The sequence below is a fragment of the Cynocephalus volans genome, chromosome 1 (genome assembly GCF_027409185.1).
Source record: "Cynocephalus volans isolate mCynVol1 chromosome 1, mCynVol1.pri, whole genome shotgun sequence".
NCBI classification, from domain to species: domain Eukaryota; kingdom Metazoa; phylum Chordata; class Mammalia; order Dermoptera; family Cynocephalidae; genus Cynocephalus; species Cynocephalus volans.
The window spans coordinates 281,971,168-282,111,102 of record NC_084460.1 but is presented as its reverse complement, the minus strand read 5'-3'; the positions used below and the strand labels follow the sequence as shown (position 1 = coordinate 282,111,102).

At 47.4% G+C, this 139,935-nt stretch overlaps 7 protein-coding genes and 1 pseudogene across 14 annotated transcripts; 2 read left to right on the top strand and 6 right to left on the bottom strand.

Annotated features, from left to right (window-relative positions):
• Positions 1-10,118: 10,118 nt before the first annotated feature.
• CATIP (ciliogenesis associated TTC17 interacting protein) lies at positions 10,119-16,646 on the bottom strand. The gene is made up of 10 exons (XM_063075454.1): positions 16,622-16,646; positions 16,394-16,525; positions 15,854-16,051; positions 15,501-15,556; positions 14,575-14,661; positions 14,235-14,402; positions 12,726-12,850; positions 11,153-11,229; positions 10,752-10,840; positions 10,119-10,515 (listed from the first exon to the last, which is right to left on the bottom strand). The coding sequence occupies exons 1-10, from the start codon at positions 16,644-16,646 to the stop codon at positions 10,273-10,275; spliced, it is 1,200 nt and encodes a 399-aa protein (XP_062931524.1). The 3' UTR covers positions 10,119-10,272.
• A 3,749-nt stretch (positions 16,647-20,395) lies between these two features.
• PNKD (PNKD metallo-beta-lactamase domain containing) lies at positions 20,396-44,087 on the bottom strand. The gene is made up of 9 exons (XM_063098343.1): positions 43,927-44,087; positions 26,550-26,665; positions 26,305-26,417; positions 25,630-25,688; positions 24,812-24,904; positions 24,296-24,459; positions 23,513-23,599; positions 22,540-22,655; positions 20,396-22,341 (listed from the first exon to the last, which is right to left on the bottom strand). The coding sequence occupies exons 1-9, from the start codon at positions 44,085-44,087 to the stop codon at positions 22,168-22,170; spliced, it is 1,083 nt and encodes a 360-aa protein (XP_062954413.1). The 3' UTR covers positions 20,396-22,167.
• A 16,636-nt stretch (positions 44,088-60,723) lies between these two features.
• On the bottom strand, positions 60,724-69,971 carry LOC134369796 (cytochrome c oxidase subunit 7B, mitochondrial-like; annotated as a pseudogene).
• TMBIM1 (transmembrane BAX inhibitor motif containing 1) lies at positions 69,729-86,623 on the top strand. 7 transcript variants are annotated; one of them, XM_063107756.1, is made up of 12 exons: positions 69,729-69,805; positions 78,817-79,058; positions 80,345-80,445; positions 81,217-81,281; positions 81,482-81,535; positions 81,924-81,974; positions 82,583-82,622; positions 82,879-82,916; positions 83,086-83,173; positions 83,501-83,596; positions 84,711-84,764; positions 85,168-86,623. In XM_063107756.1, the coding sequence occupies exons 2-12, from the start codon at positions 78,857-78,859 to the stop codon at positions 85,312-85,314; spliced, it is 936 nt and encodes a 311-aa protein (XP_062963826.1). In that variant the 5' UTR covers positions 69,729-69,805; positions 78,817-78,856; the 3' UTR covers positions 85,315-86,623. The 7 variants fall into 7 exon arrangements, with proteins under 7 accessions (XP_062963826.1, XP_062963854.1, XP_062963845.1 ...); XM_063107784.1 differs by having other exon boundaries at positions 69,771-69,833; XM_063107775.1 differs by lacking the exon at positions 69,729-69,805 and adding an exon at positions 73,181-73,266.
• Positions 86,624-87,455: 832 nt separating this feature from the next.
• Positions 87,456-89,982, bottom strand: LOC134379118 (probable hydrolase PNKD). The gene is made up of 3 exons (XM_063098346.1): positions 89,889-89,982; positions 88,943-89,111; positions 87,456-87,837 (listed from the first exon to the last, which is right to left on the bottom strand). Exons 1-3 carry the CDS (start codon positions 89,953-89,955, stop codon positions 87,645-87,647), a joined length of 429 nt encoding a protein of 142 aa, XP_062954416.1. The 5' UTR covers positions 89,956-89,982; the 3' UTR covers positions 87,456-87,644.
• Positions 89,983-90,349: 367 nt separating this feature from the next.
• On the top strand, positions 90,350-95,485 carry AAMP (angio associated migratory cell protein). Of its 2 annotated transcripts, none has more exons than XM_063100684.1 (11): positions 90,350-90,525; positions 90,984-91,139; positions 91,876-91,995; positions 92,493-92,632; positions 92,876-93,020; positions 93,334-93,417; positions 93,527-93,642; positions 93,891-93,994; positions 94,130-94,220; positions 94,419-94,573; positions 95,023-95,485. In XM_063100684.1, exons 1-11 carry the CDS (start codon positions 90,405-90,407, stop codon positions 95,096-95,098), a joined length of 1,308 nt encoding a protein of 435 aa, XP_062956754.1. In that variant the 5' UTR covers positions 90,350-90,404; the 3' UTR covers positions 95,099-95,485. The 2 variants fall into 2 exon arrangements, with proteins under 2 accessions (XP_062956754.1, XP_062956746.1); XM_063100676.1 differs by having other exon boundaries at positions 90,981-91,139.
• Positions 95,486-95,859: 374 nt separating this feature from the next.
• GPBAR1 (G protein-coupled bile acid receptor 1) lies at positions 95,860-96,867 on the bottom strand. Its single transcript, XM_063086514.1, has one exon. It carries the CDS (start codon positions 96,865-96,867, stop codon positions 95,860-95,862), a length of 1,008 nt encoding a protein of 335 aa, XP_062942584.1.
• A 6,784-nt stretch (positions 96,868-103,651) lies between these two features.
• ARPC2 (actin related protein 2/3 complex subunit 2) lies at positions 103,652-132,177 on the bottom strand. Its single transcript, XM_063101061.1, has 11 exons — positions 132,088-132,177; positions 131,795-131,876; positions 123,742-123,776; positions 122,009-122,121; positions 117,807-117,852; positions 114,908-115,094; positions 114,205-114,298; positions 109,036-109,162; positions 107,343-107,443; positions 106,771-106,871; positions 103,652-104,115 (listed from the first exon to the last, which is right to left on the bottom strand). Exons 2-11 carry the CDS (start codon positions 131,866-131,868, stop codon positions 104,091-104,093), a joined length of 903 nt encoding a protein of 300 aa, XP_062957131.1. The 5' UTR covers positions 131,869-131,876; positions 132,088-132,177; the 3' UTR covers positions 103,652-104,090.
• Between the last annotated feature and the right edge of the window lie 7,758 nt (positions 132,178-139,935).

The following is a 139,935-nucleotide window of genomic DNA, read 5'->3' as shown; positions in this document are numbered from 1 at the left end:
TGTGTGTGTGTGTGTGTGTGTGTGTGTGTAATAGGAAGTGGTGGGGACTATAGCAAAACATAGGTCATATGCTCTGTCTGAAGAGGACAATACCTACAGAGTTCCAGCCAATTGTTGTCACGTGGGAATGTGGGCACATTGTCATCATATCTTCTGATTTTTCAAGGATGCTGAAAAATTTGGAATTTTATGCAATTTATGTTTTTTTTTAATATTAGGCTCAAAAAAATGTTGAAAATGCTGTGTATTCCAAGCAAAACACATTGATGGACTAGGTCCCACTTGAGGGTTTTAGGTCTTGTATGTTACCTCTGGATAAATGTTGGGCAAGACCTTTCCAGCTCCCAATTTCTTCTCTTTGCCAGCTCCCATGCTCTCACTTCCTCCCACGTACTCATGCGAGCCTCATATCCTGGAGCCTCCCTTTCCTGCCAGGAAGATTTAAAGCCTGAATTGTCATGTGGTTTTCAACTCCAAAGTCTGAGACCTCAGGACACCGAAAATCAGGGGAGTGTAATATAATAAGAAATTAGTATTTGGTCTCTGCCCCTGGGTCCTGGCACAGGGCTCCTAAAACCCTTGTAACTTTCTGAGTGACAGGAAGGTGAGAGGAATCTTTTGTTATCCACAATGTTCCCCTTTCAACCGTATCTGAGTTTATCCAATAGGGTGACTCTAGGAAGATGGCGGGGAGGAGGTGACCCAGAGGAACTGACTGTATGATTGTGATTAAAGTTGGAACTTTCAGGGGAGGGGAGAGGGGTGATCAATTACAAATGGCCAGTGATTTAATCAATTATACCTACTTAATGGAACCTCCATGACCTCCATGAACACCCTAAACTACGGGTTTCAGGGAGCTTCCAGTTTGGTTAACACACTGAGATACTGGGAGGTAGCACGTGTGCAGAGGGCATGGAAGCTCCATGCACCAGCCCCCAATACATTGCCCTATGTACTAATTCCATTTCCCTGATCCTGAGTTGTATCCTTTATAATAAACCAATAATAGTAAGTAATATGTTTCCCAGAGCCTATGTTGGGAAGGAGGCTCCTCCTTGATGGGGAGGCTTGAGGAACTGGAGAGGTGCGGGTGGAAGGAGAGATGAATGGTTGTCTCTGGAGAGGAGACAGCAGCATCATGGTTTGTCACTGTGCAATCCTATTGCTCAAGGTACCATCACCATCCCTGGCCTCTGAGGTTTGTACACGTTTCCCAATAGCTACATTAGTTTCATGTGGGGATGACTGAGGTAGAGGCTGGCATGTCTTCCTCTTTGCATCGTTTGTGGGGCCTTTCCTACAGTTAGGAACTCAGTAACTGTAGTTGATTAACCATTGCTCAATACCCTGCACAGCCTCTAACTGTGAGGCAGTATAGTGCAATGGTTAAGAGCAGAGGTCCTGGGCAGATATCAGAGAGCAGGAAGTTGCATGAGAAGAGGTCCAGAAATCTGCATGGGCATCCCAACAAATCTGGATCTGTTGCTAAAAACATTCAACCCTGCCTGGGTAGGGTGAAATTTCATGAAGCCTAATTCACTCAAAATAGATCACAGCCTTAAATGTAAATGTAAAACTGTAAAACTTTTAGAAAAAAATAGGGGAAAATCTTTAGGATCTAGGGCTAGACAAAGATTTCTTAGACTTGACACTGAAAGCATGATCCATAAAGGGAAAAATTGATAAACTGGACCTCATCAAAATTAAAGACTTTTGCTCTGTGAAAGACCCTGTTAGGAGTATGAAAAGAAGATAAAAACTCAGAGAAAATATTTGCAAGTCACGTATCTGGCAAAGGACAAGTACCTAGAAATATAAAATTCTCTTAAAACTCAATAGTAAAGACAAACAAACAATCCAATTAGAAATGGGTAAAAGTCATGAACAGGTATTTCACCAAAGAGGATGTACAGATGGCAAATAACCATATGAAAAGATGTTCAACACAACTAGCTATTAGGGAGATGCAAATTAAAATCATAATAAGATTTTGCTACACACCTGTCAGAAAGGCTAAAATAAAAAAATAGTGACAACACCAAATTGTTGGTAAGGACATGGAAAAACTAGATCACTCATATGTTGCTGTGTTGGGAATGTAAAATGGTACACTAGGAAAACAGTTTCCAGTGACTCTGGAAAACAGTTTGCAAATTTCTTAAAAAGCTAAACATGCAACTATCATATGACCCAGCAATTGCACTCCTGGGCACTTTTTCTAGAGAAATGATTATTATTATTATTTTTTTTAAAGATGACCGATAAGGGGATCTTAACCCTTGACTTGGTGTTGTCAGCACCACGCTCAACCAGTGAGCAAACCGGCCATCCCTCTATGGGATCCAAACCTGTGGCCTTGGTGTTATCAGCACCACACTCTCCCGAGTGAGCCACAGGCCGGCCCCGAGAAATGATGATTTATGTTCACATAAAAATGTGTACACAAATTTTTATAGCAGATTTATTTATAAAAGCCCAAATTGGAAACAATCCAGAATTCCTTCAACAAATGAATGATTAACCAAAATATGGTACAACCATACCACAGAATACACTCCTGGGCATTTATCCCAGAGAAATTAAAACTTATGCTCACACAAAAACCTGTGCATGAATGTTTATATCAGCTTTATTTGTAATAGCCCCGAACTGGAACTATCCCAGATGTCTTTCAACAGGTGAGCAGCTACACAAGCTGCAGTACACCTGTACCATGGGCTACTACTCGGCCATAAAAAGGAACAAAGTATTATACAGCCAATAACTGGAATGAATCTTCAGGAAAATATGCTGAATGAAGAAAATCAATTTCAAAAGGTTACATATGTATTATTCCATTTATATAACATTTTGCAATGACCAAATTTTATGTCTGTCTGTCTGTCTGTCTGTCTGTCTATCTATCTATCTATCTATCTATCTAATCTATCTATTTATTTTATAAAGATGACCAGTAAGGGGATCTTAACTGTTGGCTTGGTGTTCTCAGCACCAACGCTCTCCCAAGTGAGCCAAAGGCCGGCCCTGTAATGACCAAATTTTAGATAAGATAGTGGTTGCCGGGGTTAGGTTAGGGGTGGGTGAGATAGCCAGTGGAGAGGGAGGTGGATGTGGTTATAAAAGAGTAAGTTGAGGGATCCTTGTGGGGTTGAAACTGTGCAGTATCTTTACCATAGTGGTGGATATGAAAACCACATATGGTAAAATTGTGCAGAACTTAATACACCCATGTGCAGGTGGGTGCTTGCGCGCGTGCACACACACACACACACACACACACACGAATACAAGAAAAGGTGGGGAAATCAAAAAGATCAATGAGATTGTGTCAATGTCAATATCCTGGTTGTACTGAAAACAAGAATTCAAATGTACATTTGCATACCAATATTCATAGCAACCTTATTCACAATAGCCAAAAGGTGGAAACTTCCTAAGTGTCCATCAACAGATGAATAGATAAACAAAACATGGTATATACATACAATGCAATATTATTCAGCCTTAAGAAGGAATGAAATTCTGACACGTGCTACAATATGGATGAACCTTGAAAACATTATGTGCTATAGTCTGAATGTTTGTGTCCTCCCAAGCTCCAAGCTGGCCTGGGTTTGAATCCTGCCTTTCCTACTTACTAGCTCTATGACTTAGGCAAATTTCTTAGTCCCTCAGTTTCCTCACCTGTACAATGGGGATAATAAAAGTACTTACCTCAAAGGGTTCTTGTGAGGCAAAAGAAACATACCTAGCACTATGCAGTTAGTTGTTTTGTAAATTGGGTTCTAAAATTTTGTTGGTCACTCAGTTCTTGGGAACTCCAATCATTACTAACATTATTGCTTGTGGGATAATTCTCAGGTTTGCTCACTGCTGTGCTCTGAATGTTGGTGTCCCCCTCAAATTCATATTTTGAAATCTAACCCTCAAAGTGATGGTATTATGAGGTAGAGCCTTAGGGAGGTGATTAGGTCATGAGGCTTTGTCCTCATAAACAGGATTAGTGGCCTTAAGAAAGAGGCTTGAGGGAGTTTGTTTGCTCCTTCTGCCATGTATGGACACATACAAGGTGCCATCTTTGAAGGAGAGAGGGGCCCTCACCAGATACTAAATCTGCTGGAGCCTTGATCTTGGACTTCTCAGCCTCCAGAACTGTGAGCAATACATTTCAGTTGTTTATAAATTACCCAGTCTAAAGTATTTTGTTATAGCAGTCAGAATGAACTAAGACACCCACCACAGCCTTTCGATGCAGTGTATCTCAAACGTGGGGCATTTGGGATGATGAAATGGCAGAGAACAATTCTGGTGCAGTACATCATAAAACAAAATGGGAAAAAGAACAAATTGAACAAGAATGGGTTTATCATGCTGGTCTTGGGGGAACAGTAGATTTAAAGAAAGGCCTGTTAAAGAAAAGAGCCTGACAAACATTCACAAGCCATGTCTGCCCTTTCCAAGGGCATTCCCAGCCTGGTTTTTTATTTTGTCTAGTAGAATGTCAAAATGTAAGACTCTTCTTGTAGGGCTCCATCTGTAGTATTGCTCTTAGTTTATCTGCTCTCCTTAAGGCTTCTTGTGGAAGGGGAAAAAAATGCAGAAACAGGTGGATATTTGGGCATTTCTCTAACCTTCTTCCAGGGTCTCTCATTCTCTGGGACAGCAAGCAATGCTTTAGTTGGGCTCCCACTCTTCACCATCTTGTCCTGAGCCCTGTGCGGTAGCTCAGATGTTCAGTGCTCACTCCCTCTCATCTCTGGGCCTTCGCACAAGCTGCTTCTTCCTGAAACATCCTCCACACCCTTAGCTTGGCAAACAACTGCTCGTCCTTCAGGGCTTGATTCTGGTGTGACCTCCTCCAGGAAGCCTTCTTTGATCTCTCCCGGGCCAGGCTGCGTGCTCCCTCAGCACAATGCCCTCCCCCTCTACCCCAGCAATTTGCAGCTGTTGGTGACAATGCACTGGGGACTGAGGCAGTTTCTGGGTGCCTGGGGAAGGGGAAAGACAGTCTATAGTTGTATTAGTCTGTTTTTGTTGCTTATAATAAAATACATGGAACTGGGTGATGTATCAAGAAAAATGAAATTTATTCCTTACAGTTTCTGAGGCTGGGAAGTCCAAAGTCCATCTGGTGGTGGCAACAGTGACCTAGAGGTCTCATATTACAAGATGGTGGAAGCAGAGAGAGCAGAGAGAGAGACAGACTCTGCTCTTCTTCTAAAGCCCTCAGAACCACGCCCCTGACCACCACTTTTAATCCATCCACTATAGCACTGTCCTACAATCCAATCACCTTTTTAAGGCTCCACCTTTTGATTATCATAATAAGATTTCCCACCCTCTTAACAGTCAAAGTGGGGGCCAAGTTCCTAATACATAAAACTTGGGGGACACAATTTAAGCTTCAGCGAGATTTGGGAGTACATAATTCAATCCACTACAATTGTCAAGGCTATTCTGGAAGTAATACAGCAGAAAGGTGCTTCTTCTGTGTTCTGGGATCTGTCTTGAGGGAGCCACATCTGATCCGTTTCCCAGTATGCATTAGCGCATGGACTCTGGAGCCAGACTCCCTGGGTCCAAATCCTGGCTCTGCCACTAACCAGTGTGTGGCCTTGGGTTTAAGCTTTTCCTTATCTATGAAACGGGTATAATAACAGAAACCCACCTCAAACAAGTGTTATGAAAATCACAAGAATAACAGGCTTGCTGTTATTATTATTATTATTATTATTACTATTTATTTCCCTCTGCCTCCTCAGACGCCCAAACTAGGTCAAGACTGCATTAAACACTCTCATACTGCATGTGTATGTTCCCTTCTTAGCACTTTCCATGGTCTGTGCTCATACATTCATCCATGCGATGATGATTATTATTAATCATTATTGGTGGCTGGCCAGTATGCAGATCTGAACCCTTGGCCTTGGCGTTGTAACACTGCATTGTAACCAGCTGTAGTGGATTGAATTGTGTCCCCCCAAAACTCACTGAAGCTTGAATTGTGTCTCCCAAGTTTTATGTATTAGAAACTTGGCCCCCACTGTGACTGTTAAGAGGGTGGAAATCCTATTATGGTAATTGAAAGGTGGGGCCTTGAAGAGGCGACTAAATTATAAGACCATGTCATAGTGAATGGATTAAAAATGGTGGTCAGGGACACGGGTCTGAGGACTTTAAAAGAAGAGAAAGTCTGTCTGTCTGTCTCTCTCTCTCTGACCTGCCATTTCACAATGTGATACCTTACGTCACAGTTGTCACCACCAAGACTCTCACCAGATGTGTTTCCTGGACTTTGGACTTCCTAGCCTCTGAAACTGTAAGCAATAAATTCGTTTTCTTTTTACAATACCCAATAGATCTGTAACATAACCAGTGCCATCTTAGACAAGCCCAAGTACAAAATGGCACTGTCCACTTCCTCCCCTCCCCTCCCCTGTTCTCTTTTACAAGAAGCCTCATGGTTTCAGAGAAAATGAAACTTTCGGCATTTGCACATGCGCAGAACTCTCCATTCCCATGACCTAACTCAATCCCCACCATGGAATTACATCACCCAGCTCTTGGCACCAACATACCTATATAAGCTCTACCACAACCACGCCTGGTGCTGTCCTCTTTTCAGGGCAGCCCTGGGCTGCCTGCCACTCTGAGCACAGCCCAGCAGATTTCTTTCTTTAATAAAGCTTGAACAGTACCCAGCATCTCGGCTCACTTTCTTTCAATACCCAGTTCTATGTATTTTGTTATAAGCAACAGAAATGGACTAATATGCCAACTGAGCTACCTGCCAGCTGTCATCCACAGGATTATTGACTGAGTCTCTCCCCTTCTAGGCTGACTATGTGCCATGCAGTTGAGGCCTGGCCTGCTTGCTCAGCACAGCATCCCCAGATCCTAGCCCAGTGCCTGGCACTTCAGAAGTGTTTGTTCCTTTATTCTGAGAAACATCTTTCTTAACATGATGGAGCAAGAGGAGAGGATCATAGAAGTTCTGGGGACAAATGATTTAAAAATAAACCAGTTTTGAAATGGATGTCACAGAGGAGACAGGGAACTGACTGGACTCCTCCTTCCTAAGAGCCTGATGTAAGAGAGCTCAGCAGAGGAATCGCCTCGGTGGGCTGGATGTTGCTGCCTTCTCCTCGCCCCCACTGCTGAGGGTGTCCAGGACTGAAGGGGGCTCTCAGGATCCCTGTGGGAATGTCCAGGGTGCTTGGGGTTGGGTCAGCCTCAGCCTCAGTTCCCCACAGACAAAGAGCACTCTCCAGGGCCTAGGAGACCGTCTGTGATCCAGCCCTGCCCACCTCTCAGGGACTCTGCGTTCCTGTCTCCTGCCTCTCCTGCCATTGCACTCCAGCCTCTCTGGCCTTCTGTTTGCCAGCCTGCCATGCTCAGAGCCCCTGCACCTGCTGCTCCCTCTGCCTAGAGTGCTTTTCTCTCAGCTCTTCACCAGTCTGACTCATCATTTAGGTCTCAGCTCAACTGAGACCCTAGAGAGGCTTTCCCTGAAGTCCCCACCCTCAACCCTCCAAGCCTGGGTCATTTACAACCCCTAACTTGGCTTTACTTTTTTCATAAATGTCTGAAATGTCATATATGAAAAGACTATTTGCGTTTCTTGTCCATTTCCCCATACTACCTATAAGCTCCATGAGGACAGGGACTTTGTCTGGTCATGGTTGATCTTTCAGTGCCCAAAATAATCCTGGCACAAGGAAGAAGCCTTATATTTATTGGGTTGATTGGATTTATTGACTGAATGAAAAGAATTGATCCTCTTGAGCTGTGCTGTCCAAAATGGTAGCCACCAGCCACATGTGTCTACTTAAATTAATTCAAATTAAATAAGAGTAAAATTCCAATTCCTCAGTTATATTAACTACTGTTTGAGTGCTCAGGGGCCCCATAGAGCTAGGAGCTACGATAGTGGACGTCACAGATACAGAATATTTCCGTCATTATAGAGAGTTCTATTGTATGCCACTGCTCTAGGCCATGAATGTGTCACACTTTCCTACTTCTATTCTTTGCTCACGTCATTTTCTTTGCCTGTAATGCATTACCTGACCCCTAATAAAAATCCTACCCATGTTGAATTTGGCAATATGTTAAACAAACAAAAGCCTTAGAATAAATTCAACTTGTCAGAACATATTCTTGAGGAGATAATTGTTGATATATGCAAAGATTTAGCTACCAGGATGTTCAATGCAGCACTATTTGTAATAGCAAAAAAAGAGAGATTGGTTAAATTATGGTATAGCACAGCTATCAAAAATAGAAGCTGGCCAGTTAGCGCAGTTGGTTAGAGCATGGTGCTAACACCGAGGTCCAGGGTTCAATCCCTGTGCCTGCCACCCGGCAAAAAAAAAAAAAAGACTGTGTAATGACATGGAAACATTTTCAAAATATATTGTTAGATGAAATAAAGCCAGTTACAACACATGATAAAAGTTACAAAATACAGTGGGATTGGGATGGAATCTAGGGAGACAGTAGCTTCATCTGTAACATTTGACATTTTTCAATAATATTCTAAGTATCCAATTACCAATTAATAAGCATGTATTACTGTATGATCTCATTTTTTTTTTTTTTTTTTAAAAGATGACCGGTAAGGGGATCTTAACCCTTGACTTGGTGTCAGCACCACGCTCAGCCAATGAGCGAACCGGCCATCCGTATATGGGATCCGAACCCGGGGCCTTGGTGTTATCAGCACCGCACTCTCCCGAGTGAGCCACGGGCCGGCCCTCATTTTTGTTTAAAAAATAAAGTCATTTGTAAGACCAGATCAATCTATAGAAAAGTTTGGATCCCTGTACCTGCCATCTGCCAAAAAAAAAAAAAGAGGAGAAAAAGAAAAGTACTTAACAGTAAATACTCAACAAACACAAGCTAGCTGCTTTTATGTGCAGAAAAGAGGATATTTGCCAAAATGTTAAGAGGGGCTGTCATTCCTCCGACCCGTCAGCCACCAAAAAAACCCCAAAACAAAACAAAAAACAAAATCACACACACACACATACAAAAGAATGGCTGCCTTTAGGTAGAGAAATTGAGATGATTTCGTTTTCTTTTTTTTGGTTTATTTCCCTTTTCTAAGTTTTCTCTAACAAACATATATTTCGTTTGAAATAAGGGACAGGGACAATGAACAATATACATATACATATATAAACGTGCAATACATATATGTATACATTTTTTGGTGGCTGGCCAGTAAGGAGATCCGAACCCTGGACCTTGGTGTTATCAGCACCATGCTCTAACCAAGTGAATTAATCCGCCAGCCCAGAAGATATTTTAAAAAGTTCTTCCAGGATAAAACTTAAACGATAATTCTCCATGGAGTCTTCCTTCCATGGTTCCAGGGTCACGGACACCCCAGCCCACCCCGTCACACCCTTGTAGGTACCGGCTCATTGTCAACTAGAGTGCAAGGCTTCTCTGGACGCCCTCATCTTGCAGCAGCAGGTCCGATGACTGGAGAGATGGGGGATGAACCCTGCACCCCATTACCAGCTGCCTCGGGCGAGCTTTCCTAGTATTCGCTACTGAGCCTGCAGCCAGAACCGGGCAGAAACAAGCCACTGGCCAGCACTGACATTAAGGAAGGAGACGAAAGGAGGTGACGATCACCTGCCCATTTTTTTTTTCCAGGAGCTGGTAAACTGGGGGGTCGCCATACAGTTTGGGGGTTCCTGTGTGTCAGGAGGAACGGAGAGGAGCTGGGGTGTGGGAGCTGGCGACCTTTGGGGGGCTTCGGAGGTGGTGAGCGAGGCGACTGGTGTTCCGCGTCCCCCGCCTCCTTCCCATACCCGCAGTCCTGCCTTCATCTCCTTGGGGCGCTGCGGATGGGGAGGCACAATCGTGCCAAGTGGTTTTCGCGCCAAGGAGACCCGCCCCTCCATGCCCGCTAACCGAGTGACTAAGAGATTGGGCTTTCAAGTCTGTCGCGCAGGTTCGAATCCCGCTTCCCCACATGCCAACTCTCAGCGCCTCTATTTTCTTATCTGTAAAATGGGGATAATGATGATAATAGCACTAGGAAGAAAGGCTGAAATTCGCTGGATGCAAGATGTTAACGGTTCCTATATTTAGCCCGAGAACAAAACGCTGGCCAGGGAAGATCCTGGCTGGCACGGCAGAGCCGCGGGAGGGCCCCGATTTTCCCACCCAAACCGCAGCCGCGAAAGCGCGCGCGCCCGCGTCCCAGCCCCGACGCCTCCGCTTCCTGCCGGGTCCAGGCCCGGGGGGCCCCGCCTAGTGCGCCCCCGAGCCCGCGCCGAGCTCCGGCCCCAGCGGGCGGAAAGGGCTGGGCCGCTCGGAGGAGCGCAGGGCCGGAGTCGGCGGGCGGCGCGCCTCGAAGGGGCCGAAGTACTCGGCGGCGAAGGTGACCACGTCGTCGGGCTGGCGCAGCAGCAGGAAGAGCAGGAAGTCGGAGACGAGAGCTCGCGCCTCGGGGTGCTGTCGCAGGTAGCCGGTGTGGCGCAGTCGGAGCTCCTCCTGGCGGGGGAGGGGCCCAGCCCCGATCCTGAGCTGCACGGGACCCCCGCGTCCCAGGAGGACCCCCACCCGCTCCAAAGGAGGGCTAAGGGGCGCTGGGGCCTTCCAGCCCCTAGGGGTGTGCATTTCAATCAGACGCGAAGGGAGATGAGTAACGGTGGAATTACGGTGGGGGGTGGGGGGTGAGAGGTGGGAGGGGGAATGGGGACCCCCGGCTGGCTGCAGCCTCTCCTCACCTTCCGGTCCAGGAACCTCGAGTACAGCTCCGTGTCCTCCTCCCACACCAGGGGCTTCTTCTCAAACACTGGGCGAGGTTCAATCTCATCTGGGTGGGGAGGGAGGAAGGCTGCCTGTCTCCTTCTCAGAACCTTCCTCGGATACCCAGAGGGATCCCGAACAGAAGGCTCAGGTAGAACCCCAGGATTCTGCCCACATGGGCAGAGTTGCTGGGAACCCCTCCCCTAACTGCTGTGCAGTCAAGGCTGGAGGGCAAAGTTCCTCCGTCTGATTCCAGCCTCCTATCCCATCTATAGCACACTCAGTCTGGCCCCTGTATCCTGGGAGGCCCCAGGTTCCTCCCTCTTCCCCCCCACCCCCCAACTCTCCCACCCCCTGCCTAAGGTCTGGCCTCGCTCACCTTCCTCCCTCAAGTTGGGCATCTTGGTGATGATGCAGCACCCTGGGGAGCCCACCTGAACTCTCTTAGCCAGATGCCTGGAAGTAACGTGGAGAAGGTGTGAGTCTTCCTAGACCACCTGTTATGAACCAAATTGTGCACCTGCCCCCTCACCCCATCAGGGGTTGTACCTCTAACCCCCAATGCGATGGTATTTGGAGATAGGGCCTTTAGGGAAGTGATAAAGGTTAAAGGAGGTCATAAGGGTGGGTTCCTAATGAGGATTGATGTCTCTATAAGAAGAGGAACAGAACCAGAGAGCTCTGAGCTCTCTGCATCCACTCAGGCACAGACGAAAGGCCATATGAGGACACAGCGAGAAGGCCGATGTCTACAAGCTGGGAAGAGAGCCCTCACCAGAAACCAAGCCTGATCGTGGACTTCCAGCCTCCAGAAGCGTGAGAAATAAATTTCTGATTGTTTAAGCCACCCAGCCTGTGGTATTTAGTTATGGCAGCCTGAGCAGACACCACAGTGTCCTCTTGAGAGACCTGTCCTGGGGGCCTCTGTTTACTTCGGCCTCCCCCTCTTGTCTTTTGAGTTGATGGGTTGTGTTCATCTGGATCCCCAGATAATGGCACAGGGCTTCACAAGTATTAGGCCCCTGCTTAAAAAAAAGTAAAAATAAAAAAGAGAAGAAAAAGTCCTGAAATCTTTAGAAATATGGGCAGTAAAAAAATCACGGAGCCTCCTGCTATGTGACATTCAAAATAGAAACAGTAAAGTTATGAAGTAAAGAAAGTCAACAAAGTTCTGTTACTTTTTTCCTAGTGTAGTGACTATGTCAGTAACTCTTCTGAAAGTTCAGGAAACAAATTCTTCCCCCCGACTCCAATTTTTTTTTTTCTTTTTTTTTTTTAAAAGATGACCGGTAAGGGAGTCAAGGGTTAAGATCCCCTTACCGGTCATCTTTAAAAAAAATAAAAATAAAAAATAATGACCACCAGTAAGGGGATCTTAACCCTTGACTTGGTGTTGTCAGCACCACGCTCTCCCAAGTGAGCTAACCAGCCAACCCTATATAGGGATCCAAACCCTTGGCCTTGGTGTTATCAGAACTACACTCTCCCAAGTGAGCCATGGGCCGGCCCCCCCACTCCAATTTTTTCATGATTTGGTACCAGTGTTTGCTGGTGACAGTGGCAGTGTGTCAGGGGCACTTCTCCCAACACATCAATTTGATCAAGTGTCCAGTCATTCATAAGTTAGTGTTTTTCAATGTTATCCCTAACACTTTGACAGCTGCTTTAGCTGTGCCTTAGGCCTTGCGGAGTTGGCCTTTACTTCCTCAGCCATTCAGGGTTTGTTGGTGAGAAGGTTTGGGAGGCACTGTGAGGATTAAGAGAATGATTGAATAAATGAAGCAAGGGTGAATGGTGGGGACAAAGAAGGAGGATACTCAGGTCTAAGTCGCAACTCTTCCTGGTGGTGTCCCCAGAGACAGCTGGTCTCCCTTTGCCCCATTTCCACCCTCGTCATTGAGCACCCGTGCTGTGCTCAACACTACCCTCTTGGCCCCCCGTCCGTAGCTCACCCATCGGAGAGCAGGTAGAACTGGCAGGACATGGGGATGCCCTCATCCGAGTGTATGGTCTGCTCCACGATGAACACTTCGGCCTGCTGGTAGCCCACCTGGATCGTCTGGAAGCCCAAGGCTTGCTGGCAGCAGCCAAAATGGGAGTGGGGGAAGAGGTGAGGTGGAGGCCCACCAAGGTCTCCCCCACAATTTCACCCTGGCTCTTTCATCCATTTCACTTCCTCTTACCCTGTTCACCAGTGATAAGCAACCCTTTGCTGTCCAGACCCTCAGGCACCACGAGATTTGAGTTGTGCCCCAAGGTGAGTTGGGGACCCCCATCATAGATAGCCAGCTGCAGCTTGCCCCTGCCTCAACCCTTCCCCATGCCTCTCGCTGACCAAGTGCTTCCAGTCTGCAGGTTGTTACAGTGATGAGGGTCAGTATTGAGGGGAGGAGTATTGGGGGAAGGGCTTTTGGGGCCAGTGGGGGTGAGGAGCTAGTGAGGCTCTGAGGAGTGGGACCAGAGACTGAGAGCAGTGGCTGCCTCAGGCCCGTGCTGCTGCTGGCAGGCCGCCCTGTTTTAATTAAAACTTAACCCCCTAAAAAAACAAAACAAAGCAAAACAAAACCTTAAACCCCTGTTATAGCTGTGGCCATGGAGAAAAAAGTCCTAACATTAAAAATGTGTTTCAAAGAAAATGGGGGGCTGGCCGGATAGCTCACTTGGTTAGAGTGTGGTGTTGGTAACACCAAGGTCCACAGTTCAAGACCTGTTACTGGCCAGCTGCCCAAAACCCCCACAAGAACAAACAAACGAAGAAAACAGGGAACAGCATGTGCGTCTTTCTGTCAAGCACATGGCTGTGTGTCTGTGATAGACAAGACTAGAATGTAATTTACAAAGCTGGTCAAAGAAAGACAAATCATCCCCCAAAGTGTCTTACTCAAAATAGTGCATGTTCAAAGGTGCAGCTTTAAAATCACATAGTGCAGGAAGTCCTAGGTTTGTCGATTATGAAATTTTAGTCAAAATAAAAGAAAAAAAAGAACACCCTTCAGCATTGAGAAATAATAAAAGAATGTTTAAGTGTAGTTGGAGATGTTGCATTTCCTGATGCTAACAAATGATGTATCTTTTTTTTTTTTTTTTTTTGTAGCTGGCCGGTCAGTGCAGGGATGGAACCCTGGACCTTGGTGTTATCAGCATGATGAATCTTTAAAAGCAGCCCTCTACTATGTTTATTTTTCCTTGGTTGACTTTTGTGCAAAAAGGGTGGCTTCTGTGAACTGCTCCCACCTTCCGATCCCTCTCACTCACTCCACCTGCCCCACACTTAGTCTTCTCTCCGATAAATGAGGTTCTTGCTTTTTCCTGCCCTTGGAAGCCCCAGTCCTACCTCGCTGTTTTATGTCCACCCCAACGCCCTCTTCCACTCCACAGCTATCTTTAGTCCCATTTCAGTGCCCTCCATGCCCTTCTAGTTTGCCCCCACGCCAAGTCCCCTGCCCAGGGAGACCCCTCACATAGGTGGAATAGCAGAGTTTGCCCTCGGTGTCCAAGGCCAGGAAACGGGCATTGCTGGGCACCTTCCGCTGCCAGGCCATCACCCTCAGCAGCACCAGGTTGGCAGCCTCGGAGATGAAGCCCTCAATTGACCGCCAGGGGAAGAATGTCATTTGAGTCTTCATATCCTGTTCAGGACAGATCTGAGTCAGGGACCTCAAGCCGTGAAGTGGCAGGGAGGGTGGGCAAGCCAGGTGTTAGGCTTATGGTCTTTGTGGAGTTGTCAGTCCAGGCTCCTGGCCCCTGCGCATGGTTCTGAAGAGGATGTGGGGTGTGACCCCTCCTGGCTCTCATCCTTACCTCACCCTCCTTGACACTTCTGGTCACGGCCAGCTGATCACCCTGCTTCAGCAGAGTTATCTTCCGCTCCATGGGAAGGATGAGGAACTATGGGCGAGAGCATACAGGGGAGGGAGGGTCAGGGACTTACAGGACCCCCCAGAGATCACCTGTCCATTCTCCTTTATAAATGAGAAAACTGAGGTTTAAAGATTTTGATTTAGGGGCTGGCCCGTGGCTCACTTGGGAGAGTGCGGTGCTGATAACACCAAGGCCGTGGGTTTGGATCCCTATACAGGGATGGCCGGTTGCTCACTTGGGAGAGCGTGGTGCTGACAACACCAAGTCAAGGGTTAAGTTGCCCTTACTGGTCATCTTTAAAAAAAAAAAAAAAAAAAAAACAGCAGCAACTAACCCCCCAAACCCCTTCCATACATGGTAAAGCTCAAGAATAGCACTCATATTGTGGTATAATATAAAGTTAAAAGGCAGTGCACTTGAGAACACCGGTATTAAAAGATGGGACTGGTTTCTGTGGGAAGGTTCTCAGGCACGAGTAGTTTCCAATGTGTAAACAGGTCACAGTCACATTCCAGAAGTTAACGAAGTGGCTGGCCTTGCTGTGAGGGGCACAGAACCAGAGGATTTGGAGGCCAGGTGGTGACAGGCCCCTGGGAAAGGCCAGCCCACGTGGCCCCCAGGGTGACACCGGGCTCTTAGGCTGAAGGAGGACCAGGGTGGACTGGGTTCAGAGTTTGTGTATCAGGAGAATGTCATTGCAGCAAACTGCTGCTGACCAAGTGGGTAATTTTCAAGTTGTAGGGGGGTAGATTGTGGGGTAGCTGGAGAGAGAATTGGGGTGACATCCCACCGGACCCCTCCCTCCCTCCCAGTGTCACTATTTGCTCACCCTGGATAGGGGTCAAGGCTGGGGGACTAGGAGGTACCTTGATGAACTCATGACTATGTTGTTCCATGGGCTCCAATTTCCCCGAGAGGTAGCCTGGGTGCAGGGAGGCAAACACTGAAGTCACAGGAGACATGGGTCCAAGGTTGAAGGAAGGGAGGGTGGTGGCCCAGGCTGGAGGACTATGGGGTGGGTCAGCATCGCTCTTGTCCTGAGTCTGTGGCTGTGAATAGCCTCCCTCCCCACCCCTCCAATCTCCCTTTGCCTAATCCTGGTGCCAAGGCAAAGTCAAGGGGTTGGTCCTGAATGAAGATCCTGGAAATGGTGGTGATGGTAGTGGGGGGACTCTGGGGGAAGGATGAGGGGTCAGGTGTCAGGCAGCAGGAACTCTACCCAGGAGGGAGTTTCCGCAGGCTGTTTTGTCCAAGAAGCCTCGGCTGAAGGCGTGCACGAGGAGGCAGCATGACCTGATGCCAGACTGGCCTTTGTATTTCCCTTTCTGCACTTCAATGCTCAGCTCTCCCTGAGGCTCCCCTGTGTCTGAGACTATGGCCAGAGTCTCAGAGAAGAGTATCTGCATATCCTCCAGCCCTGGGGGTGAGGAGCCACCAGAACAGATAAAGCCCCTGCTCATAGGCCTTAACCCTCTGGCCCCTGACTACCAGTGCCCCACAGTCTCCACCTGCCCCCTCTCCCAGCTGGCCCCTGCCTCCCCTCCATTGGTGTCTACAGGAGCCAGCAGGCAAAGACCACCCCCTCCCCTTGTCCCTGGGGTCTTCCCTTGAAGAATGTCAACGAATAGGCCTCAGGCCTTTTCAGAGTCCCAGGAAAATCAAGGCTAAGCGATGGGGGCCAGGCTGGGTCTTCTCTCTTCCCTCCACCCCAGACTTGCACCCTCCCCTACCCCCACCCCACCCCTCTGTGTGGGCTCACGGAGGGAGTTGAGGAAGCTGATGGCTTCAGCATTGGCCTCTGGGAGTGGCACATGCTCTGGTCCCTGGTCTGAGGGCCTGTGGTCCTTGGCTTTGAGGCCTATAGAGAGAAGAGAGGCTGAGATGGCTGACCCTGGGGAGAAGGGTCGGGGTGGGGCAGGGGTGCCCCAATCATGGATTGTGAGGGAGAAGAGGTCCCCCTTTCTAGCCCCAGCAGTCCTCTTCCCACCTTTGAAGTGAATTTTGGAGCTCATGCTGTCTGCAGCCACCCGGTCTGTATCCAGCTGTCCCCATGGCAACTGGGAGCTAGCTACCGCCTCTTAAAGAGCCAGCAACCCACTTCACTACACCCAGACCTTGGAGGAAATTGTCTGACACTGCAGGTCCTGGGGTGCAGCCTGAGCCTGAGGTGTTGTCCAGCAGAGGGAGCGTTTGACATTCTTAAGAGGCAGAGGGAAGAAATGGGTCATTAGGATGATCACAGAAGTTGTGACCCAGAGTCAGACATAGCCTCACCTGCACAGAATCCAATCAGATGCCATGTGAATATCTGCAAGTTGTAGTTGTCATACTTGTAACAATAATGGTGACAAAAATGACAATCATAGCAAACCCTTATTTTTTGTTTTTTGGGGGCTGGCCATAGGGGGACCCAAATCCTTGACCTTGGTGTTACAAGACTTTAGTCTAACCAGCTCAGCTAACCAGCCAGCCCCATAGCAAGCCCTTAAACCACACTTTCTCTTGGCCAGGCACTGTTCAAAAGGGCTTTATGTACATGATCTCATTTAATTTTAGACTAACCCTGGGAGTAGTTACTTTTATTACCTCCATGTTATGGACAAGAAAACCGGGGTACAGAGAGGTTAAATGTCTTCCCAAGGTCACACAGCTAATAATTGGCAGAGCCAGGACTCAACCCGAGGCAGCCTGGCTCCAGAGCCTGAGCAAATTCAGAGAAAAAAGATGCAGTAAATAGATGATGCGTTGAATCCAAGCAAGTGGTGCAACAGCATGGGTAGTGATCAGAGACACAGACTTGAAAGGTGATAACTCGAACCCCAGGCTGTGGGCTATTCGATCCCCATCTTGTAAGTATTGGAGTCCATATCATAGTGGCTACAAAAAGGGGCTTAGCCTGAGGCCTCTAGTTGGTGTCACAGGAAAAATCTTGGTGCAAAACTCCGTAATTGCCTAGAGTTGCCCCCCTTCCTGCCCATATCACTTGGGGAGAGAATCCTGAAAAAAAAAAAAAAAAAATAGGACAAGCCTTGAGAATCTAATTTAAATTGGGCAGTTAAATAACTCAGTTTTTTTTGGCGGCGGGGTGCATTGCCAGTATGGGCATCCAAACACGAACCCTGGTGTCACCATGCTTTAACCAACTGAGCTAACAAGCCAGCCTCTGTCTTCTTTCTACCACCTGGTTCAGCATTTGACCTGAGCATAGTGTTTAAGGACCGTCAGTGTTAGGTCCCTACCTGCTTTCAAAGGTTCCACCTGTGGCCATGGCTTTGGAGGACTAAGACCACCCCTCAACATACATGCGCTCACACACGCATGCACACACAGGGCTTTCACATTCATTTCTACAATTTCCTCTTGCTCTTTTCTTTCCTGAAACACCTAAGCCTAAGCCTGCTCACTTAGGCCTCCCTCCCTTTCTCCTTTTCTACCCCCAGAGAGAGACAGCCTGTGATCCAGGAAATGAATGGGGAAAAAAAAAAAAAAAACTGCTTGCTGGTTATTTTTAAAACTATGTATTATTTAAACACCTTTGAGGCCATGTGTCCACCTCTATCTCCTCTCTAGAATTAATCACAGCACCAGGAAGCTGATGTAGCATTTTTCAAAGTGACTTCAAACGTGTTTTTTTGTCTTCAAAAATTTTTATTTTTTAAATGCCTTTTTTAAAAAAAAATCTGACCCTGTTAATAGCCTTCAATAAGTGGAATTGCTGGTGAGGGTTTATGAGTTTGCTGTCTTACATCATTTTTGGTATCAGATCCCCTAATCTTTTGGGGACCCCCCTCCACTTTCAGTCCACTGTGGTTCATTTGTGACTGATACTGCCCTTCCAGGTGTGGTCATATGATCTGACCTGGCCAGTCAGAGAAGCCCATTCCCCTAACTCCTATGATTGGTTCAGGGTTGGGCACATGACCGAAGCTAGGCCAATGAAACTCGGTCCCTAGAATTATTGGAGCTTCTGCTAGGCTTGATGAACTAGTAGTAGCCTGTAAGGCTGGATGGAACTTCTAGGCACCCCCTTACCACCGCAGGGAGAAAGCCTGACAGAGAATGATACCAGTACAGAAAAAAGCAGAACTGAATGAAGAGACCCTTTGAATTCCTGGATCCAGCCATGCCTGAAGCCACCATGACATAATCCCTTATTTCTCAATTTTTTTTTTTGGCAACTAGCAGGTACAGGGATCTGAACCCTTGACCTTGGTGTTATTAGGCTGCACTCTAACCAACTGAGCTATTTCTCAATTTTATGAGCTGATAAATTCTCCTTTTGTTTTAAGCTATTTTGTATTGAGTATTTGTCACTGCACCTAAGAGTTCTGACTCATTCAGGGTTGTCCTTTACATTAGAAGGTGAAGAAACTGAGGTCAGGGAAGTGACTTGCCCAAGGTCACCCAGATGCTGAATGACAGAGCTGGGAATGGAACCCAAGTCTCTAAGGCCGATGAAACCTGCTGTCCTGCAAGCAAAGAGTGATACCTTCTGTCCTGCAAGCAACATGGCATTGTTGTTACTGGTCAGTGCTAGCTCTAGGAGAGGCACATGTTCGTCATTCAGGACACATGGCCCAGTGGGGGGACCACCCAAGGCCCTGGGAAAATGATTCGCCAGTCCCAGAGAATCGTCACCAAGTGCCTCTTGATGCTGGGCATACCCGAAGTGACCTGCATAGTCCAGAATCTGGCTCTGGGGTTCATCTGCACAAGATAGCAGTGACCCAGGCTCATCACAGAACACACAGAGCCACGCTTCTTTAGGAAGATGAGGACCATGGCCCATGCCCCCAACCCAAGACCAGGTGCAGCCCTGATTCAGGGCAGCTAGGGCTAATGCCGAGGTCCCTGGCCTTGGGTGAGGGATGCCTAAAAGAGGAGGCTGAACTGTGGCCAGGGGTGGGAAAACCATGCCTTAGGCCAGTCCAAAGGAAGTGTGAAACTAAGCCAGTGCTCCCTGGTCTTCAGCCACACCAGGGCCCCCTTTGCCATAGGGACTGGCAGGGTAGCTCACGTGGTTAGAGCACAGCCTTATAACACCAAGGTCAAGTTCCCCGCACTGGCCAGTCACCAAAAAAAAAAAAAAAAAAGTAGTGTGTGTGTGTGTGTGTGTGTGTATATATATATATATATAAAGAAAGAAAAGTTTTGCTGTAGCCAAGTGTCACCTTTACTTCTTATTTTCCTATTTCAATAAATACCTTTATTCACTTTCATTAACTGGAAATCAGTGTCACTTGTCAAAAATAAACAATGAACCCAAAGATAAATACAATGAAAACAAAACAATGTTGTTAAAGTTTTACAGAGTCAGTTGGCCAACTACAGTGTGGACCTAGAGTCTTGCTTTCTTTTTAGAGAGGCGTTAAAGATAGGTTAGTGCAAGGCTGTGCCCTTGAGGTGCTATTTATTGCTGTGCTGTGACCATGAGCAACCACCCCCTGCAGCCAGTGGTCCACCTGTGCATCTCAGGCTTTGAAAAACACTGAAGTAAGCAAATTATACACCCTGAACACACACACATGGGCCATAGAAGGAATATACTTATGGCATCGCTTCTGACCAAAGTCGTTGAAGTGCAGTGATTCCAAGTTTTGGGGCCTGGAACCAAGACAAAAACAGTGAGAAAGTCCTCTGCTGTTTTTACTCACACAGCAGTAAAGACAAGACATTGAGTGATCAAACCTTGGTTAAATCATTCATTCATTCAACATTTATTAAGCGCCTACTGTGTGCCAGGCACCGTGCTAGGCGCAGAAATACAGAGATGCATAAGATACAGTCCATGCCCTTAAGGATTCAGTCTAGAGGGGAAGACAAACATGTAAACAAGTAAAACAGTGGGATAAGTGCCACAAGAGAAGCATTTACAAAGTGCAGAGGTAGCCTTGAAGGGAGGGGCATGGGGGTTGCGTTCCTGGAGGAGGGGGCCTTTAATGGGATCATGAGAGATGAATAGGTGTTTGCCAGGCAGACAAGGCAGGAGGAGCAGGGAAGGCATTCCAGTCGAAAGAAACAGCATTAGAATGAGCGAAGGCACAGAGGCGTGAAACTGCATGTCCTGGGGCAGGAAACTCTTTAACTAGTCTGGTAGTATCGCTAGAGTGGGTACCAGAGGCTGTGGCTGGAGAGAGCAGCAGAGGCCGGATGATAAGGGGAAACTGAGGGCAGGGGGCATTTCAGCGGGTCACCAGAGGTGAGCAGAGCCTGAGGGAAGGCTTCGACACAGGAAGAGAAGGCTCCTGGCTGACCCAAGGTCTGCCTGCTTGAGGACCATACGGTTCCTCACTGTGGCCCCAAAGGGGCCTGGACCAAGAGCAGAGGAGAGGCAGAGCTGCAGGAGGGGTGAGCAGATGGGGAAGCCAGGCCTGGGGTCCTGGCAGCTGCCGCTCTCTCAGGCCTTTGCTCCCAACTTCTGAGTTCTGCACTCTGCTGCACAGAGCCCTCCTCTCCCCAGTTGGGATGGGGCCAAGATAAAAGTCAGGGTTAAAAAATAAATCTTTAAACTGCGGGAGGAGGGGAGAGGGGAAAGAAAAAAATAAACAAAACAAATAAATCTTTATTAACTAAAAGAGGAAAGGGGATTGAGGATAAAGCAAAAGAGATTAAGTTAGTAGAGGAAGGCAGGCAGACGTTCCCAAGAATAAGGGCCAAAATGAGAAACCCGTAGTGGCCCTGGGGACCGTGCTCTCTCCTCCCTGGGAAGGAGGGGCCCTTTTGGCCCAAGTCAGGGGCAGAGGCCAGCGGGCAGGACCCGGCCAGATGTATGGTGAGAGCATGTGACCTGCAAGACTGTTGGGCTCCACATCCCAGCCTCTTGTGCCTCCTCAGCCTGAGGTCGATGTTTCCTCGGCCACCAGGGCCCTCCCTCTTCCAGGCTACAGGGGAGCCACTTAGGCAGAGACTGGCCAAACAGCCACAATTCCAGCCCTTTTGGTGTTCTCAGGAATAGGTCTGTCTGAAAAATGCCTTTGCAGGGATGGGCTGGGAGCAGAGAGGCTGGGGGAGGGACAGAGTCTCAGTAAACCAGAGTCTAGCCGCCCCTCTGAGTGACCCCTCTTCCAAGGCACCACACTTGGGCCACTTTAGGGGGCTGAGTTTCTTCCCCGACCCCGGATGAGGAAGGGGGAAGATGGACTCAAGTTGGTCTGGGCTCCTGCTGCCCTGGGTTCCAGACAACAGTGAGGTGAGGCCTCCCGAGGGGGGAGCTAACAGCAGTATCCATGTCCTCGCTGCTGTCCTAGGAGTAGGGGAAGGGAGGAGGGGATCTTCCCAGTTAGCAGGTCTGGAGATGTCCCAAGGCCTCTTCTTTCCTCTCACCCTTGGTGACTCAGCCTCCCGCTGTGGGGTCCCCAAGCCTTGAACCAGCCCCCTTCCTCCCAGTCTCCCTCTCCTCCCTCTGACAAGCGTGGGGAAATGATGCCCACCATGGGCGCCGATGGAAGTGGTGGTGTTAGTGTTGAAGGGGTGGCGAGGTGCGGTGATGGGTGGCCTCCCCACTGTGGGGGTGGGCTGGGCTGGGCTGGGGTGTCACTTGTTCTTGTGCATGTCCTTCAGCCGGCGGAGCTCCTCCAGGAGCTGGGCCCGGGAGCAGTCATCGTCCCCCATGGAGCCCGGGCCTGGCCCCAGAGCCTCCTGCAGCGCCAGGCAGTGGGTCCTCAGGAATGGGTTGTAGGAGCGCTCCTCTCCCAGGGTGGATGGGCACTGTGGGGACAGAGGCACCAGGTTTGATGGAGAGAAGCTGGAAAGCTGGAAAATGGACCCAACACAGGGAAGCCTGCCCCCACCCCCTCTCCTTCTGACTTGAAGGCCATGTGCCAAACAGGCAGAGCTCTGGGGAAGTGCCCGCAGGCCCAGGCTCAGGCTCCTGCTAGGACAAGTGTCCCCAGTCCCGAGCCGCACCGTGCTCTTGCGTTCCATCCGCTGCCTCTGCACCCACTGCAGCTTCCTTTCCCGGGCCAGGTTCTCGGGCTCCACCACACCTGCGAAGCCCAGGTTCTCCTCTGCGTACTCATGACCTAGCCATGGCCATGGGGGCCACGATGCAGGGCAGAGAGATCAGTCAGAAAAAGTCCTCTTACCACCAGGCCCAGGCCTACAGGTACCCGACCATCAGGGAGGAGGGTGGCGCTTCCAGAAAAACCCACCCACCCAGAGCTGCTTCCCCTACTGGGCACAAGTCAGCCATGGGTGAAGGGCAGATGCAGTTGAGGGGAAACCACCAGACATCGAGCTGGGAGGCCTCATTCTAGCCTGACTGTCACTGCCCAGCGTGGGACCTCAGTCAAGTTACGCCACCTCTCTGGGCCACAATTTTCTCATATGGCAAGTGGAAAAAACAATAATGCCACTGGACAAAGATGTCACTGTGTTCCTGGTGCCTAGAACAGAGCCTGGTACATGTTAGGTGCATGTAAAGTATTTGCTGAATGGAATATATGTCCTGAGGATTAACTGAGATATATGTGAATGTTTTTATAAACTTTAAGGCAAGGGATACATACAGAGTGGTTTTACTGGTTTCTCCCCAGAGAAGCAAAGGCTATTTTCTGTTCTGGGCTCTGGCTATGAACATTAGACAACTCTCTGGGAAGCTCTGGGGCCTGCAGGGCTCCTAGGAAGCCGAGGGTTGGCTGGCAGGGGATGGTGGCATGAGAAGCAGAGGTGTTACAGAGCCAGTACTCCAGAATGGGAGGCTGGAGCTCTGCCCCCACCCCAGAGGGGGCTCCCAGGAACCACCAGGTGTGGTGCTGTATTGCCTTTGGGCCAGGAATTGGGTTGGCCTGGTCTCCAGGGAAGTGAGGGGCTGGGAAAGCCCTCGTCCCAGGACCAGCATGGGGCTGGAGAGGTGGGGAGAAGTGGGAGGATGCCTCACCAGGCCACAGCAGGGTGTCGTCCCCCAGCCCCAGCACAGTGTCCAGCGAGCTCAGCATGGTCTCTGCGGTGCCCTCAAAGGTCCGTCCTAGGTGGGGGTCAGGGGTATGTTACAAGGTGCGAAGATAACACAGTATGGTATAAGGTACACAGAAGGCGTGGGGACCAGTGTGGGCAGCTCTAGCTGGCCACCAGCTCTTCAGCCATGTCCCTGCCATACCCACCCCCAGGCATCTACTCCCTCCTTCCCACTGGGAGCTGCCCAAATTGTCAACCCCTGGCCAAGCCCATTTGAGGCCTGCATTGCACAGAGTGACATCTGAAAGGAGAGGGCTGTGGAAGCTTCAGGTGGAGCTCTCACGGTCTCAAGCTCAGCAGATGGACGGCTGTTCTTTTCCACAGAGTGCTGCTTTGCCTGTGTTGCCCTTGGGATTCCATGTAGCTGGGGACTTGTGTCCTCGCCTACCCATGGATCACCCTCACTTAGGGCTTCTCAGTGTTTCACAACCTAGTCCCACTAGTCACTGTATCAGAGAACCAGGCTCCATCCAATGGAAACAAATGCCCTGCGAAGTCTTTACTAAGTTACAGGATCCTGTCATTCTGTCCATCCCCCATGGAAAGTCTTGAGGATATAAGTAATCATGGTAACACAGATGGGAGTCACTGTGGAGGCAATGACTGTGCTAAAACCCACGCTTTCATGCATTACATGGGACTGTGGCTTCCCTGGCCTCTGTCCCTCCCTCCTCTCCCCACTCTTCCCTCTTTTGGGGGAACTCACCACAGCCAGAGAGGAAGAGCAAGTCTCCTGAGAAGAGGCAGGAAGGACCCTTGTAGGGCTCCCCGTCCAGTAGGTAGACCAGATGGCCTTGTGTGTGGCCAGGGGTGGCCAGAGCCCGGATCTGAAGCTGTCCCACGCTGACCACATCTTGATGACACAGGGGACTGGGGGGCAAGGCAATAGGGGAGAGAAGGTACTAAAGCTTGTGCTGTGCTGATCCCTGCTCCCGTCCCAGGCCCAAGGGCTGGGAGATTCGCAGGAGGGTGGGCTTCCAGGCTAGATAGAAGGCACCCTGGTGCCCAGGGTGTCAGATCCAGACCCTTCCCCTTCCTCTTCTGGGCTATGGTTGGATCCGTTATGAGGTGGGCGGTACTGGTCTTCACATGGGCTGGGATCTGCTTTCTAAGGGCCAGGAAGGGCGTCAGCAAAGATCCATCTGAAATACTTAACTGCAGTCTGGGGGGTGAGAGAAAGGGCCTGCAGAAGGGCCATCCCATCCCTGGATCAGGGACTTACTGGGTGAGGTAAGGGATGCCGTCCTGAGGGCTCCCATATACCCGACAGTCCCGGTGCCGCCGGCTGAGGTCCCGGTTTCCTCCGCTGTGGTCCCTGCAGGATGGCAGAGACAGGCAGGAGCCTTGGAGGGGTGAATGCACCTGGGCCCCCCTCTTCCCCACCACAGCTCCAGGACTTTGAGCCCTGGGGCCTGTGGCTTCTGGACTGAGCCAGGTTGTCCACACCTCTAGGCCCTCATGTAAGCTGCTCCCTGCCCAGAATGTCATCCCCCCAAATTGTCACACCCTCTGCCCAACAACCTCAATCTGGCCAATGCCACCTGATCTTTCTGGACTCTCTCAGCTCCAGGGTCATCATCCTCTAATTCTCCAAAGTGGATCTGATCACACCCCACCTGGTGCGCTTCACTCCTTGTACCCTGGGCCAACTGCCACCTAAATGTCTGTCATTGTTATATACTTTTTTGCAGGGCTCTCTCCCTACTGAACATATAATTTCCTGATGAAGAGATCACAAGTTTTGCCCATGCCCAGTGCACAGTAGGAATCTAAAACATGCCCATGGAAGGAAAGATAAATGACTGCCCTGCCCTCCCCTGGGGAGAAAGCCTGGTAAGTGGAGTGGTGGGACCTATGCTTCCCCTCCATCGCTGCTGCAGCCAGAGTGACTTCATGAGGAAGGTGGGTGCCCGCCCATCCTGATCTCCTCACCCCCAGCCCAGCCATCCTTGCAGGGCCCGGCCCTGGCAAGCCCAGCAGGGCAAGGGTGGGCTAGGGAAGACTGCCCGCACCCAGAGCCCCCCCACCCCAGCCCCTTACCAGTGCTTGTGGGTACAGAGGATGGCCACCAAGGTAACACCCTCCTTTTCAATGGAAGCCTGGGAAGAGAGGAGGTGCTGAGACTGGGGAGTGGGATGCAGAGGGAGACGGGGAGTAGAAAGAGCCAGGGGCGTGGGTGCTGGGAGGAGAGGAGAGGAGAGCAGGGAGATGAAGGCAGGGAGGGGATGGAGCTAGAGAGCTAGGACGTGAGGGAGACCCACTGAGACCCAGCATGGGGCATACGGTGGGGTGGAAGAGAGGAGAGGGCAGGGGGATACTTGTGGAGGGGTCGACACACACAGTCACACGTTCGCACAGAGAAACAAGGAATGGGAGAGAAAGACAGAGACCCAAGTGTTGACAGACAGACGTGAGAGAAGAAAGAGCGTCAGAAAGGGGGCCAAAGAGAGGAAGAGACAGCCTAGAAACTCATCACACCACAGTCTTGGGCCAGCACCCCTCGCCCTCTGGCCTGCTTCCCCCTCTTGATTACCCCCTTCTGTCCAACCACACCCTGGCCACTTCCCCTCTCCCACGCTGTGTGTGTGGACATGCACAGGCATGCACACACATGGAGGGGGCACATCTCATGGGCAGAGGGACCAGGGTCAGCCCCAAAGGTGCCAGTCCCCAAGCGTGACCTGAGATACCCCCTGCTCCCCAGGCTCCCCTCACCTGCACAGCCCGAGGGTCTGAAGGGTCCACAGCCACAGCCAGCCGGGCCTGGGTGTCAATGATGAGGTAGCTGTAGTTGTCCGAGAGCACGGGGATGGGAAGCACCTTCACTCCTAGGGGACAGAGATAGGCTGTGGGTGGGCTGACATGCAGGGAGCCCAGGAGTCAGGGTGTGTGAAGGGGAAAAGGCAGGGAGGGTGGGGGGCATGGCTTGGGGGACGCTGGCCGGGGCAGCCAGAGCTCACCGTTGAAGAGGCGGGGCTGGGTTTTGGAGTGGCCTTTGGGGTAGCGATTCCGCGCCCTGCGCAGCTGCTGTCGGTAGAAGAGGTACCCGAGCCAGGTGCGGGTGTACAGGCTGTACCTGGAGGGCGGTGGTCTGCGGTCAGCCCCTGCCCCAGCTCTCCACTCCCCTCGTGATGCCTGCAGGCCCCACATCTCCACTTGCGTGGCCACCTCGAGTCAATGCAATTTCACCAGCACTTACTGTGTGCCTACTGTTTGCCCTGCTCAGTACTCAGGACAGGATGGAGAGCAACACAGACACACCCAGAACTCCCCAGTCTTGTCAGGGGAGATGTGAGCGAGGAATTCACAGAAGAGACTCGGAGAGTGAGGGGTTTCATGTCGCCCAGGGTGAACCCCCCCCGATGAAGTGACATTTGTGGTGAAGGCAGAGTAGGAGTGATGAGGCTGACATGAGGTAGAACAGTAGCTCAGGAAGGGCACTGGAGGTCAATCGTGAGCACACATTGCAGTCACCCACAGGACTTGTTAAAGACAGATCCTGGGGCCCCATTCGGTAGCTTCCAATTCGGTAGATCTGGGGTGGGGCCCGGGAATTGGCATTTCTAACAAATTCCAGGTGATGCTGCTGCCTCTGGTCCCAGGACCACAACTTTGAGAACCACTGGGGTAGAGGAAACAGTAGGTAGAGGCCCAGAGGTGGCAGACAGCAGGGCTTATTTGGAGCAACTAGAAAGTTCTATTTGGCTGCTTGATAGGAGGCAGCCAAAGGTGAGGCTGGATAGGCTAACCACACCCCTCCCCTCCTGCCATCATTCCAGCCATCCCAGGCTCACCAGTGAAAAGGGGGTGCAGGAAACAGAGGGGACCTGCAAGTGACAGAGTCCTCCAAATACGGAATGCCAGTATGCAGAGCTTGGCTTCATAGCTGTGCGACCTGTGCAGTCACGTAGGGCCCCACACTTACAAGGGTCTACTTGGTTTACTGTTGCCATCTTGAAATTCTTAATGACTATCTCTGACCTTGTGTTTTATAAGTGGAGTCTGATGGGACAGTGGAACATGCACGTGAGCAGAGGAGACACACACAGTATGAGTGTGCTCTGTTCCTCGCCACCCATCCACATACAGCATTTGTGATGCCCCATGAGCACAGAATTCTGGAGACTGCTATGCATGGGAATTCAACAAGACCCCGAGTGAGTACAATACAAGGTAAGTGCACATCTATGACAGCATGAGAGGGGGGAAGAGGCCAAGCTTTCACTTCAAAGTAGAATTTGCTTCAAGTGCATAAAGGCGGCAGTGGTATTGTAAGAAACAAAAATGACCAAGGAACCCTACCACATCCTTTCTAACTCTCATTGCTTCCCTGTATTATGCACCCATTTATGCTGCAAATGATGATACAGAAAGGGAGAGAAAGACAGAGTAACTGATCCATGCTTTTCCTTTCAGTCCTTCCTTACTCCTTGGGAAGCTGACAGTGCTCATAGTCCGTGTGTGTGTTAAGAAGTGAAAAGACGGGGCCGGCCCGTGGCTCACTCGGGAGAGTGCGGTGCTGATAACACCAAGGCTGCGGGTTCGGATCCCATATAGGGATGGCCGATTAGCTCACTGGGTGAGCGTGGTGCTGACAACACCAAGTCAAGGGTTAAGATCCCCTTTACCGGTCATCTTTTAAAAAAAAAAAAAAAGAAAAGAAAAAAAGAAGTGAAAAGACAAGGTCCAGGGTTCGATCCTGTTCCTGGCCAGCCACCAAAACTTTTTTTAAAAAAGTGAAAAAAACCCCAGTTGGGTTGGTTTTGCCAGGCATTTTCATTGTTCTGATGAGAACAAATTAGATATCCATGTACAAACCAAGAAATAGGAATTAGTAGTTTCAGTGATAACACAAGTTAAATGTTGTTATACTTGCATGTAAAACTGGCATTGTGCAATATAAATATGAATAAAATTCTTGCTAGTAATTTAAATTTTTAACTTTTCTTCACTTAGAATGACATTAAATAGCAAATTAAAAATATCATGACAAGTCAAAAGAGAAACTGTAGAAGAAAGGAAAAGCTTCATATTTAAGTGCCTTTAATGTCAATTTCTCCTGCTTTTTGAACAAGAGAGCCAAACTTCATTTTACACTGGGCCCTACAATTATGTAGCCAGCCCTGTCAGCATGGGAATGAGCTATCTCTGGCCCTTGCTCACGGGAGGGATTCTAGATAATTAAGCCTGAGACAGAAAAGTCAGTGGGGGCTGGTGGTGGAAGACAGACCCCACCCTAAATCTCTACAGGGATTCACTGTGTGTATGTCAGGGGAAGAGGCGGGGAGGGGGACAGGGACAGCTGCTCTTCAGGCCCCTTAGCAAAGAGCAAGCTGATTTGTCTGCAAATAGTGTCATCAAAAACAAGGAGGTTTCCGTGACAATTTGGTAGAAATGAGTTAGGTGAAGTTTAATCATTGTACTCTCTGCTCTGTGTGCCCATGTGCTTGTACTTATTGGTAATTTGAGCACACCAAGGAGGGGCTGTGTCATCTTTTACGTATCGTTTGTTCATTTTCCACAGGCCCTCTGCTATGGATTGGATGTCACTCCAAAACTCATTGTAACTTGATCCCCACCGTAACCGTGTTAAGAGGGTAGGAAATCCGATTATAGTATTTGAAATGGGGCTTTTAAGATGTGATTGGGGCTGGCCTGTGGCTCACTTGGGAGAGTACAGTGCTGATAATACCAAGGCCACGGGTTCGGTTTAAAAAAAAAAAAAAAGATGTGATTGGATAGTAAGGACTATGCCCACATGAATGGATTAATTCCTTCATGGAGTAACGGGTTAGTAGTTTAATGGGTTACCATGGGTGTAGACTAGTGACTTTATAAGGAAAGCACATGAAAGATTTTCACACTCCTACCATGTATACCCGGCTTGCTATGGGACTCTGTACAGAGCCCCCACCAAGAAGAAGGCCCACACCAGATATGCTCTCTGGACCACAGACCTCCCAGCCTCCAAAACTAAGAAATAAATTTCATTTACTTATAAATTACCCAGTTTCAGGTATTCTGCTACAAGCGGCAGAAAACAGACTAATACACCTGGGGTTTTTTTTGTTTTATTTCTAAATCAGTTCAGCCACTTCATGCTTTCACTTCTTCAACAGTATTTATTGAGTCCTTGCTCTTGGCCAGGCACTGAGCACACAGTGAGCAAGACAATGGTCATTGCTCTCTTAAAGCTTACATCTTGTGGGAGACACAGGACAATAAATAACTCGTCAAGTGATGATGACAAACACAAACTGGGCAGAACGATAGAGAATAACAGGAGCTGCTATTTTATATAGTAGACAGGGAAGGCCTAGCTGAGGAGGTGACACTTCCAGGAAGTAAAGGCAGGCCATGTGAGAATCTGGGGAAGGCTCACCATGCAGAAGGAACGAAGGCAAGTGCAAAAAGCACTTATAGAGCCACTGCTGTATATGCAGTCCAATGTCAACTGAAACGTAATGCAGCTCATGACTGTAGCATATGGAGACTTTGCTGGTTTTTTTGTGGGGAGGGTGGCTGGCCAGTCTGGGGATCCAAACTCTTGACCTTGGTGTAATAACACCACGTTCTAACCAACTGGCTAGTGAACAGCCTAGACTTTGTTTTTCAAGAAAAATAAAAAAATATTTGCATGCATCTACACGGAAAAGACCTGGAAAAGATAATGAGTTTTTGAGTGTTTTGTTCTCAGCTGTGAAAATATCAATGATCCTGTATTAGTGTGTTTTTGTTGCTTATAACAAAATACATGGAACTGGGTAATTTATAAAGAAAAATGAAATTGAGGGCCAGCCTGTGGCTCACTTGGGAGAGTGTGGTGCTGACACCACCAAGTCAAGGGTTAAGATCCCCTTACTGGTCATCTTTAAAAAAAAACAAGAAAGAAAAAGAAAAATGAAATTGACTTGCTTACGGTCTCAGAGGCTAGGAAGTCCAAAGTCTATCTGGTGGTGGTGACAGTACTCAGGGGTCTCAAATTGCAAGATGGTGGAAGCAGAGAGAGAACAGGACAGACTCTCCTCTTCTTTTAAAGCCCTCAGAACCACACCCCTGACCACCATTTTTAATCCATTCACTACTGCATGGTCCTACAATCCAATCACCTCTTTAAGGCTCCACCTTTCAATTACCATAATAGGATTTCCCACCCTCTTAACAGTCACAGTGAGGGCTAAGTTTCTAATACATAAAACTTAGGGGATACAATTCAAGCTTAGAGAGTTTTAGGGGGACATAATTCAATCCACTACAGATCCTTAATGGTTCTTTTACTCATCTGAATTTTCTGATTATTTGGTAGTGACCATGCAATGCTTTTGTACTCAGAGAGAAGGAGGGAGGGAGGGAGGGAGGGAGGGGGAGGGAGGGGGAGAGGGGGAGATAGAGAGAGAGAGAGAGAGAGAGGGAGAGAGAGAGAAAAGAAAGAGAAAGACATGCTAAAGAAATCCTGTGGTGGGCCGGCCTGTGGCTCACTCGGGAGAGTGTGGTGCTGACAACACCAACTCAAGGGTTTAAGATCCCCTTACCGGTCATCTTTAAAAAAAAAAAAAAAAGAAAGAAATCCTGTGGTTCAGGAATAAGATTATTTTCACCACCACCACCACCACCACCAAAAAAAAAAAAAAAAAATCCAGGCTGGCCAGTTGGCTCACCTGGCTAGAATGTGGGGCTTGATAACACCAAGGTCAAGGGTTGTGATCCTGGTACTGGCCAGCCACCTTGAGGAGAGGGTCATTTTCTTCCTCACTCACTCCCTCAACAAGTATTTACTGAGGCCTGGCAGCACGTAGGTGCTGGAGATGTGGTGACTAAAATAAACTAGGTTGCTAGCCTCCTGGCACATCCATTCTATTGCAGTGGGAAACTGAGGATGTTGAGTCTCCCCTGAAGGTCCCTCAGCAAAGACCCTCCTTTCACCTGAGCTGGAGAAAGGGCCAAGCTTAGGTGGGCCACGTGACAGCCGCCTGATCTCCAAGCCCCCGTGGATCTGAGGCTGAAAGGGTGCAGGGCCCCTAAAAGTGGGGAGCTCGGGGGGATCTGGAGCAATGGTGGGGGTTACCAGAGGCCTGAGCAACACTGCCTCCATCCCTTACCTGCAATGCCCTTCCCTCTGCTTCTCTAGATTCTGCCTCTGGTCCAAGCCCCCTCCTCCAAGAAGCCTTCCCTGACTATCTTAGTTTCTCCTCGGTCCCCTGGTCTATATGCACAAACAACACTAAGAGTTTCTAACAGAGAGGAACATGATCTGACACCTGGATATCTCATCAAATCACCCAAGTATGAAGAGAAAAAGGATATTTGCATAGTCTCAAAGTATCTCTTTCACAAGATACCTACTAATTACAAAGGCAGTGGAGAAAAACTGGCCGACTCCCCCCTAGCCAGTGACCAAAGTTAATCTTGTCAGTAAGAATATACATAGGTATCACTTCCTTCTTGACATCATGCACCAAGGATGGCACAACATCACTTCTGTGGTGTTTGTGCCAAAAATGCATACTCTGAATTTATTCATGAGAAAACCTAAGACAAACCCAGACTGAGGGACATTCTATGCTATGGGTTGAATTGTGTTCCCCAAAGGTTCATGTATTAATCTCCACTGTAACAGTGTTGAAGGTAGGAAATCCTATTATGGTAATTGAAGGTGGGGCCTTGAAGAGGTGATTAGATTGTGAGGGCCATGCCCTAGTGAACGGATTGATCCATTCATAGAGTAATAAGTTGATGGCTTAATGGGTAGTCATGGGTGTGGTTCTGATGGCTTTATAAGGAGAGCAAGTAAGCAGGTTAGCTCTCTCTTGCTCAGCCACCCACCATGTGATGCACTGCATTGCTGTGAAGAGTCATCAGCCACTACCAAGGCCCTCACCAGAAGTCTTCCTTGGACTTTGGACTTCCCAGCATCTGAAACCCAGTTTCAGGTATTCTGTCATAAGCAACAGAAATGAACTAATACATTCTACATAATGTCTGGCCAGTACTCTTCAAAAGTGTCAACATCTGGGCTGGCCAGTTAGCTCACTTGGTTGGAGCATTGATAACACCATGGTCAAGGGTTTGGATCCCCATACTGGCCAGCCACCAAAAGAAAAAAAGAAAAACATCAACATCATGAAAAACAGACTGAGGAACTGTCCCAGACTGGAGGAGCCAAGCAAACTAAATGCAATGTGGGATTCTGGAGGGAATTCTAGACCAGGAAAAGGACGTTAATGGGACAACTTGAAAAATGAATAAGGCCTGAGAGGTTAATAGTATTTTACTGATGTTAATTTCCTGGTTTTGGTAACTGTACTGTGATTATGGAAGATATTAACATTTAGGGGAGCTGGGTGAGGGGTAGATGGGAATCCTTTGTACTATTTTGGCAAGTCTGAAATTATTTCAAACCAAAAAGTTAAAAAATAAAATCACCCTTTCCTCTGTGTCTGACACCACCCATGCCTGAGTCCTGTTCCTGCCTTTATTTCTTCCTACATCAGCTTATGGAAAGTGCAGGGGCTCTGGCAACAGAAAGAGCTAGGCTCCTGTCATAGCCTGGCCCCTCCTAGCTCTGACCTTGGGCAAGTCATGGGGCTCACAGATAAGGTTCCTTGTCTGTAAAATGGCGATACCATGACTTACCCCTGCAGGACTGGGCGAACATTGACAAGATAACTGAATGTAAGTGACAATGAAAGTGACATAAGACAAGATAACTAATGTAAGCACTCAGAGCCGGGTGGTTAGCAACTGTTGTTTCTGTCCCAAATCAGCTGGCAACGCTGCATCGCTGCTAGGACATGGTTGTCCACAGGTAGAGGGACTGAGAAATGTTCCCTGCCCTCCCTCCCTAGATGCTTTATATGTGCTTTGGTTTTGTCCCCTAACAAAGGCCAAGATCTGTGAGGGAAGGGACTGTGCACTAAGAAGCTGCAGCAAACAAGGCCCCTCTCTTTTACTCACTTTATTTGGCACATATTGAGCGCACATGCTGGACACGGAGGAGATAGCGGAGAACAAGGCAGTCGGGCCCCCGCCTTTGGGGAACTTCTAACACAGTGAGAGGGAGGGCCAATGGACGTTCATCCAGAAAACAGATAAATCAGCAGACTACCTACCAGTTAACAACAGCTGGGGATGGAAGAGAGCAGCTGGCAGGAAAGAGGCCCTACTGCAGACAGGGTGGCCAGGGAAGGCCTCTCCTTTCAGAGAATAACATGGAGCTAGAGCCCGAAAGATGGAACCCACAGCATAGACTGTTCTGGGTGGTACAGTACCCAGGCTTGGGAGGCAGGAGTGTGGCATGTTCTAGGAGTTGCCAGGGGGCCTCAGAGTCTCTAGGCAGGGCCAGTGGGCAGACAGTACCAGAGAAGGGGTCAGCAAGGTGGGCAGGGGCTGGTTTAAAAGCAGGGAAGCACACGGTCTGACTTCCCTGAGAACTTGCTGGGCTGCTACGCAGGGCTGCTGTGCGGGGACTCAGTGTAAGGCAGCACCCAGATAGGGGAGATGACGGGGCCTGGACCAGAAAGCATGCTGAAGGTGAAGAAGGTGGGGTGGCTGCGAGACCGAGATCTGTGCCCAGCTTGGATGTGGGGGAGGGACAGATGTGGTCCTGGATGGCCTGAGGTCTTTGGCTGGTCCGGTAAGGGGATCCAAACCCATGACCTTGGAGTTACAATACTGTGCTCTAACCGAGCTAATAATGGGCCAGCTGGCCTGAGGTCTTTATCACTGCGCAGAGCAGAAGGCAGTGCTGAGGTGGGGAGTGAGGGAGGGGCCTGGGGACCTAGTGGCCCTGGCATACTCTCCCCATGCCTCTTGCCCTCCCTGACGATGACTTCCATGTGACTCTATCGCGGAGCTCCTCCTCCATCTGCCTGCACAATCACCAGGACAAGCTCCTCCTCCCCTGCTTTCTGAGAAAGGACCTGCTGTCCTCCCAGGCCATGAGCCCCGATTTAGCCCTCTCCCTGGTACATGCAACCGAAACAGCATCCCTATCAATTTTGCCTTCCACCCCCCGGCACACATGCTCACCCATGGGAACAGGCCCTAGAAGTTCTTACCTAGGCCCTTAGAAGAGCCTCCTTCCCCCAGCTCTCTGCCTCCAATCCAAACTACAAACCACTGGCAGGGCCGGCCCGTGGCTCACTTGGGAGAGCGTGGTGCTGACAACACCAAGTCAAGGGTTAAGATCCCCTTACCGGTCATCTTTTTAAAAAAAAAAAATATCTTAACCCTTGACTTGGTGTTGGCAGCACCACGCTCAGCCAGTGAGCAAACCGGCCATCCGTATATGGGATCCGAACCCGGGGCCTTGGTGTTATCAGCACCGCACTCTCCCGAGTGAGCCACGGTCCAGCCCTACTGGTCATATTTTAAAACAAACATGCAAACAAACAAACAAAAACAAACTACAAACCACTAGCACACTTTAAGTTCCTAAAACTACCTTTGACTGAGTCCTCCTCCTGCTCATAAGCCCTCCTCAGTGCTCCCCACTTCTCATGAGAGTGTCCAGCTCCCCGTCAGGCCCTCTGTAAATTGAGACCAAAGCGAGAATCTGCCTCCTCCCCTCCTGTATGGCATGACGAAAACTCTGTGTTTCCAAAAGTGAAAGAGCAGAAACCCCCTAAATGTCCATCACCAGCAAAATGTATAAATAAACCGTGACATGCTCAGACCATGGAAAACTACACAGCCAGGAAAACAAATGATCTAGAGCAATGGATTTCAACATGCACAACGCTCAAACACATAATATTAAGCTAAAAGACATATTGCAGAGAAAACAAATCTGACAATATTTATTAAAAATGCAAAAACAGGGATGTGGTTGACTCAGTTGGTTAGAGTATGGTGCTGATAACACCAAGGTCCAGGGTTCAATCCCTGTACGGCCAGCAGCCAAAAAAAACAACCCCCCCCCCGAAAATGCAAAAGCATGGAAAGCCACTACATTGTTTAGGGACAAAGACATATGTAGTACAAGAATAAAGGCAGGGCCGGCCTGTGGCTCACTTGGGAGAGTGCGGCGCTGGGGGTTAGATCCCCTTACCGGTCACAAAAAAAAAAGAAAAAAAAAAAAGAATAAAGGCAGCTGTGGCATGATCAACATCCAACTTAGCAGTGTTCTGCGAGGGGCAGGGGAAGAGGCGGGACTGAGGGGTGGACACGGGGCCTTCGGGCACTGACATATTTTATTTCTTAAGCTAGGGGTTGGGAGAGGGGACTTATATTATCCTTTTTTGAATGTCTGCAATAACTCATTAAAATTTCAAAACCACCATCCTTGCTTCCTGCCTGGAAACACCCTTCTCTCTGCCCTCCAGGCCATCTCTACTTATTGGAATCCCAACCACCTCTCAGGGCTCAGCTCAAACCTGTCTCCTCTCAGATGTGGCCACTGATGATGAGCCCGGCAGATAACCTCCTTCCTCGGCTCCATCTGGAGCACGCAGGCTCTCTCCCTCCCCAGGAGCTGGCCCTCGACAGCAGAGGCTGGGCCTTATCCGCCTTCCACCCCAGGCAACCCTCCCATCAGCACCTCGCCATGCTCCTCCGGGTTTCTGGTGGGTCCTCTGCATCCCCCTTGGAGCTCCCAGCACTTGCACACACAGCAAGAGGCACTCAAGAAACACTGGATTAGTGACCAGGAAAAGGTGGGGAGGGGATCAGGCATGCGGGTGGTAAGTGACCTGGTACAGTGACTAAGAGCAGAATGTGGATCCTGTGCAAGGCTGGGGCTGGCAGAGCCTGCGAAGCCCAGGTGGGGCGTGTTACCCAATTTACAGCCCCCTCCACCTCTACTCGCCCCTCCTTTCCTCACCCACCTGATTCCCAAGTCCTTGCCCCCCTCCCTGCTGCACCCACACACTGGCCAAGCAGGGTGCTCTGCTAAGCAGGTCACAGAGAGCCAAGGGCATGGGTGGGGCTGGGTCATTGGGGCTTCCTTGCCCTGGGGTCTGGAGCCAGGGCCCCAGGCCAAAAAGGGAAGAGGGAAAGAGCTGGGAGTGTGAGGAGGTGGAAAGAGCACTGGACAGGGAGTTTGCAGCCCAGGGCCCCAGTCCTTGCCTGCTGCCACAAAGGTTCCAGTGCCTCTGGAGCTCATCTGCCTCATCTTTAATGACAATGACCACTACCTCAGTTTTCCTGCCCCACATGTGAGCAAGCCTGAGCCAAGTGCCTCCTGTCAATTCTTAAACATTTTTTGGGGGGGTGGCTGGCTGGTAGGGGGATCCTTGACCTTAGTGTTATTAGCACCAGGCTCTAACCCAGTGAGCTAACCGGCCAGCCCCCTCCCTTCAATTCTCTCAGGTCATCCTCTAAACCCCAAGGCAGGTATTATTATTCTCTCTATTTTACAGAATAGGAAATGGAGCCCAGAGAGGCAGGAAGTGTTCAGGATCACAAGATAGTGAGTGGGGGGGGGAGCCTGAGCTTGGAGTCTACACTCCTAGCCATTGAAATCCTCCCCAGCCACAAATGAGGGGGTAGGATGAGCCAAGTGGGCCTAAGCTATTTCGGGGCCGACCCAGCTCCTTTAAGGGCCTTTTTTTTAAAAAAGATGACCGGTAAGGGGATCTTAACCCTTGACTTGGTGTTGTCAGCACCACGCTCACCCAGTGAGCTAACCGGCCATCCCTATATGGGGTCCGAACCCGTGGCCTTGGTGTTATCAGCACCATACTCTCCCAAGTGAGCCACGGGCCGGCATTTGAGGGCCTTTTCTGAGGAAAGCGATGCATCAGGGTAGTTACAGGGATCCACACATGCAGCCCAAGATCTGGTCTCCAGGACCCCTGGAGTGCTAGCTTTAGCCTTTGAGTCACAGACCCCTTTGAGAGTCTGGTAACTGCTCTACATCCTCTCCCTGGCCCAAACCATTACATATGCAGCATTTTGCAGACAACTGCAGAGGGCCAGAGACCCCATGGGTCTCAGGGTAAGACTCCTGAACCAGAGAATCTTAAAGATCCCTTTCAAATCTAGGCTTTGTAATTCCTGACTGATACTGGAATGATGTCTGGCCCGATGGTTCCATGGGTACCCTTCCACGGGTGCTGTCAAGAGTCAGGTAGGGGAGAGTTTGGGAAAAAGGAACAGACCCCAGAAGGGAAAATGTGATGGTGAAGGAGTCAGCGGAAGGGACCTGTGTCCTCCCATCTCCAACCCCTACCCCACACAGCTGGGATGTCACTGCTCCATGTAATGGCCCCTGGTTTCTTGAGCCATTACTAGATATACAGCTTCTTTTCTTTTGTCACCAGAGGTGAGAAGCAGGAACTTGCTCCCGGAGCCTGTTTCCCTTTCTGTAAAACTGCTTGCTCCCCTGCTTTAAAAGACTAGCTGGGCCCAGAAAGTTCATGTGACTCACAATGTGGCAGTGAGAGCCCGGAGCCAGACGTTGGGTCTCCAGGCATGGTCAGCAAGCTGGGTTCCACAACAATACTTCTCAAAGGTGGGCCTTGGACCAGGTACATCAGAATGATCTGGGGGTACTGGTTAAACAAGATTTTGACCTTCCCTCCCCCCTCCCTCCCCTTTCTGGATTCTGAATCAGCAGTTCTGGGCCCGGAACTACCCACCATCACCTCACCAAAAAGAAACTAAGTTTCCTAATAGGTCCTCTGGGACCCAGGTGGGAAAGAGAAAAACCACTTTGTAGGCTGTGGTGAGGAGTAGCCGGCCTGGGGATAGTGTAGTGGCCTGAGGGTGGGGTCACAACGCCTTCCACTCCTCACCTCCCTGAGCCAGAGCATGGCTTCTGCGGCATCTGAGTCTGAGCCTCCAGCCCCATGGGAGACCGTCTGGGACAGCTGGGGACAGTGAGACACAGCCCCTTCCCCACACCCGCCCCCTCTCTCTGGCACACAGTGGAAAACACACAATGAAGCTCTTCTTCTCCTCCTCCTCCCTCAGGCAGTTTCACCATCCTGGGTAGCCCCGAGAGAAGCCCGAGGGCTTTCAAATGTCTGTCCCTGCTGGGCCCAGGGCCCCAGCCTCAGGCCAGCCGGGGGCAGGAGGGGAGAAGCATAAAGGAAGCTCTGCATCCAACAGATGACCTGGAAAGCCCCTACTGCCAGGTCACCTACATTGACTATCTCCCTCTCTCTGATCTCCCTAAATGGCCCTCGACCCTGGTGGGACCCCAGACTCCACTGGGACCCAACAGGCAAGCCCAGGTTGGTGAGGTCTCTGGTCAGGGGGTGTTTCTGGCTTCTCCTCTCATGCCCCCCCAGGAGGCAGCTTGCCCAGGCTTTGCATCTGACCAGCGACAGGGCACTCTCAAGGAAACCAAACCCGCAAATGCCTGTCTGAGGCTGAGGGACATAGAGGGCCACAGGGCTCTACTGGAGCGAGGTCTGCTCTGAGGCCCCTCAGGAACAAAGACAGCAGCTCCATGTTTTATGCTTTCTTAAAACTGAGGAAACTGAAGAAGATAATGAGACAGCTAAAAAGGCCCTAGAGGGTGAGAGTTTCCTGGAGCTGCCAGCATACCAGGGGGAGGGGGGCACTTCTCCATGCCCAGGAGAGGGGCAGTGCTGCACGTGGTCAAAACACAGGCCTGCCCAGATCACAGGGCTGTGTCTGCTGGCTCCCTGCTGTCTGGGGACAAGTTCTTCCCCAGATTCACAGCCCTCTCCAGAGGACGCCCATCTTTCACAGAAGGAGGTGGAGTGGCTGCTGGGAGCTCTTGGGGAGGTCCAGAGGCACAGTAGGAGCTGGCAGCCTCCCCAGGGGTCTCATCCTAGTCAGAAGGCCTGGGTAGTTCTGCCTCCTTGCCTGTAATCCTAGGCCATCTGCCCAGCCAAGGCCCCTGGGTTTTGTTTGGTTTTGGTTTGTTTCTTTTGGCTTTCCCCTTCTCTCCCTCACCCCAATCCCAGGCCCTCTTGATTCAATCCTGTTCCCTGGGTTAGGCCTGTAGGAGTCCAGCTGGGGAGTCCGACCTGTGAATACCTAACTTCAGAAGAAGCAAGAATATGCCTGAAGGCTCTGAGAGGAAAGACAGTGCCTGGGGTCAGTCTGGAGGCAGAGACTAACTTTGACTGAGGAGGCTGGGCAGGCTTCACGGAGAACATGGCACCTGAGCCAAGCTTTTCATTCATTCATCCAAAAACATCTAATATGTTATAACACCAAGGTCAAGGGTTTGGATCCCTGTATTGGCCAGCTGCCAAAAAAAAAAAAAAAAAAAAAAAACACACCCAAAAAACATTTAATAAGGGCCAACTATGTGCCAGGCACTGTTCTGGAAGCTGGGAAACAGAAGTAAACAAAGTTTCTTCCCTAATGTGGTCATGCTGTGGTTGGGGAAGAAAAACAATTAATAGACAAGTCCATATACATATGGTAACATGCACTATGGAGAAGATGGAACAGAGTGCGGGGTGGGGGCACTGCCATTCACATGTAGAGTGGTCAGGGCAGGCCTCTCTAAAAGGTGAAATTCGAGCAGAGACCTGAAGGAAGCGAGGCAGCAAGCCATGTGGGCATCCAGGGGAAGAGGATTCTAGTGAAAGCAACAGAAAGGCCAAGAGGTTGGATTGTCTTGGAGTGTTGGGAACAGCAAAGTGGCCTGTGTGGCTGAGGCAGAGTAAGCAGGGTGAAGATGGTGAAAGATGAGGTGGGGGGTGGGCAGGTTACATAGGGTCTTTAAGCCATTCTTTGAATGAACTTGAACTTCATGAGAGAGATGGGAACCTGGAGGGGTTTGAGCAGAGGAGTGACATGTCTAACTTAACAGTTTCATTCTGGTTGCTGTGTTGAGAATACTTTGGGCATACAAAGGCAAAAGGAAACAGTCCATTTAGGAGGCCAGGTGACAGAGGACCTGGTGGGCCTGGGGTGGTAGCAGTGGAGGTGAGGAGAAGTCTTCAGATTTTGGAAATATTTTGAAGGTGAGCTTTGAGGATGCAACAAAATTTGACCTGTAGAGATGAAAGGAGGAAGGGATGACAGGTCAGAGAGAAGTACAGAAAGAGTTCAGGGCCTGGATGAGATGGAATCGGGAAGATCTCAAGGGAGTGTGAGAGAGCTGCAAAGGCCTGGGTGAGGAGTGTGGACTCCATTCTGTAGGCAGTGTGGCTTGGGGAAGAGGACACCTGCTCAGAGCCACACTTTGGAGACCAACTAGGCAGCAGAGGGGAAGCTGGGCCAGTGCAGAGAGCCAGGAGGCTGAGAAGCTGCTGTGGGTGCTTGGACCACAGGTCTCCAAGGTCCCAAAGTCCCAACAGCCTGCTGAAAGGACAAGGACCCTGCTCCCCTCCTGCCAGGCTGTGTCACAGATGGCCCAGCTCACTGCGTCTAGCTGGCCTTCATTCAGGCCACGAGCAGGGGGGTTATTCTCTTAGGTCAGGCTCCTGCCACCCATGAAATCAAGCTAGAGGGCCTCATTCGCCCCAGATAAGGGGTTTCCTCTTGCAGAAGTGGAGCAAGCAAGGTCCATCCCAGGGACAGTTGGTTTTACTTGGGGAATGAGGAGGGGTCAAGAAAAATCTTCTATGCCTGGGAATGAAGAGGGAGCTTGGTCAGGGAGGGAGGGGGGTTTTGTCAGCTAGGACTGTCCATCCCCAAAGGCGGGCCTCCATTCACCTTCGCAGCCCTGTGAGACACTCCCAGCCATGCAGAGCCAGCCTTGTGCCCCATTCACCTTCCCTCTGCACACAGAGGCTTTCCTCAGGCCCCATTCTGCAAAACACCCTCAACTGCCACTAAGAATGCAAAGGGGCAAAAGAGAAACTAAGGCATAAAGCAGGGGGCACACATGGGAGGGTCCCATACTCCTGATCTCAGACTCCTCAGGCATACCCTGCCACTCTTGGGGAGATGGCCATGCCCTACCCCCTGCTGCAGTTTGGGCCCCTGTTTCTATCTGTTCACATGCACCTTTCCCTTACTCCTGGAGAAAGAACAGCGACCAGATCCTGCTCATATCTGTGACCCCACTGTCCCGACCCAGGACAGTTAGGTATTCACTAAACAAAGGGACTTGAGATTTCCTTATGGGTGGTGGGTCAGATAGGCTTGGAAGACAAGAGTGGAAATATATAAGGAAGCTCCAGGAGGAGTCTGGCCAGCACCATGTACCCTCACTCCTGCCCATCCCCAGGTTGCATGAGCAATTGCTAACGCTTCCTGAGCACTTACTATGAGCCAGGCCCTGTGCCTTTATATATGCAATTTCATTTGATCCTCGTAGGAGCCTTATGAGGTAGGCACTATCGCAATCCCCATTTTAGAGATGCAAACAACTGAGGCACAGAGAGGTTGAGTTATTTATCCAAAGTCACATGGCCACTAACCCACAAAGCTAGGATTAAAAAGCAGATTTGTCTGACCCCACATGCTATGTGCTTAGCTACTATACACACTGTCTCCCAGGCACCGCAGAGCCCCAGATGCATGTGCCTAACCTAAGGTTAGTCCCAGTCCACCCTCCGTTGTGCCCAGTTATCCCCAACCCAAGACAACTGTAGTTACATTTGAGGAAAGCCTTTTACAAAACTGGCAAACACCAGTGATTATTAATAATAATGTAAACAACAGCTCCTCTCCCGGCCACTGCTTAGTATTCTCGTCAACTTCCTTCCAGTCCCTAATAGAATCCTCTATTTGTGGTCCTCCCAGTCACACCTTCAGGTTGGAGGTGCGCGAGCGCTCTTTCCCTTCCCACCATGTCCTGTCGCAACCTTCCCCCTCCCTCTCCATCCTTCCTGGAGGCCCTGGAGGTATCCCAGAGCATCAACACCTGCCCATTTCCCCCTACTGTTTCCTTCCAGCAGCCAGCAGCCTCTCCCCCAAGGGACTGGACTGATTGTTTCCCATACCTTAGAGGGGCAGGGTCTGGAACTCAGATTCCAGGCACACCCTTCTGCTCCGCAAATTTGGGAAGTTGATTCCAAGGCAACCTTGAAATCCAGACACAGGAAAGCCCACAGAGATGCTGAATTGTGAGGAAGCTCGCTGAGAATTCCAAGTTTTGAGGTTTGGAAACTCCCAAATCCTAGGTTCTAGGACTATCCAAACAAACCCTCAAGATTCTGAGATGGTGATCTTGGGCATTCTGATCTCAGGAATTCTGATTCCAGTTCCTTATGAAACTTCTATTTTCTACTTCCTCAGTCCGTTTGTATAACTGCAAACTTACGAATTTGGGAAGCTAAAAGTAGATGTAAAAATCCCTCCCCAAGTACAGCTGTAAAATTCTCAGAAATTTTGTACGGAGAAATTTTTTTTTTAAATCCCAAATATGAACATATTTAAATATTTGTAAATCTAATTATTCTAATGCTATTTGCAGAGTAATGGTAACTTGGTTGGAGCATTATCTACAATGTGACCAGTATTTGGGGTATTAGAGACTCTGGGAGTATCTGGGTGGTCTGGGGAGGAGAGGGTGAATTGCACAATGTCTTCTCTGAAGCTCAGGAAATTCCCAGGCTAGGCCCTCCCCACAGCCTGGCCTGTGGCCAGGGCGATCACAATTCCCATTCCCAACATCACTGTCCCTCAACTGGGGCTTGAGGTCCTGCTCCAAGGTCCTGCTGGGAGTAGGAATGAGACAGGGGCCCTGGGAAGCTTGTGTTCATCTGGCTACTTCTCTGCCTCTGTCTGTGTGGCAGAACAATGCTGGTTACCACCCCGGCCTGGGCCCAGGAAGGAAGGGGCAGAGGGAGGGGGAAGGGAAGAGTGAGGAGACGGGGAGGGTCCGATGGGGGAAGAGTCAGGCTGAGTCAGTGAGGTCAGATTTCACAGTCTGAGGCTTCCACACGGGCCAAGGTGGAGGAATAGAAGGAAAGGGACAGACTGACTTACAAGGTTGGGACTCCTGCTTGGAACAGAAGAACCTTCCTAGACTGGCGGGGAGTTGGGTGATGGGGAGAGGGACAGGGACACATGGAAAGAGCTGGAGGTTTCGAATTCCAGTTAGACGGTCTGAGGCATTCCTTCTCTCCTGCACCTGCCGGGAGCGGGCGGGGCCGGAGGGCGGCTGCTGACCTCAGCCCCTGACAGACGTAGTCTTCCCGGCTCGGGCCCCTGCACTTTCCCCCTTTTCCAGCTCCCTTTTCCAGTCCCTTATCTGCCACGTTTCTCCAGATGCCCTCACACCCACGTTCCTGGCTACCCTGGCTCACGTCCCCTAATCCTCCGTCCCCAGCCCATCCCAATTCTCCAGCCCTCCCTGGGTCCCCCCAACTCAGTGGCTTCTCCAGCCCGTCTGTCTGAACCTCTTCTCTGGCCCTGGATCCCTTAGCCCAATTCCTGTTCGAACCCCCAAGCCCTCCCCAGCACCCGCCTCCGAATCCCCTCTCTCAGAGCGCCCGCCGGAGCCCGGGCACTAACCCGATTCGGAAGAGCAGCCGCTGGCTGCGCGCCATGAGCAGGCCGCGTCTGCCCCGCCGCGCTCGGCAACCGCGGGGGCTCAGGAGCAGGACGCAGACGAAGAGCAGCAGCCCGCAGCCGGTGACCCACAGCCACGGCCCGGGCCAGCCCTGCCAGGCCATCCTGGGCGCCGGCGCCCGCGGCCGGCCGGGGGGGCGGGGCGGGGCGTTGCTAGGCGACGGCCCGGCCCCAGCCCCCCGCGGGGAACACGCGAGCTGGGGGCCGGGCTCCCAGCGCCGGCAGGCTGAGGGGCCTGCGGGCGTTCTGGCCCCGTCCCGCCCATTGGCTCGCGCTCGGACCCGCCCCCTCGCCCACCTGCAACGGGCTGGCGGCGACCTGGCTCCGCCCCCGGGCTGGCCGGCCAGGAGGCGGGACCAGAGCGGACCTCGGATCTGCGCTTATCCGGGTCCACAGTTGCTGGAGTTCTGGGAGTGACAGGAGCTCACAGCCCGCGCAGCCCGCGCAGCCCCCTCCTCCCTCCAGGGGACTCTGGGAGAGGCCCTGGAGTGGTTCTCCTGGAGGGGAACTTTCGACTCATAAACTTAGCTGGAAGGAACCTGAGAGATCACCTGGGTCAGCTGCCATTCATTCAGTTACTTTTCTGGCTCCTTCTATGGTCGTACAATGTGCCAGGCTCGAGGATGCAGGGGTCAGAGACACAGTCTGAGTACTCCTGGAGCCTACAATCTAGAATCTAGTGGGGACAAACCAAATAAATAAACATAGTTATATATGTTTATACACACACATATGCATGTGTGATGACAAATTGTGATGCTATAAAGGACGCAGAGGGGACAGTGATATGGAGCACAGAGAGGACCAACTTAGGTGGGGGAGGGCCTCCCTGAACAGGTGACATTTAAGCCATGCCCTGAAAGATAAGAAGTGTTCACAGAGGCTCACGGGAAGTGATTTGACCAAGGTTATGCAGCAGTGGTTGGCAGAGACAGGTCTAGGACCAAGGCATCCCAAATCCAGTGCGATTTCCACATCACTGCTCCCCACCCCCTTACTGCTGCCTTCCTGATAGCTTCCAGAAGTTGTCAAGGTCAGTGGGATGGAAGTAGATGTGATGGCAAGCCTGGCGAAATCTACAAATTTAGGCACACAGGAGCCAGTCTTGGCCCAGTACCGGAAGGGAAGGAAATGCTGCAAACAGTGAAGCTCACTGTGGCTCCCGCTGGGAGATGGATGGGGACGGAAGCAGGTGAGGCAATGCTCTTCCCTGCTGCCTGTGCTGTGGCCTGAGAGAAGCTAGATAGCCTGACCCCAAAGCACACATTTTATCACTCCCTATGAGGTACGTGGATTACATACTTGGATTAAAGGCTGAGTCTTTTAAATATACTGGAGAGTATTTGACTGTAGAATCATTATGTATAATGCATTAAAGGCTTCACCCTTCCCTGCCCACCCCTCCAAAAAAAAGCCAAGGCATGGGTTATATTATCTTCAAATTGAATTGTAATTCCAACACCTAATTTTGGGTTTAATCCAGAAAACCCAGACAAACAAGGAATTTGTCTTATGTGGATACAGCTTGAGGGGGCAGAACCTGTGGCCTGCCCCCTCCTTGTCTCCTTGCCTGCAGTTTGGCTTCTTCTCAGGTGCCTGGCACATAAAGGCTGGTGCTGCACAGGCAGCGGAAGGGTGACAGACTGATAAGCTAATTTGCAGAAGGCCCTTCCAGACAGGGGAGTTTGTGTCTCTAAGTCTGTGTCTACACATACAAAGTGAAGAATTATGGAGCATCACCAAAAGTCATTGTGAACACACCTTTTTGCAGGTGAGGCTGTGCCAGGCATTATATCAAGAAATTAAAACACAGTCTCTATAATCTGAAACAGGAAATGCAGGCTCAGGCACGAGCCTGCAGAGAACATAGAAACAACTGAATCCTAAATCTCAAGCCACACACACACCAATGGGATTATATGTAATAAATCCAAGATACATTTTATAAAGTATATGGAGTCAAGGCAGGGCTAAGGATAAAGAGCAAGGGTATGTGTTTTAGGTGACTCATTCTGGCTTAGGGAGCCATCCTCCCCTTCCCTGGACTGTCCTGGAATACTTCCAATGTCTGCTCCAAATCCACTTTAGTTTTATCTCCTCTCCCACAGGAATCTTCTGTTCCTCATTATTCACCCCTCTCCTGCACTTTACGCCCTGTAATATGTAACTAGGTATAGTTACCTGGACCTACTGTATTGTTTTACAGCCCCAGGCCTTTGCACATGCTGTGCCTTCTGCCTGTAGTGCCATTCATCCTTTGCTCCCCGAAGACTCTGATCAGGTCTGCTCTCTTCAAGAAAGCTTTTCTGGAACCTTCCCACCCCTCCCCCACACCCAGTATGGGCTTAAGCATGTCCCCCTTTGTGCCAACTCTTGGTCTTGTACATACTTGTACGTATCATTCAATGCAATACCCATGCCATACTCATATTTTTTCATTTACATGTCTATCTCAGAATCTAGAGTCTTGGGCTGGCCCGTGGCTCACTTGGAAGAGTGTGGTGCTGATAACACCAAGGCCATGGGTTTGGATCCTATACAGGGATGGCCGGTTAGCTCACTAGGTGAGCATGGTGCTGACAACACCAAGTCAAGGGTTAAGATCCCCTTACCGATCATCTTTAAAAAAAAATTCAAATGTTCTTTGAAATAAACTCCTAGCCATAGCCCACAAGGTCCCTGCTTGATAGTGTCAAGCTCTTTAGATGCCATTCTTCCCCTCGTCACTACATACCAGCCACACAGTTCTGCAAATGTGCCAGGCTCCTTCCCTTCTCAGGGCCTTTGCTCATGCTCCCTCTGCTTGGAACACTGTTCCTCCAGTTCTCAGAACAGGGAGCAGCTTCTTATCTCTTGAGTCTTGGCTCAAGTGCCAACCCTTCCATACTGGAAATGACATATCTGAGCTGAATGGTGGTTGCATGGCACATATCAGTGGCTCTCAGCAGGGGCAATTTGGCTTCCCAGGGGAACTTGTTAATGTCTGGAGACATTTTTGATGTCACAACTAAGTGAGGAGAGGTGCTGCCTACCTAGAAGGTAGAGGCCAGGGACGCTGCTAAATATCCTACGGGCACAGGACAGGCCCCTCAGCAAAGAATTACCCGGCCCCAAATGTCTGTGGTACAGAGGTTAGAATCTCTGGCATATACATATATAAACGCTAAAAACTCACCAAGTTGTACACTGAAGATTTGTACACTTTACCATATGTAAGTTATACATCAAATTACATGTTACCACCTCTGAGAGACCTTCGCTGACCACCCCATCAGTCTATTATCTTACTTACAATTACTCTGCTTACTTCCTTCACCTTCATAGCACTTTTCACCGTCTGACATTATTTTGTGGATATTGTCTGTCACCCCCACTGGGTTGTAAGCCCCATGAAGTCAGAGAGACACTGTTTGCACCACTGTATTCCCAGTGGTATGTATAATGCCTGGCCCAGAGCAGGCATTCAGTTAAGTACTTGTGGAATGAATGAGTGAATGACAGAAACAAAGAATGGATAAATGACAATTTATATATTGCCACTGGACACAGTGACTGTCAGAAGATTGGAACCCTCTTGTTCTGTCCAGTTCAGTCCCTGCAAGACAGTTTTACGGAAGCCAAACCTTACTCAGGAGGGCAGATCATGAACAGGGAGTCAGAACAGGCTTGGCAGCTATTGGTGTTTCACAATATCAGGGAAAGCTTCAGGAGAGCCAAGTCTGAGGAACCCCCACACTTCAAGTCTTTGGCCATAACTCCTCCCCTGAGCAGCTTGGGGGGCACTGCCAAGGCTAAGATTTGCTTCTGCAACTCTCTTAGGAGAGACCCGTTAATAAACTGGGTCAGGTGACTAGCAGTCATGCAGGTCCGACTCGTGATGTGGTGGTTTTAGAGCTTAACTCACAAAGGGCAAGCTCTCTTCCAGGTTCCCAGGGTGGACGTGGGTGTTCTCATGTCTGCCCCTTGTTCTACCTGCCAGCCCACGCTGCCTGTCCTTGGTGTCTGAATCTTGCCTTCCCAACTGGCCTGGGAGCTTTTCTTAGAATGTAGGCCTTCCTTCATCTTTGCATGGCTCAAGCTTGATGCCTGGTGCTTAGGTGGCATTCAGGAAATCATTGGCAATGATGATGATGATGATAATGACAATGATGATGATGATGACAATGACGACACAATCATGAAGGAGCTGAGATGGCTGGAGCTGTTTGAATATTAGAGAAAAGAGACATTTTGTTGGGCCAGGGTAGAGAAGTTAGTTCCAGTTTAGAAAAGTTAATCAAATGCAGAAATGATGGCTCGGATAATCTGGCCTCTCTGCTCAGTTCAGCCCCATTCTCATCAGTTTGTCTCCTCATCTGTTGCCCCCACCCAGCGCGCACTATCTCTTGGTGGATGCCCCCCGAGCCATCGTGCTGCACATTCTGGAACACTGGTTTGGTTGGAAACAAATCACAGCCCCCCATGTTCTCTGCCTTCTTGCAGAACTCCCTCCCACCCTGCCTGATCTTGACTGAATATGTCCCCTCTTTTCTGTTCCCTTCCCTCCCTCCCTCCTACTGTCCTTCCTTCTGCAGGGGAACCCTTCAGCCTCCTACACTGTCATGTCTCCAGGTTGGAGAGGGATGCACTAGTTCTAGTCCAGGTCAAGGCCATGGCTCTTCTTGCCTAATGTAAACACTTCTCTCCACCTCTCCCCCTCAGTACTATCCACTGACCCAGCCCAGACTCTCTGAGGAGTTAGACACCTGTTTTAGTCTTCCTGCCTGATTCCTGCCATCAGGTAATTCCAACAAGCATGGCTCATTCAACATCTTAGCTGAACATTTCTCAAACTTCAGGAAGCCTAAGAACCACTCAGAGAGCTTATAAAAATACACAATTCTGGGCTCCCTCCCCCACAGATTCAGACTTAGGTCTGGCTGGGGCCCAAGAGTCTGCATTTTGCATAGATGATTCTGAACTCTTGGCCTCAATTCCTGACCTCAATTCCAAGGCCTTCAATGCAATTCAGCATCCTCCTCACATGGTCACACCCTGGATTCACCTGGAACTTCTGCCTCTGCAAACCTGAACTCCAATGTCCCTTTCCCTGACACCCTCATCCTCGGTACACATGGTCCTCCATCTCCAGCCCCTAAAACCATTTGCTTTCTTCCAGCCCTTCAGCCCCTCTTGCCTGTATTTCTTCCCTCCTGTGAGGGAAATAGAGTAGTTTAGTCAGGCTCCCTAGCCTCAGGTCTGGTTGGTGGTGGTGTAGCGCATTCCTTGTAAACAAGTTGTGTGGGGGTGGAATTAGTGCACATGTGTGCCCCTGTATCTTTTGGCTTGTTGCTATTCTTGTGTGTTCTTCAGAGTGTGTGAAGCAGGGGCTCTGAACTGCTGGTGGGCAGAGCTTGCATCTAAAAATAGAGCATGTTTACTTTGCTAGCAGCTGCTCAGTTTCTCTTTGGACTGCCTAGCTCTTAGATGAGTGTTTGTGTGTGTGTGTATGTGTGTGTGTGTGTGTGTGTGAAGAATAAAGCTTATTATCTCTTCAACCAAGGCTCCAAGGACCTTTTTCCTGTTACCTAGCTTGTAGACCTGCATGTGAAGGGTTTGTGACCCAGTCTGGACAATCAATGGGCTTGAGGGGTCTGTGAGCCCTAGCCCTAGCTCTACACCTCCCAATCAGGACTTGGGTTCAATCTCTTGAACCACTCTCCATCTGTCAGCTTTGTCACCCCCTTGTCCCTCCAACCTCAACCTACCAACCTCCCCAGACCTGCCTATGCCAACCACAGTCCTTTTTTTCTGCTCCCACCTCGTGGACAGGGCTGGAGAAAACTGTCATCCCATGTGAAATAATTCAGGCCTTTCTGGGACCCCCAACACCAATGCTAAAAGGCAGTCTTTTAATTTTGCTGAAGTCTCTAATTATCCACAGTCGTTATTCCAAACCTCAGGCCCCAACTTCATGTCCTTTGCTTTCAGCAAATATCCTTCTTATAGAAAACAATTTCTGTGCCCACTCACCCCTCTACAGATTTTGCTACATAGGAATTTTTAGAGGAACTGCTATTAGCCCCTCTTGCTCATATCTTTAAGTGGTGTCTCTCCTGGCCACCAGTTTTCCTCACCCTATGAGCAAATTCGAATATTTCCCTGCCTTAAAAACTTCCCTTGACCTTGGGCTCCTTTCTAGACTGTTCTGCCTTTATCTCAGCACAACCCAGTTTCCTGAAAGCCTGTCTACATGGGTGTGGTAGATTGCATTTTGGTTCTCAGATCTTCACCTTTCCCTGTAAACACACCCTTCACCAAGTGACTATGTACCATTTCAATGGAGGTGAAGTATATTTCCAAGACATTGTAGTTGGACTTGGTCTTTTTTTTCTTTTTTCTTTTTTTTATAAAAGATGACCAGTAAGGGGATTTTAACCCTTGGCTTGGAGTTGTCAGCACCATGCTCAGCCAGTGAGCCAACCAGCCTTCCCTATATAGGATCCGAACCTGTGGCCTTGGTGTTATCAGCACCACACTCTCCTAAGTGAGCCACGGGTGGCCCTGGACTTGGTCTTTTTTTTTTTAATCAGCACTACACTGTAACCAACTGATGAGCTTGGTCTTGTGACATGCTTTGGCCAACAGAGTGTTAGCAGACATGATACAAGCAGGGCCTTAAATGTGTTGTTGTGGTTGAAGGTGGTCTCTGTGTTCATGCCTTTCACCATGAGAACACCCTTCAAGTAGCTGTTGGTCTAAGTAAGATGAAAGACACATGGAGCCAACCTGGATCCCACTCAAAGCCTAGAAGCCAGCCAAGCCCAGCCTAGCCTAGATGTGCTGAAACTCGGCCTGCCCAAGATACGTGAGTGAGAGACATATGCTAATTGTTTTGTGTCTCCCCACTTTGGAATGGCTTGTTATACAGCACTATTGCAACAACAGCTGACAGAGACAGTGAGAAAAAGAAAGATTAGTTACTAATGGTGCTGGGAAGAGATGGTATGTGGATAACTGACTAGCAATTTACAAAAGAGCAATTTATTTATTTATTTATTTATTTACTTATTTTTAAAAAGATGACCAGTAAGGGGATCTTAGCCCTTGACTTGGTGTTGTCAGCACCACGCTCTCCCAAGTGAGTGAACTGGCCATCCCTATATAGGGATCCAAACCCATTGCCTTGGTGTTATCAGCACCACATTCTCTCAAGTGAGCCACGGGCCGGCCCTCAAAAGAGCAATTTAGACCTGTGCCTCAGCATCCAGCAAAATACATTCTGGGAGAATTAAAGTTGTAAGGATATAAAATTAAATCATGCAAAATTAGAAGAAAGTGAAATACATGTCAAATCTCTAGATAGCAGAGGACTTTCTAAGGCTAAAAGGAATAAAAGCCTTATTCTAATTTTCTTTAATAGGCATATATTACTCTGAGACAGAAAGCAACTAAAGACCTAGCAAAGGAAACAAATACTTCCTGGCTACTTAAAAAATTTAAAACCTCTGTGTGTTAAAAACACAACATGAAATAAAGAAAAAAAAACCCAGGGCCGGCCCGTGGCTCACTCGGGAGAGTGTGGTGCTGATAACACCAAGGCCACAGGTTCGGATCCCATATAGGGATGGCCGGTTAACTCACTGGGTGAGCATGGTGCTGACAACACCAAGTCAAGGGTTAAGATCCCCTTACCGGTCATCTTAGAAAAAAAAAAAAAAAAGAACCCCCCCCCCCCCCCGCCAAATTGCAGACAATATTTGCCTCAAATTTGTCAGAGTTAGTCTACTTAATATTTTTTTTTTTTTTTTTTTAAAGATGACCGGTAAGGGGATCTTAACCCTTGACTTGGTGTTGTCAGCACCACACTCAGCCAGTGAGCGAATCGGCCATCCGTATATGGGATCCAAACCCGGGGCCTTGGTGTTATCAGCACCGCACTCTCCCGAGTGAGCCACGGGCCAGCCCAGTCTACTTAATATTTAAAGACCTTAAATAAATAAGAAAATACAATGACCCCAATTAATAAAGGGATAAATGGCTACTGCATATGAAAAAATGTTAAAAGAATAAAAAAAAAATACAAGTTAAACAATAAGAAATGATTTTCATCTATCCATGTAGCAAAGATTAAAAGCAATAATTATTGGCTAGAGCATGGTGCTGATAACACCAAAGTTAAGGGTTAGGATCACTGTACCAGCCAGCTGTCAAAACAAAACAAAACAAAAATAATAAGATAAAAAATCAAATAGGGGCCGGCCCGTGGCTCACTCGGGAGAGTGTGGTGCTGATAACACCAAGGCCATGGGTTCGGATCCCATATAGGGATGGCCAGTTGCTCACTGGGTGAGCATGGTGCTGACAACATCAAGTCAAGGGTTAAGATCCCCTTACCGGTCATCTTTAAAAAAAATAAATAAATAAATAAATAAATAATAAAATAAAATAAAATAATTAAAAATTTAAGGTCTGAGAATATGGGAAAATGGCTATTCATACATTGTTTGTGGGGGTATCAATTTGTATGATTTTCTAGAAAGCAATTGCCAGTGTACATCAAGGCCTTAAAAATGGTCATTTCCTTTGACTCAGTAATTCTGTTTTAGGGATCTGCCCAAAAGATATCTTTTGAAATGTACACAAAACTTTAAGGCCACAGATTTTCAGCCCTAGGTTGCTGATAATTGTAAGAACCCAAATGCCCCAAGGGATCACACCGAGGAATGTAAGAACCCAAATGCCCCAAGGGATCACACCCTGATCACATAAGTCCTTCTCGGCCACACCCCATCATGGTGCTGGTTGCCCTCTAAGTAGGGATTGTATTTTAAGCCAATCAGCCTTCCCTAGAAGCCCTATATATATGTGTGTGTGTGCTGCCTAATAAATGAGCTCTCTCTGGTGGATGGTCAACTGGTGTCGACTCGTCCTTTCAGTAATGGTGAGACTCTATCAACAACCTAGAGGTTCTGCAACAGAGTTAGGTTCTGTGGATATCTGTGTGGCTTTAGAATAGTGTTTAAAATTAGAATCCAATGCAATGTGTGATCCTGGACTGTATCTTGGACCAGAAAAAGGACACTAGGGGATCAACTGTCAAAATCTGAATAAAGACTATAGTTTGGTTATTAGAATTGTATCCATGTTAATTTCCTGGTTTTACGTGTATTTCTTTTTCTTTCTTTCTTTTTTTTGGTGTCTGCCCTTTATGGGGATCTGAACGCTTAGACCTTGGTGTTGTAACACCGAGCTCTAACCAACACATCTAACCAGACAACCTGATTTCCTGGTTTTCTTTTTTCTTTTTTTTTAAGATGACTGGTAAGGGGATCTTAACCCTTGACTTGGTGTTGTCAGCACCACGCTCTCCCAAGTGAGCTAACCAGCCATCCCTATGTAGGGATTCGAACCCGTGGCCTTGGTGTTATCAGCACCACACTCTCCCAAGTGAGCTGCCGGCCGGCCCCGATTTCCTGGTTTTGATACTATATTGTAGTTAAATAAGATGTGAACATTTGGGGAAGCTAGGTGGCAGGTATGGGATTGATCTTCTAGTACTTTTTTGCAAATATTTTGTAAATACGAAACTACTTCAAAATGAAAAGTTAAGGGGCCAGCCTGTGGCTCACTTGGGAGAGTGCGGTGCTGATAACACCAAGGCCACGGGTTTGGATCCCATGTAGGGATGGCTGGTTTGCTCACTGGGTGAGCGTGGTACCAAGTCAAGGGTTAAGATCCCCTTACCGGTCATCTTTAAAAAAAAAAAAAAAAAGAAAAGAAAAGTTAAGAAAAAAACCGAACAAACAGAAATAGCATTATGTTCATATGCTGATAAAGGTTTTGTTCTGTTTTCAACAACATGGGTGTGGCAGATCCTGTTGGTTGATTAATGCCCATTCTCCACCCACCCCCTTTTTTCCTTGTTAACTCCTATTTTGCCTGCTTTCCTCTGAACAGCCATAGCCTCCAACTGAGTCCCCACACCAGTCCTGGGGGTACATGTTGATTGTGGAGGAAAAAAAGCAGGATACAGAATTCTATAGATTTTATGTAATTGCTATGATGGACCTCTGTAAATAGAAATGCCTAGAAAAAAATCTCAATCTACTAGTGCTAAACATATATATATATAATTTTTTTTTGGCAGGTGGCTGGTACAGGGATCTGAACCCTTGACTTGGTGTTGTCAGCACCACGCTCTCCCAAGTGAGCTAACCGGCCATCCCTATGGCCTTGGTGTTATCAGCACCACACTCTCCCGAGTGAGCCATGGGCCGGCCCCTTGGTTTTTTTTTATACTTTACAAATATTTTCTTGGCTGGCAGGTTAGTTCACTTGGTTAGAGTGTAATGCTGGGCTGGCTGGTTAGCTCAGTTGGTTAGAGCATGGTGCTGATAACACCAAGGTCAAGGGCTTGGATCCCCTTATTGGCCAGCTGCTAACCCCCCCCCCAAACAACCCAAAAACCAAAAACTGAAGGATAAAAATATTTTCTGACCTTCTGTAATGAGAATATATTACTCTTTTAATCAAAAAAATTGAGCTGGCTGGTTAGCTCATTTGCTTAAAATGCAGTGTTATAACACCAAGGTCAAGGGTTTGAATTCCCACAGTGGCAAGCCACCAAAAAAAAAAAAAAAAAAAGAGAGAGAGAGAGAGAGAAATGAAATGAAATGAAAGAAAAAACCCTCAAACTGACATCTTCCTTTTCCCACACATCTGATCAATTTCCTCCTCCTGGTGATCCCACAATCCTTGTATTTTCTGAATTGGTCTCCTCTTCACCACCTCCGCCTCCATAGCTCCTGCTTCCAGCTCTCAACCTCCCCAACCTGGACGCTTGCCACAGCTTTCCCTTCTCCAATGGGGCCCCTCCAACTCACCCTCCCCTCTGGCTTTCAAGGATTTTTCTGAAAGGTAAATCAGTTCATCACTCTCCTGTTGAAGATGCTTTGGTGGCTCCTTATTGTCTGGAATACAGCCCGACTGGCAAACCTGGAATCTGCAGTCCCTGATGATCTAGCCCTTGCCCACCTCTCTTTCATTCCTGTCAGGTCCTCTGCCTCTCTCTTGGCCTTATGCCCCAGCAGCATTGACCCTTGACAATGTCGGGTTCTCATTGTCTTTCTATCTTTGCACCTGCTGATGCTTCTCTCCAGAAGCTGCTTCTCTCCACCCTTAGTTCCTCAGCTAATTCCAAACTCACCACTTCCTAATGCTGGGACCATGGGTAAGTCATTTTTAACTTCTCTGGGCCTCAGTTTTCTCATCTGTAAAACGGGGTAATAATAGTACCTGTCTCATAGAATTGTTCTGTGGAAATTAGTGATGCAAGCTCTTAGAACAGTGACTGGCATGCAGAAAGAATTCAACACATGAAAAATAAATAAAATAGAGAAAAAACAAAACCCTCAACACACATGAGATTATTCCTTTCACTACAATGTAAGCTCCACGAGGGTAGGGATTTTTGTCTATTTTATTCCCAGCTGAACTCCCAGTCCCTAATTTAGTGTCTGGCACATAGTAGTCCTTAAAACATATATATATATATTTTTAAAAAAAGATGACCGGTAAGGGGATCTCAACCCTTGGCTTGGTGTTGTCAGCACCACGCTCAGCCAGTGAGCAAACCGGCCATCCCTATATAGGATCCGAACCCGTGGCCTTGGTGTTATCAGCACCGCACTCTACCGAGTGAGCCACAGGCCGGCCTTTAAAACATATTTTTTAAGTGACCAAATGACCCAACCCTCAGGGTGGACTTCTCTAGCCACCACCTCAGGCCTAGGTAATGATGTCCCCCTTCATTACACACACTTCTCTGCCACTGCACTCATCAGGCTATGGGCTACTTCCTGGCACTACTCCCACAACACTTTGACTTCCTTGTGGGTAAGGAGGGTGGGCTATGGGGGGAGAATTGGTAAGAGGGTGGGTGCTGGACTTGGATTGACTAGGTTAGATCCTGGCTCCACTGTTAACTATTGCACCTTGGGGCAACATTCCTTGTCTATTTAAGCCTCATTCACTTTCTCTGCAAAAGGTACTGATAATCTGCAGGGAGCTATTCTGAGGATTAACTGTGATTACCCAAATCAAGGATGAAGTACCTGGTCCATCTCAAGTATTCAGTACATGTTAGGTGATATTATTGTATCTTGTATCATTCTTGTAACATCAACATCTGGTCCTTGTGCATGCTCAAATAAACATTTTATTTTATTTTATTTATTTTATTTTATTTTATTTTTTTTTGTCGTTTTTTCGTGACCGACACTCAGCCAGTGAGTGCACCGGTCAGTCCTATATAGGATCCGAACCCGTGGCGGGAGCGTCACCGCGCTGCCAGCGCAGCACTCTACCAAGTGCGCCACGGGCTCGGCCCTCAAATAAACATTTTATGAATGAAAGCTGAGGATGTGATACTTCCCTTCCATTTCCCACTGCATCACCCAAAATCCGGCTTTTTGGTTCTCATGCCTGGCCCACTGCAGGCACGTCCAGCTCCCACCCACCTTACATAGTTCAGATGAAGGCTTTGGAAGCCCAGCTGTGAATAGGGTTTCCCCACGCCCAAAGCCAGTTTCTTACACGATCAAATTTGCACCATCTGGTTTAGCAATATGGTTGCAACCCAGACTTCTAGTGTCTCATGCTCCCACTGCACCCCTCCGTGTGCCCCCTTTCAGCCAGCCTACACTGGTCATTGTCCTGGGTTTTCTGCTCCATGCCACCTAGAGAAATCCTTAAAGCAGCCTCCTCACGATGCCAGGTACCTCTGGCCCCAACACACCCAAGGGGATATAATACACTCCCAAGAGTAACTGTAACTACTAATTAAGGCAGGAATTCTCAACCTAGAGAATCTAGTAGGAGCTCTGAGGGTGAACACTGAGGAGGACACTGAGTTCAGTCCCAAGGGAGGCTGATTCACCCTTCCTCTCAGTATGGCTCTTTTAAACCTAGAAAGAGGCTGGCTGGTTAGTTCAGTTGGTTAGAGCGTGGTCCTGGGAACACCAAGGTCCAGGGTTTGATCTCTGTACCAGACAGCTGCCAAAAAAAAAAAAAAAAAAGGAAAAAAAAAAAAGCTAGAAAGAAATTCAATCTCCTCTTTGAAGTGTTTTCTGATCACCACAATTATTTGCATTGCCTTGTCACTAATCTATTTCCAGACCCTGGAAAAATGCCACATGGTAGTCAAACAGAAATGAATGGTTTAAGGGCCGGTCCGTGGCTCACTTGGGAGAGTGCGGTGCTGATAACACCAAGGCCATGGGTTCAGATGCTAACTAGAGATGGCCGGTTCGCTCACTGACTGAGCGTGGTCCTGACAACACCAAGCCAAGGGTTAAGATCCCCTTACCGGTCATCTTTAAAAAAAAAAAAAAGAAAAGAAAAGAAATGAATGGTTTAAAAAGTAGCTACTGTCCCACTTTGTGCTGCAGAGAGGATTACCCTGGGGAGTGTCTGCATCTCCTTTTACATGGCTGCAACCTCCCTATACAAAAAACTTTGCTGTATGCTTCTTTCTCTCTCTCCTCCCCAGCACCTGGCACCATACTTGACACATGGAGTGTAATAAATGTTTGTTCAGTTGTAGGGAAGGAAGAACAGATAAGTATAGATTGTCCACTAAGTGCACGTGTATTTAATCGTCATGACAACTCTGTAAGGAAGGTAATGGTGTCCTCATTTTAGAGATGTACAAAATGAGGCTGGGACAGACTAAATGACTTATGCATCTCAGAGCTAATAAGTGACGGAGCCTGAAATCAATTCTGATTTTATTTGGCTCCAAAGTCCATGCTCTTTCCACTGACTCTGCTGTTAGCCTGGGTAGGAAGCAATCAGTGAGTCTGCCAGGAAACAGATGACACACTCAAACTGGTCATCTCAGGGGAGTTTTGTAAAAGGACTCCACAAAGCTATGGGCAGGGTATAGGAAACAGAAGAGACTGCAGTTCCCCAGGGCTAGTGACAGTGGGGCTCTGTCACTTCCGTCAGGCCTGAAGGTTGGGGGGAGGGAGTTATAAAACACAGAGACAGAGCTGTGTGGACAGGGCCACCTGATAGGACCTGTGGTTGGGGGATGAGCCAGTCTTCAGGGAGGGAAAGTCTGATTTAACTCCTGTCTCCTGCTGGCGCTCTCCATTGGCAAAATCCAATTGCAGCTGGAAGACCAAGAGCCCACTGAGATGTCTGCAGGGCCCAGCTCCGAGCACAGTGGAGAACAGTGGAGGTGGATATGGGGGGCAGAGGGGAGCCAGCCCGGGAAGACCATGGAAGACATGGGTTTGGAATGGGAGTGAGGGTGGATGGACTCTTCACAGTGGAGGCTGGCTGCCAGCACTTTCATCCCACCCCTGAGACAGCTCCTAACCAGCCTTCCTCTCAGGCTCCATCCCCCTTGCCCATTCACCACTCAGAGAGCCAGGGGATCTTCTTAAAATAGGACCCAGATGGGCCAGCCCGTGGCTCACTCGAGAGAGTGTGGCGCTGACAACACCAAGGCCATGGGTTCGGATCCCATCTAGGGATGGCCAGTTAGCTCACTTGGAGAGTGTGGTGCTGACAACACCAAGTCAAGGGTTAAGATCCCCTTACTGGTCATCTTTAAAAAAAAAAAAAAAATAGGACCCAGATCTTGTCCCTTCTCCACTCAAAACCATTCAGTAGCTTCCCTTTAGGGTAGAATCTGAAATCCTTAAGGAGGCCCATGAGGTCCTCCTCAGTCTCCTCTTAGGCCACGCCCTGGTGCTTGCCACTCTCCAGCCACAGCAATCTCCTTGAAGTTTCTGGAATGCCCCAAGCCCTTTCAGTGATCTCCCTGAAGTTTCTGGATCACCCTAAACCCATTGGTGGGGTTGCCTCCACTATCTTCGCACAGCTTGTTCCCTCAGCTGAGAGAATGGCCATTGTTTTGGACTAAGTTTCTGCACCTGGGCCCCAAGAGAACAGACTAAAAATCAAAATGGAGTCACCTCTGCTAAGTCCCAGGTCAGGCTGTGGCCTGACCTGAGAAGTCAGAAGAAGAAAACAGTCAATTTCGCAAATAGGCCAGTTTAAACCATTAATAGGGAGTTGCTGGTTAGCTCAGTTGGTTAAAGCACAGCCTTAGAACACCACGGTTGTGGTTTGCATCCCCATAGCCGCAGAAAGAAACCCCCAACGAACTAGCATTATGCTGTCTCCCTATCTCCTGTTGTAAGGAAAGTAACATTGAAATGACCAATCTGCTTTTTTTATTTTATTTTATTTATTTATTTATTTATTTTTTAAAAGATGACTGGTAAGGGGATCTTAACCCTTGACTTGGTGTTGTCAGCACCATGCTCACCCAGTGAGCTAACCGGCCATCCCTATATGGGATCCAAACCCGGGGCCTTGGTGTTATCAGCACCTCACTCTCCTGAGTAAGCCACGGGCCGGCCCGACCAATCTGCTTTTTGTTCTTTGTTTCTGCTTTCTCCAGCCTTTTCTGTCTATAAAGTCTTTGTTGTTTGAAATAAACTTTGGAGCACCTTCCTGACTCTGTCGGATGGTGTTTCCTGGGTAGATCCTCATATTTAGCTCCTAATAAACTTAACAAAATTATTTCTGCCTTGACAGTCTCAATTTTGGTTGACAACTGTAAACTCCAAGAGGGCAGGGACTGTATTTCATACATTTTTGTTTCCCTACAGAGCCTAGCAGATGGCCCCTCATAAATACTTGTTAAATGAGTAGTAAAGGCATGAGGTTTATGTCCTGGCCCTGCCCCTCCTAACCATAAGCCTACTTGTATGCCACGTACTGCCCTCAGCTCAGTCTCTTTTTGAATTAACTTTTTATTATGGAGAATTTAAAACATCTAAAGGGCCGGCCCGTGGCTCACTCGGGAGAGTGCGGTGCTGATAACACCAAGGCCCCGGGTTCGGATCCCATATACGGATGGCCAGTTCGCTCACTGGCTGAGTGTGGTGCTGACAACACCAAGTCAAGGGTTAAGATCCCCTTACCAGTCATCTTTTAAAAAATTAAAAAAAAAAATAAAATAAAACATCTAAAACCAGAGAGAAAATAGTTAACAAGCTCTCATATACCCACTATGTATCTTCAACACTGACCAACCTGTAGGTTTGGTTTCTTTATCTGTGGGTAAGGGAGATTAGAGTGATTTTGAAATTTTTTTGACCATGGACTTCTCAATGTAAGAAATACATTTTAAATTGAGACTTATACACAATACATATATAAATAAACCTAAAACAAAGTTATGTGAAACAGTAATCATGTTTATATTCTCATTTTATCTGATTTTTTTTTTTTTTCTTTTTTTGGTGACTGGCTAACACAGGGATCGAACCCTAGACCTTTGTGTTATCAGCACCATGTTCTAACCAAGGGAGTTAACTGGTCAGCCCTTATTTCATTTCATTTTATTTTATTTTTATATATTTAGAAAATTTTTAAAGGCTTCTAATGTACTTTTTTTTTTTAAAAAAAAAAGATGACCGGCAAGGGGATCTTAACCCTTGACTTGGTGTTGTCAGCACCACACTCAGCCAGTGAGCTAATTGGCCATCCCTATATGGGATCCGAACCTGGGGCCTTGGTGTTAGCAGCACCGCACTCTCCCGAGTGAGCCACGGGCCGGCCCTCTAATGTACTTTATTTCTTCAATAATACCATATTTTAAAAGATAGACAGGGGTTTTCCTTGGCATAAATTATGCGTTGGTTTTGAAACAATTCAGCATTACAACAGCTGGGATGATCACTTATCTCTCCATTCCTTTGGGGTGACTCTGTCAACAGTGGACAGGTTCCATTCTATTCTAATTTGTGTTGCTGTATATGTCGAAACCGTAATACAGAAAGTGGCTCCACTAGCTGACAGCATTACCATATTTGTCATGGAAATCGGGTGTACGTTTCTCTTCCTTGCCATTGTTTGCTGAATGCTTCAAACTAGGAGATGACTTGGTACATTTTTGGCCAAGGGAAAAAAACATCATGAAGATGAAGACAGTACTACAGCAAATGCATTTAGTTGGTACGAATTCGCTTCAGGTACTCTTGCAAAGAGTCCCTTATTTTATTTTATTTTATTTATTTATTTATTTATTTATTTATTTCTAAAGATGACCGGTAAGGGGATCTTAACCCTTGACTTGGTGTTGTGAGCACCACGCTCAGCCAGTGAGCGAACCGGCCATCCGTATATGGGATCCGAACCCGTGGCCTTGGTGTTATCAGCACCACACTCTCCCGAGTGAGCCACGGGCCGGCCCATTATTTTATTTTTTTAAATGCTGGTTATGACCCACTAATTGATTTACCCACAATATGAAAAACACTAAGTTGAGTGATCTTCCACCTGAGTCTACCCGGAAAATCGTTAGGGATCCCCTTTCTTACCAAGCACTGATAGCTATACCCTTCCCCCTAGTGGTCATATCTGGGAACTGACTGTGCCTTGCCCTTAACTGTTCTTCCTAGAAGTCAATTTCTGGGCTTTTAGAAGTAAACCAAATTCAGTAAAAAGTACTGAGTGCGGACCCTAGGCTAGACATCTGAGGGGTGAGGTCTAAGATAAGTTATGGCCTAGGCCCTGACCCCCACAGTTTTCCCCCAGTTCATGACCAGCACAGTTGCTATGTGCTGTGCTGTTCCATATAGTAGCCACTAGTCACTTATACACTTGAAACGTGGCTAGTGCATCTGTAAAATTAAATTTTAAATTTTATTTAATTTTAATTCACTTAAACTTAAATACAAAAACTGATACTTGTTCCAGTTATTGGAAAATACTCGAGTATGTACGTTTTATAAAAATTCTTAAATTTGATCTAAGTACAGATCAAACGTTTCTTTTTCTTTTCTTTTTTTTTTTTAAATTTTATTTTCTCGATATACATTGTGGCTGATTATTGCTCCCCATCACCAAAACCTCCCTCCCTTCTCCCTCCCCCCCCAGATCAAACGTTTCTGATGAAAGTTTGACTTCCTAATTTAGATGTGCCTGTATGTGTAAAATATATACCAGCTATCAAAAACCTAGTATGAGGGCCGGCCTGTGGCTCACTTGGAAGAGTGTGGTGCTGACAACACCAAGTCAAGGGTTAAGATCCCCTTACCGGTCATCTTTAAAAAAACAAAAACAAAAACAAAAACCTAGTATGAAAAAAATGCCATTAATAATTTTTCATGGTAGTATTTTTGGATATATTGGGTTAAATATACTATTAAAATTAGTTCACCCATGTTTTTTTACTTTTAAAAGTGGTTACTAGAAAATTTAAAATTACATAGGTGGCTCATGTCATATTTCTACTGGCGAGCACTCACAAGGTTGGAGTTTCTCCTGCCCTCCCCTCCTTCCAGCCCCTCCTGTGCATCTTGCCCCTTTGCATCCTTGATGGAGATAGAAGCTGCTAGAATCTCATTCAAACTGGGGTCAGAGTGGGGGTGTGGATTAGGAGTTAAGTTTTACACGCTACTCAGAATGTGGTCCACAGACCAGTATGGGCAGCATCACCTGGTGCTCATTAGAAATGCCGAATCTAAAGACTGAATGAAGGGCCGGCCCGTGGCTCACTCGGGAGAGTGTGGTGCTGATAACACCAAGACCCTGGGTTCGGATCCCATATAGGGATGGCCGGTTAGCTCATTGGGTGAGTGTGGTGCTGACAACACCAGGTCAAGGGTTAAGATCCCCTTACCGGTCATCTTTAAAAAAAAAAAATAAATAAATAAATAAAGACTGAATGAAGCAAAATCTGCATTTTAACAAGAGCTTCCCCCCAAGTGATTTTTGTTGTTGTTGTTGTTTGTTCGTTTTTTGGCAGCTGGCCCTACGGGATCCAAATCCTTGACCTTAGTGTTATTAGCACCACGCTCTAAACCAGTGAGCTAACCGGCCAGTGCAGCCCCTCCGCCCGGCAGTGATTTGTTTGCACATTAGACTTTGAGAAGCAGTTGCCTATTAGATATCCAAGTGGAGATATAGGTGGCGGTTCTCTGATTGCTTTGCTTTGTTCAGTAACATAGGAAGCAAGGTCAAGGCTGAGGGTGAAGCTGCAAAGGAAGTACTGCAGCTTTGAAGGAACTGGAGAAAGCATGGAATAATTACCGAGGATGGGAATGTTAACATGAATGGACAAGGAAAACCTAGGTTTTCATGAACTTAAAGTGAGATCAGTCAGGGTCATTGCATGTTTTTCTCCTCACTTTTGGCTGTGTGGGTGCAGAGCTGAGGTTTTGTTGCTGAGTACAGTAAGGCAGAGTTGAGGGCGTATGCAAAGAAGTGATTATATTGGGATCAGAGGCTGGCTGGTTGGCTGGGTTGGTTAGAGCACAGCCCTGTAATACCAAGGTCAAGGGTTCAGTTCCCCCGAAGCAGCCAGTCACCAAAAAATGAATAAATAAAATAAATACATCACGGTTAGCTCACTTGGGAGAGTGTGGTGCTGGCAACACCAAGGTCATGGGTTCAGATTCCTGTACTGGCCAGCTGCCAAAAAATAAAAAAATAATAATATTGGGATCTAAGTTGGTCAAAGAGGGAAGTGAGAGTGTGAGGGATAAGGAAGAGGTGGCAAAATGAATAGATTGTTGGTCCTGATATGGTCACAGAATAGTCAGAATCATGGTCATAGAGCTGGAAGAATAGGAGACGGTGGTCAGAGCATGAGGTGCTTGAAATGGAGATTATGGGGGGGTGGGGTGCAGTTATTGGTAAGGAGAGGTTCTAGGGCGGCTATTATCTTGGAGCAGAAATAAGATAGGAGGAAACAGCTCTTGGCTCTTCTTGGGGAGTAAAGTTGTTTAGACAAATGCAAGTGAACTACGAGGAAGAACTTCCTGACTGGCAGGCAGGAGAGTGGGAGGAGGGGCCTACCATGGAGGGCGAGGGGGCTTCAAAAGCTGAGAATCCTGCAGCAGTCCTGGCTGGCACAGGTCTAGGTCCATGGCTGCAGTGGGCAGAATGTGAGGGCACAGTGGGAGCCTGGCCCTGTTGAGTACCTGGTAAATGCATCCCTCCAGGTGCTGTATAGTCTTCCCAATGCAATTACTCTGCTGGCCAAGTGGAGGTTGTCTTTATCACAGAGAGAATCACAGGGTTTCTATCTCATGAACAATAACAATGGACAGTTTTTAATAACTCTGCTCCAAGCACTTAACAACTATACTATATTATGACCACCCTTTTTACAGATAGGGGCACTAAAGCTCGGAGCAGTTACGTAACATTCCCAAGGTGACACAGCTACTGTGATTTGAACTTGGATTCACACCAGGTCTGTTAGCACCAAAGCTGGCTGGTGACTCACCTGGGGGAGTTTGTTTATGCTTCCCCTGACGATTCTGATTCACAGGTCTGGAAAAGAGGTATCCCCAAGGGAATCTACGCATTTTCACAAGTCCCTCAGGTGACTGTGATGGTCAGGGGAGATTGGTAAGCATTGCCCTGGCCCTGGCCGCAGACGCTGGGCTGGTTTGGTGGCTCGGGATTCCTCACACTGCAACTCACTTCCGGTTCTAGCAGGGTCTGAGTCACTAGAGTCACTATCAACATCACCACATGCCACCATTTTCAATGCCTTTCTTGATTTTTTTTTTTTTTTCTTGGTGGCTGGCTGGTATGGGGATCTCAACCCTTGACAAGGCTGCACTCTAACCAACTGAGCTAACCGGTCGGCCCTCAGTGCCTTTCTATGGATGATTTCATCTGAGGTTTCAAAAGTCATAGGAAGTAGAAAAAAGCAGTATGATTAGGCCCATTTATGACTAGAGAAATGAGCTCTGGGGCCCACAGATGTTCCGTGCCAAAGCTGGGATAAAACCCTCGGGACATCCAAATCCAACATTGTTTCTATTCCCTATTTCTTTTTCTTTCTCTCTCTCTCTTTTTTTTGGTGGGGATCCAAAATGACCTTGGTATTATAACACCATGCTCTGTCTACTCCCTATTTCTTTAGGAATGTGCTAAATAACATTTATGAATAATCAGGCTAATTTTTAGAGGGAAAAGCCTCAATGCCCCACCCCCTACCTCCTCCATACATCTGTCATTCATGCCTGAGGCTCCCCCCACCCCCCCTTTAGAGTGTTAGAGTTCCTTCAGTTCAACAGAGGATGGATCAGGGCTGTACAGAGGCCCAGGGAAGAAAGATGCTTTGTCCCTGCCCTGCAGTGGGGAGAGAGAGGTATATTTACCCCGGCTGGGTTAAATGCCTCAATTCGGTAAATACGAAGTCCTCTGAATAAAAGCAACTTCTTTGTGAAAGTTCCTGGTAAACACAAAGATCTCACTTGGGTGGAGTAATGCTAGGTAATCAGGCAGCTATGGGAGGAATTTGTAGGACAGATTAGTGGAGCCCTGGGGCTGGGCTGGAGGGGGCATGGCAGCCGAGAAAGTTCTCAGGAGTCACCGCTCCAATCAAGTTTTCCCTACTCACTGCCCTTACTTCCACCTGGGCCCACCCCTTCCCATCTTCTACCACCCACTCCCTTCAATCACTAAGCTTTAGCCACTCCATACCTAAAATAAACACCAGCCTGATCCCTTTCATTCCCCCACACCCTTCCTGCTGCCAAGGACTTGACTTGACTTGACTTTCCTCCCAAGGTAGGATTGCCAGAAAAATACAGGATGCCCAGTTAAATATGAATTTCAGATAAACAATGAATACTTTTTTAGTATAAGTATTCCCAAATATTGTATGGGATAAATATTGTATGCTTACACAAAAAAATTATTTGTTTGTTGTTTATGGGAAGATCAAATTGAACTGGTCCAACCCTACCCGAGGGGCACCACCAAAGCCTCCCTGACCTTCCCAACATCTAAATGGCTGTTTTCAGAGATCTCATGGCTCCCCATTGCCCTCGGGGTATAATCTTAATTCCTGGCCCCCTGCCTCCTTATTTCTTACCCCTCCTACCCCACTCCACCTGCCCACCCACCCCTACACAATTCTACTTTGTGGGGATGAGGGGCCCTAAGCCCCTTGCTTCAGGGGTGGTTCCCTATGCCTGGGAACCTTCTCCCCTGCACTTCCTCTGGCTAGGCTGATTCCTAAACGCTCCCAACACTTGACTCCTCTTTCCCGAACCCTCACCCTACCCCTCAAGCTGAGTTAGGAGCTCCTTTCTCTGGAATCCCAAACAGCCAAGTGAATATTTCTTTATTCTAGCATTTGTCAAACTGTCAAAATTGTAATTATCTGATCTTTTACAGCTTCCTTAGATTTTGAGTTTCTTCAGAGCAGGGGCTGTGTCCTTCAGCTTTGTCACCTCCAGAATGGGAAATTCCTGTCTGGTTGGTGACAGTAGGGACTTAATTAATAATCTGCTAAGGGCCCTACAGATAAAGACAAGGCCCTTGTAAAGAGGAGACATCATTTACTGAATGCCTGTTGTGAGCTAAGCATGGTCGCTCTGGGCCAGGTGCTTCAGGTGTGATTTTTGATGCCATGGGCAGAAAGCGGGCTCAGGAGAAAGCACACAGCAAGGCCTGTGCAGGGCTTGTTTGTGCGTGCCCCCAGCTTCCACGCCCACAGCGCGGGAAGATGTGAGGTGCTGGTGATTGCAGGCTGGAAAACAAATCTCCTTGGAGACCATCGTGGCAGTTCTAGAAAGTAGAGGGTGCTTTCTGGAGAAGGGGCCTGCTATCCTCTGAATGTTGGTGGCCCCCCAAATTCCTACATTAAGTCTTAACACTCAGTATGATGGTATTAAGAGGTGGCACCTTTAGGAGGTGATTAGGTCATGAGGGTGGAACCCTCAATTATAAAAGAGGCTTGAGGGAGCCTGTTCGCTCCTTCCCTCTGCCATGTGAGGACATGGCTAGAAGGCGCCATCTATAAAGCAGAGGGAGCCCTCACCAGACACCTTATTTGCTGGCGCCTAGATCTTGGTTTAAAGTTTGTTTTATTTTTGTTTTTATTTTTGGCAGCTTGCTGGTAGAGGGATGGACTCCTTGACCTTGGCGTTGTCAGCACCATTCTCTAACCAACTGAACTAACCCACTAGCCCAGGGGTCTTTATCTTGGATTCCCAGCTGTGAAGTAAACTGTAATCAATAAATTTCTATTGTGGGCTGGCCGGTTAGCTCAGATGGTTAGAGCACAGTCTTGTAACACCAAGGTTAAGGGTTCCTGCCAGCTGCAAAGAAAAAAAAATTCTGTTGTTTATAAAATACCCAGCCTAAGGTACTGTTGTCTGTCAAGTACCTAAGGGTGAATGGGTCCAGGATGCCCTCCGATACCCAAATCCACAGATTCTCAAGTCCCTTATATAAAATGGTGTACTATTTGCAGACAATTTATGCAAATCCTCCCAGATACTTTAAATCATCTCTAGATTACTTATACTACCTATCTCAATGTAAATGCTATGTAAATAGTTGTTATACTGTATTGGTTTTTTATTTGTATTATTGTTTATTGTTGTATTGTTATTTTTTATTGTTTTTTTCCTCCAAATATTTTTGACCCTAGGTTGATTGAATCTGTTTATGTGGGACCTGGATAGAAAGGGCTGACTGTATTTTTGTTACAGCAGCCAAAACAGACTAAGTCCCCAAGTGTAGAGAGCATATAGGGATGTCAGGAGGGCTGGCCAGCTTCTGCAGGGTTGTGCAGTTCAGCTAGGGCTCTATTCCTTGAGCAAGGGGGAGATAGAAATTGAGCAGAGCTGTACTAGTTCTGGTGGGCTCACACTTTGGGAGGGGACTTCCTAAAATGAGGTCTGTGGCTCATAGGAACTGGAATTACATTGAAGGGTTGGGCTGGCTAGGGGAGCTAATGGGCTAATGGCTAATGGGCATCTGTCCCCTAAGTAACTCCTCCTTAGATTATATCTATTGATACAAATATACATAGTGTGTATGGGGGAATACTTTTTAAAAACATCTCTATTTTATTTATTTTTATTTTATTTTTTTTGGCGGCTGGCTGGTACGGGGATCGAAACCCTTGACCTTGGTGTTATAACACTGAGCTCTAACCAATTGAGCTAATTGGCCAGCCCCATCTCTATTTTAATTGGTCTGAAATATAGAGTCTAACTGGTAACTTTGCTTACTATGCTTACTAGTAAGCACACTGCTTTCACTTATGCTTATTATGCAAATGACTTTCCAGATAAATCCACGAGTCCCTCCTTCCTGAATCTTGCTCTGTGAAAGAGCTGGACTGGCCACCGGAGATAATAATGTAAGTAAAAATGCTTAGTGATGGGTTTGGTATCAGGAGGTGCTCAGGAAGTCTTAGTTGTCTAGCTGTGTTAATTTCTAGCTTCGTAAAATTTCTAGCTTTGTTTTATCAAGTCAATTCCTGTCCATTTAAAAAGGGAGAGTGTTAATGGGCTGTGAAAGACATTTAGTGGTAGTGCTGATTTGGAGCTATTAGCACAAGATAAGCACTTTAAACATAGCTGTTCATCTACTGGCAGCCTTGGCGTAATGGAAAGAACATGGACTTTGGAACCACACAAACTTAGGCAAGCTGGAGTGAGATTTCAAAACTTCCCAGAACCTGTTTCCTCATTTGTATAATGGAACTGCTACTGCATTCTTCATTGTGTGGCTGTGAGGGTTAAGATGATGGGTGTACCAGAGAACCCCGAACATTACCGACGCCATCTTAGGTCTCATTGTCAGACTACCCCCCCCTCTGCTTGAGAAACCGTTGACCTTCTCAAAAACGGTTGCATAGAAACAGGAACCATACACGGCGAACCATTACAAAGAAACAAGAACCATACACAATTCTTGCTCTGTTTTATGCTTGATTGCTTTAACTGCTCACTTTGGCTTCTGTAACCTAGCTACCTAGCTTGCTTTGTGCACCTGGACAAACCCGTGTGCCAAAGGGATGTGGTTTTTGCCTGTATAAACTCCACTAGACCAAGGCTAGCTGCTGCTCTCCCACCAAAATACCTAGGGGAGGCAGTCGCCAGCTGGCATTTAATAAAGACTCTGTTAAAATTCTTAATTGTTTGGTTCCTTTCCTGGGCGACAACTTCACAACATGGGTGCAAAGCCTTCAGCCCAGTGTTGTGTGCTAACAGTAGTAATCTATGTCCCAGTGCAGGACTAGTGACCTGCTTTCCTGCAGACAGGAAATTCTAGGCAGAAATTCCAAGTTCCATCTTTACATTCCCAGGTTTGAAGTTTTAAACTTGAAAAGTGCACTTAGCTTAAAAGCATAGAATTGTCAAGGATGTTCATCACGGATTATTTATAATAATGTAAAAATGGGAGACAATTCGAATGTCCTCCACTAGGAAACTGATTTAAGAAATCACAGTATTCCATGTGATTTCTTTGCAGCATTAAATACTTTGCAGCATTAAAATTATGCTTTGGAAGATTAGTGATAAGAAAAATGTTCACGATAAAATAAGTAAAAAGAAAAGCAGTAAACAAAACATCATACAATATGCCCCCACTCTAGAAAAATAAGTGAAATACCTAGACATAGAGGCAAAACAGCATCCAAAGCAAGTGCTTCCTACTGGGAGTTAGGGGGTGGGGGTGGGGGTGGAATTTTTTCTGTTTTTTGTGTGCTTTCTAAATTTCCATCAATAATTGTGTATTGCTCTTAAATCCGAAAATAACTCCCAACGTTATTGGTAAATCGTGGTCAGGGCTATCGGAGGCTTGCGCCCCCAGGGCGGACGCGGAAGGGACACGGGGCGGACTCCGGCGCCCCCTGGTGGCGCCCCGAGGCCCCGCCCCAAGGGGCCCGCGCGACAGGGCGGGGCGCGGAGTCCCAGCCCAGCTCAGCCCAGTCCCGGCAGGACTTGCCATACCGGGAGGCCCGAACGCTCCGTCAGGAACGGCACAGGCAAGCCAGGGGACCGGAGCTGGCGGAGGTGGGGACTGTGGGCCGGTGGGGAGTGGGCCAGCGGGGCCGGGGCTCCCAAACTTTCTGGGAGCGCGCGGCCGCCGGGCCCGCTCCGGGAGTCAGCTTCGGGCCGGCCTGTTCCGGCCCCAGGAGCTGGCGCCAGCATGGGGATCGCTCGCCGCCCCGACTGTTGGAGTTTCGCTTTCTCTGTGTGTCCCGGGCGGGCGGGTGTGTGGCACCTGATTAGCCTTGGGAGCCGCGCAGCGTGTTGTAGGCACCGGCGAGCGGGCCAGGGCCCGGGGGGGATGCTCAGGTGTCCCTCTTACTGGCGCGAGTGGCCTGTCTGGTGCGGAACGTGTCCCTAACGCCAGCCTCAGAGTGGGCAGCTGTGTGTGAGATGAGAGCTGTCATGGCCCTCAGCTGGTGGGCAGAGGGAGGGGATACAGCCCAGCGCCTGGCACCCTCCCCAGGGCGCCCCTGCGTGACCTGGCGCCAGTCTTAGTGTAGACAAGTGAATGAGTATTTAAGTGGTGGGGGAAGGGAGGGTCCTAGCTTGGAGTTGGGGTGGAAACCTCTGAACGGCCCAAGGCCTTGGCCTGAGAGTGGCCACCTACCATGCCTTTGCCCTCAGCCAGCCCTGCTTCCAGCCATTGCAGCTGGGGCTGGGTTCAGAAAGCTACGGGGAATTACCATCCTCCTCCTGGTGACCTCTTTGGGTCAGAGTAAAAGCAAAACAGGGAAATGGGAAAAGGGAAAGCAAGTGAAGACTAGGGAAGGAGACAGGGCACAGTGAGAGGGAAGTACAAGAAGGCGCGGCCCTGACCTTGTGGGTTCTGCACCAGTTCTTGTCCCACACAGTCTCTATCCCCTCTCACTCCACTGTGGCCTCTGTATGATATCCAGGGGGGTCCTACCTGAGCCCCCTGGATATGGGATAAGTGGTGGTAGGCCTGGAAACCAGGGTCAGAGCCATATGTCATGGAAGGTCCTTCAGGTGTCCAGTTCTCTGGGGCTCTGAAATATTCATCTCACTGGTGAGCTTTGGTTTCAAAGCTGGCGCCTTTGGCCTGGCCAGTGGTGGCAGGGGGAGCTTCCTGGGGCTGCTTTGTCTTGGGTAAAAGGGGAGGCATGCATCTTCTTCACCTGCCTGCTTTCCCTGTCCCTCCAGTCACAAGGACCTAGTGTCCCAGTTTATAGCTTAGAAAGAAGTGGCAGGAGCCTACAGTGTCAAGGGCCCTGACTTCCTCTGTCTTGTGTCATGACCTCAGGGCCTCACTTGTAAAGATGGGCATGTCAGAGAGGTAATGACAGGTTATAACATAAATGCTGGGACAACCTCATGTCATGAGGTGGGTAATAGCCACCTCTGTTCAGCCTCCTCCCCTGGGAATGGGGGCCTCAGCCAGAAGCCGTCCACCTCAGAGCACCTCCAACCCCCAAACTTCTCACCCTGGGCCCTTCAGAAAGGACAGAAGCCCCAGTCCAGACGCCACAGAGAAGGGACACACATACTTGTGTGTTTTCAGAGGGCCGAAGTGGGAGGACCAGAGCATGGAAGCTCATACAACTCTCTGGGAAGAGGTTCTGCTAACAGTTGTGGCGAGCTGTGACGTGGGCCTTCTGGACATTTTCTGTTAGGAACACTGTGGAAGGGATGACCTTGACAGAATCTTACAACCCTAAGATTCTAGGCCAAAACCTGGGGCCTTTTTTGAAGTAGAAATGATATCTAGAAGTCCACAGTGATGGGTACCTAGAGGGTACTCAGTACACTGGGTGGGGAGGAAGACACCAATGAGTCCTCGCTCTTGTGTATAATGATTTGTACTTTTTTCCGTGACATAGAGGTGATGTTAGCGGATGCCAGTTTCCTGGTTTTATGCTAGCTGGAGATGTCCCCCAGCCCTTGGCAGTAAATCCCACCCTGGAGGTTCTAATAGCAGCTGTCTGGAAATGCGGGGGGAGGGGAGGACCCTTACAGAGGATCCTGGCGCTGAGCTGACTCCCTGAGAGTGAAGGGGGGCATACCTGATACTTAATGTGATTGCTCTGAGGGGCAGCCTGGGTATAAGGACAGGGGTTTTAAGATATAAGGAGTTAGGACATGAATCATTCTCATGGTTGAGTCTATCTGTAAAACAAAGGTGGCCTGGATCAGTATCCCACAGGATGTTAATAGGTGTGCCTTGATAAATAAAAGTGTTTCAGGCTTAAAGAAGTTTAAAGGAACACTGGGTTAAACAAAGTTGTACAGGTTTGCCTCCTGCAGGACATCTTAGAGGCTTGATATGCCATTGAGCCTTGTTAATTTCCAAGAAAGGGATATGGATAGTTTCCCAGACTCATCTGTTCCCAGTGCTCATCCATTAATGTCTCCTGGGGCATGTTCTTTAGAACAATTTGGGAAATGCCCAGCTAGGTGATTCTAGCTCTCCACTCTCTGGTTCCAGTAAACTAGTCCCTCCTTCCCTCCTTCCATCCTTCATGTGGGCTGATTTAGGGGTAAAAAGAGGCTAAGGGAGGTCATTTGCCTGGATTCCCACAACTAGTTAATGAACCCAGGTCTCTTGACTTCCTGCCTCGTACTCTTTCTTTTCTACAGTGTTATGCTGTTTATCTGCAGGCTCTGGGGTACGTGAACACCCAGGAAGAGCTGGTTGTAGGCTCAGAGGGCATTCTAGGGGCAGTCTGGAAGGAGAGGGAGTTTTGGCTGCCTGCATACCCAGGACATGCCATGCACCTCTGTCTTTGTAGGCATCCTGTAGACCCCCAGGATAGATTCTTTGGGGGGCATGTCATTCTGCCCTTCTGTTCTGTTAGGCCATCATTCAGAATCAGAGGCTGTCAAAGCCTGAATGAACTTTGATTTTTCGGTTACTCATCTTACAGGTGGACAGACTTAGTCTAGAGATGTGAAGTGACCTACCCTGACTCACACAATGGAGTTAGTACCAAAGCTAGGACAGTAACTCAGGTCCTTGCTTCCTAACCCAGATCGACTTTCCACTGGGAAAAGGAATTGGTATCAACAGCACACTTGCTCAGCTTCTTCCTGCTGTTTTGATCCTTACTACCTTGCCCCTGCCACAGGTGCTGGCCTATTCATGCAGGTTCCTGGTGGGGGTGCCTCAGGGACTTCTGCTGCAGCCACATGTAAAAGCAAAGGGTATCTACTTGAAAATCAGACATCAGGGCCAGCCGGTTACCCAGCTGGTTAGAGCAAGGCCTTGTGCCACAAAGGTTAAGGGTTCGGATTCCCGTACTAACCAGCTGCCGGAAAAAAAAAAAAAACAGACATTAGATCTGTGTTCAAACCCATCTCTGCTGTTTGCCTGCCTTGGGACCTTAGATCCGTTTTTCTCTGAATTTCAGTTTTCTCATCTGTAGAGTGGGGGTAAGAATACCTACCTCATAGTTCTGTTGTGAAGATCGGATGAGCCTTAGTTTCTACTCACTTAATTGTAAGTAATTGTGCTGTAGTACTTACTACTCTAAGGGGTTTTCTTCCTTCCCTGCCTACCACAAGTTCTCCACTGTGGTTGTTAATTATCTTTCATATTCCTTTGCCTCCCTCCCTCCAAGTTGAATCTTGAGGTTCAACTGAAAAGAGAAGAGAAAATGAAAGACAAAGAAGGAGGTGGATAGGGCTGTGTTTCTGAAGTGGCACCAGCCCTGGTGATGGCTTCTTCTTTCCTTATCTGCACTCCCAGGCCATCCTGACCACTGACTTAGCGGTGTCTCTGAGATTACTGCCCTGATGACACAATTCTGCCCCCAGAGACAAGGATGATAAGGGAGCGAGCTGGAGTGTCTGGGTCCAGTCTCCAACAGAGGAGAGGAGGCTGGAGCCGCCCCTTTGTCTCTGTGGATGTGGAGAGGCCTCCCTGGCTAGGGACAGCAGGTGGGAGGGGTGGCTTTCAACTGGGGGAGGGAAGTAATGGGTTGGCAGTCTTATCTATTTCTGAGCCGGGAGATCATGAGAGAACTGGGGGAACGGGGAGCTTGTTCTGGCTTCTCCTTGGGTGTGTGTGCTTGCGTCTGTCTCTCTGAGTTCTTAAACAGTGTTTGAGGAAGTTCTAAACCCATGACCAGTGTTTGAGGAAGTTCTAAACCCAGGGCCTGTCTTGGTATGGAGCAGGAACTTTCTTGGCTCTGGGGTTTCCTTGTCTGTCAAATGACCAGATGATTTCCAAAATGCATTCCAGCTCTCATATTTCAGTTTTTATATCCCCTTGGCTTCTTCATTCTCTTAAACCCAGAGGCCAGGCCAACCGAAGGATATTAACTTGTTTCTAAGCCCCCTTGGTCTTGAATCAGGCCTGGTGACTTGCCCAGACACCCCTGGGTGTATCTTTTTACTCCTCTGCCCTTATAGCTATGTGCTGGGGTGCGAGGGTAAAGTGCTTTTTTGAGTGGGTGGGTAAAGGGAAAGGAGGAAAGAGTGTCATGGAGACCCGGGCCAGGCTGTACTCCTGCGCCTGCTGGGTGGGGTTTCCTGAGATGTGCGTTCTGAGCTATTCTTTCCATTCTGGCTCTGGGCATCCGTTCCTGGCAGAGAGGAGGACAGGCTGTCTGGACCAGTCAGCTGCTCCTTTCTGTCCCTCCCTCCAACACACACACCCTCTTGCTGTAACCCCAGTAGCTTCGGCCTCCTCTCTGCAGATTCCAGAGCCTTAACCCTTCAGATGCCCCCAAGGAGAGCCCAAGCCTGGGCCTCAGCTAGCCAGGAGCAGGATCACCACACTGAGACCTCTCCAGGGGAGGAGATGCTTCCCTAATTCTGCATCTGAAAACCTTGACAACCAGCCAGTCCTGCTGTGTGAGCCCACCCACCTCGGCTGGTGCCATGCCTGCATCCCAGGTCCTGCTGGAGAAAGAAGAGGCTCTGGGATGTTGTGGCCTAAGAGAGAGGAGCAAACTTAGATCTGTAATGTACAAGGATGGAGCAGAGTCTGAGTGCCTTGATAATAGGCATTGCGAAGTGAGGATTCCAGCTGCCTGCAGACACAGCAGACTTGCTCCCTGGTGCTGGAGTTTGCCTACTGCATTTTATTTATTTAGTTTTCTTGTGGCTGGTCGGTACAGGGATCTGAACCCATTATAAGGCTGTCCTCTAACCAACTGAGCTAACCGGCCAGCCGACTGTATTTTAGGAAAATTCAGGCTTCCAGTGGAAAAACTTAAAGATCCTTTTTAGCCGCTGGAGACTACGAGCCCTTCCAGTAGCTAACAGCAGAACACAGAAGACCTGATTTCCAGTCTTTGGCCACCGTCCTCACTCTGTCTGTGTCTTGATCTCCCTCCCTTTTTCCTTCCTTTGTTCTACTCCCTGTTCTTCTCCAGCCTCCACCCTTAGACACAGCTAGGAAAGTAAACACTGACCACTTCCTCCTTTCCCTACTACCTAGGCAGATGACAGCCCAAAACCTCATCCCTAGCTGGAACTTTGGTGATGTGGAGGTGGCCAGGGCCCTCATGTAGGTCGGGCTCAGAAGCTGCCAAGCCTGGTGGCCCTGGGCCCCTAAGGTTCCTGCTAGTCTGACAGTGTTCTCCTTGGCATGGCTCAGTGGGGCTAAGTTTAGCAACTCCCCTGACTAGCGTCAACGCTAGGGCTTTCCTCTCCTGTGCCCAGGTCTCTCTACCCAGATGGCTAGGATCTCTATCCAGGACCAACTCTGTGACCAAGGACAGGTCACTCTACTTCCTTGCACAGTGGCTGGCTGGTAAAGTGAAGGGGTTGGCTTGCCTTGGGCAAGTGAGTTTCCTTTCAGCTCTGATCTTTATGAATCTCTATCTCTAGACCACCCTCTTCTCCTTGTGCTGTTGGACAGGGTTTGAGAACCGTGGGATTGTGGAGGGGGCTGAATGGTTTGGTGTCCACTTGCTCTGTAAGCCTTCCAGGTTGTCATGAGATGGTCTTAGACAGGAAGCTGGGGTAGAAGTGATGAGAGGCTCAGAGAAACAGTGTCCACATGATGGATTAGGGCAGGGGATCAAGAGCGTGGACTCAGGAGTCAGTCTTGGAGACCAAGTCTTGACTTCACCGCACCCTAATATGTAACCTTGGCAGTGACTTCCTTCTTCTAAGCCTCAATTTCTTCATTTGTAAATGGGAATAACAAAATAGTATTCACCCTGCTGGGCTATTATAAAGATTTAATGAAATAACTGAAAATAGCCAACATTTATCCCTGTTCATCAGGGGTCAGGCATCACTCTATGTGCATTTTCTCATTCAATTTTTACAACAACTCGGGGTGGTGGGAGGAAGCATATTATTATTATTAGTGTTAATCCCATTTTCCAGGTGAAGAAACTGAGGCATGGTGAGGTGAAGTGTCAGTGGTGGTCTCTGGGGCAGATGGTCCCGTAGACCTGGACTGGGACCTACTGTGTTCCCAGCAGACAGGTCTACTGGTGGATTCCTCTGAAAGCAGAAGCATGAAAGGGAGGGGCAGCGGAGTGTAGGAGGGAGTCTCTGTGACTCAGCAGCCTGCTGAGCTGGACCAGAATCCTGGTGGCTCATTCAAGGCTGACCCTCCTCTTCCTGAATCACCCTTCACCCTATGGCCAGGAGGGGCAGCTGTCTGGCTGGAAAAAGGGCAGGCCCTGAATAGCTAAGTTCACAGGATCATAGTTTGGTGTTAGAGTTGGCAATGAGCTTAGAGATCATCTGGCCCACCCCATCTTATTTCATAGAGGTGCCTCTGAGAAGGTGAAGGGACAGGTCATGGTGACATCATGGTTTGGTGGCCCAGCTGGGGATTCTGACCACAGGGCCTTTCCTGCCAGTGCCTTTTGGGCCACATTCAGCCAGCCACTGTACACCACCACCCTGATGGTGGATGTCAGATGGGCCTGGGGTGCTGAGATGATGGCTGTAATGACAGACGCCCCTACTCTAAGGGTGACCTGCCCCGTACCCCTTCCTCCAAACAGGACACGATTCTTGTTGTGGAGTCAAAAGGGTGCTTTCGAAGCGGGCAGGTAGAGGGGTAGAGGGAGACTCAGAGGCCTCTTGCTGCAGGTAAGGAAAGGGCCCAGTTTCTCTTTCTTTTTTTTTCTATCCTATTAAGTGTGTTCACATATTATAACTACTTATGGAGATTTTCCTACCCTTACATAAGCCCCAAACATGTTCAAAGACAGTTGGTGTCTTTGTGTCATAGACTCACAGCACCCTTCCCCTTGCTCCTCCCTGGGTGCTTAGTCCACCACGCAGGGTCTCCCCCACTCCCTCTCCTGCCTCCCCCGGTCAGCTGCCTCACACCCCCACGGTTGGGAAGGTCTTTCTTACTCTGACCTGCCACATTCTTGCTTTGGTTCTATCCCATCTATTCTGGGGAGATGGAGAGCAGCTTTCCTCAAAATAACCCATTTAGAGATCTGGCCTGTTATTCGATCCCCTCTCCTTGGCCCTCCCTGCCACCTTCCTCTTTCTGAATTTTCCCAGTTGTTATAAGAGAGAAGAGATAAGACAGTCCTTTATCTGATCCCTGAACTGCGCAGGGTGCCCTAAAAAGAGAATCTGGTTCTCTGTAGCTTCCAGCAGAGGCTCTGAGGGTGTCTGCTGACCTGGATCTGGGGATGTCTTCCCTATGAGATCCTAAAGGTCTGCCCCCAGGAGATGCTCTGGGGGAGGTGGTGGTCTTATCAAGAGGCCCAGACTGTGTTGGGGCTTGTCCCTCTGAGGGACACAGGGGACTTCCAGGGACCTCCTTCTTAGTTCTTCCCAACCCCCCATCTCTGCCACTTCAAAGGGGAGCACCAGGCCTGGAGGACATTTATTTGGCAGAGGATGCATAAAGAGCACAGCATAAATGAGGCCATGTACCCAGAATCCTGAAGGCCTTGATTCTGGTTATGCCACCAGTTTGCTAGTTCTGCCATCCTGGAGAATCACTTCACTGTTCTAGGCCTTGATTCTGTCCTCTGAAATGAGCATTCAGGGCTAGATAGCCTCCAGGTCCCGTCTAGCTCTGTGTCTGGGGCTCCGTCCTCCCAGTTCCTCAGCCCTCCTCCTGCTGTAGAGAAGGTTCTCACTTGATCTTGGGGCCTGACTCCTCAGCTCTTTCTCCTCCTTGCTAGCCACTGCCCCTGGGGGAAGACAGGCAGAAATCACAGAGATTCCAGAGACTCTGGGGTTCAAAATGGGTGTCTCCCGCTCCGAGGGGGCTTTCGGAGCCCTACACTCACTGTCCACTCGGAGCAAGGCCAGTGAAGGGAGCAGTCGCGGTCACAGGCTGCCACACGCCTGTGACGTACCTCAGCTGTTATTTGAAGGAACCAGAAAGTCTTGTCTCAGGCCTGCCCTTTTGTGCGGCCTCCCAGCCCCCAGTGGCCACTCTGTGCACCCACTTGCCCCAGCTTCTCAGGCTTCCCCTGACTCAGCCTGCCACGAGGCCACCGGGCCACTGGCCCCTTCCCCCTCTAGGCATGGCAGCTCTGGCACTAGGCCTGGCTTGTGTTCCTCCTCCTCCTCCCCACTCTCCACTTTGAGACTTGGCTCCACCCCAGCTCTGGCTTTTGGGCCTGTTGCTCCTGCCAGCTGCCGCGGGGGCTGGGCTGAGCCAAAGGGTCCCAGCTGGCCTATGACTCACCAAGAGGCCTTGCTGGGGCGATCCAGCTTCTTCCCTAGTTCTGCCATCAAGCCACCAATACTGGAAGGTTTTCTTAAACGAGAACAGGGAGTTCCCAGGCTCCCCCATTCCTTGACTCTCTCACAGCACCGAAGCTCAGCAGGCTCCTGAGCTAATCCCTCCTGCTCCTGCTTTCCCATGGCCAGAAAGCTGCACAGTAAAGAGAGGGCTGTGGACAAAAGCTGGCGTGAAGGCGGAGGGGCAGGGACTGAGCTGGTGGAGGGGTGGCCTGTGGACAGCAGATGACATGCTGTGACCTAGAGAGAAAATAGGAGGTCCCCTCTCACAGAGACAGCCCGGACTGGAAGGGGTGGGCCAGCTGTGTGAGCTGGGCAGGGTTCTCATGACTGCTTCTCTTGTGTTCCTTTTCAGGTGTCTGCAGCTGGGGTTTCCCCTCAGCCCTCGAGCGGCCATGTCCAACCCCAGTGCCCCACCTCCGTATGAGGACCGCAATCCCCTGTACCCTGGCTCCCCGCCCCCTGGGGGCTATGGGCAGCCATCTGTCCTGCCGGGCGGGTACCCTGCCTATCCTGCCTACCCACAACCTGGCTACGGTCACCCTGCTGGCTACCCACAGCCCATGCCCCCCATCCACCCGATGCCCATGAACTACGGTGAGACTTGAAGGGTGGGAGGAGCAGCTTGGAACAGATGAGGCCATCTTTCATTCCTTTTCTCTTCAACTTCCCCTTTAGTTCCTTTTTCTGTCTTCTCTGTTTAGATCTCTCCTTCCCATCTTTGTTACCCCCCCTTTTCCCTGAGCACCTGGCCCCCCAGCCACTTGCTAGCCCCTTTATTCAGCAAGGAGACTGAGTCCATGACACATATCAGAACTTATACATCAGAGGAGAAAGTGGTTGGGTGAAGTAATGAATTCCTAGCGGTTACCTTGGGAGAACATTTCTGTTTCTCAACAAGGCCGCTGCCACCCAACCTGGACACAATGTCTTCCTTACAAACTGCCTTTGGAACCCGAAGCTCTTTTTTAAAAATATACTTGGTGCTGACAAATCCTCATCCTTTAAGGTAAAATCTGATTTTGGCAAATACCCAAAAGTTATTTGGAATCAAGTTGATAAACATCATGGCAGGTAAATACTATAATTTGGTCAGAAATGAGGTGAGATTAGAATGCAGTGAGACTCTTTTCCTGGGTGGCTTCTATATGGACTGTGAAAGCAGTTCCCAAAGAGCATTTGAGGAATGTTTGGAGCCCCCGCAGCATTTCTGGAATACTAGATATGTGCACTGGGGTGCAGGTCTTGTCTTAGCATGTCACTCACATTTTACAGTCACATATACCGTTGATGTATCTGTTCTCTTCAAGGCCTCATGTTGGCCCCAGCCCCCGAGGCCTGATGCAGATCATGGTCTTTACCCTCTGTTTTCCCCCTCCACACATGTGCTCTGTGCTTTTCTTTTTCTTTTTTGGCAGCTGGCAGGGACAGGGATTGAACACTGAACCTTGGTGTTCTCAGCACCACATTCTAACCAAGCTAATCAGCCAGTCCTGCACTGAGCTTTTCTACTCTCCTTTTCTCGACTGTCCATTCCTGAGTGCCTGCTCTGACCTGGCCGGTTGCTTCAGTTGATGCTCCAACTCCCGCCGCTACCTGGCTTTCTCACTAGATGGTGACCAGTGACATGGGTTGGGCACATGGGACCCTCCTAGCAGATGCTGATGGAATGGCTCACATCTGAGCCCCCTCATGACAGGCCAGCTCTGGTCACTCTGAGGGCATCCAGAGGGCCTTGGCTTGGGAGAGGAGTTCCTGCATTAAAACACTTGTCTTTTGACTGGAGATGCTTGAGACTCTGTTGGAGACAGTGTCAGGGAGGCTTTGGAATGGAGGCCCTAATATCCCAGGTCCCCAGTTGGTCATATGTGATCTGTCTGTAGGCCCAGGCCATGGCTATGAAGGGGAGGAGAGAGCAGTAAGTGACAGCTTCAGGCCTGGAGAGTGGGATGACCGGAAAGTCCGACATGCCTTCATCAGAAAGGTGAGATGGGGCTGAGAGGTGGGTGTGCCTGGGGGAGGGGCCCCTGTCCCCAGGGGCCTTCATCCCCGTGTAAAGATGCTGCTGACTTCTGTTTTCTCTAGCCCTGCCCTCTCCTCAAAGGGGTCTCCAGGTTTCCCCTCCTTTTGCTCTTCTTTTCCATGACCTGGGTTTGGGAGGGCAGGTTCAATTGGGAAAGTCCCCTCGGTGGGCTCTGCCAGAGTGTTCTGCCTTCCCCAGACATCTTTCTCCTGTTAGACTGTAAGGTACTTGGAGCCAGAAATGATCACAGCCGCCCGTAACCCACCCTGCCCCCTCACATCTGCACAGTGCCCCTCTTAGAGTAGACAGATGCACGCACATGGCAGACTGAGCTGCTGGGGGTGTGGAGGCTGTGCTGGCAGGCATGGGCTGTGAGCAGGGCAGGTTAGCAGTAAACCAAGGCTGGACATCGACAGGAGGGGAGATGCCAGGGAGCAGGTGGGGGTGGGGCAGGGGAAGAAGTGTGTGTTGCATCAGAGCCAGGCTCCTTCCTCATAGGGGTCACCTCTAGGCCAGGCTGCAGCTGAGAGGGCTCTTGAGTGGGAACAAAGAAAAAGGAGATCCTTCGAAATTAGAAAGAAGCCCCTCCCACCACTAGAAGGGTAGGGAAGGGGCAGGGGCTGGTGGTCTTTTGGTCTCCTTGGTCATGGGGGCTGGCTGCTTCCTGGGAAGAGGCCTGGGGTGTGCGATGTGACCCGTCCCCCGCCCCCCGCCCCACCGTCTGTGTTCCAGGTTTACACCATCATCTCCATCCAGCTGCTCATCACGGTGGCCATCATAGCTATCTTCACCTTCGTGTGAGTCTCAAGGCCTTGCCACCCCACTCACCAGCTCTGTGTGGGGCTCAGGGTCACCTGCTGGGAGTGGGGGTTGTGGTGGACCCTGCTCTCAGAGGGACAGTGGGGGTTAGAGAAGATGGAGCCCAGCCACCTGGTGGGCCCTCGCAGGGAGGCAGGCAGGCTGTGGTGACTCCTCTCTTGTCCTCCCTGCTCCACAGGGAACCGGTCAGCACGTTCGTGAGGAGAAACGTGGCTGTCTACTACGTGTCCTAGTGAGTGCCTGCTCCTCTGCTCAGCGGTCAAGGAGGGGCGGGCGGCAGTTTGTTCCTAGTTGACCAGCTTTGCTCAGGGCAGGGATCAAAGTGCTTTTTGAGAGGGGCCCTCCAAGTTGCCGAGGCCAGTGTGCCATGCTAGCAGTGCACACGGTGCCCACATCTCCTCAGCCTGTCTGCTCCGGCCTCCCCAAGCCTCCTTCCTGGCCCAAACCCCTGTGTTAGAGCTCCTCAGTGTCCCTGGCTCAGGTAATCTTGTCCTTGCTCCTGCCCGGGAGCTTCCCCTCAGGCCTCCAGCCCACTGGGCTGTGGGTGCTACTGGGCAGGGCGGGTGAAGGATGAGGGTGGGTTTGGGACTGTAGGCTCCTTCCCATCTCTTTCTCCCCAGTGCTGTGTTCTTTGTCACCTACTTGACCCTCGCCTGCTGCCAGGGACCCAGGTGAGTCCCAGAGACTTAGACAATGAGAAAGGATGGCAGGGGGTGGGACAGGAGCCAAGTATTTGGGGAAGAAAAGGGATTCCTTATAGCAATTGAATGGCAGCTTCCAAGAGATAATGATGAGGATGATGATGGCAGTTCTGTTCAGGTGTGTACAGAGTACTGTGTGTCTGTGAGATCTAGCTATCGTTCTTAACAGCAACACTGCAAGACATGTAGCTTTCTTTTTTTTGGCATCTGGCTGGTACAGGGATCGAACCGTGGACCTAGGTGTTTCCAGCACCATGCTCTAATCAACTAAGCTAACTGGCCAGCTAACATATGTAGCATTTTAACCACTTAACAAGTAGGAAGAACCCAAGGCTAAAAGAGGCTGAGTAATTTTCTCCTAGTCAGTGTAAGAGCTGCAAATGAGTCTTGGTCTTTGTGGCCCCACAGCACAGGTCTGTCCCACTGCCCCATGTTGTCCCTGCATAGGACACCTGAGCAGGTACCAGAGGCCATGCCAGCCTCCCCTCCCTGGACTTAAGGCTTAATGCTCAGGCACAGGAGCCTCTAATACCTGACCAGCCCCACATCACTTCATCAGCTTTTCTCTTTCCCTTCAGACGCCGTTTCCCATGGAATATCATCCTGCTGACCCTCTTTGTAAGTCTGGAAGGGTAGCAGGAGGGTGGGGAGACGGTTTGAGGGCGGGCTGGTCCCAGGCAAAAGATGGGGACACCACTGTGGAAGGATGTCCCTATCTCCCCCACCTTACCCTGACTGCTCTTGGCCTCCTCTGTGGCTGTCTTTTTCCACCTCAGTCACATCTACCCCAAGTTCTGGCAGGCCACCGTGGCTGTTCCCCCAGGGCCCTACCTTTCTTTTTAATGTTTTACTCTTATCTCTCTCCTTCCCTCAGACTTTTGCCATGGGCTTCATGACAGGCACCATTTCCAGGTACATTCAGGACAAACTACCACACTCTTGGGAAGTATGTATTGTGGGGAGTGGGCTGGCAGTCCTGTGCATGGGGGGTTCTGGGCAGGATCTTTCTGGAGCGGTGATCTTGAAGTCATCCATATATGCCTTATGCCTCTGGCCTCTCTTAATTCCTTCTTCCCCCCAGTATGTACCAAACCAAAGCTGTCATCATTGCAATGATCATCACCGCTGTGGTGTCCATTTCAGTCACCATCTTCTGCTTTCAGACCAAGGTGAGGACATGGATGGCTTTTCCCTGGCCACCCCACCTCTTACTTATACAGACTCGGCCTTTTGGGTTTGGCACTTGGGCAGGCCTGGGAGGGCCCAGACACTATACTCCAGGGATTTCCCTTAGAGACCTAATTTCCTTCCCCGCATATCTGCATCTACAAAACTGCTTCTGTGTCTGTCCTTAGAATGTTATGGTCACTCCTATGCCCCTTAGGAGGCAGCATTGGGACTCCCCGGCAGGGGAGGCAGGTTCAGTCTGGCTGAACTGCTCTTCGTGGCAATCGTCTGACAGGAACCCCCTTCTCCCCCTTCTCCCTTCCTGGCAGGTGGACTTCACCTCGTGCACAGGTCTCTTCTGTGTCCTGGGAATTGTGCTGATGGTGACTGGGATTGTCACTAGCATTGTGCTGTTCTTCAAATATGTGAGTGTCCCAGAAGAGCTGTGGTTAGAGAACCTAGTGCCCAGGGCAGACTTTCTGTATAGCATGGTGTAGCAGGCCCGCTCCTGGGCTCCAAAGTCCTCTGTGCAGGCTCTGGCCTCCAGAACTGCTCGACTGGCTAGCAAAGGTACCAACACGGAAGTGCTATCCTTTGGGTTAGGGTATAATCTCTTTTTGGGGACAGATGCCCCTAGGAGCCACAGCACCTGAACCCCTGGACAGCATCACTGAATTCCAGTGGGAAGTAGATTAAATGTGTCTGACAGTTGAGAACAGGTTCTAGGAGGCCGACAAGGAAAGGACCAAGAAGATGGGCTTGGGTGGAAGGGACCTTAGGGACCACTGGATCCAATTCCTTCCTTTACTCCAGTCAGCTGGGGGACAGCAGGAGGCCCCTAGGCTGAGGGGAGAACAGTGCTGAGAGGGGAAGGCTGTGAATGAGAGGGCTGCCTGCCCACTTCACCACAGGCCGGCCCCGCGCTTCTGTGGATGGGCCCCCGCAGGAGCATCCGATGGGGCTGCCTGCGGGTGCTCCCTGATTCTGATACTCATCAGGGTAGCTGCAGGCTCCCTCCCAGGCTGGGCTGCAGGGGCCACTCTATTGAGTGCTGACCATGATTGGGGGAGACGATGGGGCTGTTCAACCAGTGCTTGCCAGGCCTGCCCCTCCAGAGCTGTAGTTCAGCAGCCGTCTTTCTTCCACCTCTGCTCCTTGACTAACTTTGGGCATTGGTTTTATATGGCCATTGTAGGACGGCTTCTGCTTTCTCTGCCGAATATATCATTATTCTTAATTTCTTACAGGATCTAGGAAGGCAGAAGTAGTCCTTTCAGGGCCGGCCTGTGGCTCACTTGGGAGAGTGTGGCACTGATAACACCAAGTCAAGGGTTATGATCCCCTTACCGGTCATCTTAAAAAAAAAAAAAAAAAAAAGTAGTCCTTTCATGGACAGCTAGCTTCCTGGGTCTACCCACTCTAACACCAGGGTCCCAGGGAGAAGCTGGGTCCCCAGGGCCTGCCTTGGTCCATGCATTGCTAAGACTTGCCTATTTGCCACGATTTGCTAATGCCATCCCCTGTACCCCGCTTCCCCAGATTTACTGGCTGCACATGGTCTATGCTGCTCTGGGAGCCATTTGTTTCACCCTGGTAAGTGCCAGCCCACCTCTAGGAAGGGATACTGAAGGGAGGGAGGGAAGGAACTGAGGGAATGAAGCGTGAATTTAGTGTGCTTGGGAGGCATGAAGTGGGGCCACAGCTGGCCTTTCCTCTCCCTACTGTCAAGAGGTTCCACCGACTTTCTGTTTGTTCTGCCATCTTTTGTTCACACTGCCTGCCATTAGAACATTCAATATCATAGGCGACGGTGTATCTGTCTCCTTTTCTAGTTGTGAACTGCTTGAAAGTAAAGGCCATGTGTTAAGCTGCTTATTAATGTGTCCCCTAAGCATACTGCATGACACACAGGCTCCCAGGACAAATCTGCTGGCCAGAAGTGAGCTCTGGACAACGAGCCCCTGGGTTCTCACTTCTGGCTTCCCTGTCCCTGCAGTTCCTGGCCTATGACACACAGCTGGTCCTGGGGAACCGGAAACACACCATCAGCCCGGAGGACTACATCACTGGTGCCCTGCAGATTTACACAGACATCATCTACATCTTCACCTTTGTGCTGCAGCTGGTGGGAGATCGCAATTAAAGAGCGTCCCCCCTGTTCTAACCCACCCTGGGCTTTCCCTTCCCTAGAGGGCTGGGCCTTGTGACTGGATTCTGCACTCCAGGCCCCTTTCCTTCCCCTCCAGTAATATGCCGTTTCCTTTCTGTCCTGGGGAGGGGTGGTCTCTCTGGCTGTGGATGTGTAGGCACCTGGTGGGGATGGAGGAGCTGGGGACTAATTTTTGCCCTTGGTGACCTTGGCAGGGACTAGGCTGATGATGTGTGTTCACCCCTCTACCCACTACATGGCACCAAATTGTTAACAGCTGGAATGGGGGGGTGGGGGGAGATGTGAAAAGAGCCTACTCTGTGGTAAAGGGAATATGAAAGGTAGAAGTGACTTTAAGGTGATGAGATTTCCCCTCCCACCTCTGCCACAGGCTTCTAGGCTAGGTAGCTGGAGCTATTTACTTTCCCAACCCCCAGCAAAGCCAGATAGCTTTGTCCCCAGCCTCCTGGACTCATAGGCCATTATCCTATACTCTTTTGGCTTGGCACCTTTTAGCTCAGGAAGGTAGAAGAGATCTGTGCCCATGGTTCTCTCCACTTCAATCCCGTCTTGTTTCAATGATGTGTATATATTGTTTATCTGAATTAGGGGTGGGGGAGGAAGAAGAGACTGAGCAAAGTAAAGTTCAGGGGCCAATATGGAGCAGCATCTACCCTGGGATTCCTTCTGGCTTGTGACGGTGGTAGAGAGAAAAGGCTGTGTGTAGCCATTTGGTCTCCATTCTCCAAAGCCGCTTGGGGCCTTCCTGGGTGCTTCTGAGATCTCTGGTCAGAGGGACTTCTTGTTTCCTGTGCTCAGGCCACTCAGAGCAGAAAGTGAGGGGCAAAGGTCAGGATATGGGCTGGTGTGTGGAATCATAAATGTGGCCAGGAAGTAACCAGGATGAAGAGAGACTGGGGGCGGGGGGCAGGGAAAATGCCTTGGGGTCCCCCATGTGGTCAGAGATAGTGAAGCCTACTGTGGTGCCCAAGAAGACTTCTGTGTCCTTTCCTTTGGCTAACCCAGGGAGGGTCCTGAGAGGAAGGTGACTCTCTCTGTTCTTAACTCATGTTGGGTGGTTTTTGACTCCAGCCCCATCTCTCCAGCCAGCCACTGCTTTCTTTGTAATACCAAGTGCCTCAAGCTGGAATGGGGAGGGGGAGAAGGGTCAATCTGTTGGGTGGGGTGGAAATCAAATCGGTCCAAGGATATAGGACTTCTCTATGAAGTACTTGATCCTGAATATATCACACAAACGGATACAACTAGAAATGTAATAAAGTTTTATGTTTAGAAGTTAAAACCCTGTATATGGCTCTGGTTTTCTTTACTTGAAGGGATTAGCTCTGGGAGTCTCTGGCCCTGCCGAGAGCATCCACTTTCTACCTCTGCATCTGTCTTGGTCTTTCCCACCTTTTCTAGGGTAACCAAATGCACTTTACCGCAGCACTTCTTGGTGGTGGATGCAATAGGCTGCTGAAGGCTCGGCAGTCAGCTGGGGGAAAGGGGAGTTCAACCCTGCAATACTGGATCTGGAAGGCACTGCTTGGGGCTGTAGTGCTTTGCCTCTTTTGTGCCATGGATCCTTTACAAAAGCCCACAGGAGCTATGAGGGGTCTTCAAAAAGTTCACAGAAAGATCTGTATTTTTCAAACCCGTTTTTCCCCAAACTTTGTGAAGTACCTTCGTATTAACTCTCTTCCCCACAAAGCTGTACATATACATACAATTTTGCAGATGGGGGGAGGGGATGGACTGCAGGTTCAGGTTTAGAACTCCTGTCTTAGAAATCACCAGTCCAATCTCTTAAAATGAGGAAACTGAGGCCCAGAGAGGTTGAGTCATTTGGACTTGGCCAAGAGTAAGTAGTGCCTTTCCCCCTCCACACCCAGAATGCCTTCTTTGACTCTCTTTATTATTTGTTTCAAAGCTGAGCGGGACCCCACCCTCCTGGCCAGCAGCTCTGAGGGCTTGGTCCCCAGGGCCTCGGCCTAGGCTTGTTGTACTCAAGTCTCTGTGGTTGCCCCACCATGCATCTGGGCACACTGAGCTCTTCTATGAGAGGGAACACGCATGAGTAACCAACCCCACCCTCTGCCGCTCCCATCCCAAGGGACTCACAAACCCAGACTTGGTTCCCTTCCACTCAAACACTCAATAACTTTATTTGCCTTTGGCAGGCTCCTCGGTGTGGGAGGGGTGGGGGCTGGCAGCAGCCTGGGCTTCACGTGCCCTCTGGTGGACCTCAGAGGAAAGCACCAGAATCACCGCCAAACCGGAGGACTTCACAGTCAATACAGTCTAGGGGAGGGTTGTAGTGCTCCTCAGGCCTGCACCCCGGACCCGACTTCAGGGGCTGGGGCATGTTGGGAGGAGGCCCTGAACCTCTGGCTCTCATACTCGCCCGTGTTGGACGCCCGCATGTTCTGCCGAGCCTTCATCTGCTTCAAACGGTCCTTGTCCACTTCCCGCTTGGTGAGGATGAAGAGGAGGATACCACAGGGGAAGCCGATGGCCCTAGGGGTGGGGAGATGTGCATGGGGTTTGGGGAGGGGCCAAGCCTGAGCCAGAGGAGATGGGGGATGTCATTCGAGCTTCATCAATTGCATGAATGCTGCAATACTTCGTGTCTATTCGTCTTCCACGCTGGCTGCTGGAGGGACCCACACAAATCAGATCCTGCCGCTGCCCTGCTTAAAATCCCGTAACAGCTCTCTGTTACTTCCTGGCCAATCCAAACTCCTAAGCATGGCACAAAAGGCCCAGTATGGTTGGATCTCTGCCTACCTCTTCACTCCCTTCCCCTAGAGCCTGATACTCCTCAGCATGAACCCTGCACTCCTGCCTTAGCACCTATGTGTAATTCTCCAGGCAGCCCAGTCTCTTTCCCTCTTCAAGTCTTGGCAAAAGTCCCTTCTGCCTATACTGCCCCACATCCCCTCCCAGACTCCCCTTCTTAATCTGAGTAACCACTACTTGGGCGGCACCTTGGTGTGGGGGAAAGAGCAAGGAGTTACAAGACCTGGTGAGAATCCCTGCTCTGAGCCTCAGTTCCCTCCTCTGTGAAATAGGGATGTAATATTTATCTCGGAAAGACTAAAACATTATATGGTAAATACTGGCACACCTCGGATGCTGAAAAAAGTGTTAATTTCCTCCTCCTTTCCCTTTAATATTGATCATATTAATATATGCTTTATATTAATATATTATTAACAAAATATATATAGGTCATTTAATATATGTTTTAAGGCCAGAGACAGATTCGAATAATGTTCGGAACACCTTCTAGGTGCTACTGTACAACTAACACAATCTCACATGATCTTAATTAATTACTGGAACTTGGGTCTCACCCCAAGCTCCCACAAGGAGGATGAGGCCAGGGACCCAAATTTCAATCAGCTCAGCTTACTTCACAGAAAACCCACTGTCTCCCCAATTCCACAAACTTTCCCACTTCAGCTTCTCCACTCCTGTGAGGTTCCAATCCTTGAACCCAGCAATTCTGCTCCACAACTTTAAATTCAGCTCACCATCTGAAACTTTGAGAAGTTTCTGGGTCCTGCCCTCCCCCGGACGCCACTCCCCATTGGTGGGCAAAGGGGTAGTTAAAACTTACCAGGCTAGTCCCACAGCTTTCATGGGGTTCTTGCCCCTCTTTCTGGGAATGTATTCCAGCTCAGGGGATAGGGGTTCAGGCTCCTCCTTGCACTCTGGGGAGCTGTGGCTTTGCAGTGCCCGGGTCCTGTTCTGGGAAGCCTTGTTAGCTGTGGCTCCTGAGAGAATCCCTGTGGATGGAGGTAAGGAAGGTCAGTAAGAGGGGATGAGGAGAGAGTCGGAGGGGGTGGGGGGTTGGGGTGGGTAGTGACTGGGGAGGAGTGGTTGAGATCTGAGGAAGGGCTCAGTTTAAATTAACAAGTATGAGGGAGAATCCAGAGAGAAATGGGAAAATCGCCATCGAGGTGGCACCTTTGGAAGCCACTTCCACGTCACTGCGAGCTCATCACCCTGGTGCCAGGAGAGCGAGCTTCGCTGTTCTTCATCTCAGACGACAGGATGGGAAGGACTGCAATGGGACTCACATGAGACGTATGAAGAAAATCCGGGAAAAGATTTTAAAACTGCAGAATGTTAGCAGTGGAAGGGAGCTTAAAGATAGTCTACTCCATCTCCTCATTTCAAACAAGAGGAAACTGAAGCCCCGGGAGACGAACGGTTTCGCCCAAGGTCAAACTGCTAATTACCCGGGGCTAGAACCCAAGCCTCCAGAAGCCAAGGGCTCTTTCCTCTGCACTGCGGTGAGTGTGAAACACCTGGAGCGCGGGAGTCTGAAAGGCTTCCTCGGGACGCCCTCTCGCAGCAAGACCCCAGAGGAGTCTTGCAACCCGAAGGCAGGGCGATGGACTGGCTGACCTCTAGAGAGCATCTTTTCACCCCCAGACTCTTTAAGATTCTGCAGAATGTGGGCAAGGATCGACAGCCCTGACCTCTTGCAATCGTCGGGTGGGAAGTGAAAGAAAAGGGATCTCCTGCAGTCTTGCCCTCCCCCGGGTCCCTCTCCTTACCCCGGAGGACGCGGGCATTTCTCGCCCCCCGGCCCTTCAGCGCCGTAGCAGCTACCACCGCAGCCATGTTTAGATCCTACCCCCCTTCACCGCGCTCTCCGCCGGGAATTGTAGTTTGCGTAAGGGGCCTCCCCCGCTCCTTCCGTCCTGCCTACAGACCAGAAACTACATCTCCCAGAAGCCCGCGGAGCGGACCCTCGGAGAACTACCCTTCCCAGGAGACCCCGGAGGCGCGCACGCTCGCTTGTTTCCCTCCTCTTGGGGGCGGGGTCGGGCCGGGCGGAGTTTGGGTTCTCCTCGCCACGCCCCGGCCCCTTCTCCCAGCTCTACGCTGTGATTGGTGGTTTGATCAGTCAAGTCCCGTTTCTATTGGCCAAGCGGCCGTCGCTCTCTCTGCCTGGGAGTCGCCTACGCCTACTTCCTCCCGGGAGGAGGGGCTCGAGTTCCGCGTCGTCGCGCAGAGCTGACTCTGGGAGGCGTTTGGGCCCAGAGGAGTGGATCGGCCGGTTGCGCCGCATGGAGTCCGAATCCGAAAGCGGAGCGGCCGCTGACACCCCTCCACTGGAGACCCTAAGCTTCCATGGCGATGAAGAGATTATCGAGGTGGTAGAACTGGATCCCGGTCCGCCGGACCCGGGTGAGAACTGCCGCTCCTCAGGTCATGGGACAGGAGGCGCTCACCCCTGGCCTCTGACCGCTGCTTTCCCCCCTCCTCTCCATACCCCACCGGTCATTCGTACCGACAGCCTTCTCCCTTCCCCCTTCCCCACCCCCGCAGTTAGTTCTCAGGCCTGGCTGGGGTGGGGGTTCCCTGACGCCTCCTCTGGCCCTTCCCCTCACACACCCCCTTCCCATCATCCCCTCGGTCCTCCCTTCCCACACGGTTGCTGGCCAACCGGGTCCTCAGACCTCTCCCCCTCCTCCAACCCTCACGCCCCCTCCTCCCTGCCGCCTCGCGCCCCCGTTGCCCCCCATGTGTCTGACTCCACCTTACCCTCTTGCAAATATGACCCACCCCAGCATCAGGCCTCTCGCTTCTCCCCATCCCTCTTACCGCCTCCCGAGCCGCATCTTTGAATCCTCTCCTCAAAGCAGATGATCTGGCCCAGGAGATGGAGGATGTGGACTTCGAGGAAGAGGAGGAAGAGGAAGAAGGCAACGAGGAGAGCTGGGTTCTGGAGCCCCAGGAAGGAGTGGTCGGCAGCATGGAGGGCCCCGACGACAGCGAGGTCACCTTTGCGTTGCACTCAGGTAGGTCTCTGAGGAGATCCGCCTTAAACCAGTCCAGGTGGACATTTGAGGTTATGAGGGGGATAGAGATGGGAAAGATGCTGGCCTTGCCCTGGAGGAGCTCACAGGTGGGGGCAGTATGGTGGGATGGATGAGAGCGGCATCTGGAGTCAGTTGAGACACTTGCGTTTGAATCCAGCTCTACCACTTACCAGCTTAGTACCTTTATTAACCTCTCTGGGTCTTAGTTTTCTTCTGAAAAATTGTGTTTGATAAAAGTTAGTAAAAGTAACCTGAGTGAAGATTAGAGGTAACTATAGTTTTTTGAGCATGTTTTATATAATTTCTCAAATATTAGCTCTTAGCGAGAAACCAAAAACAAAATGCCCTCATCACTTGGTTTGCATCCAGCCTGGTGTCATCCATGCTGAGAACTGTAAGCCCTGCGCATGTACCCATCTCTTGCCCGTGGTGTCAGTGGGGTGTGTGTGTGTGTGTGTGTGTGTGTGTGTGTGAAGGGCACATCCCAGTAGGCGGATCTGTCCTGGAGAAGGACTTAGAGCTTGGCAACCTTGGGGAAGGATTTCTTTAACAACTTGATGCTTGAGATTTAGAAGAACTTGGATGCATGCTCTTTTCCAGGAGGAAAGACATGTTGCTTTGGGTGGAAGGGGGTGGGCTTCCTGAAGGTTCTGAAGGACAGAACCTTAGGTGGGAGCCCCATCCCCTTCCCCATGGAATATCTCTCTTGGAACAGCATCTGTGTTTTGCGTGAGCCTGGACCCCAAGACCAACACCTTGGCAGTGACTGGGGGTGAAGATGACAAAGCCTTCGTGTGGAGGCTCAGCGATGGGGAGCTGCTCTTTGAGTGTGCAGGTGAGGGGCTAGGGTTGGGGCCCAGGTGAGGCCGTGTTCCTTTGGGGATCTTAGGGAACTGGCCCGTGGTTGTGCATCCAGTGGCCATTCATTGACCTATGTTTTGTGCTAGCTCTGTGCTTGGGCCTTAGGGACCCAAAGAGAATAACATAGTCTGTTGTGGGCACAGGGGCAGGAGGTACTGATTGGTCAAGGGAGCCTATAAAAGGTCTGAGAGGAGGCAACGTTGGCATGGGAGTAAATGGGCAGAGGGGACAGAAGGAGTAAGACAGGAGGTCTGGGCTCCATTTGGTTGAATGGGGGGCCAGCAGTGTCTCTCCTGGGGGGCCTTGTGGGTGTTGGTTCCTGGAGTGGCAGTGAGTTTGCTCACCTGCTCTGCTGGGGTCTGCCCATTTTTTTCTAGCTAGTTCTTTCAAGGGGCCAGATACCTGGGTCCTGTGCCCCCAGCACCAGGTATCCTATTGTTCTCTTCTCTTTCTGCCCACTTCTGTTTGCAGGCCATAAAGACTCTGTGACTTGTGCTGGTTTCAGCCATGACTCCACCTTAGTGGCCACAGGGGACATGAGTGGCCTCTTGAAAGTGTGGCAGGTGGACACCAAGGAGGAGGTCTGGTCCTTTGAAGCAGGAGACCTGGAGGTGAGATCATCTGAATGGGTTTCAATTCTGTGGGGCTGTGGGTAGGAGGTGAAAGTTGGGGGGGCCAGCCCTCTTTTCTGGACCAAGCCAGCTGAGTCAGTGTACAGCAAAAATGTCTGTATCTGTTATCTGTAAAGCCCCCCTGACCCCAGAAGCAGGAAAAGTTTGGGTGGGGCTCATGAAGCAGCCTCTTAGGTGGGATGGGGTAATGGGCCTCCCTGCTGACCCTTCCTCTCTGCTCAGTGGATGGAGTGGCACCCTCGGGCACCTGTTCTACTGGCAGGCACAGCTGATGGCAACACCTGGATGTGGAAGGTCCCGAATGGTGATTGCAAGACCTTCCAGGGCCCTACCTGCCCAGCCACCTGTGGCCGCGTCCTCCCCGATGGTGAGAGTTGCTTCCTTGAGTGTTCTGTCCTGAGTGCACAGATTGAATCTGGGGTTATGCACCTCCCTAAGCTCCCTCCTGAGCCACAGCTGGCAAACTCAGGCCTGAACTTGGGAGTGCTGACTTCCCAGGCCCAAAAGCTGACAGCACCTCCTTCCTACCAGATCTGGGTCTCATCTGTGATTTTCTGGGGCAGTGTCTGTGCTCTTACCTTCTTCTCTCCTCCCCCTCCCCCCATTCCCTTGCTTGATTTTGCTTGATGTGTCTGAGAGCAGTCTCTGTCCTCTCTTCATCTGTGCCTCTGGCCCTTTAGGGAAGAGAGCTGTGGTAGGCTATGAAGATGGCACCATCAGGATTTGGGACCTGAAGCAGGGAAACCCCATCCATGTACTAAAAGGTAGCAGAGCTGGGGAAACTGGACCTTTGTGGACAGAGGGCTGAGAAGCCGGGGCAGGACTCAGAGGGAAGACAGGATGAAGCCTGACTTGTCCTTCTGTCCATCCTAGGCACTGAGGGTCATCAGGGCCCTCTAACTTGTGTTGCCACCAACCAGGATGGCAGCTTGATCCTAACTGGTTCTGTGGACTGCCAGGCCAAGCTGGTCAGTGCCACCACCGGCAAGGTGAGTGGCTAGGGGGCCTCTGTTTTCCTGAGTCTTCTCTCTTCCACCCCCTCTTTTTTCTTGCAGCCGGTCTGTATGGGAATCTGAACCCTTGACCTTGTTATTAGCACCATGCTCTCCCAACTGAGCTGACTGGCCAGCCCTTCCCCTTCTTGTCTTATTCTTCACTCTGCCTCCTCTCCCCACCTGCCTTTCCTCTCTGATGACTGAGATTGCAGGCTCTCCTCTTATCCTCTCCTTGCCTGTAGGTGGTGGGCATTTTCAGACCCGAGACCGTGGCCTCCCAGCCCAACCTGGGAGAAGGGGAGGAGAGCGAGTCCAACTCAGTGGAGTCTTTGGGCTTCTGCAGTGTGTGAGTGTGAGCCAGGGCCTAGGCTGGGGGACAGGACTGGGAGCATAGGTGGCTTGTGGGCAGAGCGTGGACTGGGGTACCAGGGCATGTGAGTCTAGGTCCTCATGAGCCTTCATGGTGCTGTCCTCTGCCCAGGATGCCTCTGGCAGCTGTTGGCTACCTGGATGGGACCTTGGCCATCTATGACCTGTCTACACAGACCCTCAGGCACCAGTGTCAGCATCAGGTATGGGTGGCTGGATCTGGGTTCCCTATGGGCAGTGGCCATGGCTTTGGGGAAGCCCAGGCTTCTGGGAGCATCTACCCCAGACCTGGCTCCTGCTGGGTCCTTTTCTGTGGTACTTCCTCCATGAGAGTTGGGAGTGATGCCTCTCAGCTCTCCCACCCCTGACCTCTGCCCTGCCTCTGTTGTGCCCTGGGGCAGTCGGGCATTGTGCAGCTGCTGTGGGAGGCAGGCACCGCCGTGGTTTACACCTGCAGCCTGGACGGCATCGTGCGTCTGTGGGATGCTCGGACTGGCCGCCTGCTCACTGACTACCGGGGACATACGGCTGAGATCCTTGACTTTGCCCTCAGCAAGTAAGTGAATTGGGCAAGGACTGGAATCTCTATTTGGAAGGTGGGGGTAGCATGTGGGGGACACAGGGTGCTTGGGGTGCGGGAGGGGATTCCTAAAGGAACGGGACCCAGGCCTTTGACAGGAATGCTGGGAAGCCTGGGGGTTCCCAGCCCAGGGAGTCATTGCTTCTGATCCAGCCCCCTTCCCAGCACTTGATAGTGGCCTTCCTCTGGGTCTCACATCTGAGTTATTGGTGAGAAGCTGAGGCTGGTTCCCTGTGCTACTCAGCTCTGTGCTTCTCCCGTGCTGGGGGTTCCTCGTTTGATCCCCTTGCTGGTTGCATGGATGTGGCAGCACAGCACCAGGCACTAGAGGTCTAAAAGAGAGGATGTGCTGGAGGAGCCCACCTGAGGGCCCCTGGGTAGGGGCTTGGGGCTGGGCCCTTTAACCCCATGCTTTCTGTCCACAGGGATGCCTCCCTGGTGGTGACCACATCAGGAGACCACAAAGCGAAAGTATTTTGTGTCCAGAGACCTGACCGTTAATGGCTGCAGTCTCTGGCTTCATGTCTGGTGTTGGGGATGAAGAGGTGGTAGGGTACAGAGGGAAGAGGAGAGGAGGGGCCTGGACTACTTTCCATCCTCTTCAACTGACTTGCCCCCTCTCTGTCCTTTCCTTCTCTTTAGAGACCCAACCCTTGCCCACCCTCCCTTCTCTCTTGCCCAGACCTGATGGGCCCTTCGGAGGGAGGGGTCAGAACTCTTTCTCTTTCACTTTCATTTGCTGGTGTGAGCCATGGGGGTGCGTATTTGTACGTGGGGAGTAGGTCTTTGAGGTTCCCGTTCTTTCCCTTCCCAAGTCTCTGGGGGTGGAAAGGAGGAAGAGATACTAGTTACAGATTTTAAAAATGTAAATAAAATATACTTCCCAGAGATGGTGTCTGTGTGGACTTTGTGGCAGCTGGACACAAGGGGAAAATAGTGAGGGCCGTGTCATGGTGAGGATCTCCCCTAAGTCTGCTTGATGTCAAGATGAGTCAGCTCACCCTCTTGCAAGTGGCGGTTGACTTGCCTGTCTGGAGTTGCAGTCCGCCTCTCTTGGTGGACATGCGTGTCTTCAGGTTCTTTGTGTAGCTGTTCCCCTGCCTCTCCCTTTCTAAGATATGGAATGAGATAACCATTAAAGGCCAGAGGAGTTTTATTCAGTCAGGGTGTGGTCAAATAGGGGTAGGGTCTCTGATCCAGAGAAGTGGAGACAAGTGGAGAGGAGCTTGGTGGCTGAGATGGATGGATGCTTCCGGTAGGAGTCAGAAGCCCTTCCCCTGGTTCAAATCTTGATTGACGCTGCGTTGGCTGCTGGTGTTGTAGGCAGTGCTGGGGTCAGAGCTGCCCTGGGAGGCTCTTGCCCGCAGCACCTGCAGCCACCTTCGGACAGCCGCCCTCCAGGGGGCTGTGTAGCGCTGATCACCCAGGCCCATGGCCACAGGCACGGCTGCCGCACTGGCGCTGCCTAGTGAGAGGAGGGACAACAGTGTTCCAGGCCCCAGTGGTGGGCGCTGCTCATAGGCCAGGACGGAGAGGAGCAGAGTAGCCACATAGGGCCCCCAGCACAGCCCGAAGAGCAGCGTGGCTCCAGCCTGCGCCCTTGCCTGCCTCCAGGTGAGGGCCCGGGCCAGTGCCGAGGGTGCATCGCGGCACACTGCCCGCTCAAGCTGGCGGATGTCCTGCAGCTGGCGGTGGGCAGTGGCTAGCACACGGGCACAGAGAAGAGCTGCAGCTCCCACGGCAGGCAGCAGGAGCCCATAGACTTCGATGTAGAGGTAGGGGGCTGGGAAGACAGCCTGGGAGGTGCAGTTGGCACCTGGGGCCCAGTGGTTCCACCCTAGAGCCGGTAGGCTGGCAAAGAGTAGGGGGCAAGCCCAGGTGAGGAGCAGGGCCAGCCGAGTGCTGCCAGGGGGCTGGAGTGGCCGCAGCACTGCCATGTAGCGCTCTCCGTGTACCAGCAGGAGGTTGGCAAGTAGGGAGAGGAAGGAGAAGTTGGGAGCCAAGAAGAGGAGGAGGCAGGACCAATAGCCCCGGCGGCTCCGGCTCCATAGCACTGGCAGCATGGGCAGCGCCAGCCCTGTGAGCAGCCCAGCCAGCAGCAGACTCAGGAAGAAGCAGCCAGCAGGTGGGCTGCGCAGGTGGCGGTCCCAGGCAATGCCCAGGGCCAGGAGTAGGTTGGCCGTGACGAAGAGGCTTGCCAGGGCCAGGGAAATCCCCAGAGCCCCCATGGGAATGGGGCTGGGCACCTCCCCAGTGCTGTTGGATGTCATCTTGGGCTTCAGGATGGGAGTGGCCTGGAGCAGCAGCCGGCATGCCTGGATGGAGGGTGGGGGTGGCCAGAGTTAGGATGGGGCGGCAGCTCATTGTCTTCCCGGTAGGGACTGCACATTCAATCCCGAGGTTGAAGACCCACGGACTGTGGGCCATATCCTGTTTGCTGACAGACATTTTTTCAATTAATTGCCAGATAAAAATTTGTATAAAAATTCATATTTTTGACTGCTCTTAAGTCAGGTCTGGCAACACATATGTCCTGTATGATAGCAACCAGCTGGGGCTGAGTAGTGGCTGCCCTTCAGACAGTTCACCATGTCCCTCTGCACCAGGTCTGTTTCACCTGGACCTCTGGGCAGCTGTGTTTATGCCTCTGTTTAGACTGAAAGGTGGACCCACCCAGTCCCGAAGCATTCTGTCCATCCTCTTCCTCCACCTGGTGAGACCTCTAAATGAGCCTAAAGAGAGGACAGGATCTGGCTGGTATGTGGTGGCCTTCCAGCCAGCCATCAGGTGAGAGGCTCTTTTGGGCCAGATCCAGGGCACAAGCGCGGTGCCCTGTCCCCACACCCCTCCCCCATCTGCCATTTAGTAGCCTGTTACAGCTCACTGAGCAGCCTCTGGGTAGGACTTCCAGCCCATAAACTTGACTCGTCCTCTTCACACTAGCAACAGGGCCCTTCCTGGGAACTGGAGGGAGGACAGGAGGAGCAGGGGGAGGGGAACGTTTGGCAGTGAACGTGGAGATGCCAGGGAGATGCCAGCAGCGAGGAGAGGACCCCCGGTTGGGGGTGGGGGAGAAGGACTGAAGCTGAGCCCAGAGGAGAGTTAAGAGCTGGTGGGCAGGGCCTGGCCTCTGTGGCTCTGATAGGTCCCTGTCCTTCCCTTCCCTTTGCTCCCTGGTCTCAGTCTTCCAGCTCACCACCACATCCTGGGGACAGGGGGAGGGGTCCTGGGTCCTGTGGGAACTCCTGCTTCTGTCAACAGGGGAGCAGCTGCTGTTGCTAGGACTAAAGTCAATAAGGAAAGGATTCCTACCTCCCCCCTCCCCCAGATCAGAGGATCAGAGCCCATGGCCACCCTGAGCTGAGAGGGAGATGCTCCCCTTCCCTTCCCAGTTACCCCCAGGGCCCCTGAACTGGGCCTCTAAGCTGCTGCACCCCTGTGCCCCTTTTCCCTCCCCTCAACCCGTTTCCTCTTCCTCAGTGTCCCCCAGAGTCCTCCACCCCGGACACCTTTCCCTCCCCAGCAGCTGTCCAGTTTCTGTTCTCCTTCCTCCCAGCCTCATCAACCCCATGAGACTCAAGGTCCATTACCCCAAACCTGGCCTGAGCTGGAGCTCCCAGCCTTACCCTGGAGTGATTCTCCCCACCCCACCTCCACCAGAGCTGCAAGAAAGTCAGAGATTAGCCCTCAGATGTGATTTCCCAGTGGGGTGCTGACAGAGCGACCTGCACACCCTGGAGGGTCTGGTGGCTTGGGCCTGGTGCAGGGACTGCTTCAGGATCTGGGGTTGAGGTCTAGGTGTGGCCCAGCGGGGTGAGAAGGGGGAGGGGAAAGGGGAGTAGCTACTCACATGGCTGTGGGGGACAGGTGTTGCTCACCCAGCATCGTGAGGGAGTCATCGCAGCCGGCCCATGTCTGGTGTCCTGTCCAGTGAGTACATGGTGTCTCTGCTCCGTGCTCTGCTCGCTTGCCTGCTCTTCGCTTTTTGGGGACAGCAGGGCTGGGCTTGTCTGCCCAGGCTCTTCCCCTGCCTGGGTTCTCCAAGGGATGGAGGAGCTGAGTTGGTGGGGCTCAGCCTTAGCCCCGCCTCTGGGGGTGGGGCCTGACATCCTGAGCTGCAGCAACTGGGAGGCCTCCCTCCTTGTCCCCAGTGCTCCTCCTTATCCTCCTATACTAGTATCCCCCACCACTTAGAGGGCGGTTCCCCTACTTCAGGTCACCCCAGCTTGGAGCCCCCTCACCTCCTACTGCCCAGTTAACCTGAGAAATGCATCCCAGTTGATGAGTAATAAAGATTTAGTCTACCCCTCCCCACTTCCCGCCTCTGTGAGTACATTTACATTTTATGAGCCTTAGACTTTCCCAGAGCGGAGCGGCCAGCCAGCCCACAGCACATCCAGCTCCACGCTTCTGCTCCTCTGCTAAAGGGCTGTGCGTTTGTGGTGGGCTGTTTGGGGACCCTGAGGATCTTCACAGTCCCCCAGCCCATCACGTTAAAAGCTAGCCTTTCAGCTTATAAGGCCAGCCTTGTCTTCCCAAATCTGGGGTCATTCCACACTTTTCTCAACTTCTTTCTGGGCTATGAGGTTATCTGGGGATGTGAACTGCTTGGCAAGTTCCTTGGGCAAGGAAATGCTGGGCCTGTTTCCCCTCTGTTAAGTGGAAACAAGAAAAACTACCTCTTAGGGTTGTTGTGGGGAGCATCATGGGGTAACATTTGTAACTGCGCATACCCCAGTGCTTGAGACAATGCTGGTGGCCGGGGGATCGTCTCAACAAATGACTCCTCTCCTTCCCCCCTCCATGAGGGGAAGGCCTGAGCCAGTGCTGGAATCAGAGAACTGGCTGGGATCCCATCTTTTTAGCTGTGTGAACTTGGGCAAATTACTAAAGTTCTCTTGCTTTAACTTCCTCATCCGTAAAATGGGGCTCATAATCGTACTCACCTATTGTGAGATTAAATGAGATCATGTGTGATAAGGACTTACTTATATTAGCACTTGGCACATAAGCACTCAATGGAAGGCAACTATTATTAACATTATTAGGATTTCTGCCCTTCTCTGCACCTATCCCCTCTAAGAATGAACTCTGTTGAGGAAGGCAGATAGAGAGCCTATGAAAATCAGAGAGGAGTGACATTTTTGCTTCACAGGGAAACTGAGGAAACTATGTACACTGAGAGGAAAAGGTAAGTTCAAGGTTAGGAAGCTGAGAGGTGTGGTGCCCCGATTTCTGCCTTGTATCAAGTGCAGCTTTGGGATTGGGGGGATAAGTACAGCCACATTCCCTTAAGTCCTGAAAATGAGAGGGAACAGGCTGAAACTGCAGCAAGAAGGCTGGAGGTGAGACATTAGAAAAAACTTCCTCACGGATAGAGCAAGAGGACTTGTGTGCTGTTGGGGAGACTTGGGTCTAAAGGGCAGGAGGTTTGAGGAGTCTGCCTCCACCAGCCCTCCACAGCCCTTCAGGGATCCCAGAGAGGTGGACTTCTCTTGGGACAAAAAGTCGGAAGAGGAAAGTGTCCAGCCTCAAACCCATCCTCAAGGGAGTGCAGCGGGTGGGCGAGAGGATGCTGGGTTCCAGCAGTTGGCCCTCAGACCCACGCTATCTGGTCGGGCAGAAGTCAGAGGCTCTGGGAGAGTTCAGCCTGGGGTCTGGACAGAAGTGGGTGTGGGGCCCCTCAGATAACAGGCTGCCAGGAATAAACAGACCTTCTGTTCTCAGCCCTGGCCTCCTCCTTGCAGGATCCAGGATGTCTGTTTCTTCTTCACTGCCCTGTCTAAACACTGTGTGTGGGATGCCGTATGAAGAGGACAACTTAAAGAATCTGGGTTCTGTTCCCCACTCAGCCCCATTTCTTCCTTACCAGATCATCTAGTTCCTCTTTGCTCCCCCATCAAGCCCTGGGACTGACTCATCACCAGGTTTCCCCCCCTCGCCCACACCCACAGGAGGGCTCTGGTGCAAGCAGTGTTCAGATGCTCCATCCCACGGAAGCTGCGCCCCGCACCCTGCCCTCCTTTCCTGAAATGGCGCCTTTATTGCAGTGACCAATCCAGACCCTGGCATGTCATCCTCCTGGGCCTTCTTAGATATTTGCACTTCTCTCTGCTGCCCCATGCTGCCGTCTGTGACTGGGTGGGTGTGATACAAGAGGGTTCGGGATTCTCCCTAACTCTTGGTGAGCGCAGGCATTGGGGGTGGGACTTCTTGGACTTTGGTTGGCCTCCTTGAGCCACTATTTAACTCTCTTCACTCCCCAAAGACAAGAGCCCATGAGCCCTTTAGAGCCTCTGAAGGGCTCTGGACACAATCCTGTGACCCAGAGACTGGCCAGGATCCTGGCTTCAGGAAGTCCTAAATCAGCTGTGTAGGCAGAAGAAATCCAGTCCTTCCTGTTAGATCTAAGTGGCCAGATTCTCCAGATCTGGGATGGCTATCTGGGTCACATACTGTACCAGAAGTAGGTGACTAGGAACCACAGAAATTAGTACTTTTAGCAACCCCCAGAAGGGGGCAGCACTGCTTGAACTCAAAATTACCACCATAGAGTAGACCCAGGCTGGGGGCTTATGTCTCAGTAGCTGTTGGGTCAAAGTCCATCAGGACTACTCTGAAGGTGACTGGAGGGAACTGAATGGCAACTACCAAGTATCAGCTCCCCACACACCAGCTGGGGCTATTTTCTTTCCCCCTTGGTTTCAACTCCTCCCCCTGACTCTACCCTGCCACTTCCTGATGTCCTATTTCCTTACCTGCTGAGCTCCTAGTTCTTAGCTTGCCCAGGTCCCACTTTACCCAGACATGTTGATTCCCTCTCTCCTCACCAGCAGCACCCCCACCCCCGGGCCATCCAAGCAGGGGAAAATACCGAACTACCAACTGTCTTGGGGAAGGCCTGGAAAGCCCCAAGAACGAAATGAGACTTGGTATATGTTGGACTTCTCCAGCAGTCCTGTCACTTCTGATCCCCTTGAATGAATAAAGGGGACGAAGATTTATCAAATGGAATTATAAATTAAAATGATAGGCATTATATGTAATGTTTATGATGTGACAGGCATTTTATCTATTCTCTTTTCCTTTAAAAAGCTCTGTGAAGTAGGTGGTATTATGTCCAACTAAAGATTAGGCTACCAGGACTCAGATTAAGAAATTTGCTGTCACACAGCTATAAAGTGGTGGAACCTGGATTCATACCAAAGTGTCTCCAAAACCTTGTTTTGTACCTCTGTAGCTCATATCCAAGGACACCTACACCTCCCAGGTGTGCACCCTCAGGGCAGTGAGCTAATCGGCAGTAATTGAGAATAGACCACTTTTTTCCTGCCCACATCCCTCAGTGTGTTTGACTGATGGATGTGTGTGATGTTCCTCCTCCCACTCCTACAGGCCTTGACTAAAATTCCACAGGGCCTCTTAGCAGCAAAAAAGAACAAGGGTCTTTGAGACTAGATCCATGCCAACACCAAGTGTGTTCTGGAAACAAGGTGAAGAGAAAGGAGTGAATCTGGACAGGGGTTTACACCAGTGTGGACTTTGAATGCTGACAAAGCATCTTAGAATTAGATACTTCCTTAGGATTTACCGCTGTAAAAAATACCTAATGCCTTTTTTGTTTTCCTTCTAACTCCCTACCTTCTAAGCAACCTTGATTTTGCCATCTACAGTACTTTTAAGAAATCTGATCGTCACTACTGGCAAGAGAGTACAGTGAGTTCCAACTTACTAAAGAGTTATGTTCAAAAGTCAGCAAGAAAGCAAAAACTGCTTCTAGTCAAAATTACCCTTTAAAACCCCTTAAGTAACCCATAGGATACAGAACACATATGTCACCATCTCTCAATATATGAATGTAGCCAAGTTTTCCACCTACCAGAAGTAGGTGACCAGGGACATCCCAGCAGAGAATGAGAAATCAGAGTACCTCAAACTCTCTAGGAATCCATTTCAATGAAATTAAATGAAGTCTGATGACTGAATGACCAGTGGCTTTCAAACCTCTTGACTAACTCACAGTAAAAAGACATTTTCTACAATCCAGTCATGAAGTGCATATGTAACTAAAACATGTTTCCATATCAATCCTTACTTTAATAGGGGTGATGCACTCTGATTGGTCTAGTCCATACTATTCCATTTTTTATAAATGCTGGTGTCACACAAAGCTACATGTGATAAAAATGCATAGAAATACACAACACACACATAAACGAGTACATGTAAAACTTGTAAAATGTGAAGGAGGTGGGTGGACTTTGCCAATGTCATTTTCCTGGTTGTGATACTGCACTAGTTATGCAAGATGCTACCACTGGCGGAAACCAGGTGAAGGGTATACAGGATGTCTCTGTATTATTTTTTAAAACCACACATGAATCTACAATTATCTCGAAATAAAGTTTAGGAAATAACATATTGCCCTAGGTGGAGACAAAATAAAAGGGAAAGCAGGAAGACAGAAACCGTAAGGATGGCCCTTAGACCATTTCAAGTGCCCGTAAGATTCTGATAATCCCTTACCAAACTTTCTGAAGCAATTTTATTTCAGGAAGCAGTGTCCTGCTATGGAACAGCATGCTATGCTAGGTTCTGCACTATTTGTTAGGTGAGCACCTCCCAAAGTAGGTTTTGTGGAGTGCTAGTCTTTTGGGCTGTTGTGTGAGAAAGACTATGGCCAGTTAGTTTGCATCAGATCCACACATGAATAACCATCAGTATCCTACAGAACCACACACAGTATAAAACACATTTTGGGAAATGCTATACCTTATTCATGATAAAATAAGCCAGAAAACACTTTAAATTTGCCTGTCACTGTCTGGGGAGCTTCTTGGCCCCTCAAGATGACCAACCTTTACAGGAAGCTTGTTCAAGTTCATAGCTCACTAGCTAGCCATTCTCTCCTTCAGGGGAGGTGAGGATCTAGATCTGATGGGTTCTTGAATGTAAGGTTTTCCAGCTCAGGTTGCAGGTTCAAGGGTGGTGCAGGTCTACCGCTCTTCCCTCTGCCTCTCTCTTTTGGACTCAAGAGTCCAGAAATCCAGCAAATTCTCATGTAAGATAGAAAGATTTTCTTTATTAATGACCCCAACCGTATTTCTTTAGATACAGGAGTTCTGAACTCAAATACTTAGGAGAAAAACAAGTTAAGATTGCATTATCCTGCAACTCATTACCAGTTACATATTGCAAAGCAAAACAGCTTGGAAAAGAGGGTGGGAGGGAAGGGGAGTGAGGGAGGGAAGATAAAGAAAAGGAATTAAGTTGATCAAGTGGAATTCTTTTTTTTTTTTAATTCTTGGGAACTATGAAGTCCTTGCAAGCACAGCTCATTTCTGCCGATTATTTTCCAAACGTGTACAAAATGGAACCAAAACGGAGAATCCCTTAGGAACCTGAAGAGGTGCAACAGTAAAAGCTACGATTATCCAGTAGCAAGTGTTCCAGCCTTCAGTTGCCAGCTGCTTCCTCCTCCTGTTCCCAAGAGTTAGCGGGATGAAAATGTCTTCCCCCTTCAAAAGGAGAGAGTAAGTGTAAGGGCTAGTTTCTGGCTGTCCTTTCCTTCCACCCCACATTTCTGGACTAGGAATGGGATCCCAAAGAGACAGCAAACACAAGGTGGAAAGGGCTATATTCCTTAAGCAGAGGTACTGGAACCACAGGGCATAGGCTGAGATCCAGCTTCCATACAATGATTTCACCATTTTTCTTCCTATTGAATATTTTGGGGTACCAGGCAATATCTGTGTTGAGCCCATAAGGACATTAAATGTACCAAGTTAGATGGGAGAATCACTTGTCTATAGTTTCTGGATAGCCTAGATGTACTTGAATTTCAGACTGGGCTCGACCATATTCCTGGTACTTCCTAATTAGTCAGTTTAGGCTCCTCCTACACAGCTTTTACCTTTCAGAGTTCCCAGATAGCAGAGTTCCTTATCTTTCACACGGGGGTAGGTGGTTCAAAGACACAATCCTCACGACTTCCAAGATGAAAGGCATTTCTGTTGTCATGTGGCTTATGGAGTACCTGCTTGGTTCTAGGCTCCTGAGTTGTGGTGTCCTGTTCCACCCTATATTTCCCCACAAGGACCAGCTGGTTCCCAAAGACAGAGACTATAACTGGTACTAGGGTAGCTGGAAAAGCAGCTTGGAAGCCAGATTTGAGAACTACTGGAAATCAGGAAAGAAACAAGGGCTCTACATTTTTCCTGCCCTGAATGTCTCACCTATCCCAAAGGAAACCATTTTTTATTACCCTTCCCCCAAAACGAAAAGCTCATGAGTGTTCAGTTCTGAGCACGGCACTGAAGGGTGCTAACTCTGATGGTCAGCTTCTGATCCAGGGCTCTGCTTCTCAACAGCAGGCCTGCTACCTGACTTCATCCTGTCCATACTGCTGCAGACTCCTTCCGCTCTTCTCTGTGGAGTGCTGGCTCCTCCTGCCCACAGCTGAGCCTTCACTCCTTCCCACTGTTAGTAACTTGATCTGGTTTGCAGAGTGGATGCAATTGTTTGCCTCCCTTTCCTCCTTTCTGGGGCCCAACTCTGCCAAAGGTCACAGAAGAGAAGAAGGCAAAGCTGCTCTTTCTACGTCCCAGGAAGGAGGTTTATGGACAATTTGTTCAAAGATTCATCTTTCCCCAGGTCTCACACCAGGACAGGAGCCATCCCTGCATTCTCCCTAACACCTGTACTCACTTGGCACTGACCCCCAAGACCGCCTGCTGGCTGTGGAATACAGTGGCATCTCTGCCTGGTCGGCTCTTCTGAATGGACAAGCAGTTAGTTATCAGGGCTGAAGGTGTGGCAGGCAGTCCTGGGACCACTATGATACCAGTCTTCCTGTTTGGTTGTGACAGGTGGCCCAGGTCAAACTTCACTTCAGTTGTGCCCAGCTGCCAGCTCACCTCTTGGCCTCTATCACACTGCCTGTCTCTCAGAGTATTGGGCCTTGAAAGTAGCATGAAATTGGCTGGCTATCTCACACTCGAGGTCATCAAAGTGGTACCCACTGAGAAAGCACTCCTGGTCAGAGCAAGCAGGGAAAGGGAGAACTGTAGATGCCAGGATGGAGACAAAGTTTTGGAGGGGCAGCAAGAGCATGTGTGTCCCAGGGCACACACCCTTAGCTGTCAATCCCACCCTGTTCATATCTCAGTCCATTTCAGGATATGCCAAGGAGCTGCAGGGTAGAAGAAATGCTGCTGCCATTTCATTGCACAGCACTTGGACACCTCTAAGCAGAGGATCTATCTACAGGCTGACCACCGTTCCTTAGGCTCTGGGTGGTAGACACAGACCTAATACAGAAGTCAGGGGAGATATAAATGGCTTTGTATAAATGTCTGGTGTTTCTGTAACTGAAAACCCTTACCCACCATTCAGGTACTCAAGACACCTCTCTCATCCTTCCAAATAGCAGCAGAAACTAACTTGGTAGAAGAGGCCTCACATGCCAGGGGAAGGAGCTTGAAAACCTATGCATGCCACACTCACCAAAGGTCTCCCCACAAGGGTACTGGGTATTGGCAAACACACTGGCTATGAAGGGTGGGGGAGGATTATTAGTTCACTTCAAGACTTTTAATTCAACTGTCACAAAAGACATCAGATAAGCACCTATTACCTTATCTAGAGAACAGGAGTGCCTAAATTTCACCTGAAGGGGAACCAAGACCTGGCACCTTGCACACAGACTGAACTTTCTAGGTTCTAGCCCATGTTGCTCCCCTACAGGTAGAGCCACCCATGTGTACAGCTCTACTCATCACTTCCAGTCCTGGTAAAGATGATCTCCTCTCCATGCAAACCTCCTGCTGAGGAGCAGACCAGGAAAAAGAACACTTAGAAGGGTGGTTCCAGACCTATGTACTCAAGTAAATGTCCATAGGCAACTTACTCCATTTCTCCAGGAAGATCATGAGGACAAGATTAACCTCTCAACTCAGGATCAGAGAGAACAGTTTCTTGGTAAAAAGGTCGTCTTCTAGCTGCTGTGCTTTTCGTTGACAAAGATATAGAAACAAGGAAACCCATCCTGGCCCATTCAGTGGTGAAAACCTGTTATTTCTATCTTCAGCCTGTCTGGTGGCTACAGGCCCAGCCCTGCTAGCCTCAAACATAGCCACTATTTTCTTCCTGGAAAGCGGTCTGGCCCTACTTACGTGATTGTTTTCATTTCTTTTTTCTCGGCATCTGGGCGTGCACGGTTTAGCACCTTAAGGAAGTCAGATGTTTTTGCCCGCATACGTGTGTGAATATAGGCCTGGGAGCAAACACAACAGGTAATGAAACAGAGTCATGTTCTAGAAAAACAGCTTTGCTTTCATTAGGAGAAGTCATCAGGAAAGTTTGGCAACACACATGCTGGGATTGACACAGGCCATGCAGGGAAGCAGAAAGGTGAACAATTCTAAAAACATATTCATCTGTCTGCTATGGGGAGGGGAGGGGTGGAGAAAAGTGTAGAGATGAAAAAAGCCCATGATTTCTTAAAGTCTCTAGATCTATCTACTTAATAGTCATATCAACAGCCTGGGCTACAGGAATGATTTTTTTCTTACCAGCTCTGGTGGAAGGAAAGACCCAGAGCACAGGAGCTCAGATGCTGGCGCTCCCCTCACCTTTTTTTTTTTTTTGTTATAAAAAAGATCACCGGTAAGGGGATCTTAACCCTTGACTTGGTGTTGTCAGCACCACACTCTCCCAAGTGAGCAACAGGCCGGCCCACTCTCACCTTCGAGCATTTGATGTGGTAGTGCAGGTAGTCCCGGAATGTGTGGATCAGGTTGATGGTATTGTCTCGAGCACTGGCATTGGTATGGCGAGGGAACAGTACTGAGGGTAGGGGAACAAACAAGGCGTCAGGGTCAGGAAGAACAGCAGCTTTTAATCAACTTCATTCTCTCCCTGCTTAAGTGCACTCTACTTGTTTCAGTACTCCCAGGCTTTGTCGGGGTTTTTTTCCTTGAGACAAGGAAGGGATAAATAGCACAGCCAGGGGAAGTGCCAGTGAGCACAAATGCAGCAGCTCATGGTACAAAGACAGGGCTTGATCCTGGGCATTCATCCCAGGTCTGGATTCTGTGGCTGTGCATTCTGAAACCTATTCCCTGTCTGCCACACACCTATTAGCTCCTGTCTCTGCAGCTTGGCAGACTCTAGGGTTACACTAACTGCCTACCTGGGAAACAGTTTTCCTTAAGATACTAGAATTAAAAAAACAAAGCTGCCTGTCCTGGGTCCTTTGTGCTGAAGTACAGAGTCAGCCTTCAGAGAAACTAGATTCCAGAGAATATCCCATATTCACAATTTCTTGCTGTGAAAACCAAACACTACTGAACACTCTTGACAGGCCAGGTAGGAGGAGCTGCTTTGGCTGGGGCCGAGCTAAGTCCATCCTGTGGCACCAGCCATCTGAAGGCCTGTGCAGTTACGTTTGGTCCTAGGCACTGGAGCAGACCTGCACCCCCCTTTCCCTCAGGCTTTCTGGAATCCTCTATGTCTCCTGTACCTACTCTACTCAATGGCCTCACTATCAGCAAAAATCCTCCACTTTTGCTGAAATGAAAAGGAATGCCTCATAACAAAGAGTGAAATTCCTGTGCCTACTTCCTCTGGCCTGAAAAGAAACAAACACAAGGATACAAGATAACTGTATTTCAAAGAATCTAAGATATTTGTGGCTGTAAATTTACCATGACTTTATGTACCATAACGAGAGGAATGCTGCCAGTTAAACTGTGGCATGCCACAAACTGTAAGAGGCACTCCAACTTCAAAGATATTGATGTGGGGAAAAAAAAAAAAAGTATAGCTTAGATTTAATCAAATATAGTAAATCAAGTCATTTATCACCAATAAACAGGTACACCTTCAGCAATGGGGTGATCAAATAAAACTCCATAAAAGGAGACATTTTGATGGCATCAGATGCAGTGTGTGAATGAGCTGTTTTTCCAAACTGTCAGCTATAATAATCGGCCAGCTCACAAGGCTGAAGAATTGAAGGGAGGGAAGACTTGAATTTATTCAGTGGAAAGTGAATCATGGTTAGATTTCAGGCTTAATAAACAAAAAACCAAGGAATGCCAAATGACAGAGAACTCCCATCTAGCTGCTTAGCAATGCTTACGTGGCTGTATCACTAACTTTTGACATCAGAGGCTACCCCTTTTTTCCTTAAGATTTAAGAAAAACAGGTTAAAAAAGAAAAAGGAAATAATTATTGTACCAAAATAGCACTTGGCCTGCTCTATAATTAATGCTCTGTGACATGCCTCCTACAGTAACAGCAATGACAACAGGAACAACTTGGTATGCCTGCTATTGCCCACCTTAAAATGTTAACCAAGGTCTGTCCAGATTTAGGCATTCTGCACTGTGAATTCATTAAAGCTGCACGAGAATGGCAACTGCACCCTGCTCACCGAAAGTGATATAGCCAATGTTATCGCCCACAGCGGCATCTGTGTCTTTCAGCTCCAGAGGAGGTTCCCTGTGGCTAAAGAGGACCTGTGGGGCTGTGTGGCTGGCTCTGCGTCCTTCTTTGAACTCCTGCCAAGACAAAGCAAAAAGCAACCAGAAAAGAAGATGGTGTGAGATGAGTGGCAACTTATGCTATAGGGTTTGCCCTATGACCTGTGACCTTTGTAGCCCTCTGGACCATCAGGTGGCTAAAAGTGAACTATGGTAAACCTGAAATATTACAAGTGCTGGCTGCTGTCAGTGCTCTGCAGATTCAAAAGGGAGAGATTACAAAGTACTTAACAAGTCAGATCTTCAAATGTGATGAAAATCATTTTTAATTCTTTTCCCTTTCACTATTTTGGACCAACATAGATAATAAAGTTATATCTGAGACTAAACAGACAAATTGCAAAGCATTGGTTAAATTTAAGATAAGCACTGCTGCCGCTTATTTTCTTTTGATTTAAGGAGAAAAGAGGTTATATTCTCCAGGAAATCTTTAAAATTTCAGGGTGTATGGCACCCAAGCTTAGCTGAAGTTTGAACTCCTTCTACCTGTACATGTGAAGACCTTCATGAGTTAACCAATTTTTCATTGATCCCCTTACCCCAACCTCCACTTTTTCCAGTTTCATGAATACCACACTTTCTCTGGGCTCTAGGCCTTTGGATGAGTCTTGTTTCACTAGTCTTGTTTTACTGAGAAATGTTAGATCCCGTTACTGTTTAGAATTCATCAATAAAACTCTAGAAGAAACTGAAGCCTTGTTTGGGGGCAGAAGACAATGCAGTTGAAGAAGCTGAGTTGTCGTAGTGTTCATAAAGAAAGGAGATCACGTGCCACGAGAAATCTAATTTTTAATTCTGGTTCCTGAATGGCCCTGGATACCATCACTCTGTTATAAAAGCTCATCAAAAATATATCTATCCTCATCAAACTACAGAAAAATGACTGAGGATGTAAAAACCAGATCATTCGTTCCATGTTCTAGTCTGCAAACCTCAGTCTTTTTATTCATATGAAAAGAGATAAGTGATATAAGGCATCCTTCTCTCAATCCAGACCTGCAAGAACAGAACTAGATTTTCCAGCAATGCCAGTAACACAGGATGATTCAAATTCATCAAGAGGGTCTTCCAAGATAATGGCAGAAGGATGGAACTAAGGGATTTCCAAGGTCTGTTAGTTTTAGAAGTTGTGAAAGCATGTTTACAAAGCTGTTTGATCTGCAATGCTCTTCTACTGCTTCTCAAATATCACCTCCTCCATAATACCATTGCCAATAGCCTGGAGCAGGTGGCTGCTCTCTTGCTGGAGTTACCATGTCTTTCCTACAAACCCTACTGTGACACTTTACTGTTTATTAATGCATCTGGATTCTCTACCAGGTTATGAGTCCCTCAGGCCAAAGATACTGCTTTATTCTTCTTTGTATCTATTCTTCTGTCCTTCAAAGAGGCTGTCTAGCAAATGGCTTGCTGAGTGAAAGAAAGCACTTCTACCCTAGCTGATGTAGTATCATCACACTGTAAAGGAAGGAGTAGGTACATCTCCATTTGTAGCTAGGAAGAATACACATGGATCAGCTAGCCCTCAGCAAATTAGTGGCAAAGGAAAGGTAATGACTGGGGAGTCCCAATGCCCAGTCTGGGATCTCACCTGTTTTACATACTGCCTCTCCAGTTAGCACTGCTGGGCTTCTGATGGTTGGTGGAAAAGAAATGGCCATAAGATGGGTTAGGTTAACTCCCTTCCAATCACATTTTGTTCCCCAAAGGAAAAATATTTGGGGTTAGGAAGGGAAGGAGTCAAGATCATCCCAAATGGAAATTCTTAAAGCAAAGCTTCTAAAATTGCTATTCTCTAGAAAATATTTTTCATTCTCCTAAGGGATTAGGAAATTTTCTAACTTCTATTGGTTTTACTCTTTAGTCTTAGGGGACCAAACAGAACAGATAATAACTGCAATTTCTTGTGTTCACTAAGTGTCTCTAAGGCTCCCATCACAAGCACATGTGGTGTTCACAACCAGATGGGGTATTTGTCAACCTGTGGTGACTTATCAGCATTTCATCAGTTCTGCATATGGGAAATAATACATTTAAAACTTAGTCAACAATATGCTTCTGGTTTGCAATTATCCTTTACATAAATTGATGTCTTTGCTTCTCCTTCATTCTCTCTCTTAAATAACACTAAAAACAGATAAACAAATCCAAACAGCCCTCCATTTTCATTACTGTTTTGTTACGTGTAAACTAGCAACACTGCCTCTTTTTTCTCCCTCTGGGTAGGATGTCTTTTGAACATGATACTATTTCTCTCTTCCATCAAAGTATAATTTATCATAGGAAGTTCAGAATAAATCCAAGTATATATAAGAATTTATTCTATGATAAAGGTAGCATCTTCAACCAGGAATGTAAACATGAACTTTATAAGAACACTAGGAAAATAACACAGGTAAATTTCTTTATAACCTTGGAGTAGGGAAGGGCTTTTTAACTATGACTCAAAATCTAGAAGCCATAAAAGAGATTGATCGATTTGATTATGTACCAATAAACTTCTGCATGGGAAAACCCCCCCACAAAACAGTCTAATAACAAACTGGAAAAGATATTTGCAACTCTTATCACAGATGAAGGGCTAATCTCTCTAGTATATAAAGAAATTGAGAGATCAATGACCCAACAGAAAAATGGGTAAAAGACACAGAGACATTTCACAGGAAAAGAAAAACAAATGGACTTTAACATAAGAAAAGATGTTTTGACTTCACTCATAAAAGGATGTAGATACCATTCTTAACCTCGAGATCAGCAGAAACTGAAGAGTTTGACATCACAATTGGGCACTCTCAGCCATTATTGGTGGGAGAGAAAAGGGTACAACCCCTATGGAGAAGAGTTTGGCAACATCTGCCAAAATTATTGACTTTGACTCAGTGTTCCCAGTTTGGGAAAATATCTTATAGATATAACCACACATGTAAACAGGTAGAAAGAGTCCTCAAAATAACATCTTCACAACTAAGAGGCAGACTGCTTGTGTCTTATTTCTGAACAGATAACTTCCTCCAGTGCCCAGCTAGCATACCTACAAAGATAATACACCAATGCTGAGCAGTATGGCACCCATGTGAATGGGGGAATGGAAACTCCCTTTTTCTTAAAGGCAGCATAAGCATCCCTTAGTCTACCTGCCAAATGACAAAAGCAGGACTTGTGTCCTGACCAGGTTGGATGTGCATGCTGGCAGGAGAAAGCCCACAAAGGACCACAGCAAGCAGATTCATGACCATAAGAACTTCAAACAGTATTCCCAGGTCACAACTTTCTATGTTAGAAATTCACTGTTCTCTTTTCTACTAGAAATTAAAAATTTTAGGCCTAGGAAAAAAGTTCGAACAATTTATTTTGGGGGAAAGTCTAGCAAAAGTCTGGCTTTTATGGTCATAACCAACAAATTACCCCAGCCTCTGCACTTGCAAAAGGTGGCCGGGCAGATGGCTTCCTGAGCCCAGTGTCTTCACATTCCTAGACACCAAATGGCCTGCACGGTGCCAGGCCAGTCACTAACTAGAGATACTGTTAGTGCAAAAATGCCAAAGAGGCTTTGTTTTCAAAGAATACACAAAATTCTCCCAAGGAACAAATCTCCAGCGGACTCTCCCAGATAGACACTGTTTAAAGTATAAAAATAAGTTAAAATGTTTCCTGGAATAAAATGGAACAAGACTGGTAAAAAAAAGTCCCAGCCAAATCTAAATATATGCTTTATAGCTTTTTTTTTTTTTTTTTTTTGGCAGCTGGCCAGGACGGAGATCTGAATATGCTTCACAGCTTTTAAAATTAGTTTGTTAGTCTGGATTTAGCTCAATTTCTGAGCTACTGCAATTAACTCCCCTGTCATTTCTACATAAAAACACATAAAATGCCTGTCTAGAGGCTTACTTTTAGGACTCAAGAGATATAAGAGATATGCCTATGTGTGTGTTTGTGTGTGTGTATGCTTTCATAAAGTTATGTACTCTCAATTTTTCAGCATAGGGATCCACAAACTAGAATTTCTGATTAAACTAGCCAAAACTAGACAAAAGTCACTAGAAATGGATCAAGTTGAGGATATCACTTCTGAAGATTTTCCTAGCCACTTGGAAGGCTACACATAAAGTATTTCACTATATTAAGCACGGCTGTTTTTCAACTCTATTTGGCAAAAAAAATTCTTTCTCAGAATCTTAAAATCTCATCACCCTGCCAAGGAACAGAATGAATGTGCTAAAATTTTTAAACAATTTAATCACTGTACAAGATTTTGAATGCTGAGCCATCTCAGAAGAAACCAGCCTGGATACCACTTGACGAATGAACTCTTAGTCCTATAGCCAGCAAGTGGCTAAAAGACAACATGGCAAAGCCACAATGGGTATATAATGACCTGAGTCCAATTGTACTGAAAATTCAATTACAAAATGTACTGCTAAGCCCCATTACTCTTCTTAGTAGATGAGCTTCTTCTGAGGAAGGCACTCTGTGGTGACTCATTCAGACTCAGGCCCACTCTCTCCTCTGTCAGTTCAACTCCACCTATTAATGTATTATCTGCTACTTAAGAATTTGCTATAGACTGTATTCTGAAAAGACCTTAAGACTAAACCAAGCCAAGAGCAGACCTTGCTAGAAATACAAGGGAACACAAGAGGGTAGAAAACATGACCTAGCTTTACATCAAAGACCCCATGGTAGGAAAATACTTAATATAGTCATATCTAGTACGTTTAATATCCAATTCACTCTCTAGTCCTTTCCTGCAAAAGGCTAGAATCACTAAGAAAAAATGTAACATTAAACACACACACACACACACACACACACACACACACACACACACACACACACACACACACACACACACACACACACACACACACACACACACACACACACACACACACACACACACACACACACACACACACACACACACACACGGTTGTTTAATGAAATCTTCAACAAGCTCCAACATCAATAAAGCTGCTAGTTCTCTTTTCTATACTATGGTGTGTTTTGGTGCAAAAGTATAAATCATTGCCATGGATCCCCCCAAGATGTCCACTCCATACCTGCATGAACACCTTTCCAATGACCACATCATCGTCATCCTTAAACACTGTGCTGAAGACTACTGTGACTCTGTCCTTTTTAGACTCAACATACCTGAGGGGAACAAAACCCATGAGAGTAAGTACAGAATCAGAATGCAGTTTTGTTAATTACTTGATCTATAAGCGAAGTAGAAGGCTAGCCATAAATCTCTTAATTCATAAAACAAAGGTGTGCCAAGTGAGACTAGGTGTTTATGGCCAACAAAGTGCAATAAATGCATGCCCTAAGAAAGGCACGAGATGGAAATTAGCAAAAGTACATTTCGTTTACTGGTATAAATGGCAAGACATGTAATCCAGAGTTGGTGATTCTCAGAACTCCACTTTTAAAAATGTAATATCTTTATATACTATGAGACTCATAGGATGTAGATAATCTAAGAATTTTAATAACACAGAACTTATGGTTACCCTCTGCCTCCGGATTAGTGGTGCCTTTTAAAGGAAAGCATTAGATTCTCTTTCCATCTTTTGTCAATTGTTGATGTCTGGAACTAGGAGAGAGAAGTAGCTGATTTTTCCCCCCATCATCTACATCCTGGTTTAAGGAATTTTACGAGAAAAACCTTACCACAGGGGGATTCACACAATGAAGTTTAAGTTTGACTGAGCCACATTTCTTTCAGTAGTGCTATCCTGGTGTGACAAATTCTATACTCACATGGTCTCATCATCCCTATAATGGATAACTGCCCTGTTCTCTCCTTCCTTGCCCTCTTCTTGGAATTGAAAGTACTTCTCAAACACAGAGGCAAAACAATTTCGCTTCAACATGCCAGCCTGATGTACAATGGAATCCTTGGATGCAGGCAGATTTTCAAGGTCATATAGCAAAGAGACATTGTATCCTAGAGGGGTAAAATAACATCCACAGTTATATATTTTTTTAAAAAAAGCTTCCTGATCTCTCCCAAGTAACAGAATAATGGCAATTTTTAAAAAACGCTTCAGGTTTTAATGACATTTTACTTTGTCCCAGTGTCTGTACTTTTAACCCAGGTAGAATGTTGCCCATTTCCATCTACATCATAGTGCAAAATGAGGAGAAATAAAATCTCAATTCTTGTAAATTCCTTGTAAATACATATACAGCTAATTAACAAGTGCTAAGCAAAAATTTGAACCAATATCAAGATCACTGTTTACAAATATAGAATGGGAAGAAGTCATAACGTGGGAACTATGATTAGGAATCTAGCGATCCAGAGACAGTTGTGAAGGGGAAGTTGTGAAGTTGTATAGGACATCTCATATTTTTCTCTGACGGTTTAACATGTCAAGTGTCAACACGGTCAGCTTTCTGATAATAAAGTATACACCCTTACATACCATTGCAAACCCTTTGTGAGAGGAGGTAGGGTAAAAAACCCTAAATATCTGCTTGCATATATACCTCTCGAATAGCTTTTATTTGTATACACTGTAAATTTTCAAAATTTTTTTTTCACATTTTACTTCATTTGATTTCCATAACAATTCTTTGAAGTAGGCAGGCCAGTTAAGTTATTCTCATTTTACAGAGGGAAAAAGAGGTTCAAAGAAGCAAAGTGATTTGCCAAATGAACACAGAATGATATACAGGTACAGGCCACTCTACTTTGAGTTGAACGGAACTCAAATCCAGGGTCCAAATCCTGGCCTGGTCACTTTGTGCCAAAAAGCCTACAGATGTTTTTGCAAGAATTTGAACATCACTGAGGGTCATTTCACATTCTAGGCAACTGATGAGAATAATTTTACCAGAACTGTATGGATTTCACACTTTTGAATATCTCAAACCTTTATCCTACATCACTATTTTATTTTTTCCCAAGAGCATTCCTGAAGTCTGTGTTTTTGGTTGATCTATCCTCTTTGAGAGCACGGGCTGTCTACATCTTTGCTGTAGATAACACTTAGCACATTTTTGGCACTCCAATATTAAATGACATCAAGCACCATTCCATTTTAGGTACCTGAAAACCAGAGAAGCAAATAGACTACAAGAAGATTAGATAAAAAAAGAAAATATTTACAGCTGAGGTCTGCTAGTTTTAAGAAGCCAAATAAAGCAAGCGAAACAAAACTATAGCTAGAGTCTGACTTTAAGTAAGGTTTCTGATAAAATGAATAGAACATACTGATGATGAAAAGCAAAAATCTAACACAGCCTGCTGAGTTTTCCAAACCTGCCTACATAAACGAAGAGGAGGAGAGACACTACTTTCACAAACTTTTATACTGTTCACTTGTTTAAACACAGGGTTTGCAATCTGGCAATGTCTCTGGTACAAGGTGGAAGAAGAGAAGGCCCACGGACAGAAATGTAAGTTCGCCATGTCAGGATCTCAGCTGTGACAAGCATGCCAAGAGTTCCAGCATGACTCTTCCATCCTAGATCTGTTTCTTTCTTTAAGTCTCACTCTTTCTTAAACTCCTTGATTCCTCTTAAAGCCTCCAGTGTTACTTGTCTTGATTTTTATTTCTGTGATACATTTGTTCTATCAATTTGGGGATTAACATATTTCAGTATTCTTTATGGACTGTCAAAGTTCCCACCCACAAATATTCCCAGTAAAAGTTGCATTCCAAAGGCACCTTTCTTTATTAGATACTTTGTTTCCAAAAGCAGAACTATAGGAGACACTAACTATTCTACTGGAGGTGGTGGGGAAGAAATAAGATAGCAAAAGTAACTGCTGTTAAGAGAGTGAGACACAGACCTTCCTTCTTAGAACAGTTTGCTAACTGAGGTACCACAGAAACAATATTTGAGTGACAAATATGTTCAGATGGTCTTAATACCTGCTTCTCACTTTGGGACCCTCTAAGTGCTTCAGAATTTGAGACATACCACTGAATCAGATGGGTGAAAATGCTGTTCAGTCTTTCTCTTCTTTTTTGGCAATTGGCTGGTATGGGGATCTGAACCCTTGACCTTGGTGTTATATCACCACACTCTAACAAACTAAGCAAACCAGCCAGCCCTTGTTCAGTCTTTCCACTTCAAACCTCCTTTAAAGCAGTATGAAACATAGTTGTTCTAATCAAGGATAGGATGGTGTCTTTCAGTTCCCATGGCCATGAATGCAGAGATCGACTACTAGAAAAATGGATTAAGGGGAGGACTGACATTTTTGTTACTTGAAAATATGAGAATACTGTTGTGAATATTCCTCCTCCTTCTCTAAATATACAGTGTACAGAAAAAGATGTTATTAGGGGTGGAGGGTGGGAATCAATGTTTGCTTGGTCTCCTCAAAGGCATTTTAATCACCACGAGCAAAACAAAGGTGGCCCTATGGCTCAATGATTAAGGAAGAGTCACTTGGCCCCATCAAGTAAATGTTAAAAATGACGTATATCAATTCCACACACCCCACTGTGTAACCACACTGGACAAAGCAAAGTGTCTTAAAAGCCATTTTTACAGAGGAAGTTGAGTTGGGAACTGGGCTCATGCAGAATTATTTAACTAAATAAATAATAGTTAAATAAAGTCCTTTGGCTAAAAAAAGCATAATATAAACAGAACACGTCTTTTCCCACGTCATTCCATGGCTGCTCACATTACTACATACCTGATTCTGGATTTACCAAGAAGCTCCCATACACCCTCTTTAATAACTAGAAAATAAAAAACAATAAAGTATGTTAACCCAAAGGTCATGATAATTTCATTATTTTTAAAGCACTATACTTGCCAAGCTCTTCCTAAGCCAGCGTTCTTCTTAACTTTCATTTGGTGGGTGGGAAACTAGACACAGAGATAGAAGCAGATTTATCTGAATCACTGAACAGGTCATTCATAGAACTGAGATTAGAATCCAAAAGGTTAGTTTAGGATCTGTCTTTCAATCAAAGCTCATCTTTTATTCTTTTAGGACTTGATCACACCATTTACATGTTCGCTATTCTCCTCCAGATCCTATACCTTACACTTAATCATCTTTTGTTTTCAGGAGAGCAGAAGGATGCCAAACTAAAGAGAGAATGGATCATGTTAGTGATCAACTAAACACAGGCCATGCCATTAACTGAAGAGATAAAAACGGGATTGTTCAGAACTGATTCTGGTAGCCTGCTAATCCTGTATGCTTTAAAATTACTTAGCTCATTACCAGCTTTTAAGGCAAAGGACAATGGATAATGGAATCTTAGCCAGCTATTAATACTGGTGGGTCCACAGAAGGTTGTACACTATAATACAGGTCTTTCCCTCAAAACCAATACAAATCAAAAGCAGTTTTGAAGTAAATGACAAAATGAGAGCCCCTTTTACACCTTCCTATGCTTTCTCTGCCAGTGTGACTGCTTCACCTGGTAGAAACTGCTCCTAGACTGACATGGTTTAATAAACACTTTTTATTTTGGAAGTAATAGTTCTGATTTAAACGTTTTATGGAACATACTAAGTAGTAGAAAGGCAGGTAATTGGAGATGGAAACAAAGGAAATATTAAACAATCTAATTATTAACAATCTAATAAGTTTTTTGGTGCTTAGTAGTTTTCATATGTTTAAGAGGCAGAACACAAACATGACTTATTACTAACCCTCACTGAAAACTTATAATTAGGGAGGAAAGGTATCATCACTATTCCACAAGAAGGTAAAACTGAGACCAATATACTAAAACTCAGTAGTATGACAGGCCGCAGGGTTTTGTCAATAGACATCTAGACAATTTCTAACACTCTCTCACCACGAACACACTAACAATCCTTTAATATTTTCTAGGATACCAAAAAACAAGACAACAAAACCAAAAATCCCTAAAACATACAAAACAAAACACAATTAAAAAAAACCCAGGGTACTTAATCTATGACCGAATTTTACGTTACCAAATTAAAAATAAGCAAAATTTTAAGTTACCAAATTAAAAGTAAGCAAAAGCACAAACTTTTGTTTTAATTATAAGTCATATATGCTTGTTTAAAAGTATTTCATTAGCCACAGAAAAGCACTGTGAACACAGATAGTGCTGGAGTTGAGCTCCACATGAGCAGGTCCTTTACTTTATTCACTGTTATGTTCTCAGTGCTCAGAGCAACACCTGCATACAGGGGCATGTAATAAATACCTAAAGGAATATCAAATATTTTTCTTCTCATCTATTTGAAAAAGTTATCAAATGGTGAGGTTCCCCACCCATTTTTAAATATTCTTTGGAAACACCTTAAGGAATGGCCTGCTGCAAATAGTCCATAGAACCATAATTTCTTAGTATTCTACATATTTATTTGACCATTTTCCTACAACTGGAAGAAATCCCTAATCCTCAAAACTTGGATAGTAGAGTGGACCTCAAAGCATGAATCAATGATCACAGCTGTTTACATAAAGGCAAAAGATAAGTAATGCCACTTGTAGTTCCTGTTTGGTGATCATACAGCCACTGTGAAGTATCTTTTACAGAAGAGGAACGGAAGGTTGGGGTTCGAGGTCATAGAGTTTATTGGTGGCACAGAGAGATTTGATCTTCAGGTGTTCCATATACTACTTCTCCTAAAGAGTTTGGGGGGAAAAAAGTAACATGTATATTTCACAAGAATTTTAACCAGCATGCTACCTTTGAGCTGCAATTCTATACTGTGTGTATTATTGGTACTTGAAGGGGAAATCAGATGTGGGAGAAACCACAGTTTCTAAGATTCAGTTTAATTCCAAGCTTACTAAGTTAATATTCTGAGACCTAAGAGGTACTTAATGCCAAATTTCTATCAAGTTCAACTCCTTTGCTCCCTCCCCTTTGCAAAACCAGGCAACGCTTCCCTGTTACTTCACTTTCACTTTTAACCATGATTTAATTTGTGCCCCCTCTCCCAACCTGCCACCAGGAGACAGGTGGAGGCAATCTATCACTTATCACCATTAGACCTTCCCACCCTAGCAGCAGAGGCATTCTGCCTTTAAAAACAGCTTGTGACAATGTAATAAGCTTCCTGTGGTTATTACAGGCTGGTCACTGTTTAACCAACCCAGGGAGCCATTTACTGTGTACTCTGCTCCAATACTGTGAATGTTACTCACTCCACCCACTTTAGTGGGTGGGGCTGGTTCTTTGACCCTTGTGTTAGGTACAAGAATAGCATGTGTTCTGGAGTTCCTTTGTAAGAAAAGCACAGAATGGAAAATGAGATTTAAGAAATTTAGCTTAATACTTCCTTTCCCTTCCAAGATTATTGCTGCATCCAGATCTTTCAAGAGAGAGGACTGTCTAGGGAGAATGATTACACAATTTTTTAGTTGTCTGTTCAAATGTCTAACACTTCTTTTCAGGTATTATAGCTAACCTAAAGCAGGGCTGCCTAAACAACCACTTATTTCCTCTTGCTCTTTATCTGCTAAAGAAGAGAGTTAGCTATTATCTTTTATATAATAATCCTTCATAAGCTTTATAAAAGGATTATTTCCTCTTTCTGAAGCTTTTCTTTTTCTAGTAAAATAACCCTGAATCCAAATTCTCTAAATGTTTCTTCTTTCCTTAAACTTATGGGACAAATTACATGCATCTGAATAACTAAGGGAAGTGACTACCTATGACTCTTGGTATTGTTTGGTTAAGATCAACTTCAGTTTTTATACAAAAAAATTAGCAAGCTTTTGAGCATATTCCTTTACAAATAGCCTCATTACATAAATTTTAAATAATTAAAAAGCTACTACTCTTTTCAGAAAGAAAACAGAAATGGTTGTCTCTTCATTCAGCAGATTAAGGAGAACTTTGTTAAAACTAAGATATTTGAAAACTGATTCAGGAACTGAGTCATACTTCCTGCTTTGAGATCCAACCACAACGTGCGCACACTGGTGTAATAGCATTTTCTTTCTTCCATAAATGGCTCTCCCCAGAGCAAATATAGTTCAACAGGAACCAAACCTGCTACTTTAGCTATTGAAAGAAGCCCGTGAACAAGGCATGGACATTGAGAGTTTAGCAAGGTCCGGACATCTCTTATTTCCCCTAAAGTAGTTATAAGGAAGAGATGTCTAAAGAGGCCAGCACCAAAAACCATTAAACTAAAAAATTTAAAAAATTTAAAGGGCAGCTAGTTACGCCTAAACTTCCAGAATGAGTAAGTAAGATTAAAAAATTTAAGCAAGCCAGAAGTAATACTTGTACAGTATACCCGCCTTGATAATGTTACAAAAAACAGATCAGAACCTGTCTCATTCTTCTTCTTCTTTTTTTTTTTTTTTTAAAAAAAAGATGACCGGTAAGGGGATCTTAACCCTTGACTTGGTGTTGTCAGCACCACGCTCTCCCAGTGAGCAAACCGGCCATCCCTATATGGGATCCGAACCCGTGGCCTTGGTGTTATCGGCACCACACTCTCCCGAGTGAGCCACGGGCCAGCCCCAGAACCTGTCTCATTCTTCTGACAGCTATTTTTGTACTAGTCAAGGAAATTCTTTGCTATGTTTTTGGAGAATTAAAGCTGTTTTTGTTTTCATTGCTCTACAAAATCCTGGTAGCATATATAAAAGCAAATAAAGGCAAATCCCTTTAAGATTTTGATAAGGTTATTAAGCTTTGGTTAGAGACATCTTTCTCTAAAAAGCAAGCAAGCAAAGAGCCAAATCCTCTCCTGAGAAACACACTTCTTTATATCACTATGGGATATTGAGTCAAGAGCCCCTGGTTAGGTGAGCATGCTGTCTAGCATGACTAGTGCCAGTGGAGGTGATTTAATGCTATGGATCTTCTATGAGTGAGAAGCTGCCAATAAAATGTGAGGAGAATACAAGAGTCCTAAAGAAAATGATGTGAAACTTACCTCATCAGCACCATGCGCCTGAAGTTCCTTGTAGAATTTCAAAGAAATACTGACCATCACCTTTGTTTTATCTCCATTAGGATTTGAAATATGATAGAGTACCCCATCAAAATCTGTGAGAAAAGCAAATAAGATTGCTTAATCTTACTGCAGACCACAAGGATGACCCCTTAGAAGAAGGCATATAAATAAAATGGCATTTATTTTAAATCCATGTGGGGAATCAGTAAAAACACTGGGATAGAACTGTTGAGTACCATCTCCTTGCTTTTTCCTAAAATAACAAAGCTATTCTTACCTTAATCACAGCTTGGTGCTAAAAGAATTTTTTAAAAAACTTTTATTGTGATGCATTTTAAACATTTAAAAAAGTAGAAAAAACCATACAACAAACTCCCATCTCCAATACACGGCTTCAACAATTACACACATGGTCAATCTTGTTTAATTTCAACACACCCCCTCCCAATGACTTATTTTTGAAGCAAATCCCAAACATCACATCATTTTATCCATAAATACTTCAGAATGTATCTTTAGATGGTAAAGAACAGAAGCCTTTTTTTTTTTTTTTTAATAAAAGATGACTGGTAAGGGATCTTAACCCTTGACTTGGTGTTGTCAGCACCACGCTCTGCCAAGTCAGCGAACCGGCCATCCCTATATAGGGATCTGAACCCGTGGCCTTGGTGTTATCGCACCATACTCTCCCAAGTGAGGCATGTGCCGGCCCTAGAAGACTATTTTTAAAAAACATAATCACAATATGTTTTTAAAAAACATAATCACTGGCATGCCTAAATTTTAAAAAACAATTTAATATAAAATGTCCATTTAAGTATTCAACAAATATTCTCTATTGTTTCAAAAAATTTTTAAACACCGTTGTCTTACAAGCCTCCCCTCTTTTTGGGTTCTATCTTCCTCAATATGCAGAGGACTGACTCAGCCTGTGTAATTCCCAAAACTAGGTGCTGAATGCCATCACTTTAGTGCCATCACTCTAGGGAGCTGGCATGAGAATCCCAGGAGGAGATCTGGCATTGCTAGTTAGTAGGAGGGGACCAGAATGGTGCCTGGCCTGTAAGTCATAGCACTTCACTATTTCAAAAATCTTCCAAGATCATCTAGCTGAGCACTCTCATTTTACAAAGGGTGGTAGTATAACTCCCCCAAACTCGTGCAGCAAGCGAGTACTATCAACACCTAATTCTTGACAGGGAATAGAAAGCAGCAATGTCTCTCTGTGACTTCATGAACAGGTCTCTAGCTCGTTCATGCTTCCCCACTAATCTAGTGCTAGGTAAACTGAGAAGATGGCTACTTGAAGACAATAATGTAGTGCTGGTTGGTTAGCTCACCTGGTTAGAGTATGGTGTTGATAACCTCCACCAAGGTCAAGGGTTCGGATCCCTATACCAGCTAGCTGCCACCCCCCACCCCGCCCAAAGATGATAATGTAATATTTTGAGGTAAAAATAACACCTTAATTTGTACCACAAAATTAAATCCAAACTTTTAAGATATCAGCAGGTAACTTTACATAGTTTACTAAACTCCAAAGTCAGTCATCAATGGATTAAATATATAAAATGCTCATTTAAGATAAAGACCTCGAAAAGACTTGACAGGGGACAGTACCCCCAAATGTTAATGTTTACTTTAGGAACTATTTTATTTTCTATTTTTTATATTGTGCCTTTTCTTAATAGGGTTGTGATAAAGACACTTACCTGCAAATGTTACTTCTACTGCTTCTGGTTTGTTTCTGTAAAACAAAAAAAAGAAGATAGCTGTATTGCTGCTTGCCTTCAAGGAAACCTGGAAAGGCTCCTGAGCTTTACTTAAGATCAGACCATTCTGTATAAATCTTAGGTTTATTGCTGATGAGAGTACACAATTTATTTTCTCATGCACCTCAGCCTTTGGACTTGCTTAAAGTAGAAGATAAAAAAAAGGAAGAAGGACAGCTATAGCTTTTCTTTTTCACCTTCTTTTGAATCTCTTGCCATGGCTGGTGCTTACTTTCAATTCTCAGTTCCCTAAGAACATGATATACACGTTTGTATATGTGAACCACAAAATACCATTTTTTGGTCAATGTCTCCCCCACCAGACAGTGGTGATGGCTGTAATATACTACATTCAGCAGGAAAATGACTAAGTATAATGTAGAATGGTTTTAATTTGTTTAAAGTGAAAGGATAATTTCAGGCAATAAAATAAAACACCAAATTCTATTTCATTTCGAAGACCATCTGTAAGTCTTCCTACACATCTTCCTCTCTTCCTTTACCCCACCTCCTTTCATGAAGCCCTCTTTGGTTCTACTCTAGTTTGGTTTTGTTTTTAAATTCCAGCTTTGTAGTCTCATATAGCACAAAATAACACTGAAATCACTGAGGAGGAAAGTCAAGACACCTGTTTTCCAACTTTAGCTTTTTCATCAGGCTCATGTTTTGGGACAAATTAACACCTTCATGCTTTTTCTCACCTACTCATCTATAAAATGGGAGATAAAAATCCTCCTACCTATCTCATAGAACTGCTACACATAAAACAAGAACAGACCTGAAAGAACTTATCCTGGAAGGCAATGACTTCTGTGAGATCCCCAGCTTAGCCTGATACATTTATTTCTATCTGACAAATGCTGTTGAGTTATTACCGAGAAAGCATGACATACATCCTACCTATAAAAAGTAATGTTCAATTAACCCCTAGTGAAAAGATACTTTATATCTTTCCCTCTTTCTTCTCAAAGCCAATAGTAGGAAACAAATGAAGATTCTACTGCTTTATCACCTAGCTACCTATAACTCAAACGATTCCACTTTGTTTTATGGGCTAGCAGACAAGATGCACACATTTTCAGGTTTTTTTTTTTTTGCCTAATTTCCTCAAGACCTCTCAATTAAATACATATCTTTTACTCTATCTCTGCTCTCTCACCTGTGAATGGAATCAAGACTGAGTTGCCCTCCACGATTGCTGGGAAATAATGGAATATCTAACATGGTTTATGGCTTTTAAAAGCTGATTCAGAGACTAAAGGAAACTGGCTCTCATTAAGCACGTTAGCCTTGTTGAAAACCCTCCTGTACAAATCACATCCAAAGTGCCACCCTGCTTCTTTAAAGCCATCTGTATGTGACTTGGGAAAAACATATTCGGTGTCTCTAAAAATGAAAGTGACGGCGGGGGTTATGAAGAAGCGAGTTCAGAATATGAGAAAAGAACTGGATGAAAACTTGTATTGTTTCTGAGCTTTCATTTTGAAACTGTGGCCAGCAACCAACAACCATTCCTTATCTCTAGAAAACAAAAGCAAAGAACAAAAAAATGAAATCTACGGCCCACCTGAATGAAATATTAAGAGAACGCTCACTGGGAGGAAGCACAGGACCATATGAGGGTACTTTAAAAAGCTCGTGGAAAAATGGAATTAAAAGATAATATGAATCTTTCCATAAACTTTTTGAAGTGCTCTTATTTTCCTGGGTATTGTGCTGAAGAGTCAGGGAGTTTACAAAAGTCCATACTGCATCACTTAGCTTTTTTTAAAAAACTTTAGGCTTTAACTCAATGAAGGGCTGAGTTCCTCACTCTCCTGCTTCATCAACAGATCTGTGAAAAATCAACTATGTATAAATAAATAAACTTATTCCAAATTATAAACATTTTGGCTTTCTGAAATTTTAAATTCCTCTAGGCATAAAATACTCTGAGCACAGATCTCCAGTGTGAGAAGTCGCTGATTGATCCTAAGTGGTTTGCTGCCTAAGGAATATTTGTCAAATCACTTCCATTAATATTTTAGTTTACTGTTTATGACTGCACAAAAGGTTGTAGAGGAGAAAGCCTGCTGAGGAGGGCATTAGGCCAAAGGAGACTTCACATGAAGTCATCCCGGAGTTGGAGGTCCAAGAATTCCATGTCCCACCAAGGAGACTGCTGAATGTGAAATATACCATGACAGGATTGTTTCTCAATTCCAAGACCAGGTGTTTGTTATTTTACTTTTGTAGTTTAAGATTATGGAGACAGAGGAGTAAGACTGGTCAGAGGGAAAGTGTACCACTTAACAGGCCCAAGAAATAAACGGTTAAGATGTTTATTGTTCTACCATCTGCTAAAGTTTCAGATGCTGGGGGTGAATTTAATTACAGAAAAAGCAAGTCCTTCAGAGTTGACTGTTCAATTCAAATTCTGTCACTTACTGGCTATGTGACCACAGGCAATGTTACTCAAATGTTGCTGAACCTTGGGTTCCTCTTCTATAAAATGGGGAAAAAACACTCACTTCACAAGGTTGAAGAATAATTGAGATGACATTTAAAGCTTCCTAACCAGTGTCTTGTAACTAAGTTACAGATATGCTGAGATAATGATCCCCATAGCCCTTAGGGTAGCCAGTGGCAGGATCTTTAGGCTAGACCATTTACCCAAATATGCCATAAAAATACGATCATAGGGCCAGCCCATGGCTCACTCGGGAGAGTGTGGTGCTGATAACAACAAGGCCACGGGTTCGGATCCCTATATAGGGATGGCTGGTTAGCTCACTGGGTGAGCGTGGTGCTGACAACACCAAGTCAAGGGTTAAGATCCCCTTACGGGTCATCTTTAAAAAAAAAAACAAAACAAAAAAAACCAATCATGTTTTGTATGATAAACAAGGTCAGGAATCACAGTGAGGGATGCCTAGCACAGTGCTTCATACATATTAATTACTCAATGTCTACTCCCTCCCCAACCATCAAGAGCCTTAGTTTTCTCACCTGTAAATGGGAGCTACTACTGTCACACAGGCATATTGTAAAATTAAACAAAACTGTGTTCAAGTGTATAGCACAGTGCCTGGTTCATAGAAGGTAATCAATAAATTAGTTTTTCTTCTCCTAGGTGGAGAAGACTGGACTTTGAAACTGTCGTTAGAAGAAGTTCTGGGATTGTGGTAACTCCCAGAATCAGGAATTGGTTAGTAGTACAAAGATAAATAGGACTCCTATTAGCGTCAGACTTTTGTAATGTTTGGAATCCTAGAACAAGCCAGCTGGAAAAGTCTTCAGGGTTACTGACTGGACAGTCTAAGACACGAAAACATATTCAATTCATTCAGATGGGTTTCAAGAACTATTCTTAAAAATTTTCTTCTATTTTTTTTCTAAGGAAGCTTCTGGAATGTCAATTATCAGTCAATAAAGGACTCATGGCAACTGTATTATCTAATCCTTTCTTCTCATCGAGGACTTTTTACTCCTGAATGCATCCTGTTCCAAATCCATTTGGGCATTTATGTCCCTCTCCAAGTTAACCTTTGTATATCCTGAATTAAAGGAATTATTGAATTCTGTTCACTATAAAGGTTTCTAATCACTCTCCTTTAAATCCTCTATAAGCCTCCCATTATTCTTTTTGAGCAAAGTCTACAAAAATGGATCATATTAGTTAAGAGGTGGTCCTACTCTCTGCTAAGCCATATCTCAAAATATGGAGAACAAAGAGACCTAAAAGCCAATTTACATAATATCAGAAAAATGATAAGCTCCTGAAGAAAACAAAGAATCATTCTATCTAGCTTCATTCATTCCTTCAAGAAAACATTTACAAATAAAAATAAAAAGAAAAATGAAAAGAAAAAGAAAACATTTACTGAGCTGCCTATATTATACAATGAGGATGCTGGGGAAACAAAGATGACTAAAAGTAAAGACCCAGCCCGTAAGGAGTCATCAGTTTGGTTGAGTGCAGCTCTGGGGCTCTATGCCCAAAGTGCTCCCAAGGAGGCCAGAGGACAGGAAGCAGTATGTAACTGTAATGACCTGTAAAAAGACCATCCAGATTGTCTTAGCAAGTCAGACACTACATTCCATTTCTTCTAAATGCTTAAACAATGTCCTAATTCCAACTTACTTGGAACCAGTCTGTCCCTAAGGACATATGCAGCATATTTGGGAATGAGAACAAGGTATCAGCAAGATTTAATTTATTCCTGTCTTAAATTTCTCCTCCCACAGTCCTCGCCCACCCAGCTGGCACTGCTTGCTTACTGAGCTTCACTCCCCCTCACAGAACCACAGCGCCCCACAATACGCACAGGCTGTGGGCAAGGAGTCAGCATGCACTTAAAATCAACAGCAATTCACATTTGACAGCATTTCCTCAATTTTGGACTCCAGACTCTGGCTAAGTTGACAGGCCTAGCCTCCGAGGCTGAAAAGGTTCTTGGTGTGCATATAGTAACAAAAAAATTAAATTAATTTACCAGATTACTTTTGCTTTAATTGGGGGTCTGGGTAAGAATTATTAAATGAAAAGGCCATGCTGTTGATAAGACCCGTGCATGAGTTTACTTGCAGTGTTGGGTATAGCTTTCTAATCAATCTCATTCTCTTAGTTTGCAGGCTGTCGGGAAGATAATTTACCAATAATTATCCTTTTGTGAGGATACATGAATTGTTCCAATATGTCACTTCCCAGGAGTGTGGTAGTAAAAAGTAAAAAGCAATTTGTTTGGAATGAATTTTAGGCTTTGTCAGAACTGCTTCCAAATTAAAAGGTTATCATGAACAAATGCATTCTCAAACAGTTTGGATGACAGAACTGCTTTACCCAAGGAAGTTTAGACTTTTAGTAGGATGTCACAGGAAAGAAGATCCAGTGAGGTGAGCTGAGAGGCATCATTAAAAAAACATAAATCTCAAAAGGAAAATTACTGCCACTGTATTCTGATGTATGTACCACAGAACTGTTTTTAAGACTATCTCATGCTTGCATTTTCAGTAGCTGGAACAGTGCTGTCCAACAGAACTTTCTTCAATAATGGAAATGTTCTACATCTGTGCTGTCCAAATACAGCAGCTACTAGCCACATGTGGCAAATGAGCATTAGAAATTTGGCTAGGGTGACTAAGGAACTCAAGTTGAATTTTATTTCATTTTAAGCAATGTTTATTTATATTTAACAACATGTAGCTAGTGGCTATCATATTGTACATCACACAGTTGGAAGATGGACTCTAGGAAAAGGCTGCTCTGAACTGTAATTTCCCCACCTGGTTTATTCTGAGAGGTGTAAAAGCAGGGTGGAGCTGACCTCTCCAGCAGGATCCCACACTGGCAAAGCTTTTAGAATCTCAGAGTTTTTCCTCCAAGCTACTCCCTTTTTTTAATGACTTTCTCTGATCTCCACCCCAACACATGTCACCCCTTAGCTCCTCCATAACTTTGCCAATAGGTTTTCTCAGAAAGGCCCTTTTCTTCTTTTGATGCATGGTGCTGAGCACTGGTAGAGACTCATAAATGTTTATGATGATCACACTAGTCATCCTTTGCTGGAAGTTCTGGTGTAGGCTTGTGCCTTGATAAAACACTTAACTGCTTCACTGCTGGCTCACCTTACTGGTATGCCTGGAAACTCGCACTTGCTTGGAAACAGAATTCTGCTGGCATTATATTTTCAATCCTAGGAACACCCTACCTACTAGGCATGATATCACCGTCTCTTTTCAAAGATTTTATTTTATTTTTTTTTAAAAGATGACCAGTAAGGGGATCTTAACCCTTGACTTAGTGTTGTCAGCACCACGCTCTCCCAAGTGAGCTAACTGGTCATCCCTATATAGGGATCCGATCCTGTGGCCTTGGTGTTAACAGCACCACACTCTCCCAAGTGAGCCATGGGCTGGCCCTTTTCAAAGATTTTAAAAGTAATTTTTAGCAGAATGTTTTCAGCCCACTTATTGAAAGTCATACCTTAAAGGGGAGACGGGCCAGAATAAAAGCCAAAATTTACTGTTCTCTCAAAATCCAACTTCAATACAATGCATATCTTTGTAAAAAATATCCTGGAAGTTCTAACTTGTGCCTTTCAGGCCTGAGGACCTATTTAAATCCCTCTGAAATGGCTACCTTCTCTTTTTAAGAATAATTTTCTAAAAGAAAGAGCTGAAGTTCTGAATAATGGGCCACATTTTGGAATCACAAGTTATTACTACACAAAGAGATGTGAAAGTACTCCTATATTATAAGGCATGCCTCTACTTGAAAACACATAGGCATTCATCCTGTAGATCAGCTTAAAACCACCCAGGTCTCATTCTTTGCTAGTCTGGACTTGAGAATGCATTAAGATCAGTTGTGAAAATGCAGAAGTTAATTCAACTTCCTCCTATGTGCTACAAAAAAAGTACACAGCAATCACCCAAAATAAGACCCTGGGCTGATTCACTTGAATATTTAAAGTGCAAAGGAACTGGTAACAGGCTGTAAGACAAGAAGCAAGTCAGCCTAAAATAAAAGCAACTGCAGCCCTTGGCAGGAAAGAGCACTACTCATTGCACATGTTACTTACTTCATGGATAGTGCTTTGTTTTACAGATAATATCTGTGGCCTTATAAAAGAGCCAAGACACATATATTCAATTTAAGCTGATGGTTTAGTACATTTTTCTTAATGCCTCCAAACCACAAGTTCATTATGACCACTTAGAATTTCCCTTCCACCAATCCTCTTCCCATCTGTGGATCTCCAAGCACTTACTTCCTATTACTAGTTCCCAGTTCACCAGAAACAGTTTGCACTTATTTTCCCGACCGTGAAACCAAGATGTGAAGCCCCATGCTCACAGATAAGGAAATGAGGTAAAGGGATTGGCCACAGGCCACTAAAAATTAGAAGCTAAAACCCAATTCCTTGGCTTATGTTTAAATATTATATTAGAAAAGCAAAACAGTTGTGAGGGAGGAAGGTGTGCGTCTTCTACTGATTCTTGTGCTCGACAGAGAAGGCTGCCTTGGAAATAGATCCTAAGCCCATCTTCACTTTCTTATTTTTAATTTTTTGGCGGCTGGCCAGTACAGGAATCCGAACCCTTGACCTTGGTATTATAACACTATGCTCTAACCTACTGAACTAACCGGCCAGCTCCTAATCCCATCTTTTAAAAGGGCCAATGGTACAAAAAAGGTTATCTAAAAACTTTATAGATTCTGGAGACTCTGAAGTGTGTATAACTGGACCAGGACTACCACAGAAGAAATCACAGTCCAGGGGCCTTGTATAAGAATTTAAAAGATAACCAGATACAGGCTAGTGGGTGGGGCAGGAGCATTAGAACCTCAGAGGAGAGATAAGGAAGGCATGTGGATGGAGGGACTATTAGCTTTGCTTGAGAAGTATGTATCAAAATGGTCAGTGACTCTCACAGTAGGGTTCGGGGAAGGGAAACTAGAGAGATCGCTTTTCTGGCTGCAAGACTGGGTCTGCTTTTAGTCTTCCCTCCTGCTCCTTTTAAAGGAGATGTGGGTAGGGAACGAGAATGCTGGTGGTGATCTGGGCCTGCATCTTCTTCCCTCATCCAGTCTTGGGAATTCCTGAAAACTCCTTCCAACCCAATCCCAAACGGGCTCTCTCTGGGTTCTGAACAATGACGGGGAATACAGAGGGAAGTGGTCCCCTTCTTTCCCCAGAGGGCAATGGGCTCCTCCAGCGCGAGTTCCGGCCCAAGCTGCCCTCACGTCCCACAGGTCTCCTGCCTTCTGGCACCCACACTCCTATCCACTCGCTGCTTCCGCATCCTTCCTCTGAGCCTCTCCCCATGCATCTCTGCCCCTCACCCCACCGGCCAATCGCCTCCCACGTCTACCTCGCCGGGGCAGCCCCTACACCCTGCCAGGCCCCCCATCTCGTTCCTCCAGGTCTGGGGGGCTGGATGACACTGAGGACTAGGCGTGGGTCAACTCTGCCTCCCTCGCCACCCCCGGTCCCGGATGCGCGCTCACCCGGCGGCCGCGTTCTCGAACTTGAGCGCGAGCGTCTCCTCGATGATGCGGTTGTTCACCTCTAGCAGGATCATGGCGGCGGCTGCCCCGGGCAGGGGAAGGAGAAACAAGGGCGGGTGAGGTGTGTAAAGGAGAAAAGCACGGAGGAGGCGGCCCTGCTGCCCCCTGAGGAGGACTGGGTGCGGTAGGAGGTTAGGGGAGCAGGGACGAGGGACCGGGGTGGGGGAAGGGGAAGACGCACGCGCAGGCCTGCGTACGCACTGACTGTGGAGACACCCACCCACCCGACCGACCTGGCCCTCGAAGCCCGAACCCGCCTGCCGAGCAGCCGCCGCCGCCGCCGCCGCCTCACCGACAAGCCCGGTCCCCGCCCAACCCCCGGCTCTAGCCGGCCACTTCCGCTCTCACACCCACTTCCGCTCGCCGCCCGCACGCACGGCCCCGCGGCGCTATTTCCGCTCCGGTCCCTCGTGCACGCGCACGCTGGCGTGCCGGGGCGTGAGGAACGGGGCCGTACTTGCGCATGCTTGGTGCCACGGCCCCTCAACTTTGTCACACACCCCTCACGTCCAAGCCCGGCAAGTGTGCCCCCACCGAACTGTCATTCCCCAAGGCTTGCCTCACTGTCCATCTTCTCCCTCCCGTTTGTCCCAGAGGTCCAACTCCACCCTTCCAGTCTTGTCATTTCAGAGACCCCGCTCCGCAAGAAGCTCACCCGAGTCTTCCCAGCGGGATGCTTTGCTCTCAGCTTGTTTGTTGTGGGTGCCCCTTCCTTATTCCAGGCTAATGGCTGTGCAGCACCATCACGAATTCATTTATCCAACGAATATTTTAGTGGGCTCTTGCTCTGTGCTGTGGATACACTGATGAATGAAACAGACAAGGTTCTGCGTTCGTGGAGTTTATAGTCTGGTAAAGGAAAGACAATAAACAACCTAAATTATGTAACGACTCATTGTTAGAGGGCAATGAAGGAAAGGAATGAGTAGTCACCTAGGTTAGTAGGCAACTTAGATGGGTCTCCCTGGATTCTTGTCATGCCTCCATTTCTGCCTGCAGAGATGCCTCCGGGTGTCCTGAGCACAATTATTTCTGTCTTTGAAACCCTCAACTTCCAGTACCTCTGCCAGAGACATAGCCTTCTCATCTGTCTGCAGAATCTGAACTCATCTTTGTGCTAAGTCTGCACCTTCTGCTTGTGTGCCTTGTTGTGCATTTCCCCTCCTCCAGGGAAAGTATAACAAACTTAGTTCCTCTCTTCTACATGCAATGAAATGATTTGTTTTCTGCTAAGTGTTGTGGGGAGTGGGTGAGAAATCCAAAAATGAACAAGAACAAAAAACTAACTCCTATCTTCAAGGCCCAGACAGCCCTTTAAAACAGATTATTTTTTTTACTTACTTGCCATAGATATGCTTCAGGACATTGCAGATCTCCCCACATTATATGCTAATATTTTAACATTAATGTTTATAGAACTAAAATAATGCATATAAATAATCTAAAAGATGTAATAATACTAAAAGGTTTGTAATAAAAAAGGAATTTTCTGGCCTACTCTTCAGAGGCAATATCCTCAACTCCTTTACGTATTTATCCTGATATTTACCTTCACATTTCTAAATAAATGCTTATACCCCTATTTCTTGATTTGTTAATTTTAAGCATTATCTGTTGACTTCCTGCCATGGTAAATAAGAACTTGACTCTCTCACTTCTGCTGTCCACCACAAAGCTATGTAAAAAGTTTTGGTTAAATTAATAATCAGTATTTAACTCATTATGTATGCAAATATTGTTTACTGATGAGCCAAGAAGTGCACTACAATCAAGCCTTTTAACTTATACAGCCCTTCATTTTTCTTAGGGTTGATCATTGTCTTTTCCCTCTCATTTGTCTGATTTTCTATATGTTTACAGTTAGCTTCCCCCTCCCTTCCCACCCCAAGTACTCTAAGACTCATAAATCCTGGAAATAACATTTTCCATATACTCAAATATGTAACTTCCAACTTTTCTCTGGAATTTTTTGTCCCAGAGCCTTCCCTCCTCTTGTTTAAGTCTGGATTGACTACTTTCTAGACTTGCTGCACAGTTGTCATTCTGGGATTTTTCTTCATTGCCATTCTGGGCTGGTTTTGCCCATTTCCTGGATCCTGTCTTCCTCTTTTTTTGGTTTACTTCCTTGTTTTGCTTAAGCACCTCCTCTAGTAGCTTCTTAAGAAAGGGACAAGGGGATATATTGTTTGAAGCTTTACATATTTGAGAATCCCCCCCCGGTTTTTTTTTGTGTATTTACTTATTTATTTTTAGCTCCCACAAATAAGTGAGAACATGTGATATTTTTCTTTCTGTGCCTGACTTGTTTCACTTAATATAATTCTCTCTAGGTCCATCCATGTCTTTGCAAATGGCAGTATTTCATTCGTTTTTATAGCTGAGTAGTATTACATTGTGTAGATATACCACGTTTTCCATATCCACTCATCCAATGATGGACATTTGGGCTGGTTCCAACTCTTGGCTATTGTAAAGAGTGCTGTGATGAACATTGGGGGACAGGTATACCTTTGACTTGATGATTTCCATTCTTCTGGGTTTATTCCCAGCAGTGGGATAGCTGGGTCATATGGTAGATCTATCTGCAATTGTTTGAGGAACCTCCATACCATTTTCCATAGAGGCTGCACCATTTTGCAGTCCCACCAACAATCCAAGACCTTTTTTTTTTTCACTGTCTCATCTCCATATTATTCTATCTTTGTTTTATGGGCAGGCATATCTTCTATCTCTTTGGAGATATTATAGTGAATTTGTTTTTAGTTTATTTTCTGCTTTCTGCTTTGTTTCTTTTTCTTTGGGTCTGCTTTTATGCTAATTTGTTTTGTTCTCTGTTTCTTTTTTTTTTTTTTCCTTTTGTTTTGTGGCTGGCTGGTATAGGGCTTGAACCCTGGACTTTGGTGTTATCAGCACCATGCTCTAACTGAGCTGGCCAGCCCACTCTCTTTCATGTTAATGGGCATCCTCACAAGTCAGGTACTTTAGCTGTCTGTTCATATTTAAGGATGAGACACTAAAAAGCTTAGTGGAGACTCTGAGAGTGCAGGAAGGATGAATTGACAAGCACCTTGCTACTCAAAAAGGACCAGCTGCATTGGCATTATCTGGGAGCATATTGGAAATGCAGAACCTCAGGCCCGCTCTGACCTACAGATTTAGAATTTGCATTTTAATGAGATCACTAGGTGATTCCAATGCACATTATGTTTTAAGGAGCAGTGGGTTAACAGCCTCCACTATAAGATGCACAGATATTCAACAGGCCAGCTGTTGAATGTCAATATTGGGAGGGCTTCTCTCCAGGTGTGTTTGGGGTTTATAAACTGGGCTGTGAGTGTTCCTAGAGTGTACTGGGCTGGGAAGAATGCTTTGCATCCCAGCTTAATTGTGTTATCAGCCCTGTGCCTCCCCATTGCCTTCCACTGGACTTGAGTCTATAGAAAATTCATCTCCAGTGGTGGAGATAAAGGAAGGGGTGTGGGTGGAATGTGTGGAGTTGGGAAAGGGCATAATCACTTGGCTGCTTGGGGACTAGTATACAAAAAGCTTCTTTCTTTCTTTCTTTTTTTTTTTTTTACAGATTTTCAATGAATCTTCCCTTTCAACCATCTTGCTTTTTGTTTATTTAAATATATGGCCAATAGAACAAATATCTTTGTACCCATCATCCAGCCTTTCTGAAATTTAAATTTTATATTTAAACTTGCTTCAGAACTTTTAAAAAGGGAAATGCAGTTGCAATCTCCCTCACCCAATTAGTTTTCTTTCTCTCTCTCCCTCCTTCCCTCCCTCCAGATAGGTAACCATCATCCTGCATTTGGTGTTTATCCTTCCTATGCATGTTTTTATACTTTACTACATATGTATGTGTCCATAAACAATGTATAGTATATTTTGCACGGTTTTGAGTTTTTTGTTAATAGTATCAGATTGTACATCTTCTCTTGAAACTTGTTCCTTTTAGTCAACAGTAAGTTTTTGAGATTTACCTGCATTGTTAAATGTAGCTATTTTAACTCTGATGTAGTATTCCAATGTATGATTATACATTATGATTATAAAGATATCTATCCATTCTACTGTTGAAGGACACTGAAGTTATTTCCAGTATTTTTGCTATTACAAGCAATGCTGCTTTGAACATTCTTCTACATATTTTCTATGTACAGGTGTGAAGGTTTCTCTAGGGTATTTCCAAAGAATGTAATTGCTGAGATATGGGACACAGACATCTTCAACTTAGCTACATGTTGCCACATTGCTCTCCAACACACTTGCTATGGATCAAATGTGTCCCACAAAAGTTTATGTATGGGAAACTTAATCTCCATTGTAACAGTGTTAAGAGGGTGGGAAATCTGACTGTGGTATTTGAAAGGTGGGGCCTTTAAGAGGTGAGTAGATTGTGAAGACTGTGCCCTTGTGAATGGATTGGTCCATTCATGGAGTAATGGGCATGGTTCTGATGGTTTTTTAAGGAGAGAGAGTGAAGAGATTAGCTCTCTTGCTCAGCTCATTCTTACCATGTGACACCATGGTTGCCATGGGACCTTGTAGAGAGTTATACAGAAGAAAGCCCTCACCAGATGTGTTCCCTGGACTTTTGGACTTCCCAGCCTCCAAAACTATAAGAAATAAATTCCATTTTTTTGGGAAATTGACCAGTTTCAGATATTCTTTTATAAGCAACAGAAACAGACTAATACAGTAATCATAGTTGTACCAATTTATACTCCCCCTAACAATGTATGGGGGTTCTCATTGCTCCCTGTCCTTGTTAGCATTTGGTATTGTCAGAGTTTGAAGTGGATAGATATGCAAGAGTATCTGTTGTTTTTTAAAATAAGAATTAGTTAGGCAGATAAAGAGGCATGTAGGAAGGTCTAGAGACAAGAGAACATGACATTTTCCAGAAAGTGAAAGCAGACCAGTAAGTTGTAGGTAGGGCTGGAGGGGGAAGTGCTGAGAGATGGGCAACTAGAGACATAATAATAGCTAACATTTATTGAGGTTGAGGAATTATTCTGTGCTAGGTGCTGTTCTAAGTGCTTTACATGTATCATCTTATTGGATGCCTAGGACACCTCTAAGAAGTAGGGGATAATATTAGTTCATTATGTAGATGATAAAACTGAGGTGCTGAGAGGCTGAAGAGTGTATCCGAAGTTATATATGTGACTAGCTACAGAGGTGGGCTTTCTGGCTATTTTCCATTTAGTCTTCCAGATTCACTATTCAACCTTCTCCACCCTCACATCAACTGGGCACCCTTGCACTTGGGTGTTTGGTTGGCCGATAAGGAGCTCCAGCAGGTGGAGGAGGAGGAGGAGGGAAAAGGAGAGTAATATGAGGGTATTTAATCCCCTGTTTCCTTCTTCTTGTGATTTTTGCTTCAGACTGGCTGTGTCCATCAACCACATGTCACTGCTCCTCTCAAGGTGGCCACCTCAGCACACTCTTTTCTTCCTTGTCTTGGCCTCTCTGCTCAACCCTAGGGCCTAGGGGTAGTATTTGCTTGGCTGCTGTTAGTCCTGGGTCACTGCATTCTCTTCTGTGGTTCTCCTACATACATACTTTTGTAAATAGTCCTTTGTAAATACAGTATACCCTCCTGGAATTATCCTATCTTGAGGTGGCTGTCTGTTTTCTGTGGGATCAAAACTAATATGAAGGGGGAGGGAAGTCATATCATGGAAGATGGCAGAGTAGGATGCACCAGGAATTGATTCATTCACTGAAACAACTATTGAGCTGGCAAGAACGGTCAGAATCAACTATTTGGAACTCTAGAGTACAGTGGAACACTTGCAGCATCCAGGGGTGTGCTAAATGAAGAAATAGGCTCATTAATTTTGGCTAATTCATCTCTACAGCAGGCAGTTGTGGGAATGGAGGACCATATCCCGGCTATGGCTTGCTGATGTGTGAGTGGGCAATAGGGATCTTGTCCTCCAAAAATCAGGTTGTGTGTTTTGATCTGCCTTGCAGTTTGCAATGAAGCCACCACAGACAGAGTCTGGCTTATGGGCTGGCTGAAGTGGCTTTCCTGTTGGTGCGGATTTAAGGAGACAAAATGGCCCTTTTCTTTCCTTTCCTTTTTTTCTTCTTGACTCCAGGAATTAAAAAAAAAAAAAATCTCTATCACATCACTGGCTGACTGCAGTGATAATAAAACCGAGACTTCAGTGGCCACACATGACAAGGAATATAGTCTTTGCAAAAAATAGTTTGGAAAAGGGGCCGAGCCCGTGGCGCACTCGGTAGAGTGCTGCGCTGGGAGCGCGGCGACGCTCCCACCGCAGGTTCGGATCCTATATAGGAATGACCGGTGCCACTCACTGGCTGAGTGCCGGTCATGAAAAAACGACAAAAAAAAAAAAAAAAAAAAAAGTTTGGAAAAGGCTTAAATAAATGGACAACTGTAGCCTTCATCAAGCAGCAACAATAATCCCTGGGATGGGGCCAAGGGATAGAATCTGATTTTCAGAGTTACCATTTTAATATTCAAAATATTCAGTTATTAAAAAATGATAAAGTGTACAAATAAATAGAAAAGTATTGCTCATTCACAGTAATGTAAATAAAGATAAAAAAGAGGAAAGTGATAGAAATCATTCCTGAGGAATCTAGCCATTAGACCTACAGAAAAAGGCTTAAATTAACTGTCTGAAATATGCTAAAGGAAAAACAAGAGCTGTTAGAAACCATAAACAAATAGCCAAGGAAAATCAGAAGAATAATGTATGAACAAGCATAGAATATCAATAAAGGGATATAAATGATCAAAAGGTACCAAATAGAAATTTTGGAGCTGGGAAGTACAAGACATGAAGTAAAATATTCACTAGAAGGGTTCAACAGCAGATTTGAGCAGACAGAAGAAAGAATCAGTTAACTTAAAGATAGGGCAATTAAAATTACTCAGTTTGAGGAGCAGAAAGAAAAAGTGAAGAAAAATAAACAGCCTATGGGACACTATTAAGTATACCAAAATATACATTATGGGAGTTACTTAAGGAGGAGAGAGGAAAGGGCAGAATAAATATTTGAAAAAATAATGGCCATCAACTTCCCAAATTTGATGAAAGATATGATCTGCATATTCAATAAACTCAACAAATTTAGAGTAGGATAAACCCAGAAGTCCACACCGAAACACAGTATAATCAAACTGTTGAAAGCCAAAGACAAAGAAAAAATCTTGAAAGTAGCAGAAGAGAAATGACTCATCATATACAAGAGATCCTCAACAAGATTAACAGCTAATTTCTCATTCTACCATGGAGGCCCAAAGGTAGGAGAGTGGTGATATCTCTGAAGTGCCGAAAGAGAAAAATGTCAACCGTGAATACTATATCCAGCAAAACTATCCTTCAAAAATGAAGGAAAAATTAAGACATGCCAGCATACACAAAAGCTAAAGTGGTCCATTATTAGTAGATCTGCCCTACAAGAAATGCTAATAGGAGTCCTTTAGGCTGAAATAAAAGGACAGTAGATGGTAAATTAAAGCCATATGAAGAAATAAAGATCACTGGGAAAGGTATCTACATAAGTAAACATAAAAGTTAGGATTATTGTATTTTAAGTGTAAATCCTCTTTTCATTTCCTATATGATTTAAAAGCCAAATGCGTAAAAGAGTAATTGTAAATCTATGTTAATGGGCATGCGATGTATAAAGATATCATTTGTGACAATAACATCAGAAAGGTGGGATGGAGCTGGATAGGTGAAGAATTAATGTATGTTATTAAAGTAAGTTGGTATCAGTTCAAACTAGATTTTTATAAATTTAGGATGTCAGTTCTAATCCCAATGACAACCACTAAGAAAATAACTAGAAATATATGAAAAAGGAACTAAAGAAGGAATTAATTAAAATTGTACACTAGGAAAAACAAACAAAAGGCAGTGTAGCAGGAAATGAACAAGAAAAAATATGAGACATGTGGAAAACAAATAGCATGATGGTAGAAGTCCTTTATTATCAGTGATTATCTTAAATGCAAGTGGAGGAAAGTCACAAATTAAAAGACAGACTGTCAGAATGAATAAAAAAAAACATGATCCAACTATATG

Bases quoted from the DNA above. Each gene is read 5' to 3' on its own strand.
- CATIP (XM_063075454.1), bottom strand. From the start codon at position 16,646: ATGAGCTCCAAAATTCACTTCAAAG. The intron at 14,403-14,574 runs GTAAGGATGAGA...TGTCCTGAACAG, and splicing joins GAAGTGTCAAGGAGGGTGAG to GATATGAAGACTCAAATGAC. The intron at 12,851-14,234 runs GTGAGGGGTCTC...GGCTGCTGCCAG, and splicing joins AACTCTGCTATTCCACCTAT to CAAGCCTTGGGCTTCCAGAC.
- PNKD (XM_063098343.1), bottom strand. From the start codon at position 44,087: ATGGCCTGGCAGGGCTGGCCCGGGCCGTGGCTGTGGGTCACCGGCTGC. The intron at 24,460-24,811 runs GTAAGTCCCTGA...CTTGCCCCCCAG, and splicing joins GGCATCCCTTACCTCACCCA to TCCCCTGTGTCATCAAGATG. The intron at 22,342-22,539 runs GTGCGGCTCGGG...CTGTCCCCACAG, and splicing joins GGATGGAACGCAAGAGCACG to TGCCCATCCACCCTGGGAGA.
- TMBIM1 (XM_063107756.1), top strand. From the start codon at position 78,857: ATGTCCAACCCCAGTGCCCCACCTCCGTATGAGGACCGCAATCCCCTG. The intron at 81,975-82,582 runs GTGAGTCCCAGA...CTTTCCCTTCAG, and splicing joins GCCTGCTGCCAGGGACCCAG to ACGCCGTTTCCCATGGAATA. The intron at 83,597-84,710 runs GTGAGTGTCCCA...CCGCTTCCCCAG, and splicing joins TTGTGCTGTTCTTCAAATAT to ATTTACTGGCTGCACATGGT.
- LOC134379118 (XM_063098346.1), bottom strand. From the start codon at position 89,955: ATGGCTGCGGTGGTAGCTGCTACGGCGCTGAAGGGCCGGGGGGCGAGA. The intron at 89,112-89,888 runs GTAAGGAGAGGG...CTCCATCCACAG, and splicing joins AAATGCCCGCGTCCTCCGGG to GGATTCTCTCAGGAGCCACA. The intron at 87,838-88,942 runs GTAAGTTTTAAC...CCCCACCCCTAG, and splicing joins AAAGCTGTGGGACTAGCCTG to GGCCATCGGCTTCCCCTGTG.
- AAMP (XM_063100676.1), top strand. From the start codon at position 90,405: ATGGAGTCCGAATCCGAAAGCGGAGCGGCCGCTGACACCCCTCCACTG. The intron at 93,418-93,526 runs GTAGCAGAGCTG...TGTCCATCCTAG, and splicing joins CCCCATCCATGTACTAAAAG to GCACTGAGGGTCATCAGGGC. The intron at 93,643-93,890 runs GTGAGTGGCTAG...CCTTGCCTGTAG, and splicing joins TCAGTGCCACCACCGGCAAG to GTGGTGGGCATTTTCAGACC.
- GPBAR1 (XM_063086514.1), bottom strand. From the start codon at position 96,867: ATGACATCCAACAGCACTGGGGAGGTGCCCAGCCCCATTCCCATGGGG.
- ARPC2 (XM_063101061.1), bottom strand. From the start codon at position 131,868: ATGATCCTGCTAGAGGTGAACAACCGCATCATCGAGGAGACGCTCGCG. The intron at 122,122-123,741 runs GTAAGTGTCTTT...CTTTTCTCACAG, and splicing joins AGTAGAAGTAACATTTGCAG to ATTTTGATGGGGTACTCTAT. The intron at 106,872-107,342 runs GTGAGAGTGGGC...GTTTGCTCCCAG, and splicing joins ACCACATCAAATGCTCGAAG to GCCTATATTCACACACGTAT.